Source organism: Chaetodon trifascialis, chromosome 23 (assembly GCF_039877785.1).
Source record: "Chaetodon trifascialis isolate fChaTrf1 chromosome 23, fChaTrf1.hap1, whole genome shotgun sequence".
In the NCBI taxonomy this organism is placed as follows: Eukaryota; Metazoa; Chordata; class Actinopteri; order Chaetodontiformes; family Chaetodontidae; genus Chaetodon; species Chaetodon trifascialis.
In genome coordinates, this window is record NC_092078.1 from 5,387,957 (window position 1) to 5,525,034 (window position 137,078).

The window sequence follows — 137,078 nt, forward strand, 5'->3', positions numbered from 1 at the left end:
TTAAGGAAAACACAGTACAACCCCGCATGAAGCTTTTTTCCATGACAGACTGAAAACTTTATGGATTGATTGGTACCTTTGAACTGTTGGCCAGACCATATTTACAAGACTGTGACTGGATGCAGTTGGTGAAGTTCCAGCCCAGGTTACATCCCATACCCACACAGCCGTCAGTGATGTTTCCAGTCAGAATGTCACTCATATTACCTGAGGCGTCCCGCAGCACACACGACGCTGGAGGAGAATGATGTCATAAATATTAGACTTATGATATAATGTAATATTACAGACTGTAGGTAGTGTTACACAATATCATTGGATGATAATGTAATGACTCTCTCGTGGTGATGCAGTATACTGATGACACTGCCCTTAATATGACGATAAATCCTCAGGTCCCATGCCTCCTGTGGCAGGACAGCCAAACTACCCAGCACCTCAAACAGCCCCTACTACCTCAGATAATGAGATACTAAATACAATATACAGCTTGTTGGATGAGTAGCTTACCAACAGTTGCAGAAATAACTAGATAGCTGAATGAAGTCCAGAAAATGGCCATGAGAGTGCCTTTGGGGATAGCAGTAGCAGGGTCCTGCAAAAGGAAACAATACACAAGTCAACATTGGCCTTGTCCATTTTGGTGGCTATGATGTAAGAAGTACAGTATCTCTGTTCTCCCTTTGTCTTCATACTTTGAGGTCTCCAGAGATGTTGGCTCCAGAAAGGATGCCAATGGCAGAGGGGAAGAAAATGGCAAACATCTGGAAAAAGCTGCCTTCAGGTCCTCTCCAGTCTGGTTTTAGGTTTGATATGAAGATCTCACCTGACGACAGAAAATAAAAAGATCCTACTGTTCTCTGATAAACTTAAGGTATATAAGTGCTAATGACATAACCTGCCAGAAGTTTGCTGTATTAAAAGGCACTAGTTTGTCCTGACAAGCCTGAACTCACTGCGGTATCTAAAAATGCCCTGGGCCTGTTTCTCTGGACTGGGAGGGATGATTGTGCCCACCAAGTAGTTGGAAAACGAGACCAAGAGAACTATAAAGAATAAAATCTGGGTCTGACAGACAGAGACAAATGAGAGAGATGAAAAAGCAAAAGTAAATGAAAGGTAAGATTTATGTGCCAAATCTAGCAAACAAAGTGAGATGTGTCAGCTCACCTTGGACTCCCACTCCATTCCAGCCAATGAAATGAGCAGAAGAAATGTCACTGTGATCACGCCCACAATACGGACATCATTGACTGCATCAACCATGACGACGCCAAACTCCTAAATTAATACAATCGCAGTGGCCATACATTAGAAATCAAGCATGAAGCGTATTGTCTGTAACAGTTAACAAAAGAAGAAGTCTGTTATGTTATGCCCAAGAAATCAGTGGAGAACTGCGAACATGGAGAACATGTGCTAACCAGGATTTCTACCTTGTCAAGTACCTGCTGTGTATGCTCATGGGTTATGTTAAACAAAATATTGAATATCATTTTTGGAGATTAATAAATACCTGCAATAGATCACGGACCACCTCTGCAAAGCCAACAGTGTTGAGGGCACAGGCCAGAGCATTGGCGAAGGAAAAGACCACCCCAATAGGTCCACCGATTTCAGGACCCAGAGAGCGCGAGATCATGAAATACGCCCCACCTGGGAGTGATGTTCAATCATAAAAATTAGATGGGCAGGGAGCATGGCTTTACACAGATTTTAAGTCACAGCAAATGACTGACCTGAGGTCACCCTCCCATTGGTGGCGATGGCAGAGATGGAGAGGGCAGTTACTGAGGTCACCGTCACAGACATCAGGATAATAAGCCAGGTCAACACTAAGATGAAACAAAGTATGAATGATAGCTACAAGGCTATATCAGTATTTCTGAATATTCCTTCTTAGGTTTCAAGGCCTCCTCCTCCATTTTATCCAGAGAATGGTCTGTTTCTGCTGCCTGTAGGCTCTCACATTATTGGCCATTGTTGGATGGTTGGCTGGATGCACTTATCTACAATATAAAGTCATTCTTGGATTACAATCTCTGTATTACATCTGCCAAGGAACTTATGTATTTGATCTAGTTTGTTATCATTGCATTGTCCCTCCATATCAGTTTTGATCGTCTTATCAATTAAAGTCATATATAGGAGGGTAAGACTGGAACAATGGCATGTTACTGCCACAAGAAGCTAACAAGAAATGACAGGGACTAATGATGGAGGGATGGATGAAGTGATGACTCACAAATGCCTGCCTGAGAAGTGATCAGTGATAGGCGCAGAAACAAGATGACTCCCCAGATATTCAGCATGCAACGAACCTGTGGCAAAAGTTCAATAAAACCAGCTCAGCAAATGTTTATAGAGTGATGTTTGTAGAACTGTTTCATATAGTGTTAAAACAATTGAAATAAGCAGTTTATGAAGCTTTTGTCTCTGTCTTGCAGTCTGAATGTTCACTGAAGTGTCGCTCACCATGACTCCAGTCACCCAGCCAAATCTAACAGGAACTTCCTCTTGACGAGGTTGTGAGTCCTCATTCCCGCCATCTGTCACTTGCAGAGTGCTGACTACTGAGTCTGTGCTGGTGTTTGCCACCTCCACCTCCTGACACTCCTGAAAAATACATTTTATACAAAGATAAATAGATGAAGTGCACTGCACAATCATGCAGTGATATACTCAGTTTGATAATGAAAATAATGGAGATTTAATGGATGTCAAATATCAATACGTCAAGTCATTGCTGCAAGTTAGATGCCGCTAAGTAAGGTGATGTAAGTGTCTGCGAGATTTGGTTCCCAGAAGTGGAATATCTACCTCAGATGCCCTCCGGAGAGCCTCAAGAGACGGTCGGCTCCTCGCCTGTTGGTGTGGCAGTGTGCTGGCGTAATGCTCCAGCTGTGGCACCAGGTCTAACGTGCTATAGAAGGAAGACCTCCGCTGCTCCATCCTTGAGCCCCGGCACTCTAATGGACTGTTCCTTAGGAGGTCCAAGCAAAAGTGGTATAATTAAACAAAAAATATAACAACAAATATGGCAGTAAATTATAAACTGGCATGACTTGCAGGTCCTTTCATGGCCACTAGATGCTGGTACATGGTGAAAAATCTCGATCTCGAAAGAAAAACCTGATGTGGAAAGTGAAAATGGGCACTAGAAGATAACAACACAAACCTTGAATCCACATCTGAGACAACGATGGTTGGAGGAATTTGGAGGTTACCATCTTGTTGCTGGCTCCTGGCATCAAAGTGATGTGAAAAGTACCTGGGAGGTCCTTCCTCATTGGTTGAGAAGCGGACACGAGGGAAAACACCCAGGACCAGCCTGTCACGCTTGGATGCAGACTGCCCCATCAGCACTTCAAACTGTTTCCTGCGTAGGGGGAAAGAATGTCTGATTAAGAAATGTTAGCTTGTGTTTGTTTTTGAAGAATTAATGAGAGAGCTCACTGATACAGAAATGATAGCCACCAGTCCTTCGAGAACTGAAGAGGGAAACGTGAATTCATTTAATTGCTAATGCTCAAGATGCCACATTGATACTCAATGATAAGAGTTAGTCATTTCTTCTCAGACTGCCTCCTATCCTATTCTGTACACTTAAAGCAGCATTCATTGTTTTTTGCCACAAGGGTGCAGTGAAAACACAAAATCTCACATCACATCACACAACTCAACCCTGACAGTTTGGTTAGGGATTTGGTTGTGTTATGCTAGTAGCAATTTAGCCTCTAGATGCAAGCCTCAAGCAGAGATGAGGAGACGCTGACTCAAGTGACATCACATAAGGAAATTTAGCAGATTGTGCACAACACCTTCTGGAACTGTAAATAGACATTGATGAGTAGAATTCCCCTTTCATAAAAAAAAAGTGAGATGAAGCTTTGAATACACTGTGAATATTCTCCACTGCAACCATTTCATTTCACGGATCAGACAGCCAAATGAACTCTCATTTGACTAATTACTGATTCAGGCTTGGATGCTAGGGCAGTGTGTGGGAGTCTTCTTCTGTACGAGATACTGAGCTCGTCTATGATGCGCCTGCTTTTTCCTACCTACAGGACAACCTTCAGTGTAACAAAAGATTGTTAAACTGGTTGTTAGGGTTTTATTAGCAGATTTCCCTGTGTTCCAGAGATATTAAAATGTATGTAGCTCAATATGTTGGTCATGATACTGTAATAAGCTCCAACAAACTAATGAAATAAGTCAGCTTTTGTCAGTTCCATTGATGAGTCAGATGTCATGTGGTAAAAGGAAAATGAGTATCAGCAGTTATAAAAACTCACAGCATCACCAAAAATGTATCCAATCAGCAGTCAGATTAAACCTTTGAATTATTCTGACATATGAAAGCATTTCATATTTTGTAGAAAATTTGGAGCCCAAAAAAAATGTAAATACTCACACAAGTTCTTCTGTTCCAGGTGTATAAGCGTCTGTCAGCAGATGTGAAGTGTTCCTTCTTTCATTTCACACTGAGACTCCTTATATTCATAACTTGAGGTAGGTGGCATCCCTTCCCATCTTCCCCAGCTCCCTCCCCACACACTCATTATGCACACTAAAAAAAGATACATATGAGAGATTTTCATAAAAAATAATTTTCTGTCATGCTAATGTGTTATTCAGAAGATTTTACAATGAATCTTTCAGAAACCTTCAAATAAATTTTTTCACACACTCATCATTGCTTTATTTTTACGATTTTCACACAATAAAATACAAATACAATTTTTGATTGATAATGCATAACATTTTAATACACCTAAAGTGCCTTTTGACAATATTTTTTCCCACACATATGTACCCAGGTAACCCCTTATATTTTCTGTTGTCCATGTCTAGTTTGTGGGAGTTGTTCTCTGAGAAAATAAATATTTGCCACTCAACAGGAAGCGCTGTGTTTCATGTTACTGGAGGCAGAAACCACAAAGTTTGGAGTAAACAGAAGAACAAACGCAAGTACAAGACACATTTGATTTTTCTTTGATTTTCCTGAAAGCACATACCAAAAATGTCACAATGTTTATGTTCATCATTGTTTCATGATAATGAATTTTCACTTCTGGCACTCAAAAAATCCAAGTAAGATTAGTATTCGAAGATAAATATTTTTAATTATGTTTTTCTCAATGCAAAAATAATCATAAATGACATCTTTTTAAAGGTTCAGAGATGAGGCAACAGCTCAGCTAATGAGTCAACCTGGGATTTTTCAGAATTGTTGATTGTACGTGACCTAGAAATGTTTATGTCAGTAATACACCGGAAGAGACTCCAGGCCCTCCTTTGCTTTCACAAGTTACACACTAAAAATAGTATGAGATACCACCAACACCACCATCCCCAGTCTATTTTTAACACCTCAGCATGGACTTCAGTCATGTCATTCTAAAACACCATTTCATTCGCCAAATGTCTGAAGACACCAAACAATGTAAATCTATATCTATTCAAAAACTAGTTAATGATTGTCTAATTTTAAACATATTGTGTCAACAACAGATAGTGAGGTGCAATAAAAATTTGGCTCCTAACATCCACACACGAATAAACTCACAGAGACAGTTTTTAAGCTTTAAAATATGACAGAAAATCTTGTATTTTACCTAAACTATTGTGTAAAACATGAACAAATACAGAATGCAATCGTTTTCAAGTGTTCCTGAGCCCATGTGATATCCTTTATCCAATCATATGTTCACAAAGTGGTGAACCTCCCTCCATCCTCGTTTGTGAATGACTCAGCCTTTCCAGGATGGTCCTTTCATACCCAATCATGATCTCTCACCTGTCACCAATGAACCTGTTTACCTGTGGAATGTGAAAAAACAGTAGTTGATGTTGACATTTACACACTGCAAGAAAAAGAACGGAAGAAAAAAAAGTGATTTCATAAAGTTTATGCCTTAAATAATTACCCATAAAGAAAGGAAGTATCAGGAGGTCATGTTGGTGAGATTCCCTCATCTGTAACACTTGATGGGATGGGTTTCTTGAAAATAGAATATCTTGAAATCTAGCCGGCTACTCTTGTAATAACGAAATGTTGTGTCTTTAATTTCAAATTTGCTTTGAAAAAAAAAAAAAAAATTTCCTTTGGTGTGAGAAAAACAGGCTTTTCAGGCTCCACACTGAGGGACTTCTTTAGGTGGAAACTTCTCGCAGTGTATGATTCACAGTGCCAGAACCCAGCTATTATTAAACCTGCTCTATCGCCTCCTGCACCCTACATGCTCACAATGCCATTGTGCCCTGGTCAAAGTCACTCGTTACACCCACACTGGCAGAGGAATCACTGAGGTAGGTGTCTACGCAGAGTCTCTCTCCAAAATGAGATATTAACCATTTGTAAAAAGTGAAGACTTCGTTTACAGCAGTTAAACAAATGGTGTGCTGTATCCCATATCTGTAAGCAGGCAACCTGTAGAAACACTAAGTGCTTTGCAAACATTTCAAAATTGGGTTTAACTCTTTGTATATTGACCTCTGTGATGTACAACATGCAGGTAACAGGGTTAAGTCTGTGTATTGCTAAACAGTGTGACTGACATGCTTGTAAACTCCTGTGGGAGTGTCTGTCACAATGACATTGTAAAAAGAAGACACCTAAGAGGTCACGAGGGCGATCAATGCGGGTCTGATGTCCTAATGTCAAAGTAAATAAGAGCAGTGACTATGTATGTGACACTTCTAGGAATGCAGCACTCAGCATTCCTCCCTTCTGCCCTCGTTTTTTCCTTGTTTTGCCTCTGCCTTTTTGTCCTTGCTTTCTTTGTACAAAGCACTCTCACACAAAGTGTCTGGTCATGACAGGCAAGTGGTGACCAAGTGACACAGCAACCAATTACAGAGAGAAACAAAAAGAAGGAGGAACAGGAAGAGGTGGAGGAGGAGAAGGAAAACACAGAGAAAGTTAAACAGATATGGATGATGCTGGGCAAAAAAGAAGACCAAGAACTCGCCTTCAGAACCACAAACGTGGTGTAGGTACAGAATTAAAGGGCATGCCAGACTCTGAAGTACATCACCCTCTTCACCATCTCCAGTCATCTCTCTCCAAGGACCCAGGTCTGGTCTCCTACACCCTTCCCTCACACTCAGACACCCTCTTCACTCGCCTACATGGCCTTCAGGAGGAAGAACTACTCCTGGACTGCATTTTTCCCCTCCAACGCAACTCCTTCAGAGCTCACAGACTTGTGCTGGCAGCTGCCAGTCAAACCCCCGATGCATTTTTTGACTCAAAGCAAAAATCTGGCCTTGGATTGCAGGAAATCAGCCATTGTTTGACCCCAGTTGGGTTAAAGGTCATTCTGGACTTTGCGTACTGCAGGGACGTGACTGTGGACTTGAGTAAAGAGGGGGTGATGGAAGAGGTGATGAATGCTTGCAAGTGTCTGGAGATGGAGAGGCTGATGCAAAGGTGCTTGTCAAAGGTCACAATCTCTGCAGCCACAGAGAGAGAGAGGAGCTTGGCAATCATCAAGGACATGTGGGAGAGAGGTGTTGGCTGTGACATCACAATACAAGCAGACAGTGGAGAAAGATACTTGGGTAAGGTAACCAAAGATGTCCTCTAGACTGTCCTCGCCAGAAATCAGAGGCATTGGTTGTTTGTTCTAAAATGACAAAGGGTAATAGTTGTATGAATTCGAAAGTGAAAGTAGTATAACACCATTATTTAAGGTTTGCGGGGTCTGTGGCCTAGTGCAGCCCTGTTGAAAGACCTTTTTAAGTGTTTCTGGAGTAGTTTTTGTGAAAAAGCCTTCTACCTGTCTGTCCATGCCTTCTTGTTTATCTTGTTCTCATCCTTTATTTTCATCTGTCTGTTTCTTTATCCTTCCTTTATCCCTCAGCACACCGTGTGGTGTTAGCAGCAGGTGGGGACTATTTCCGGGCACTGCTCTGTGGAGGGTTACGGGAGTCCACTGAGGACATTGTGTGCCTGCGAGGCGTAGCATCCTGGGTCATTAAATCCATACTGGGCTTCATCTATACAGGCCAGCTCAGACTGGGCTGGAGCCAGATTTGGGAGCTCACAGATGCACTGTTTCAGTTCCAGCTGCAGGGGGCGCACTCACTATGCATCAACTTCCTGCAGGACAGAATGGATGAAAGTACCTGTCTGGATGTGCTGGTCCTGGCTGAGACCTATGGGCTGGTCCAGCTGGGGCAGGCTGCAGAGGAGTACATCCTAGCCCACTTCCAGTGCATCTCTGCAGGGGAGAAGTTCAAGGATGTCCCCTATTGTCTCCTGGTCAAATTGCTTGAGAAGGACTCATTGTGTGTAGAGAGTGAGGTAGTATTTTTTTACTTCCACAACTATCTGGGTTACAAAAAATAAATATGCACTTAGAAATTAAGTTAGAAGCAACACATACTTGTATTTTTCCTTTTGTACTGGTGACCTGTAAGACCTTTTTGTAACTTGTACAGTTTGATATTATGTGAATGAATGATTTTTAATTCAGGCAGGTTTTCATAGCAGATCTCAGATGTAACTGTTGCATCAGTGGCCATAGAACATTGTTCCTGCTGGCCCTTTTGCACAGGATTTGAAAATATTTTACTTTGGTACCATCTGGTGGTTTATACATGAATGACACAGTGGTAGACAACAACTCCAGCACGAAATTAGAGGGTCCCATTCATGTCATGACATGCAAAAAATGCACATAACATGCCCTAGTAAGGAATTTTGAGAACTGGGATGTATGTTTTCATTCAGTCAGGATGTAACTAATGACTGTGTGATCCTTGTGTGTGCACACATTTGCCATTACCACATCTTATCCCAACATATACAGATTTTTAAGCCTGTAAAGTTATGTGAATTTCCCTTCCTCATACTTAGATAGTGGTGTTCAGAGCAGTAATGAGCTGGGTGGAGGACGACCCTAAAGGGAGGCTACCAGTTCTGCCTGGCCTGCTCCACCATGTTCGTTTCACACTCCTCAGATACTCTGAGCTGCAGGAGGTCCTGAGCTGCAGCCTCCTCCGCAGGATCTCTGGGGCCAGAGGTACTCTGGAGCTACTCCATAGTCTCCTGGAGGGGGATTACAGAGGGCCAGAATGCCGACCTCGCACCCCAAACCAGGTATTTTTCTTAAAAATCAGATTATTGTATTAGTTTAGGTGTGGAGTCAAAGAAATCTTTTAAATGTTCTCTACTTTCGAAGTTTCCAGTCTGTAGAAATCTAGTTTATAATCGGGTTTCAGGTCCTGGTTCTGGTCTGTGGGGACACTGTCGATGATGATTTCATGAAGAGGGTTCCCAGCCAGACCTTGTGGTTCGCTCAGCAGTTCCATCGTGGACCTGATCTAATTAGAAGCATAGGTTGGAGGCCGTTCACCAAGATCCCTGAACCAGCCCGGTTCAGACACTGTGTCTGTCTTCTCAACAACAAACTGTATGTCCTGGGAGGACGCAAGTACTACGGAGCGCTGGATATCCTCAAGTCTGCCTGGAGGTAGGGTGTGTGTGTGTGTGTGTGTGTGTGTGTGTGTGTGTGTGTGTGTGTGTGTGTGTAGCAAGTAGGATTGATAAAGGCCAGTAACAGAGCTGATGGTTGTTCAGACTTTGTGCCAGTACCTCCAGATAATCCAAAAAAAATTTAGCGTTTCACATCTTCATGCTAAAATGTGTTTTTGTCTCAGTTGCAATGTCTCTAAAAGGCCAATGTGGCAATAATTAGACAATACATTCTGTGCTAGGGCTGCAAATAACGTATTTTCAATTAATCTACCTGCTATTTTCATTTTAACTATGAACTGTTTGGCCCATAAAAAGTCAGAAAATAGTGAAACATGTCATTACAATTTGCCCAGGATAACATCTTCAGATTTGTTTTGTACAAACAAAGTCCAAAAAAACCTCAGCTTAATACCATAGAAGACTAACTATCAACAAACAGACATTTGAGAAACTGGATCCAGTGATTTTTTTGGTACTTTATGGCACAGACGAGAAGATTCATAACATACTTAAAAGGTTTCTATGACTATTAGACAATTTGTTCTTCCTTCTATCAAACATGCCTGCACATTCGCTGTTCTTGTCTCTTGTGGGTGTGTTCTGTTTTCCTGGCCTGGGGAGGGGGCAGGGTTGACTCACCCGGAGTTGCAGGATGGAATCTGCATCATAAATGTGATGCAACATCTTCCTGCAAAGCTTGTGGTGATGGTTACCCTGGCTGATAGCCCCGCCTTTTTGATATATGCAGTTCAGTGTTTCTTTTATGGGTAAAAGATATATAAGGTTCCTAACTTGTCACACAGCTCAAAACCTAAAACCCTCAGGATCGTCTCGGTGTGACACGACTCAACATCTCCACTGTTGATGCTGGCCTCCCTCCAAAATACAAGTTTATCGTAATGTAATTCTGATTTTATAGATAAGCTTCCTGATGTTTTAATATCACCTGTCATGGTGGCTCATATTCAAAACAGGCCTTACAGCCCCATTGTGCAACATCCTGCCTAATGTTTTGAAAGGAGAGTTAAGTTTCAACACTGGACATTTCAGGGAGCTGTAGAGTGTAACGACAAAGCCAGAGATGAATCAAGCATCAGCCACTGTGTTTAATGAAGATTCCTCACTATACACAGAAAATGTCTGGAAAAATTGCAATAAAGTTTTTTTTTTCTATTCATAGTGCTATTACCTGCTCTCCGTCAGCCTCTGTCCCTCTCTGTATAGGTTTGACCTGTCTCAGTGTAAATGGGAACGCCTACCTGACATGCTGTGCCAAAGGGACTACTTTTCTGCCGTGTGTTTGGACGGTAAGGTCTTCGCTCTGGGTGGTAACCGCGATGACAGCCAATACCTGGATGCTGTTGAGTACTACAGTCCTGAGGAGAACACCTGGAGGTACAGTATAACACTGGAGGGCACGTTTCATGACTTGGACGGAACAAGTTATACAGGCACGATCTGATATCACCATGTTGGTGTGCCTACAACATCATAATTGTTGCTCCAGGACCAATACTGCAGCTGGTCAGTCACATTGTTGTGATGTCTTAGCTTTGCAACTTGGGTAAAAAGATGGGAAAAATAAGAACATGGGAGATTTTAGCCTTTCTAACATTTTAAAGTTGGGAGAAAGGGTCCATTTAAAGCCAAACCTTGATCTTTCCCCAAACCTAACCGTGTAATTTTATCCCCAAAACTGTGACAGGAGAACTAGGAAAGTCTAAAGACAAGTCAGTAAGTACACAAACCCCAGCATACAGGGAAACAAAGGCAAGAGGTGGTCAGACAGACAAGGGTCAAAACCAGAGAAGGCAGCCCAAACAGGCAAACAAAACCAACACAGAGGAGGTAAAAATCCAAAAACACAGGAAAGGGGTGAAACGCTCAACACACGAGGGACTAAGACAAACTGGAACAGGCTGAGGGAAACCACAGACTTATAACCACTCGGGCTAATGAGGGGCAGGTGAAACAAATCAACAATCACAATGGTGGGAAGACACAGGAAGTAAAGAAAAAGATGACACATGAGGACAGCTTTCAGTATAAAACAGGAAATAACTAAACTAACACGCAAACTTTACGTGTCCCACTGGTGGATTTTAACTTTGAGGCCAGAATGTTTGAGAAAGAGCATTTAGAACAAACACACAGTATATATAATTTATTAGTTTCCTCTGAAGCAGCACATACAGTCGTTCTGCTCGCAGCTTTTGGTCTTCTACCCTGCAGACGGGCTCACCCTCTGGACATCGCTGTCAGCGCCCACGCTGCAGCTGTCCTGAACGGCCAGATCTACATCTCCGGAGGCTGCGACTCCCATCATCGCTGCCTTCCCTCTATGTGGCACTACCATCCTTCCCGCGGCTGTTCCACCAGAGCACCGATGACTGTGGGAGTGGGACGCGCCGGCCACGTCATGTTAGCCTTGGGGAGCGGGTTAGTGGTAGCTGGTGGGCTGCAGCCGCTCTGCGTGGGCTTTGGAGACCAACTCCTCTGTGAACTATATGACGCCACTCATGACTCCTGGTCCTCCATCCCCGCCCTGCCTCGACCTCATCTGTCACCAGGTGCAACCGTGCTCGATGGGAGGTTATATGTGATGGGAGGGTCTTCAGCAAACACAGCAAGGGATACCCAGTGGGTGCATTGTTATGACCCTGTGGAGGGGTGCTGGGAAAACCTGGGGGCTATGCCACACCCATACACAGATCTGGCAGCTTGTTCCCTGCCACTCCCTGACCTGTCTGATGCACATTGAAGGTTTTCATTTCCGCACTGGTTGATTTTGCTTCTGGTTCAAGAAAATCACAATAAATAAATCGAAGGTGAGAAATGTAATTCTGTTGATGGAACTCTGATCCCCAACAAGAGGTAGAGGTGCAACCAGGCGCTGTGCTGACTGTATCTGGCACATCAGAGACACTGAACACGCTAAAGGTGGCTCAATAACAGCAGGGCAGGCCCACCTTAGAAGAGTCTGAGATGGGACCAAGTTTGAGTACTTTCAAGATTGAGTCAAGATAGAGCCCAAATAGATAAAGCTATAAAGCTCCGTAAAGCTGAAGAGAGCTACTGATTTAGCTGTTAAATCTCTCCAGGTTTATCTGGGCAGCCCTTGTCCCATCGTCACATTGTTTCATATTGTTCTTTGATATATTCTTATAAAAATATCCATTTTAGCCTCTTTAACTCAGAGGGGAAAAGATTAAGGGGAACTCCACTGATTTTATACATCAAGGTAAGTTTACACGTCACGGGCAGCACTGTGAAAACAGTGGTCTTTTGTGGGTCTGAGGGGTCTTCTAAAGTCTGAGAAAATAACCCTTGGTGATCTTACGAAGTCTTAGCTACACCCGCCAAGGCTTGACACATATTTAGAACAAAAAACCTGCAATGCAAACTAGAGGCGTGGAGTTTGAAAGATATGGGCATAGCTGTGAGGGTAAATTTGATCACCAGCAGAACCCCAAGGAGGAACGAAACATGGGCACAGACTGCACGCAACTGACGTCAAATGAAATCAACCGACATCAGGGCAAAAGCTGAAGAAATTCCAAGAACGAGAAAAATTTTTAGCGTTTGACTTTGGTCGACCACTTCGATCTGAAGAAATGCTGAATGAGGTCACACAGCCCACAGTGTTCGATCTTTAGCTTTGCACAACAGTTTGTCCTATTTTTCTCTAATGCACTACACTCACAAACAGCTTCCTGTCATCAGCAGTGATAGTTAGATAGAAGTGTGTGTGTGTGTGTGTGTGTGTGTGTGTGTGTGTGTGTGTGTGTGTGTGTGTGTGTGTGTGTGAGAGAGAGAGAGAGAGAGAGAGAGAGGGAGTTGCATGGGTGTGTGTAAAGATAATAAAATGAACACTTTTATGACCTTTGCAATTATTTTTCTTTCTATTCATGAAAGATTTTCTCCTTCAGCTGCTCTTTGACTCTTTATCTTCATGTATTTCCTGTTCTTTTAAATATGATGCCTTCAAAAAAATGATACACAAAAGTCAGTCATCTGAGCAGAAGCTTTTTGGCCTTCAAGTTTAGTTTTACTTTTTAACCTATTTCATCCAAGTCCTGTATTTGTGGCACTGAGGAGAATCCCTCACCTGTCACCTGTCAAAGAGATGTTCTAGCCTTGTTTTCCTCATCAGATTATATTGAACATTTCAGTCTGTCAAAATGAGCCATAACCTTTCATGTTTTGATGTCAGTCAAACTTATTCATGGAAAACACACTCGTTTAAGGCTGAAGCACCTCCTTCTGCTTTAGATTAAGTTGTAATCTATCTGAAACATCAGCGTTTCCCAACAGATTCACATCATCACCCCCCCCATCTTTTCGCATCTTTTCTTGTCAACGAGGTGTTGATATAGTCTGAAAAGTCGTTGTTTGATGAACAAGTTTCATTAACCAAATGAATGGTGACCTAAATAGTGTGACTCATCTCCAGAGTCATGTAAGGTTATCGTTTCATCCATGAGAGTGGAAGATTAAACAGAGTAGAAAGGAAATGAGGAGCGATTCTCTTGTCCCCGACATCAGATTATCAGATCCATTGCTGCTTTGTTAGAACCAGTGGTATAATTTATCTATTAATTACAGAAGACATTCCTGCCCAGCTGCTTCTTCCCTCATGGACGTGCTAGTCCAAAGTTACCACTCAAAACAAATTAGAAATTCCACTGCAGTGCCATTGAAAAAGAGGACTCAAAAGAGGACATTAGACGGAGCTGCTTTGAAATCATCCTTCGGGTCCTGCAAGAGTTAACAGTCCAATCCAATGGAAAAAAAAAATCTTGCATGTTTATGAAAAATGTGCCCGCCGGGTCTGAAAAAACAAGTCCAACATGAGCAATGAATTTAACATGACATCGAGCTGAAGAAAGAGCCTGCGGCTGCAAAGTTCTTCCATCCAAGTCAAACTCGCAGCATTTTACCTTCGTTTCCCATTAACAAGAAGACAGACTTGTAACTCTGCGTTATAGAAGCTCTGCAGCCTTTGCACCTCATTTAAAAATGGAAGAAATGAACAAGAACTAGCTCTTCCACTTCAAAACTGTGAACGGAGCGTGAACTAGCTCATTTTAATCTGTGTGACCTGTACTTTGAGCTAGCTCTTGTGAAGCGTGAACTTGAATGACACTGATTGTAATCTCCTCATTTTTGGCAAATAAATGCCCTTGTGTGGCCGTCCTCAGCAGTCAGATTAGAGCTGTTTCGGAATTGGTCTTGATTGTTATCATGTGAACCTCAAAGCATCAGAAAAACCACCAGGTGCTGTTTCCAGAAGTCAAGAAGGAACCTCCAAGCCAGAGATTTAGCATCGTATTTGAAGGCCTGTAACAACAAAATGACTGTGGACTATGGACAGTGTGTGCTGATCTCGTTAGATGAAGGATTTTACATTCTTATTGAACATATGTGACACCAGTTTAAACTGCTATTAATCCACCAGTCCATAAGACGTGATGGGGAAAGCTCAGCTCTAAGAGGCATTTTGTCATCATGCTCTGATACACTTGTGTCACCATGATGTCCTCATTCAGGATTTCTTGATATTAATTTAAATATGAGTCATGTTTGCAGTGACTGTTCCCTTTTTGCCTTTCTCTCGCTCTTACTGACAGGAAAGTTACGGATGGCCCTGAATCTTAACGGAGATTAACCGCATGACATGTCGTAATTGTTACAAAATAGTGAATGAAATACTATACTCTCGTGCGTGAAAGGAAGGACGCTTTGGCAAAATGTTCCTTTTGCAAAGATCTGTCTGTGCTGAACATTGCATGTGTAAGAACAACATAATTTCATCAATCTGTGACTCTTACAGTGCTTTCCTGGACCTCTGACAACAAATACACAGCAGCAGAAATACAATTATAATTACAAAAACTTTATTAACAAATTTTGTCTTTTTTTTTTTTTTTACTACAAATGACCATACACTTTACTTTAAGATAAAAAAAAAAACACAGCCTTTCCAACATATTCAAAAAATATGTGATAATTTACATAACTTACATAATGTAGACAAATTACTGTTGTGCGGATAACGACAAAGACAAAATTACATTTTAGGCTTATAACAATAAAGGTCGTGGTTAGAAATCATCCACAACATACAAATGAATGAACTTAATTTGTACATTTCTGGGCCAACAGATCAAGTAAGAATGTGTTTTGGGTGATGAAATTTCATGGTAATCTGGATCTGAGTCTGGATCTGGACCGACCCACCGACCACCATTTCCTTCTTTAGAGCCATGCTGCTAGCATTGCGTAAACCTGCAGTCATTTTCCTTTTTAATATAGACAATTAAATAGACATAATAAAAAAAACGTACAGTTTCCAAAAAGCTTTGTCAAACAAGCAAGAGCCCTCTTCTTCTTGCCATGAGTGAGTGACATTTCCAGTTCCCCAACTAACAATGCAATGGAGATTCTGTTGGCACTATGGTGACTGTGGAGAGGCAGAGTTTTGTGTCTAAGGTCTAATTTGCGAAAAGTCATGGATGTACTTCATTCAGAAAGGTAGTCCAAGGAAGATAGTTTGGGTTTGGAGCATAGCTACAACGCTACTCTAACTGGTCAACACTGGCCAGAGTCTTGAGCTCAGGTTCGTGGAGCTGTTTGCCGGCCTCACTGCTGCTTCGCTCTTTGTTCTTGCTTTTGAAAGGCCTCCCCAGTTTGGCCGACAGCGTGTGCAACGCGGAGCTCTCGTCCGGCGAAGAGCCGCTGCGACCGCTTCGGGTGAAGGTGGACGTGGTCCTGCTCTCTGAGTTGGTGGCCTCAAAGAGCTTGCCCATGAAGCTGAGGCCAGCCTGGCGGATGTGGGAGCTCCCAGCGAACACATAGAGAATGGGGTTGACTGCGCTGCTGAAGTAAGCAAAGGCTGTGACATTTGGACGGGCTGTACGGGCAGCCGTGAGCACTGAAGGACTGCCTTTCAAGAGACCAACCACCTGGAGGAGGGAGAGGGGGAAAGGGACATACTGAATACTACGAGCAAAGGGAGGAAATATGCCCATTACGCTTATCAAATAAGCAAAGAAAACGGATATTTTTAAGTGCATGGCATGTAATTCAGAAATAATTTTTTTTACTGATAATGATTGAAAGTTATCGCTGACCCATTTTATTCATTACAGCAATATCCTAGTCACACTGTCAGAAACAGCTGCTTTCTCTTTTTGTCTTCTCGTTTTGTACCTAATATGTCTAAAATTTTATCTGCCATGAGGGCTCTGGGTCAGCATACATTCAAGATAATAATGATGACTATCGTTTTGTCGTGTAATTTTATACCCAAAGTATACTCTAAAAAAGACTACATGTCTCTCTGAATACACATTTTTAACATCTAATGGAATCTGTAGTAATTAAATCAGCCTCTGATCCTGTCAACAGAAAGTTTAACAAAATCACCTCCATGATGTTGATGATGTGATAGGGCAGCCAGAATGCTGCAAAGGCGCAGATGATGATCAGGATGAGGCGGCTGCCTTGTGCTCTGCGATGGAACCTGGCGTTTTGCAGACGGCAGATGACGCAGGTGTAACAGGTGTTGATGAGGGAGAAAGGCAGCAGGCAGCCCATGATGGTCTCAAACAGGTACTGGAAGACCTGGTGACCCACGCTCTGCCAGTGGTACGGGATGCAAAAGCTCAAAGTGACATTGTTTGGTAGCGTCTTCTTCAGATTACTGAAAATATACAAATAGAAAGTTAGAGTGGCTCCAAATCCAGTATATTTGGACAAAGGCTGTTGTGTGAAGTATGTAAGAAAATGGAATTAATGATTGAGTTAATTTAATTGACTTATAGCAGATACACAAACTTTTCTTTCTGTGCAAATACTGTCAGTTGACAGAAAACCAAATAATTCCTAACTAATAAGCAGCCTTAAGATAAATAGAAATAGATACATAGGGCACAAAAGAGGAGACGTTTGTCTAGATTTGAGCGAAGAGGAGCACTCTCTTCAAAGCTGCTACTCTCCATTTTTGCACTTTGCACAATCCTCATGCAAATTCCAAACTTCCTGCGGGCCTTGACTGGCTTTACTTGGAAGTGAAATGCGCGAAACCACACCTACATCAGACTATTTGCCAGTTTGCTGAATCAACTTTTTTTTGGCCAAACACTGGTTCATTGTCAGCACCTTAAAACATATGCCACCAAACACGTTGTTGGGTAGAATAAAAAGGCATACCTTTATGCAATCTATAAATGAATTCACTTGACTTCAGCTCAGTTCCCTTCATGGGAAACACACCATGCAACTGCCATTAAACGATAAACTTAGCAAATTTAAGTAATGTAGTAAGTCCAGAGAGAAAAGAAAAGTTTGCCTCACCTGCGGTAGAAAGGCATCGGCAGTGCCAGGATGAATGCCAACACCCAGACCCCCAGCAGGAGAACCAGCAAGGAGCGCTTGGTCCTCATTCTCTGGGACAGGAAAGGCCTCGTTACAGCCAACCAACGGTCCATGCTCATCAGGCAGATGAGGTAAATGGACACATACATGTTCACGGCAGACAGGTAATGCACCAGTTTGCATGCTGCCGAGCCAAATTCCCAGCCCCGGCCTCCAGCCAGGTAACGCAGGAAAAGAGGGGAGCTGAGCAGCAGGAAAGCGTCCGCCACAGCCAGATTCAGCACCAGCAAACAGGTCACTGAGCGCTTCTTCACCCGGCAGAGCACCGACCAAATAACAAACAGGTTCCCAGGGAAGCCCAGCAAAAGCGCCACGGTCAGGATGGCAATGCCGACCTGGGCTGAGACACTGATGGGCAATGAAAAGGAGGCAGGGGAGGACTGCTGGGAGGTGGTGGTCATGTTGGAATCCATCAGGAAAGCTTCTGAAGAATCAGTTTGGCCTTGACAGCTGTGAAAATGACAGAATATTTCAAAGAACAAACGGGCAGGAAACAGGATATGTTGCATTCAGGTTTGTGAGATGTGGATGTGTCTAAACGCTGCAAAACTTTCACAATATTTTTTTTCTGATCTTTTCTTAGTGTTTTGAAATGTGGTAGCAGACAGCAGCAGAGGTGCCTGTAACTGTCGAACAAGAATAAGAGAGGTCAAAGGTCATGGGCTGCCTCTGTAGACATGGGCCAAGTTGATTTTATACGTTTCTTACCACATGGCAGCTTTGTAAAACATTTATTGCATAAGAGCTATGTGCAGCAAACAAATGGCAAATTACAGAGCAGCTCTTTTTTTAAGCTTATTTTCAGGTCAAAATATCAGAGTTTTGGGACATTTGGGACACTAAAGGCGTTAAAGGCATCAGGCCAGTTATTAGAATTAAAGTAACAATTCTGTTTTATGCCACAGAAAGACTAAGGAGCAGTAAAGATCAGCTTTACTTTAATCTTTAAGCTTTAATCCTCGGCTCGCTAAACACACCTGATCCACATACAGCCGCAGTATTTGTGTTACAAAGCAAAACATAACTTACAAATCAAGAGCTGAATTTAAACGTCTTCGCCAAACTCTACAATCTCCAGACAAATATCTATCATGAAGTATTTTAAAGAGCTGAATAATAAAACTCAGATACAGACCTTCAACTGCGGATCTCCTTTTTAAAGCCACGCGATAAGTCCACGCCAAAAATGTGCCACCTTCTATCTGTTTCACACCTTGCCTGATCTACTGTGAGCTCCCTCTGTGCTTTGACTGTGTGTGGAGAGAAAAACCAAAAATTCTATATATTGAGTAAGAGGAGTCATGTGAGGGGAAATCCAGGACCACAGGAAGCCCGACTGAGCTCACTGGGTTCCTATGTAGCAATCCTCTGCCCATTTTATTCTGCTATTGCTGATTGGTGCATTAAATACAGCATGATAGAATAATGCATGAAAAATGATGCAAAAACGTGGAGAAGCATTTGCTTTACAGTCATCCAAAAAACAGAAGTCACGAATGTGAAACTTAAGCTAGAGCTGCTTCATAGTGTGAAATATTTCGGACAAATTACAAGTCAAAGAGCTGCAGCAACAATACAGCTTACTGGCACAAAAATGAAATGCCTCGCCGTGGAAAGATTTTGTGGAACTGATGCCATTATTGTAAAGAAAGTGCAGGATTGGACGGCACAGGAGCCCGTCATGACGGTGAATAAGTGAGGGGGTGAATATTCCTGGAAACTTTTTGGATCTTGTTGATACATGAGCTTGAAATCATACCTCTATCTTACGCTTTGTCTGCCCTCTTGCATCACACATTTTGGCAGATTTACAGGCTATTCCTCTTTCCACATCCCCCATCTTTCCCAAGGCACGCACTTGCGGGGGACAAGACGTATCGAGTTGCATAACAAGGTTGTGATGTGCAGGAAATGGTGCTTTACATCATTTTGTATTTTTCTGTATTTCATTTTTTTTTTTTTTTGACAGAGAGCATACTCAGGGAAAAATTAAACCAGTTGACTTAAGGGTTTTCTCTTTAAAGCAGCACTACTTAATTGGATTAAAATGGATCAAACCACTATGCGTAATGTGAAACGGACTAATCATTCTCATCCAGCTTAGGAAGCAGCTGTTTTCAGCACTGAAAGCTCTGATAAACCCTCTACTTCCCCAGCACCAAACAGCAGACAGACAAGGTTAATGACTAGCTGGTGAACACTGTGGAGCATTTATTTGCTTAAGCCACATCTCAGGAGTTGATTGAGACCAAAACAGAGCTAATAGGGGGGTGATTAGAGGAATTGCATTCATCAGGTGGCCAAAAACATCATTGTAAATGAATGCTAGCAGTGCTGTCTGTCTGTTGGATGTGCAAACTGACAACTGTTCACTAGCGCATTCACTGTAAGTTGCAATATTGTGTTTACAGCATGTTCTGCTCCCCCAAGTGGCCAAGTGACACACCAACCAATGCAAGAGATGACGCAAACACATCAGTGTGAATACTGTAGAAAGTCAAGTACCTCCATTGAACTCTCAATTCCTACTCATCACTGAAGCACGACAGTATTCACTGGGACAAGTCTGTGCTTCCTTTAAGCATCAACAAAACATTTCAAACCAAATGGCAGAAAAAAGTCTTGCAAAAACAAATATTAAAGTTACAATACAACCGACAGTACACATACAGTAAACATGAGGCACCACCCCTCTTTGAGGGGTGTATCTTGAATTAAAAAGGGTCTTTGCAGTGGTGAAGAGCGTGACTGTCCTGGATAATTCTTCACAGTTTTTTCCTTGTGAAATAGATCAGAGCATGTTGTTGTGTGGTTTAAGCACCATCTCAAACACAACAATGTCACTTTAGGATGTGTCAAGCTGCTCCCAGGTCAGTTACATCCCTTTGTGGCAGTCTCACATGGAAGAAAGATTCACGCGATGCAGCAGCTGATTCTGTCCTGCTGCTGAGCCAGCTGTGCATGATGAACCCTTAATTTTTGTTCCAAATTTTAGATGTTTTTGTGACTGGACGGACATTTGAAGGCCTGAGCGGCTCAATTTTCACACCAGCTTCAAGCCTACTGCATCTTACCATTCTTCACTGGTTTAGCATTAGAGCTTGAGTTGGTAACACAGTCTGGATCTTTATCCCTTTAGCATGACGGCATCTGCTTCTTTGTCTTTGTCACGGCTGTTCTGGCTGTTTTGTCGGCTCTTCCTGTTAGCTGAGTCCAGCCCTGTGCCCTCAAACAAGCGGGCCATGAACGCCAGCCCCTCTCTGCGGATGTAAGACTTTCCTGCAAAGAAGTACAGGACTGGGTTGGCACAGCTGCTGATGAAGGCTATGGAGGAGGTGACAGCACGGCTCCTGTGCCATATTTTATCCAACCTGGTGGGTGGGGAAGTGAGTAGAGCATTTATTTAGACAGAAAAAAAAACTCTTTCAACTTGTTTGATGTGTACTGGAATGTACATAAAAGGATCACGGACTGGTCTTGTCTGGGTTTTCAACAAGCTTGGAAACATTTGGCATAATGTCAGTGCACAACTCAAAAAAGGTCAAGTTGTTTTTAGATATTTTAATGTGTGAATGATCCATATCCAGCATTTAAATGAATCTGACTAGCGAACAACTGCTCATGACTCATTTCTTCCCTAGTGTAGACGATGTAAAGGGCGATAGCAGGGATGAGTTTGTGATTGAATTATAAAAATAAAATGCACGCAAATTGTTGAGTCATCACTTACAATTGTTTCACTGAACCCGGTGGACACAAGGCCCATGTAACCTGAAAACAAGACAAAACAGATGAGTTAACAACAGTGAAAAATGCAAAGCTCAGCATCTCTTCACAGTTCTGGAAATAATATCAAACCTGCATGCTTGGTGAATGCATGAAACTGCAGTCATCATACTTGAAAGAAAGTTTTACTTGTAAAAACAGGATGTGTGACATACTTGCACCATGTTGATGATGTGGTAAGGCAACCAAAACAGGCAGAAGGTCAACACGATGGCCAGGATGAGCTTCTCACTACGAATGCGACGGCCAAACTTGGTCTTTCGGATCCGCCGTAAGATGCATATGTAGCTTACTACAATGACCCCGTAAGGAATTAAAAACCCCAACACGAGCTCCAGCGTGTACTGGAGGACCACCTGTGCAGGGGAGATAAGCAAAAATAGAATTTAATCATATTGTGCATTATGTGAAAGCACATGAGTCATGAAGCCAGTCTTACTTATTATTATGTATGAAATATGAACTTCATATAGATCTGCTGTCCTGACATCTCCTCTCAGGCAGTTTAAAGGTGCAACATGTAATATATGACCAGAATTTTAGTTTAAAACATAAAAAAGAAGGGACTTTATTAACAGAATGGAAATAATTAAACCTCTAAGACATTCAACCCCCCAGTAGTTTCAGCTGGGAGATGTACGCAAGCGGCTAGTTTGCTACGTTTCAAAAGCTGTTTTTTAAGCTTTGTTTGTCTGATAAATGAACAAAATAATGCCAAGAAATAAAATATTCTTACACCTATTTTTCCAATTAAAGAGAAAAACTGAATCAGAAAAATAAAACTGTGTATCTTCTGAATTCAGGTTCATTGATCAAGTTAACTAAATCACACTTCATTCAAACTCAACACAAACAAAATAAAACAGACCTGTCTTGTCTTGCAACAATTGCTGTCTCTGGTTTGGTCAAAATTAAATCTTAAATCAGAGTTTTATGTGGAGATATTCTTGCTCTACACGTTGCTGATGCCTGTTGCCCACAGTGTAAACACCAACTCTCCCCAAGGGCCACTAGCTGCATGGCTAACTGTCCTAACTAGCTAACAGCAGCATCTTACACATCTTACACATTGCACCTTTAAAACCAATTCACAGCATGACTCATGACCTCTGTAACCTCGAGTCTCAGTGAGCAACGCCAACAGCGTCCACCTTGTGCCAAGCTAAGTTGTCCCAGTCTGTCCACTGAATGCAGAGACCGAACAAGCTGAGTAAATGTTAAAGTAGCGGAGTGTTACTGGGTTTGGTAACAGTGAATTTCAAATTGCAGTGCATTACCACCCAACACTTGACGTGGATGACTGAGGGAGGAAAAACAACAAAACACTGAGGTTAACCACTGATGACTGCGGATGACTCAGTTTAAATTTTGTCTGCAACCCCCTGAGGATTGTGTATCAACATATCTGTTGATGACCTTCATTGTTTTGTTAATCAACTCACAAACTTAGAGGATTGTTGGTGGAGCCCAAACTGATAACATGAAGATAATCAAGTTTTGGTTGACTCACGTGACTGTTTTCATCATGGAAAGAATCGCACACAAAAGTATTCCTCCTCCCCTCCACTCTCCTGAAGATCATTGCGGGAACAGAGGCGATCATCACCAGCACCCACACCACCGCCAGCACCCGCAGCACAGTCTTCCGGCCGGTGATAAGACTGAGGCGCTGCGGCCACAGCACTGCCACCAGCCTGTAGACGCTCATGAGCATGATGAGCTGGATGGAGGCGTACATGTTGAGCAGACACAGGTAGAAGAGGACCTTACACATCACATTCCCAAACACCCACTTCTTCATAACCAGGTAGACGATGAAGAACGGGGTGAGAGCCATCAGGGAGCCGTCAGCGAAAGCTAGGTTGAGGATGAGAAGGGTGGTGACGGACTGCTTTCGGGCGCGTGCCATGATGCTCCAGATGATGAAGAGGTTTCCAGGGAAGCCCAGTAGGAAGACGAGGCTCAGGATGAGGGCGCCCATAGTGGTTGCAGTCGGGTTATCCACAATGGTCTCATTACCTGCAGCGGAGGATGCGTTAAGTTGGGCCATTTCTGTCACCTGCCGAAGAGATAGCATTGGTCAGCGATTTTCATCAAAGGTTTGACTCTCGATTTAATTATACCTTTTATGGCACACAGAATACAAAGAGAAAAGCTCCATTACATAAACACTAAGCAAATCTCAATCCAAAGTAACTAGAATATGGCACCATTTCTGTCCTGACACCTACCTACTGCATTACCAAGCGAGTTTTAGAGATATTCTGACTAATAAATAGTCTCACCTCTGACTCCCACTCCATGTTTTATCTGGCACAGACCTCAGTGTGAAAATACAAGTATGTATTTCTTCAGGAAAGCGTGGGAGTGTGGCGCAAGTGTAACAGGTTTTAACGGGGATTCTTAATTCCTGAACAACGAGACCAGACACGAGCGGAGAGCAACAGTCACTGTGCTGCTGATAGTGTTTGGCTGATGATTCAGTCTCATATTGTAGATCCATTCAAACACAAAAGCAATTTAAAGTGCTTGAAATAATATTTGAATATTTAGAAATATAACCAAGGGAAATGATTTAATCAATTAAGGCAGAATAAAAATAATAGACAGGAAATACACACAATATAACCAAAAGGACCTTTGCAAAATGAACCCTGGCTCATGTAACATTTATTTCAACCCTCTACTTCACAATTGTATTTAAACTGACACTGTGTCAAACTGTCAAAATTAAATTATCTAAAATCCCCACTTTGAATAGAGAGAGCGCAAAACTGCTCTGCATTGAACTTTGACCAATTATTCATAAACATTTAATCAAAACGGCTATAATTTAATGGTTTGATTCTGCAATTTGCCTTTCTACTTTAAACATCCACAGCTGAAAATAGTACCCAACAAAGGAACTTTTTACCCGTGTCTGAGTGTCCTTTGTTAAAAATATAGAGCCCAGATGTATGAAGAAATTAGCTGGCATATTTCTAAATAAAATGACATAACTGTGACCCATTTGTAAAGATTTAGCGCTTTAATAGAATCAAGTGTGCTTTGGGATGTGCACAACAGGCCAACTGAGTAATTAGAAATGTATTGATGAGGTCTTTTATAGGATTTGTTAGTAACAATAAGAAAAATGTTAAATATCAGCAGCCTTATCCTTTAATACATTTGTAGACTGGTAGTAGCACTTTGTATGGCTACAAATAACAGATGCGTTATACAAGTTATACATCAGATAGTGCTCTTGTATGTATGCTGTAGGCCAGGCAACATATTTACAATAACTACTTCATGTTAGATGTTTTAAAAAGTAACATGCTGTCACTTGTTTGACATATCTTTGCTATTAGTTTCACAGCACGCCCTTTACTGCTGACACTCAAACAATGCAGAGTCAGTACTCTTGTGCATATAATCAAATATTCACTCTCACATCTACTAAGCAAACCTGTTCCATATTTCCCAGCAACTTGTAATTATGGATTATTACAGTGTAAATCGGTGTGTAATTGGCTGCAGTGGTAAGCCAAGGCACACAAAGTGATATAACAGAGGCAAGCTCTGAGTCATTTGTTGGGTTTTGGAGACATTTCGTTTTAGCCCTGCTCATGTTGTGCATTAAAAAAGACGCTTTAGGCATTTAATTTATGTCACCTCTAAGGGGGTGGGACCTCAGAGACTCTGTTCTTGCTTTAAATAATGTATTTTTTTTATGAAAGAGAAAGGTACATTAATTAATTCATCTAGGTATTTGGCACATAGTTTACAATGACACACTGAATGACAGATGATTTAAAATTAAGTGAATTCATTTATAGACCACAAGTAAGAATAACAAATGTGCAAAAGTAGATAAAAATTATTATTTATTTGCTAAGCAAATTAGTTAATAAATAAGTGCAATACAAAAATAGACAAGCAAAAGACCATAATGGCCATTAGATGTACTCACACCATTCAAAAAATAAATGAAAGATTAAAAAAAAAAAAGTATGCTAATTTTTATGGCGGTGATGTAATTTAAAAATCTTTTCCTCCACCGCAGATGTACCTGCAACAGGTTTTTATAGATCAAATACTGCTGGATAAAAGCATTTCAACATCTCCAGGTTTCCAAAGAAGAGAGACAAAGAAAATGTGGCCACATGGCCTCTGTGTTTACCGAAAGCCGGTCAAACCACATTGACAGTGGCATCAAAGCAGCAGCAGCAGCAGCAGCCAGTGAAACTGTGTCACATTGTGCAACGGCTCAGCAATGTGACACTACGCTGACTATAACCACCGAGCTGGTGTCATCGTCATGCCAAGTCTTTTCTGCTTCCACTGCTCCTGTGAGTGCTGGTGTTTGTATTTTTAACCTTTTCTTTCCTTACAATACAGACAGTTAACATTTGCCCTCTTCCCTTATTTTGTTCCTTTTTATTATCATTTGTACAAACGGAGCTCCCTGTTAAACAAGTCACCACATCACAGACCGTAAAACCTGACTCAAAAGGTGTGTTTGTGTGTACTATGACTCATGCACATACTTGCTAAAAACACACCTGTTCCACCTACAAAGAAACATCGTACATGCACACACTGTATGACACATGGATTTGGAACACGGCGCAGATTTGGTAGCACAACTTGGCATGTTGTTCATTCTCGTATCACTGGTTTTATTATTATTTCTAAAAAATATACAGCAGAAAAAGAACTCATGTAAAATCCTGAACAAGAGCCGCTGGTTTCTCCTCCAACGGTAGCAGTCACTACGGTTGACTGCAGTGATTTGCTGGCACATGTAACCACAGTGTTGTCAGTGACACAAACTAACACAGACTCATGACTGAGAGGCAGGAAAATGAAAAAGACTCACCAGGTCATCAGCTGTAAACCCCAACAGAAGAAAGAAGGCACCCAGAGCTGGAAAAGAAGTCCGAATCTGTTGTGAATGTTATATTTTCTTCCTTTTCTTCTTACACTTTCTTCTTCCCACGTTTTACCCCCACCCACTCTCTCTCTCTTGCTCTGTCGCTCTCCATTGATTGATATGTCATGCTTGCTGTAACATGTAGCGTAGTGAGAAGGAAAGGTGTGTCCCCCATTACCTGGCAGGCCTCTGCCCTGGCAGTCTGTCAACATCCTCAAATGCCGAGCAAGGAATTCCATCTGTGCGCTGTCAAGTTAAAGGGCTAGTTCACATAAAGCACAAAAAGACATTTCCCTCATGGTATCCACAAACAAGAGTCTGTTCACACCTATTGCATCCAAGTGGTGGCTGATATTTTAAATGATATCTTCAACATAACACATAAAAATCAAATGGCACAACATGGTCAAAAGTATGTGGACACCGACATATTCAGGAGATATGTGATTGCTGAGGACGCCATTCTAAAACCATGAATCTATAACATCTTCAGTTTTAAACAGGAGGAACCTGGCTGTAAGGATTTGATCCCATTCAGCCGCAAGAGCATCAGGTCAAGTACTGATGATGGGCAACTAGGCTCATCTCACTAATGCATCCTCACACCTAAATGTTGGAGAGGACCAGCGACAGGTGTACCGGACCTTCGTCATCAGGTGGTTTCATGTTCTGAAACTATCGTGAGTCGATTAGGTTTGGACTGCTAAAATACCTGGCTAGCTTTAGAAAAAGATAAGAAACAAATAAGTCAACGCTAACAAATAAGTCAACGTTAACTTTTGGCTTCACATGCAACGCGAACAGTCATCACCTCCCTCAGTGGCGTTGCTAGGGTCTCTTGGGGCTCCAAGCAAGAAATCCCTGGGGCCCCCACCCCACCTGTGCACATCGCAAAAATATGTTTTTTGCACACATAAATGCACAATTTCTGGGATATTTGAGATGAATACTGAAAAAATAGTTTAGTGGTTCTCAAAGTGAGGTCCAGGGACCAACAGAGGTCCCTGAAAGCCCAGGCCTATCAATAATCGCTGTTGTAAATAAGTGGCTGGGGCCCCCCTAGTGGCTGGGGGCTCCAAGGAACTGCCTGGCTTTGCCTGTCCGCAAGCCCCGCCCCTGACCTCCCTACATGGACTTTGTTGGTCTTCATGCTACGCCACCTGACTTCCTCCTTTGCTTCTGTCATGATTACTACACCAACCAGAGGTTGGCGCCTAACAATAAATCTAAATATGGATCGTCTACAGTACACGGCCATGTTTTGGGGGAGGACAGTCAGGCTTACAGTTGGCTTTCCAGTTCATCCCAGGAGGTGAAAAAAGGCCCTCCCAAAGCTGTTACTCAGCTAGAAGAACTCTATTGCCTAATATCACTGTGTGCTGTAGTTTTAACATTCACTGAAACAAAGGGGCCTTGTCCAATCCATGAAAAAGAAGCTCCAGATCAAAAGCACAGAAAGCCCCCAGTCTTACTCCAAAGCATGCAATGGATTCACCAACCCACTAGAGGACAGTACAGGGACTTCAAGGATGACAGTGCGAGCCGCTGCGTAGAAATAAGCCAGATAAAATCTTCCATGTAAACAATGCAAATGGGTTTATTGTTTAAAGCACAATCCAAGATATCCCAATACATTTTCTAATCAAGACATGTGCAGTGTAAACTTGTACTAAACCCACATTGGCAAGTTAATGTTGTACTGAATCTTGTACTGTATCTGATCATGTGGTCGTGTAGGTTTGACCACGTTCCAGGTAAAATTTCCACATACTCAAAATCAACTTCAGCACTTGCAATAACTTGCAAGTTGCTGCTTTTTTTCTTGCCAGGGATGAAAACCCTCTGGATAAGCCTGTAGACTTATGTTATTCTCAACCACCAACAAAAAGCAAACAAAGCCTTTTCCCAAGAAAACAGACATTCAGAATGGAATTGTGTGGATTTACCTTCATTCAAGGTAAGGCAGGCTTTACCACAGCTTTAAGGCTCTGTTACCTTCCCTCCTTGATTACATTTGATCCGTACAAACACACTGACACCAATTTTCTAAAGCCAATATCTTTTCCAAAGTCCTAACCCACCGACTGAGCAGTCAATACAAGAAGCTTAACATTTCATGCAACAAAGCAAAAGAAGATCTTTTGTTCTTTCCATCTACATCGTTTTCAATTTTTCCTCTGGACTAAATAGTAGCAGTAATATTCTTTTATCTATTTATTTTTAGATTTTTTTTTGGACTGGAAAAAATCCCATTGGTGGGAATTTTTGTCATAGCAGAGAAAAAAACTCCAGATTGCAATTGCACACACCTTTACTGCCATAGCTTGACCAGCTGTGCAAACACTCCAACATCATACCATTCATAGTGCAGCCCAAGCCCGGGATAAAGAGGCTGGGTGAACGTGGTCTGGACTTTGTGGAGGAGAACCATCGGGTCTGAGACATGATAAAAACACAGAGTGCCTGCTTTATAATCCAGATACACTCCAATCTTGTTGGAGCAAGGACCTGGCACCATCATTTGTACGTTATTGTGATGGAACGAGTAACCATTGGTTGTACACTCTAAACTCCAGGACTTGTCATTATTTCCAAACTTTGACTCATCTGATTTTCGCTCGATGTCTTTGTACGCCACTGCTGCAGATAGAGTGCGAGCATGCCACTCCACCTCCAAGTAGCATCGCTCTGACAGACCCTCGCTGCACAACACCTGCGGAAACTTAATGAACCTGTCTTGGTGAGCGGCATACGGGCTGGGTGAAGGCCTCATCCTGAGGTTGTCGTCTATCAGGTGGAGATAGGGGTAGTTAGAGGTCACGTCCAGTGTGAGGGGACAGCAGTCTGCCAGGAAAACAAAGTGTTAACAATAAATCCACTGCCAACCTGATGATTGTTGCATTAAAGAAAAGGAGAATTTCTTACAGCGTAAAAAGTCTTCTCTACTTTTTGGTGCTGGCAGTAGTGAGAAGTCAACATAAGAGACTGCAAGAAAGAAGCATTTTTAAACATCGCCGAACATGAATAGAGCCACTTTGTATGAGTCTCCATATGTCTTCATATGCTACCTGTGGCAGAGATCCTGGGCCATGCGTCCCTCAGGACAGTCTGTAATTTATCTCTCAGCTCGGACACGCAGTCAGTCACATCTCTGAAGGACCGCTGAGGAGCAGCACCGGGTGAAAAGTCCGGAGTGTCACAGGAAGTGGAGAGAGACTGGAAAATCTGAGGAGAAGCAAGACAGAGGAGATGTCAAAGACAGAAAAACAATACATTTAAGATCCATTTTTAGTGTCTTGTCAGTGCACATTGTTAGCTGTTAATGGAAATATCATCTATTTCTTATAAACTCTTTTACTTTATATGGAAATCTAACTGCGACCAGTTCAGGGTGTACCCTGCCTTTCGCCCCAATGACAGCTGGGATAGGCTCCAGCCCCCCCTGCAACCCTGAAAGGGATAGTCGGATATAGACAATGGATGGATGGATGGAAATCTAACTGATCCCTGCATCTACATCTGTCTCTTTTGGCCAGTAAATGACACTGTTTTCAGACTGTGCTGCAGGAGACTGTTCAAACAATCATGCAGGAGAAAAAGTCTTTAAAAGTACAACGTCAGTGTCTGGTACCTGAATCAAATGGATGTGATCGTCAGTGTGGGACAGCTGTTCCAGTTCAGCGTCTCTCCTCCTCAGCTCAGCGATCTCCTCCTCCAGCTGCAGCTGCAGCTCCTCAGCCTGAGCGCTGGCAGTTTTCTCCTGGTTTGTGATCAGCTGCTTCACCTCTCTGTGTCTCCTCTGCATGGAGGAGATCAGCTCAGTGAAGATCTCATCACAGTCCTCCAGCGCTGTCTGGGCAGAACTCTGCTGGCACACATCGGATTTTTAGCATTTAGCAATTTGAGCAGCATTTCATGCATGAAAGGTGCTATACAAATAAAGTTTAATACTGTTATCATTATTATCCATTTAGAATGTTAAAATAATGTGAAATAATCTGCAGCTCCCCTTTATGGAGCTTTACGGTGAGTTTATACGCTGATTTTTTAACTGCAAAAGAGCTAGTTATCTGTTTTGGTTCACTCTCACTGCTTTCGTAACTGTTTTGAGTGAAGAAGCTCTTAAAACTCTCTGTACACCATCTGCTCAGCACCAGACAGCAGAGAGACAAAGTTAGCAGTGAGATGGCGAGCACACTAACTGTTGGATACGTGAAAATAAGCAACTGTTTGCTAACTTTCTGCTGCCCCCAAGTGGCCAGGAAACAGTTATTCCCATTTAACTCCGAGGCCCTCCTGCAGACACACACCAATATACCAGTAAATCTATCTTTTTCACACCTTGACGTTTTCCTCAGCTTGGTGCAGCTCCCTCAGCTCCTCCTCTCTCTGCTGGACTGTCCGCTGGACTTTCTTTTGCCTTGAAACCAGATGTTTCTGGAAAGAAGAAAGCCTGATAATTTCTCTGGAGCCTGGAATAGTTCATTCGAATGAAGTAAATGTGTTAGACTTAAAACAGCCTCCAGTCAGAGATTTTATTTCCACCTGTGTCTCGGCCATCTGCGCTGAGACAGAATTGGTTGTGTGGCCCTGATGTTCATCTACGGCGCAAACAGAGCAAACAAGCTGCTCGTCTGTCTGGCAGTAGACCTCCATCAGCTTGTTGTGCTTCGTGCACATCTTGTCCCGCAGTGGGACTGTAGCAGAGACCAGCTGGTGCATCTTCAGCACAGGGACACTGTGGTGGGGCTCGAGGTGAGCTGGACAGTAAGATGCCAGACACATCAGGCAGGACATTGTGGCTTTGTTGGGTTTGGTCCTGCAGCAGAAATCACAGGGAACATCTGCTGGGCCAGCACAGTCCACAGCAGCAAGAGGAGAAGCCTGCTGGGCGCTCTTCTTCCTCAGGTTCTCCACAAGCTGGGGATGGTGGGAAAGCAGTGAGGTCAGGTTTGTTTTGGGAGAAATTAGCTCTAATCAGAAAGCACATATAGTCTCATAATACTGGATTTTTGAGACAAGATAGTGAGATATTTGAATAACACCTTATTAACCATGTTACGCATAAGAAACATTTTTTTACCTCTTTATTTTGTTTTTAAAGAATTATGACCAAGATATGTGCTGAGTGGGACATCTTATAGTTTAAGAGTAAACTTGTCAGTGTTCTCTGTTCAATCATCACCTCAGCCAGCATGTTGTTCCTCCTCAGGAAAGGCCTCGGACTGAAGGTCTCCCTGCACTGAGGGCAGCTGTACTGTCCCTTCTCCTCTTCGTGGTCCCAGCATTCCTCAATACAGCGTCTGCAGTAACTGTGTCCACAGGGGAGAGTGACTGGCTCCTTTGGCAGGTCCAGACACACTGAACAGCAGAACTCTTGCTCCTCTAGCTTATGTTGTTGCTTGCCAGCCATTTCACTGACAACCAGTCTGTTTAAAAGACAGGAGTGTCGCAGAGTTTCATTTTGTCTGAAACACTTGGAATCGAAGGAGCTGACTTTGTACTCCAACCAGGAGAGGTGGAGATAAACAACAGTGTGAGGTTCAATGTCTGCCCTCTATAATTAAGATCACCTGTGTGCTCAGAGACACTGACTTAAAGGGAAACACACCAATTCCACAGATCTAGATCAGCTGACCAGTCATGGTTAGTGCTGATTAGTCTGTGTAACTGATCAAAGCGTGCAGGTGCAGTGTAAGTAAACTAAATTACTTGGGCCATGCAGCACTATAATTTAAAAAAATGTACAAATGAGAAAATTTTTGATGCTTTTATTGTTGACAAATAGATTTAAAACAAATACACACCAGCTAAAATAGAAAAATAGATCAGTGCAAAAATAAATCATCATCCAACATCTTGAGGATAGTTAAAGCATACAGAATTACATTGTTAACCACTTCAATCATTTATAGATCCACTTTATTACATAAAATGATTGAAAACGAGTAATAACAGAGATTTCCTTCCACCTTTTTCAGAGCAACTGCTTGACTCATTTTCATTCTGTTGCTCTTCTTCCTTTTAGTTAAAGCTGTGCTAAAAGTTGTCACTCTGGCGCATTTCCATTACACAGTTCCAGCTCTACTCGACTCGGTTCTACTCTACTCTACTCGGTTTGGTTGAGTTTCCATTACAATTGAGTACTTCATAGTACCTCCTCAACGTAGGCGGGGTCGTCATACCACGGCTGCACGAAACTGCCATGACGTTAATTTGTACGCGACGCAAACAGTGCCGATCTGCCACCAAACCCAGAAAAGTCTGGACCTCATCGACGGACCACGGTGATATTTTACGAGCAGCCATTTCCCTCAAGTGAGAATAAAGAATAAAGTCAGCGGTTGCTGTTGCCCGGCGTTACAATGGAGGGGGCGGGATTGTTTTTCCGGTGTTGGACGTCACAGACCAGTGAAGACACTCTCCAGCCAATCAGTGGCCGACAGGCTGTTGACGTCACACATATAGTATCGCTTCTACTCGCTTGGAACCTTGCCAGAGCAGGTACTAAAAATAGTATCGGGTACCAGGTACTATCCCTAATGGAAACACAAAACAACCGGGTAGAGTAGAGTCGAGCCGCGCTAGTGGAAATGTGGCACAAGTGTCAAACCCACAAAGATGTCAGCTCTGTGGAGTTTTTTATCCTCTTTAAGCTCACTGTTTTGGTTTTCTAGCCCACTAACTCTTATCAACCTTGTTTCTAGCCTCTGCAGGCAGCCGCTAATGCCATTGTAGAATACCTGATCCTCATCACCAAACGGCAGACACTCAAAGTTAGTGGTTGGCTTTTGCACACATCGGAGTATTTAGCAGCTATGCGCCACAGGAATTCCCCTCTAGAACTGGTGCTGACACAACCAGCTGAGAGCAAAGTGTATGTCTATTAAACATTCACTTCCAGATGAATCCTGATGTCTGCTGTCATGTTGTTTTGCTGCCCCCAAGTGGCAAAGGTTTAAAAGAATTTTTTCCACTGGTCATGACAGCTTTAGCTGCCCTGTGTGCTGCATCCCATGGCGTTTCTGCTCCCTCAGCTGCATTGAATCCCACAATACCACCTAGTATTCCTCCCACTGTGGCCGAGCCAGCTACAGACACACCTGCCACCACCGCGGTGGCTGTCAGTCCTGCTGCTTCTGTACCTCCCATTGCGACTGCAGCTGGACCTCCAACTGCTGGCATTCTTGTCACAAGTTTCCGTAAAGTTGCAGAGTGTTGCTGAGCTAATCCAATAATCTCTCTCACACCAAAAAAACATCCTAGCAACACTCCTGTCGCAGTACCTGACAGCTGGATCAGAAGCTTCTGAGACACTAAGCTTTTAGCCTGTTTTCTGATCTCTTCCACTGGCATATTTCCTGATGACCGTCTTATCTCATCTTCCTCTTTCTGTATGACTTTCTCCACTGCTAGTAGCATATTACTGATGTAATGGCCTCCATTGTTTTCTGCCACAATCTTGTCTATTGTGTTGAGTAGGGCCTCCCGCTGGAACTGGTTGCTTCTGTAGTCATTCGGCTTGCTGTCCTTCCAGTATTTATTATCAACAACGTGGCACCGACCTCCACACTTCTTCACCAGATGGTTCAGATTATTATTCTGACTGACAAACTCCTCAATTGTCATACCTTTTTGGAGCTGGTCACCATGAGTGAAGACGATAGCAGCATATTTGAGAGCATCTTCAGAAAAAAAGTTGCATATTTTGCTGATGACGTCCTGCTCCTGCTCTGTGAATTTCTCCACTTTAAGCACGATGAGAAAAGCATGAGGCCCAGGAGCGCACTCTGTGATACACCTCACAATCTCAGGCTTCACCTCCTCCTCAGATCTGCCTGTGTCAAAGAAACCAGGAGTGTCGATCAAAGTGACGCTTCTTCCATTGACAGATTTAGTTTCTGCTTGACATCCACTTGTTCCAGAGTTGGGAGAATCGTTTGTGGAGAATAACGTCTCTCCCAGTATGGTGTTAGCCAGGTTGCTTTTCCCAGCTCCAGTTTTTCCCAGCAGGACGATCCTTTTTGTAGTTGACACTGGAAGAGAATGAATCTGTTAAGAATATTTGTGCACTTTTTCTTGTTTGTTTGCTTTCTTTAGCTATTAGCTTTTAAGAGTAATTTTGGTTGAAAATGATAAAGTGAAATATTAAAAAAGAAAAAAAACATTTTAACATGGTGAACTATACATTATAACAGTCACTTGTAGTGCAAATAATTAACAAATGCACTTAATAGAAACATGAAAATGGATGCCGTGGGACTGATTTCAAATTCTTTGCTGTCATATAATATCTATACACACCTTGGTCTGGTTGGTGAGCATCTTTTGTCAATCTCTTCAGTTGGAAAGTTTCCTGGGCAGACTTGAAGACCTGCAGAGACAAAGAAGTATATGTATGATTTAATACCAATTCCAGTATATGCTCACCTAATGCAGACAGTGTGTGCTGCTCTTTATTGCTCAACAGTTTTAAAGTACAACTCATTAAACCACTTCTTTACTCCAACAACTTTCAACCGTACATTTAAGGCAGTAATCATTTTGTGTAACTAGATTTGGCATTTGCGTTATTTTATACAGGGCAGTCAGGTGAGTGAAGTCTGCACTACTGGTTGAACTACAACTTCACACAAATTTCTATAGGTCACTATATTTTGTGCAACTTGAACACTCCAGAGTTTCATTCAGTGTTTATGTTACAATGTATTTTCCATTACCTCACTAGACTCTTCGTCATTGGGGTGTATGACGATGCGGACCAGCAGTGATGTTCTGTTGTCTCGGTTCTGTTCGAACGCATGAACTTCCTCCAGAAGCACCGTGGCCACCATGCTTTGAGGAAAATGCAGAGCAGCCCCGAGTACAGGGAAAGCAACAGATCTGAACCCTCTGTTCTCGCAGGAAGTTAGGACATTGTTGATGGACAGTTTCAGAACCTGGAAAAGGTCAGAATTCAATGATTTTTAATGCAAGACATGGAAAATATTGTATTAAGGTGCAGAGAAGCAGCAGGGAACACAGCTTCTGACAAGTCATCCCACACACAGACTCAAAAAGTGAAGAGAGAACTGTAAACACTCCTCCAGTCTTTCACCTGGACTGCAGTTCCATCTTGGTCATCATCATAGGGAACGAGGTTGAGGAAGAACACTGCATTAGATGGAAGTTCAGGCAAGTCCTCCACGAGGACTGCGTCACCAGGCATTTCTCCCCCTGCTTCCTGTCTGAACTTTGAAGTCAGCTGAGGTCCGACCATCTTGAACAAGATGTTTCCTACAGTGGTTGAGAGAGGATTGTGGCCAACCATGGGTGATACCACAGCATCCACCTGGGAGGAGAACAGGAGTTGTGGTGGGAGTTGGATACTCCACAGTTAAAATCAGCTGACACCCACAGGAAGAAATAAAAGTTTACCTCTTAAAAAAACATCTCATCTTATTGATTGCCATATTCACGTCTCCCTTGCTAACAGGCTATACTTGAGGCCAAACTCTAATACAGCGTGTATGCAGCCCATGTGATGGAAGCAGCATGTTAGCATAGCAGCTACAGCAGCTTGAGTGTTCCATATTCGTCTACACTGGATGGATTCAAGCACAGGAATGAGTGCAGGTCACCCCTGTTTTAGCAGTGTTCAGAGTCCAACACACAATCAATTTAGAAAATAGACTAAAAATATAGTTTAGGTTGCAACTGAGCTTCGTCGTTCAGTAAACTTATTGATCAAGCAAGCAGCAAAAGAGTCAAACAATATTTAGCTTTCAGTGGCTTCGTGTAATGTTGGAGCTCCTGACAGTCATCACCGTTCCTTAAACAGGCCCTCTATAATCCCTGCCTGTCATATGGAAAAGCACTCATGCAAGTATCCCACATATTAATAACTCTGAGTTGTTCTTAACCTTCAGTATAAAAGAGACAAGAAGATAAGATCTAGTCTGAACAGGGTTGATACATTTCCTTAAAATCTCAGAAAGGTTTCTTACCTGCTGGGTCTCAATGGTTCCACGAATGATCTCCAGATGGACACCATCTCCAGGAGCTCCAGCAGTGGCTCCTTTTGTTTGAGCAGATGCATCCCTCTGGAACTCCCAGGACGCCGTCTTCTGTTTCTTGCCCGGCGCGTCGTTTGCGCCTTCGCAGCTGGAGCTCTCCACCAAATCCCTTGGTGCACCGTTTCCGGTACTTACACCCAGGAAAAGCCTCTGATACGCTTCGCGCATGGCCATCACCACTTCTTGTCTGTTATCGATCAGGATGATTCTGCTCAGACTTTGCCCTTGTTGACGGGTAAACTCTTTTACAGCAGTAACAATAGCCTCAGAGCACACAGTGACAGGAACACCGGATGTCCCTGAGCTGATACAAGGAATGGCTATGGACTGAAACTTCATGATTTCTGATACATTTAGAGCAGACTGGACAGCTTTTACCAGTAAGATCTTTTCTCTGCCACCCACTTTTCCACCTACAGGCCCAACAGCATGCAGCAGTTTCTTGCAGTTTAAGTTCCCCCCTGTGGTCACTACCACATCACCTACAGGAATTTTCCCATAATACTTTACTAAGGTATTGCTCTCACTCTGTACTTCAGGACCACCTGCTTTGCTCAGTGCAGCAGCAACACCTCCACTGTGGTCCAGATCTTCATTGGCATCGTTAACCAGGGCATCAGCATGCTGTTTGCTGATGTCACCCTGACATACCCGCACCTGGATACCGTCACGACGGCTGCAACAGCCGCCTGTTGTGTTTGCTTCACCCAGAGCTTCACTCACTTCAATCTTGACTTCCTTGAATTTTTCTTGCAGTTTTGTTTCTGTGTCATCCAGATCATCAGCTGAGAGGCTGAAGAAACGCAACTCTGTGTCTTGTAGCTCTATTTCCACCTTGTCACCAATCCCTAAAAAGGCACCTAGCACCCCTGGTCCTGCATTAGCCTTCTTTAAGAAGGCAAAAACATGTGGGCTTATGTCAGAAACTTTCCTTTCTAACACTAAATTCTCCTTGTCAGAGATCCAATCTGCAGCCTTACGAATCTCCTCCACAGAACCTTCCAAAACTAGCTGACCTACATCTCCCTGCATCACCTTCACTCCTGGAAAATCTCGTCCCAAACTGTGCTCTATCTCTTTCCAGAGGAGACGGAGCTTGGCTTCGCCCAGTCGAAAAATACAGTTTTGCTTCTCACTTAAGCCTAACCTGTCCTCTACATTCATCAATGCAGCCCTCACCTGAGAACATTCCCCGACCACAACAGCCATCCCGACCTCACTGTACACTTTCACCTCCTCTGTGGTCTGATGAGAGCTGCAGGACTGAAGCAAAGCCTTGATTTTGAGAGGGTCCATCTCATAGTGGCACGTGTAGCTACCCAAGAGTTTGTCTACCTCAGCTTTACAATTTCGAACTTCATCTAAAGCACCAGGTTGAGCGAAACTCCGGACTAAAATCCTCTCCTCCTCTGGATAAAGCTGGGCAGAGCAGGACACGGAAGCGAGTTCTCTCTCTAGGTTCTTTCCAGCTTTTGGGCAGTCCTTCAAGTAATGTATGAGGTAAGAATCGAGATGCAGTTCGTATTCTTCAACACGTGGTGGCAGTGTTGAGACAGGACTAGACTGTGGGCTCTGTTGAAAAGAGATATCCAAATAACAACAGTTAAATTTGTTTTTTCCCCAATAAAACAAAGTCCTTCCTATCATATAATGATAATATGCATGAATGTACAGCGTTTATGATGCACTATATAGCCTCGTTGGCTTTACATAATTATTTTGTGCTAACCTGTGCTGGAGCTGTAAAATCCTGGCTACCAGTGGAGGTCGTGATGGGAGAGGAGGTGCGAGGTTCCAGGCTGCCTCGTACAATGAACCGAAGACCATCCACAACATGCTCAGATCTCTGCAGCACTGCCTGCTGATCTAAGACAGTGACGTTAAAACAAGAGTGACATTAGCAGTTGTGAGTTTTAAATAAATGAATTGCTGCTCTTTGAGACAAACCTCAGGCTTTTTCTCTTTTCCTGTCAATTGTTGGTAGAAAATAAGGAAGGGAATAGGATAATACCTAATGTAGGGCAAAACTGGGTTTGTTTTATCCTCTGTCTTTCCTTATTTTATTTTTTTTTGGGGGGGGGGGGTTAGCCTTTATGACAGTGACAGCTGAAGAGATGACAGGAAATATCATGGCGGGAGTCAAACCTGCGGTCACTGCAGAGGACCACCAGCCTCAATACATGGGACGCACACCCTACCAGCTGAGCTATAGGCTATATGCTACTTTATACTTCTACTCCGCAACTATTCAGTGGGAAATATTGCAGTGATGGAAACTGGAATTTTACTTGCAGTGGATTTCTTTGCGACATGCAGGACACACCTATTCAAGAATTTCAGCTCCTTGAAAACTATTTCTGGCAGCACTGATATGAGTTTCACTTTCCCTGGAAAATGAAACTTAAGGATGTCTCGGTTTAGGAGCCAATCACAAAATTCCCACTGAGTCTGTGGGACCTCCTCAGTTAGGCCTCCCGCTGTGTTCTTTGAAAGTGAGACGTTATGAGAGATGCATCACACCTAGTGCTTTACCTGGAAAGCTGTTCAGGATCACAGCAGTCTTTTTTATGCCAAGTTATGCTTATTGTTTCATGCATCATACCTGTGATCAGCGGATAGATTATTTTGTACTTTAACACATCCTGATTTGGCATTTCAGTATAATCAAATCAGGTTGAACTGTCAGGAGTCACCATCTGAAGGATAGTAACAGGTCTTTCTTTTGTCCCTCTACAGTAACAACCAGCATTTCTTTCACCTCGTCACTAATGCAGTCACACTGTGTGTTACAGTATTTATTAAAATGTGCATGGCATATTGCACCAACATAAAATGCAAGGAGTCAGGGTAAGAAGCTAAGAGAACTCCACACCAAACTCCATTCAAAAATTGTCCTGTTGAATAACTGCTGGTGTATTTGCAAAAGGGAAGCGCAGACCTCCCCAAAACAAGAGTAATGGCTTTATTTATTCTTGGTATTATATTAAGAAACATACATTAATATAACTACATAATCCATGGGGCAGCAGTTTAGTTTAATAAAACTGGAAGTTAGTTTTTCAATGTAAAGGTCAGTTAACAATAACATACATGCTTACAGCACATTTCTGTTGTCTGTCACTGTGTTTACACACATTGTGTTATTGAAAGTTGTGGGAATGAAAGAAGAACCAGTTCAAGGTTTAGCTAAGTGTTAAAAAAAAAAGGTGTCTTTTATCTGCACCCACCTTTCACAGCTGTGATTAAAAAAAACAGCATTTATGTCAGTAACAGAGCGAATTAAATGGTTATTTCTCCACTGTTGTAGTCTAAATTGGCTTGAACAGTCATACTGTTCATACTGTTATTGGAAAACGTTTAATCATTCTGAAAATATCAATTAAAAATGAAATATAGCCCCTTTTTTAATCAAGATAAAGCACGTTTGCGATTACATGTACGATTACATAACAAGGACATTGTCAGACACTTTTTAAACACAACATGTACGTAAACAATTCCAGTTACAGCTGTTTGTTACCTTTGACCCTCTCGTTATGCACATTTTGCGCAAATTGACGCCTGGCACAAACATCACACGCATATGAGTTGCGGATCACAACAAAACATCAGCTGATCAGTAATGGCCGGTGTTTTCTGACTTACCTCTCTGGTGTTTAAAGGCCACGCTGAAGGTTTTCTCATCCACGCTCCTCACCGGTCCGCACTCCCCTCCGTCTGATTTACGGCGAATACGGAAATAATTTTCCATTTTCTTCATCTGCCCCCCGAGCACCCCGGGGCACTCGAAGAAGACGGGATATTGGTAGTTATCGCTCATGATTTTGCTCTTGTGACCGGATGAGTCTGTAAATCTTACGTACTGAGTGTCTTATTTGGAGCGCGCAGCCGAAGGGGCTGGAACCGAAAACGAAACTTAACCAAGCGGGTGAAAACTAACATTACTGTCAAGCATAAAAACACTGACATTATGACTCATCCAAGTATAAAACATAATACAAGCAATTTGATAACAAAAAAAAATAAACACTCCAGCCTTTGTGTTTAGTTAATATTTGCATTAAATTCTTTATTTTTGTGTTCAACAATCTCCACTGATATATTCTTTTAAGGCTATGAACAAAATCGACCAACTTTTTTCCTTGAAATATTTCTTTTTCTTTTCTTTAACTTCATTAAATCAATACATGGATGAGCACTGTGCCACAAATTGGACATATAAACTGCCTCACACTCAAGGAAATATTCATGTTTTATGTGTCCAGTGGGCTGTGCATGAAGGAAAAAGCCCTCATCAGAAGGTAGTTCACAGAAAGAGAAATGTTCAGCATGTCGTCATGTTATCCTACGTATGTTTGCAGTCGGTTACACCCAAGACAGGCGCAACTGCCTGTCACACCTCTAATGAATAAACACTTCAGAGTGTTTCAGACGACATGACTCAGAGCTGTGATCGCTTACGTCAAACCTGACATTAGATATTAAGGTCTTGGCAGCACATTTCTTTCTTCCTTATTTTTACCTAAGCTTGCTTCTTTAATCTAATCAGCATCCTGTCAAAGAAACAGCAAAAAAATTCAGTCCATGCAGTCTTTTATTATCCTGAAGCGAATTTATTATCCAAAAAATGTGCATCAAGACAAAGCTTTGTGGAGCATGCATGTTGCTCACCCTCTTGAAGCCAAAATCTGAGTTGTACATCCAGGCAATATGGAATAGAGGAGAGTGGGAATAGCCTATATAGTGGGATACAAGTGTCTAATCTAAAATCTTACATAAGTTGAGTAAATAATAGAAACATAACACAGGTCAAACAGCACAACAAACCGCAGCCTCCAAACTGGCCACTCGGTTGAATCACCTCAAGTCTTCCCAAAGGTTGGATTTATTACAGGACTGCTGCATTAGTCTGTATTGGTTTTATTTTCTAAATGTAAACTGGAAACTGAGTGCATCTCAACACAGGCCGGGGGTATCCAGTTATATTGGAGAGCCAATTAAAGCCTGATCAACAGAAGCACACACACACACAAAAACACCCCAATGTATGTTTTATCACCATAACTTGACCAGTTGTGCATAATATCCACGAGTTGACTGGGATGAATAATCCCTGAGCATGAGGCCAGGATAGAGAGGCTGAGTGAACGTGGTGCTTTCTTTATGAAGCAGAGTCATCGTGCCAGAGATGCTGTAAAAGGACAGAGTGCCTGAGTGATAATCCAGGTACACTCCGATGGTGGAGGATCGAGGGCCTGACACTGTTCTGGTTGCTGAGTTGTGTCGGAAGGAGTAACCATCAGGGGAGCAGTCCAAACTCCACAACTTGTTACTATTTCCAAAATCTTGGCCGTCGATGTTGTATGACACTGCCACAGACCAAGTACAACCAGAAAATGTGACCTCCCAGTAACATCGCTGTGACAAACCTTCTCTGCACAAGACCCGGCCGATCCTCACAAGGCTTCGTTGTCTTTTGTAGAGACCATAATTTTTATCATACGTATGCGGTATAGACTTGAAAGAATCTTCACTCGTCACCCGCCGGTATTCTTGTGAAATGGACAATTCCCCGCAGACTGAGTTCTGATCCAGTGTTAGAGGACAGCAGTCTGACAGAAGAGCGAAACAGAAAAAACTATATTAACATCAGCCTCTTAAGATTCGGTTCATTATTAATGTGCTGGTATATTATGGAACTAAGTGTTTTACTCACAGCGTAAAAACTCTTCTCTGGTCTTTGGCACAGGTGGCGGCACAACATCTATGGTAGACACTAACAAAAAAGAAAAGTCCTAAATATCACTGGATGTGAATAAAACCACTATATGACCCTGGATTTGTAGATTTGTGTCAGGTACCTGTGGCAGTGATCCTGGGCCATGCGTTGTTCAGGAGGCTCTCTACGTCCTCGCCCAGCTTAGACAAGCAGTCAGTCAGAGTCTTGAATGAATTTGGAGGACAAACAACAGGAGCAGGACTTAAGTCTGGACAGGAGGAGGAGAGGGACCTGAAACTCTGAGGACAGAAATAAAAACAAAAAATGTTACTAGCACAATATTTACTGTATATAAAAACATATACAATGTAGTGTATTTGAGGTCAGTTTCCTTCATTTGCCAAACTTCCTGGTCCAAAGAATACATCACCAGCGAGCTTTCAATGAAGTTGTAACAAAATGAAAACTTGATATTCCAGTGTGGTCATAATATGTTGCACTGTCAGGTGTGGCCAGCAGATGTCACTGTTGAGCAGCTTTAAACTTCAACAGAGTGAGTGAGTGCAGCTCCTGTCTGGTACCTGAATGAAGTGGATGTGGTCGTCCATATGAGAAAGCTGTCGCAGTTCAGTGTCTCTTGCCCTCAGCTTGGTGATCTCTTCCCCCAGCTGCGCCTGCAGCTTTTCAGCCTGAGCGATGGCAGTCTTCTCCTGAGCTTTCATTAGATCCTTCACCAACGAGCGTTTTTTCTTTATGGAGGAGATCAGCTCATCAAAGAGCTTGTCACTGGTCTTCAGTGTAGTCTGGCTTCCCTTCTGTTCATACAAAGAAAATCAAGATTTTTCTTTTTAAATTATCTTATATTTAAGTTCAGATTTTTTATTTTTGACACAGTGGTGGTTTATAAGCACACCACGGTCAACACAGACAAGGATCAAATACTGAAGTCTAATTTCCATACCTTGAAATCCATCATAGCTTGGACCAGCTTCTTCAGATCCTCCTCCCGCTTCTTGTAGCTCTTCTGGACTTCCTTCTGATTCACAAGCAGCTGTTTCTGAAAGAAAGTGTTGGAAAGTCAGAATAAAAACAGGATTGAATTTGAAAGTGGACTTTTGTGGAATCTCTGTCACTAAAACCAAGTTCATTTTCACTGCATTCTGTTCTTATTTACATTTTACACAGCATCCAAACTCTTTAGGAATCGGTGGTCGTTGTACCTGTTCCACAGCCCTCTGTGCTGCAACTGACACCGTTTGGTGCGTCTTATGCTCATCTACAATGCACAGATAGCAGATACACTTCTTGTCTGTCTGGCAGTAGACCTCCATCAGCTTGTTGTGCTTCGTGCACATCTTGTCCTGCAGTGGGACTGTAGCAGAGACCAGCTGATGTGTCTTCAGCACAGGGACACTGTGGTGAGGCTTGATGTGAGCTGGACAGTAAGATGCCAGACACGTCAGGCAGGACATCCTGGCTCTCTTGGGTTTGTTCTCAGAGCAGAAATCACAGGGAACATCTGCTGGGCCGGCACAGTCCACATCAGCAGCAGCAGCATGAGGAGAGGCCTGCTGGGTGCTCGACTTCTTTAACGTCTCCACAACCTGCAGAAGGGAAGGTGGTGAGAAATACTTTCGATTTCATGACATACAGGACAAAAGGACTTGCACAGGAGTATTTGTTGACTCCTGACCACTTACAGCCATTTAAATGCATCCTGCTACTGCAGTCAGACCGACTGGTGGAATACCCACCGATTTTGGCCACCACGTGTGTTAAAAACAAGCACGTGTTGGTTGGGTGGTTTAAAAAATGTTTGTAAATTATTTAAAATAGAAATTCAGTTTGTATAGTAATTCGCATGGTTTAAGCAGGCAGAGAAGATAATTTTTTTTCTTTTACAAGTTTCAAGTGTTATGAACCACAAAGTGAAATGCTTATGGCCACGTGGTGTAAAAAAAAAAAAAAAAAAAAATTCAATCTGAGTCCTTATTACAAATTTCACTTATATTGCTACTTCAAACATATTATAACATACTATATTTTGACAGATGTAGTCAAAATAGTGACACCAATGTATTAAAGAGAGTTCAGTTTTTTTGATAATAAAAATTTTAAATGTGTTATAGTTAAACTCACTCACATATTTGGCTTTTGATGGACCACACTGAGAAGGCGGCCATTCAAGTATTTCTCACCTAACTACCTCCAACACTCTGACCACCTCTACACTGTTTCTGCCAGCACTTCTTGGTGTGCTTTACCTCAGCCAGCATGTTGTTCCTCCTCAGCTGAGGCCTCGGACTGAAGGTCTCCCTGCACTGAGGGCAGCTGTACTTTCCTTTCTGCTTCTCTTGGTCCCAGCATCCTTTAATACAGCTCTTGCAGTAACTGTGTCCACAGGGAAGAGTGACAGGCTCTGTTAGCAGGTCCAAACACACTGAACAGCAGAACTGATTCTGATCCAAAGCACCACGTTTCTGCGGCTGCCGCTCAGCCATTTTGATGTGCTTCACTGAGACAGGGAAGAGTCTTGGTAAGTTTCGTTTCTCTTTTAGTGGGCAGGGTTCACACAGTGTGTGGGGTGGGGGGTGGGGGGTGGGCTTTCAAGAGCACAGCTCCTCCATTGTGAGCACAAACAAGCTACACATGTGCCTTGAAAAAACTACTTTCTATTCAGTTGCCAGTTCATGGTTAGTTCTAGATTGGTGTATTTAGTTACTGCAAGTTTTATCCAGGTGTAAAGTAGCAATAAACTAACCAGATTCACTTTGAGCCATGTGTATCTGGCTACTTTGTTGCTAGTTATAACTACATGTAAACAATTTGTTTCAAACCCTGACATGTACCTTAAAGCCAGAGTTGGTGAAGAACTTTTGTTGAAGTCATCATTTGTTGAAATTCTCCTTACATCCCAGAACATCCACCAAGAAATTAATGATTAAAAAAAATACATATCTTCAATATCAATATCACTTTTTACAACAACTTCATTGAAATATCAAAACAGGGACATGACACATGAGGTGGGCAATAAAGGTACTCTCTGCCGTTGTCTTTTCGGCCTGTGTGGGTGACTTTACTACGTGTTGTATTTAAGAACAGACTGTAAATTCTGAGTGAAACTCAAAATGGAAACATTTAAAACATGACAGAACAAATTATATCTTGAATTTATTGTAGCACCACAAAACAGACTCATCAACAGAGACACTGATAAGTGTAAAATAAAGAGCTAAAATTGCCAAAAAAAAAACAAAAAAAAAAAAAACTACAATAAATGCCCTTCATCTGTCCCATATAGAATTGATTTTTAATCTAATTATGGAATTACTAAAAACTTAAAGTCTTATAATTCATGGTCTGAATTTATTAAAGCTGGCACAACAGAAGAGACACAACACACAACAACTCTTGAATCACTCACAACCAAAATGCAAAATCTCTTCAATAAAGAATCAAACTAATGAAAACAAAACCATTATTAAAGGAAATTGTTTCAGATAATTTCAGATTCTTCAACTCAGAATTACATTTGATTTTCCTTAGAAATATTTCTACATACAGAAATAGAGAGAATATAAAGTTTGTCTAGTCTTTATCTACCAACAAGGTCATTTTAATAAAAAGTTAAAATAAACCTTTGTTGTATGTAACTATTCCTAATGTAAGTATGTAATAAGTAAATAATAGAAACATAACACAGCTCAAACAGCACAACAAACCGCAGCCTCCAAACTGGCCACTCGGTTGAATCACCTCAAGTCTTCCCAAAGGTTGGATTTATTACAGGACTGTTGCTTTAGTCTGCTTTGGTTTTATCTAAATGTAAACTGGAAACTGAGTGCATCTCAACACAGGCCGGGGGTATCCAGTTATATTGGAGAGCCAATTAAAGCCTGATCAACAGTAGCACACACACACAAAATCACCCCAATGTATGTTTTATCACCATAACTTGACCAGTTGTGCATAATATCCACGAGTTGACTGGGATGAATAACTCCTGAGCATGAGGCCAGGATAGAGAGGCTGAGTGAACGTGGTGCTTTCTTTATGAAGCAGAGTCATCGTGTCAGAGATGCTGTAAAAGGACAGAGTGCCTGAGTGATAATCCAGGTACACTCCGATCATGGAGGATCGAGGGCCTGACACTGTTCTGGTCTTTGAGTTGTGTCGGAAAGAGTAACCATCAGGGGAGCAGTCCAAACTCCACGACTTCTTATTATTTCCAAAATCTTGGCCGCTGATGTCTTTGTATGACACTGCCACAGACCAAGTACAACCAGAAAATGTGACCTCCCAGTAACATCGCTGTGACAAACCCTCTCTGCACAAGACCTGGCTGATCCTCACAAGACTTTGTTGTCCGTATGAATTATAATAAGATACCATAACGTCTTCACTCGTCACCCGCCGGTATTCTTGTGAAATGGACAATTCCCCGCAGACTGAGTTCTGATCCAGTGTTAGAGGACAGCAGTCTGACAGAAGAGCAAAACAGAAAAAACTATATTAACATCAGCCTCTTAAGATTCGGTTCATTATTAATGTGCTGGTATATTATGGAACTAAGTGTTTTACTCACAGCGTAAAAACTCTTCTCTGGTCTTTGGCACAGGTGGTAACACAACATCTATGGTAGACACTAACAAAAAAGAAAAGTCCTAAATATCACTGGATGTGAATAAAACCACTATATGACCCTGGATTTGTAGATTTGTGTCAGGTACCTGTGGCAGTGATCCTGGGCCATGCGTTGTTCAGGAGGCTCTCTACGTCCTCGCCCAGCTTAGACAAGCAGTCAGTCAGAGTCTTGAATGAATTTGGAGGACAAACAACAGGAGCAGGACTTAAGTCTGGACAGGAGGAGGAGAGGGACCTGAAACTCTGAGGACAGAAATAAAAACAAAAAATGTTACTAGCACAATATTTACTGTATATAAAAACATATACAATGTAGTGTATTTGAGGTCAGTTTCCTTCATTTGCCAAACTTCCTGGTCCAGAATACATCACCAGCGAGCTTTCAATGAAGATGTAACAAAATGAAAACTTGATATTCCAGTGTGGTCATAATATGTTGCACTGTCAGATGTGGCCAGCAGATGTCACTGTTGAGCAGCTTTAAACTTCAACGGAGTGAGTGAGTGAGTGCAGCTCCTGTCTGGTACCTGAATGAAGTGGATGTGGTCGTCCATATGAGAAAGCTGTTCCAGTTCAGTGTCTCTTGCCCTCAGCTTGGTGATCTCTTCCTCCAGCTGCGCCTGCAGCTTTTCAGCTTGAGCGATGGCAGTCTTCTCCTGAGCTTTCATTAGATCCTTCACCAACGAGCGTTTTTTCTTTATGGAGGAGATCAGCTCATCAAAGATCTCATCACTGGTCTTCAGTGTAGTCTGGCTTCCCTTCTGTTCATACAAAGAAAATCAAGATTTTTCTTTTTAAATGATCTTATATTTAAGTTCAGATTTTTTATTTTTGACGCAGTGGGGTTTACAAGCACACCACGGTCAGCACAGACAAGGATCAAATACTGAAGTCTAATTTCCATACCTTGAAATCCATCATAGCTTGGACCAGCTTCTTCAGATCCTCCTCCCGCTTCTTGTAGCTCCTCTGGACTTCCTTCTGATTCACAAGCAGCTGTTTCTGAAAGAAAGTGTTGGAAAGTCAGAATAAAAACAGGATTGAATTTGAAAGTGGACTTTCGTGGAATCTCTGTCACTAAAACCAAGTTCATTTTCACTGCATTCTGTTCTTATTTACATTTTACACAGCATCCAAACTCTTTAGGAATCGGTGGTCGTTGTACCTGTTCCACAGCCCTCTGTGCTGCAGCTGACACCGTTTGGTGCGTCTTATGCTCATCTACAATGCACAGATAGCAGATGCACTTCTTGTCTGTCTGGCAGTAGACCTCCATCAGCTTGTTGTGCTTCGTGCACATCTTGTCCTGCAGTGGGACTGTAGCAGAGACCAGCTGATGTGTCTTCAGCACAGGGACACTGTGGTGAGGCTTGATGTGAGCTGGACAGTAAGATGCCAGACACGTCAGGCAGGACATCGTGGCTTTCTTGGGTTTGTTCTCAGAGCAGAAATCACAGGGAACATCTGCTGGGCCGGCACAGTCCACATCAGCAGCAGCAGCATGAGGAGAGGCCTGCTGGGTGCTCGACTTCTTTAACGTCTCCACAACCTGCAGAAAGGAAGGTGGTGAGAAATACTTTCGATTTCATGACATACAGGACAAAAGGACTTGTACGGTAGTATTTGTTGACTCCTGACCACTTTCAGCCATTTAAATGCATCCTGCTACTGCAGTTAGACCTGCTAGTGGAATAGCCACCGATTTTGGCCACCAGATGTGTTAAAAACAAGCACATTTGCTGGTTGGGTGGTTTAAGAAAAGTTGTAAATTATTTTACCTAGAAATTCAGTTTGTATAGTAAAGGGCATGGTTTAAGCAGGCAGCTTACAGAGAAGATAAACTTTTTTCTTTTACAAGCTTCATGTGTTATGAACCACAAAGCGATGTCACAATTAAAGATTCAATCTGAGCTCTTATTACTATTATAATTTCACCGAAGTATTAGTTCAGTATTTTTGATGATAGCAATAATTTTAAATATGTTATACGTTATACTTAAACTCACTCACATGTTTGGCTTTCAATGGACCAAACTGAAAAGGCTGCCATGCAAATAGCTCTCGCCTAACTAATGACCACCTCTACACTGTTTCTGCCAGCACTTCTTGGTGTGCTTTACCTCAGCCAGCATGTTGTTCCTCCTCAGCTGAGGCCTCGGATTGAAGGTCTCCCTGCACTGAGGGCAGCTGTACTTTCCCTTCTCCTCTTCTTGGTCCCAGCATCCTTCAATACAGCTCTTGCAGTAACTGTGTCCACAGGGAAGGGCAACAGGCTCTTTTAGCAGGTCCAAACACACTGAACAACAGAACTGATTCTGATCCAACACAGCAGCATCTTTCTGCTGCTCAGCCATTTTGATGTGCTTCACTAACACAAGGAAGAGTCTTGGTAAGTTTCGTTTCTCTTTTAGTGGGCAGGGTTCATACAGTAGTGATGTGTCGTTCGCGAGCGTAACAGCTCTGAGAGCCGGCTCTTTGAAGTGAACGACGGGAGCCGGCTCCTGATTGGGCGGGAGCTCATTGCGCTGAGCAGAGGGGGGGAGTTACACACGCAGCAGCAGCAGCACACGAAGGGGTCAAGAGAGCAGAGAGAGAGCAACACGGAGGGACATTTATCAACCAAAAGTAAGTTAAGAAAATGAGTGAAAACAGAAAAGGGAGCCACATATGGAGTCACTTTAATTATATTGATGGCTCCAAAGCAGAGTGCATTGTCTGCAGGATGAAAATTTCATATCGAGCCGGCTCCACCAACAACCACAGGCACTTAAGAACTGTCCACCCAACAGTTCCACTGGAGAAGCGACCAGTTGATCCTGGTATTAATGAAGGTGCCAGTGTGTCGTCTGCAACTGTTGCTGCTGTTGCTGTTAAATATTTTTAATTTATATTTTGGTGTGTCGTGTGTTTTTCAGGGATTCTGTGTTGCTTGACTTTAAAGTTGCTTAGCATGAAAAAGTTTAAAGTTTAGATTAGTTGAAAGTTCACTGTAGAGTGAAAAAATAAAGGCATATTTATATAATAAACATATATAAATAAAAAGTCTAATACAGTTTTTTTTTTACATTATTAATTCATTTTGTGCATAATGTTACATTATTATTGGTAATATATCGATTAAAGCAACAAAAAAATCTGAAGAGCCGTTTGGGAGCCGAAAGAACCGACTCTTTTTAGTGAGCCAAGCCGAAAGAGCCGGTTCTCTAAAAAGAGCCGGAATTCCCATCACTATCATACAGTGTGTATGTGTATGTGTGTGTGGGGGGGTGGGCCTTTCAAGAGCACAGCCCATCCATTGTGAATGCAAATGAGCAACACATGTGCCTTGAAAAAACTACTTTCTATTCAGTTGCCAGTTCATGGTTAGTTCTAGATTGGTCTATTTAGTTACTGCAAGTTTTATCCAGGTGTAAAGTAGCAATAAACTAACCAGATTCACTTTGAGCCATGTGTATCTGGCTACTTTGTTGCTAGTTATAACTACATGTAAACAATTTGTTTCAAAACCTGACATGTACCTTAAAGCCAGAGTTGGTGAAGCACTTTTGTTGAAGTCATCATTTGTTGAAATTCTCCTTACATCCCAGAACATCCACCAAGAAATTAATGATTAAAAAAAATACATATCTTCAATATCAATATCAATTTTTACAACGACTTTATTGAAAGATACAGAACAGGGACATGACACATGAACTGAGGTGAGCAATAAGGGTACTCTATGCCTTTGTCTTTTCGGCTTGTGTGGTTGACTTTATATTTTTATTAAAAAATAAATAAATATATTTTTTAGATTTAAGAACAGACTGTTGATTCTGAGTGAAACTCAAAATGGAAATTTTTCAAACATGAAAAAAACAATTATATCTTGAATTTATTGGAGCACAACAAAACAGACTCGTCAACAGAGACACTGATAAGTGTAAAATAAAGAGCTAAAATTGCCCCCCCCCCCCAAAAAAAATACTACAATAAATGTCCTTCATCTGTCCCATATAGAATTGATTTTTAATCTAATTATGGAATTACTAAAAACTTAAAGTCTTATCATTCATGGTCTGAATTTATTAAAGCTGGCACAACAAAAGAGACACAACACACAACAACTGTTGAATCACTCACAACCAAAATGCAAAATCTCTTCAATAAAGAATCAAACTAATGAAAACAAAACCATTATCAAAAGAAATTGTTTCACATAATTTCAGATTCTTGAACTCAGGATTACATTTGATTTTCCTTAGAAATATTTCTACATACAGAAATAGAGAGAATATAAAGTTTGTCTAGTCTTTATCTACCAACAAAGTCATTTTAATAAACGGTTAAAATAAACCTTTGTTGTATGTAACTATTCCTAATGTAAGTATGTAATAAGTAAATAATAGAAACATAACACAGCTCAAACAGCACAACAAACCGCAGCCTCCAAACTGGCCACTCGGTTGAATCACCTCAAGTCTTCCCAAAGGTTGGATTTATTACAGGACTGTTGCTTTAGTCTGCTTTGGTTTTATCTAAATGTAAACTGGAAACTGAGTGCATCTCAACACAGGCTGGGGGTATCCAGTTATATTGGAGAGCCAATTAAAGCCTGATCAACAGTAGCACACACACACACACACACACACACACACACACACACACACACACACACACACACACACACACACACACACACAAAAACACCCCAATGTATGTTTTATCACCATAACTTGACCAGTTGTGCATAATATCCACGAGTTGACTGGGATGAATAATCCCTGAGCATGAGGCCAGGATAGAGAGGCTGAGTGAACGTGGTGCTTTCTTTATGAAGCAGAGTCATCGTGCCAGAGATGCTGTAAAAGGACAGAGTGCCTGAGTGATAATCCAGGTACACTCCGATCATGGAGGATCGAGGGCCTGACACTGTTCTGGTCTTTGAGTTGTGTCGGAAAGAGTAACCATCAGGGGAGCAGTCCAAACTCCACGACTTCTTATTATTTCCAAAATCTTGGCCGCTGATGTCTTTGTATGACACTGCCACAGACCAAGTACAACCAGAAAATGTGACCTCCCAGTAACATCGCTGTGACAAACCCTCTCTGCACAAGACCTGGCCGATCCTCACAAGACTTTGTTGTCCGTATGGATCATAATAAGGTACCGTAGAGTCTTCACTCGTCACCCGCCGGTATTCTTGTGAAATGGACAATTCCCCGCAGACTGAGTTCTGATCCAGTGTTAGAGGACAGCAGTCTGACAGAAGAGCAAAACAGAAAAAACTATATTAACATCAGCCTCTTAAGATTCGGTTCATTATTAATGTGCTGGTATATTATGGAACTAAGTGTTTTACTCACAGCGTAAAAACTCTTCTCTGGTCTTTGGCACAGGTGGTAACACAACATCTATGGTAGACACTAACAAAAAAGAAAAGTCCTAAATATCACTGGATGTGAATAAAACCACTATATGACCCTGGATTTGTAGATTTGTGTCAGGTACCTGTGGCAGTGATCCTGGGCCATGCGTTGTTCAGGAGGCTCTCTACGTCCTCGCCCAGCTTAGACAAGCAGTCAGTCAGAGTCTTGAATGAATTTGGAGGACAAACAACAGGAGCAGGACTTAAGTCTGGACAGGAGGAGGAGAGGGACCTGAAACTCTGAGGACAGAAATAAAAACAAAAAATGTTACTAGCACAATATTTACTGTATATAAAAACATATACAATGTAGTGTATTTGAGGTCAGTTTCCTTCATTTGCCAAACTTCCTGGTCCAAAGAATACATCACCAGCAAGCTTTCAATGAAGTTGTAACAAAATGAAAACTTGATATTCCAGTGTGGTCATAATATGTTGCACTGTCAGATGTGGCCAGCAGATGTCACTGTTGAGCAGCTTTAAACTTCAACAGAGTGAGTGAGTGAGTGCAGCTCCTGTCTGGTACCTGAATGAAGTGGATGTGGTCGTCCACATGAGAAAGCTGTCGCAGTTCAGTGTGTCTTGTCCTCAGCTTGGTGATCTCTTCCCCCAGCTGCGCCTGCAGCTTTTCAGCCTGAGCGATGGCAGTCTTCTCCTGAGCTTTCATTAGATCCTTCACCAACGAGCGTTTTTTCTTTATGGAGGTGATCAGCTCATCAAAGATCTCATCACTGGTCTTCAGTGTAGTCTGGCTTCCCTTCTGTTCATACAAAGAAAATCAAGATTTTTCTTTTTAAATTATCTTACATTTAAGTTCAGATTTTTTATTTTTGACACAGTGGTGGTTTATAAGCACACCACGGTCAGCACAGACAAGGATCAAATACTGAAGTCTAATTTCCATACCTTGAAATCCATCATAGCTTGGACCAGCTTCTTCAGATTCTTCTCCCGCTTCTTGTAGCTCTTCTGGACTTCCTTCTGATTCACAAGCAGCTGTTTCTGAAAGAAAGTGTTGGTGCAGGAAATTCCTCATTCTGAACAGCTTTATTAGAATAATTAAATCATTAACAGTCATTAGCCATTAATATCATCCATAAGTCAGAATAAAAACAGCATTGAATTTGAAAGTGGACTTCTGTGGAATCTCTGTCACTAAAACCAAGTTCATTTTCACTGCATTCTGTTCTTATTTACATTTTACACAGCATCCAAACTCTTTAGGAATCGGTGGTCGTTGTACCTGTTCCACAGCCCTCTGTGCTGCAGCTGACACCGTTTGGTGCGTCTTATGCTCATCTACAATGCACAGATAGCAGATACACTTCTTGTCTGTCTGGCAGTAGACCTCCATCAGCTTGTTGTGCTTCGTGCACATCTTGTTCTGCAGTGGGACTGTAGCAGAGACCAGCTGGTGTGTCTTCAGCACAGGGACACTGTGGTGAGGCTTGATGTGAGCTGGACAGTAAGATGCCAGACACGTCAGGCAGGACATCGTGGCTTTCTTGGGTTTGTTCTCAGAGCAGAAATCACAGGGAACATCTGCTGGGCCGGCACAGTCCACATCAGCAGCAGCAGCATGAGGAGAGGCCTGCTGGGTGCTCGACTTCTTTAACGTCTCCACAACCTGCAGAAGGGAAGTTGGTGAGATATACTTTCAATTCCATGACATACAGGACAAAAGGACTTGTACGGTAGTATTTGTTGACTCCTGACCACTTTCAGCCATTTAAATGCATCCTGCTACTGCAGTCAGACCTACTGGTGGAATACCAGTTTGTAGTTTGTATATTAATGGTCGTGGTTTAAGCAGGCAGCTTACGGAGAAGAGAAAAAAGGAGTCAATTTTTGTGAACCACAAAGTGAAATGCTTATGGCCATGTGGTGGCACAATTAAAGATTCAATCTGAGCTCTTATTACTATCATAATTTGACTGAAGTATTAGTTCAGTATTTTTGATAACAGCATCCATCCATTTTCTATACCGCATATCCCTTTCGGGGTTGCGGGGGGTGCTGGAGCCTATCCCAGAGATGGGGGTACACCCTGGATCGGTCGCCAGTCGATCGCAGGGCACAAACACACAACCATTCACACTCAGTCACCAATTAACCTAATGAGCATGCACGGGAAGAACATGCAAACTTCACACAGAAAGGCCTGACCCAGGAATCGAACCGGCAACCTTGTTGCTGTGAGGCACGCGCCCTACCTGCTGCACCACCGTGCAGCCCTTGATAACAGCAATAATTTTAAATATGTTAAACTCACTCACATATTTGGCTTTTGATGGACCACACTGAGAAGGCGGCCATTCAAGTATTTCTCACCTAACTACCTCCAACACTCTGACCACCTCTACACTGTTTCTGCCAGCACTTCTTGGTGTGCTTTACCTCAGCCAGCATGTTGTTCCTCCTCAGCTGAGGCCTCAGATTGAAGGTCTCCCTGCACTGAGGGCAGCTGTACTTTCCCTTCTCCTCTCCTTGGTCCCAGCATCCCTTAATACAGCTCTTGCAGTAACTGTGTCCACAGGGAAGAGTGACAGGCTCTGTTAGCAGGTCCAAACACACTGAACAGCAGAACTGATTCTGATCCAACACAGCAGCATCTTTCTGCTGCTCAGCCATTTTGATGTGCTTCACTAAGACAGGGAAGAGACCAGGTGAGTTTCATTTATCTTAATGGTCAGGGTTCACACAGTGTGGGGTGGGGGGGGGGGGGGGGGCTTTCAAGAGCACAGCTCCTCCATTGTGAGCGCAAACAAGCTACACATGTGCCTTGAAAAAACTACTTTCTATTCAGTTGCCAGTTCATGGTTAGTTCTAGATTGGTCTATTTAGTTACTGCAAGTTTTATCCAGGTGTAAAGTAGCAATAAACTAACTAGATTCACTTTGAGCCATGTGTATCTGGCTACTTTGTTGCTAGTTATAACTACATGTAAACAATTTGTTTCAAAACCTGACATGTACCTTAAAGCCAGAGTTGGTGAAGAACTTTTGTTGAAGTCATCATTTGTTGAAATTCTCCTTACATCCCAGAACATCCACCAAGAAATTAATGATTAAAAAAAATACATATCTTCAATATCAATATCAATTTTACAACGACTTTATTGAAAGATACAGAACAGGGACAAGACACATGAACTGAGGTGAGCAATAAGGGTACTCTCTGCCCTTGTCTTTTCGGCCTGTGTGGTTGAGTTTACTACGTGTTGTATTTAAGAACAGACTGTAAACTCAGAATGGAAATTTTTAAAACATGAAAAAACAAATTATATCTTGAATTTATTGTAGCACCACAAAACAGACTCATCAACAGAGACGCTAAGTTAAAATAAAGAGTCAAAATTGCCCCCCCCCCAAAAAAAAAATATATATAGCAAGTGTCCTTCATCTGTCCCATACAGAATTGATTTTTAATCTAATTCTGAAATTATTCAAAACTTAAAGTCTTATCATTCATGGTCTGAATTGATTAAAGCTGGCACAACAAAAGAGACACAACACACAGCTACTGTTGAATCACTCACAACCAAAATGCAAAATCTCTTCAATAAAGAATCAAACTAATGAAAACAAAACCATTATTAAAAGATATTCTTTCAGATTCTTGATCTCAGAGTTACATTTGAATTCCCTTAGAAATATTTTCTATAGATAAACGGTTATAATAAACCTTTGATGTAACTCTTCCTGATGTTTCTCTGCACTGATGTCCACTTCAGTCAAAATTCCACAATGAAATAATAATTAGATAAACTGTAGCAACACTGAGCATCCTACAAGCAGCCTAAAAAGACAAATGTTACAGAAGAACACTTTCAGTCACACTCAGCAAAGTTTTGGGATGTTGCGCAGCACGTCCACCAAAAACCCTCCCCTCGCCTCATTTTACTGTCATAACACGAAAATATATTTAAAGGAAAAGAATACAGGCCATTTCTAAAAGAGCGTACAAAGTGGTGTGGAGGTGCGACAGCAATTCATCGGTTAAATCTTACACTGAATCATAAGTCTGGCAGATCATCTAAACACCTTAAAGAAGAAACATAATAAGAATAATAATAGTAATAATTCTCTTTATTTGCGAATATAGTTTGCGTTTCTAGACCCAAAGTGACAACAGCCAGTGATGCAAAACCGCACGCACAGTGATACAAAAACAAAACCTTTCAGCATAAAAGCACACTGGTTAACATTGTAATAAAAGACAGCAGCAGGTGATAAGATGTCTAACAGGAAGCATGTTTAAAAAGGTGCGTCCTAAGACACAGATTTTTTTAAATTTTTTTTTTTTTAAGTGCTCCTGAGCCCATGTATTAATCTCCTTTATCCAATCATGTGTTCACAAAGTAATGCTTCATCCTCACTTGTGATCGACTGAGCCTTTCCTGGATGCCCCTTTCATACCCAATCATGATACTCTCACCTGTCACCAATGAACCTGATTACCTGTGGAAAGTACCAAACAGGTGTTTTTGGAGCATTCCGCTACTTTCTCAGTCTTTAGTTGTTCCTGTCCCAACTTATTTGAAACATTTTGCTGCATCAAATTCAGAATAAGCAGATATTTATACAAGTCATTAAATATATTGTCTTTGTGCTGTTCAGTTGAGTATGCTATGCATTAGCAAAGGGCCACATTGTGTCTTTGGAACTGGGGCTAGAAATATTTCTGTACTTCTATAATAGCAAGAATAATAACGCCAACAACAAAAATGATAATACTGCTCCAAACAATAAGAGGAGGGTGCCAAGGATTGGTACTTTGAGACAAAATGAAAACAGTAGCAATGAGGCAGGTCCTTTAAAAAAGCTTTAATTCATTTAATTTTTGATACCAGCCAGGTTATTCTTCCTGCTATTAGTCCTCCAAATGTTAAAAGTCCTACTGCTACTGCTACTGCTACTGCTGCTGCAGTTGCCATTCCTGCCCCTGCAGCTGCAGCTCCTGCCCCTGCATCTACTTCTGCTGGTCTTTCTTCATCTGCTGCTTTCTTTATTTCAGTTACTGCTTCTTCTGCTTCTGGTTCTTCATCTGTTTTTGCATGTTCCTCCTCCTCTATGTCTACTTCTCCTGGTCTTTCTTCCTCTGCATCTTTCTTTGTTTTAGTTACTGCTTCTTCTTCTTCTTCTTCTTCTTCTTCTTCTTCTGTTTTTGCACGTTCCTCCTCCTCTATGTCTACTTCTCCTGGTCTTTCTTCCTCTGCATCTTTCTTTGTTTTAGTTACTGCTTCTTCTTCTTCTTCTTCTTCTTCTTCTTCTTCTTCTTCTTCTGTTTTTGCACGTTCCTCCTCCTCTATGTCTACTTCTCCTGGTCTTTCTTCCTCTGCATCTTTCTTTATTTCTGGTGCTGGTTCTTCTTCTTCCATTTTGTCTTCTTCTTCTTTTCCTTCTTCTTCTTTTGTTTCTGCTTCTGCTTCCTCATCTACATCTCTTTCTTCATCTTCTCCCCCAGTTCCCTGCAAAACTATAACAGCTGGCTCAATGAAACCTCTTGCCAGTGATTCTGCTGCACTGCCTGTAAATTTGATCCACACATTCTTCGAGACGCTGCTGTTAGCCTTATTGCCGGTGTCTCCTTGCATCATGTTTCCCACTATTGTTCTGACATCCTCTTGCCCTACTTTTCTGCTCGCTGCTTGTAGCATCTTATTGGTGTAGCAGCCTCCTCTGTTTTCCATCACTATCTTGTCTGTTGTGTTGAGCAGCTCTGCCACCTGGAACTCGTTGCTCCTGTAGTCACTGTGTTGGTTGTTCTTCCAGTATGTATTATCAACGACATGGCAGCGGCCACCACATTTCTCCAACAGATCACCGAGACATTCATTCTGATCAACAAACTCCTCAATTTTCATTCCTTGCGGGAGCTGGTTACCATGAGTAAAGACAACGGCAGCATGTTTTAAAGCTTCCTCAGAGAAATACTGAAATATTTTAGCGATGACATCCATCTCCCATTTGGTGACCTCCTCCACATTCAGCACAATGAAAAAAGCATGAGGCCCAGGAGCACACTCTGCGATACACCTCTCTATCTCAGGCAGCAGCTCCTCCTCTGTGGAGCTGGAGTCAAAGAAACCAGGAGGGTCGATCAGAGTAATTCTTCTTCCACCAACAGATTTGGACGCTGTTTGGCATTCGTGCGTTCGCCAGGATGAAGTGTGATTTATCTTGAACACATCCTCTCCAAAGATCGTGTTTGCCAGGCTGCTTTTCCCAGCTCTGTTCTTTCCCAGCAGCACAATCCTGTATGTTTTTAACACTGGAAGAGAACAATGATATAAAATGAACACGGTGCATTTGTGTTGGGTTGGCTCTCTTACCTTGCCACTTGGATTCTGGATGTTTTTTAGTGAAAAGACACACGTGCAGAAATATTAGATGTAATAAAATAATATTGCAGAGAAAAGATACTGCTGACAACATTTGTTAATGTCACTGCCAAAAATCTGAGTGGAGAACATTTTGCTACTGTGCACATTAATGGCTGAATTAGGGTGAAAATGAAGCAATTGGAGAGAAAACTTCCATCCATCCATTATCTATACCGCCTATCCCTTTCGGGGTTGCGGGGGGCTGGAGCCTATCCCAGCTACAATGGGCGAGAGGCAGGGTACACCCTGAACCGGTTGCCAGCCGATTGCAGGGCCACATGTAATGACAAACATTCACACTCACACTCACACCTATGGACAATTTAGAGTCATCAATTAACCTAATGAGCATGTTTTTGGTCTGTGGGAGGAAGCCGGAGTACCCGGAGAGAACCCACGCATGCACGGGAAGAACATGCAAACTTCACACAGAAAGGCCCCGCCTGACCCGGGGATCGAACCGGCAACCTTCTTGCTGTGAGGCACGCGCACTACCTGCTGCGCCACCGTGCAGCCGGAGAGAAAACTTCATGATTTAAAAATCCTCCAGTGCCAGATGTAGATGTATGTGCACAATAAGTATTTGTGTAAGAGTATGTGGTATATTTGTGTGGGAATGGATATGAGGCTTGTGTATATGTGTGTTTTTACCTTTGATGCTTCTTCCAGCTCGGGCTGTTCCTGCGATGACAATCCTTGTCGGTGACACTAGAAGGAAAAAAATGATGAAGAGTAACTAATACTGAAACATCCTCTTAGCTTTCTGCTTCTTCTCTCACACTTAGAAATATTTTCAATATTCATTCACGTTTATTAAGACTTTGCATGCAATGTAGAACTGTGGTTTATAGTTCTGATATTGAGCATTTGGTTGTTCGTGGGAAATGTAGTAAATTAAAACATTTGCCATTCTCTTTTGTTCTTCAATATTAGCTATAAAAATGCTCCCACCATTATTTTCGCTCCGACAAAAAGTGCTTTTTACCTGACGCTGTTTTGACTCTTGCTGTTGTTCCTCTTCTTCCAGTTTCTTCCACACCTCCAGCCTCTCGCTCTGGAGGCATTCGCATCATTGCTGCATCGTCTTCCTCTGCTGCTCCCTCTTCTGCTCCTCTTCTCGATCCCTTGCTGTCTTGCAAAACTACAACTGCTGGCCCAAAGAAAGATTTGGCCAAAGACTCTGCTGCAGGGCCTGTCAGTTTGATCCAAACACTCTTAGAGACATTGTTGTGAACTTTATTGGTGGAGTAGCCTCCGTTGTTTTCCATCACCATCTTGTCTATTGTGTAGAGCAGCTCAGCCACCTGGAACTGGTTACCTCTGCAGCTGTCCCCTTTGTTTTTTTACCAGTATTTGCTATCAATGACACTGGCCGCTGCAGTTCTTCCACCAGATCACTCAGATGTTTGCTGTCAGAATAGAAGGAGAAAAATGGAAATGTATTATTAATATTGTACATTTGTATCAGAATTTTCTATTTGTTTGCAGTGCTGGCAGACAAAATGTGCATTGATTCTCTAAATGACAAGGCGATGACATTTTCTGTAATGTTATTCAAAATATGATTATATTTTATTTTCCAGCATTAAGTGTTCACTTCAACGTTGATGCTCGCTCATGGACGGCAAGTGTGAGAAACAGGATGCTGACTGCAGTTCACTTAACAGCCAGTGGTGTCAACAAGGGTTCTGATCCCCTGATTTCTCCTCTGACACCACCATGAGGTTGACAAAATGTAACCTTAGGTAGTGACCACGATAAACATACATGCTAACATCAATAGCATTGTTATTGTGTACATGCTAGCATGCTAATGTTAGCATTCAGCTCAAAACACGACTATGCACAGCCTGAGTGTGCCAGTAGACTCTTTAATGTCGTTATGAAAACAAATATATTTTCTGAGGGTATCAGAATCCATATCCCAATAAATTGGAGAATAGGCATCAAAAACAGTAAAATTCATGCATAAAGTTGCAATGTGTTTTCAAAACTCTGCATGCCATTAACAACATGGCATCCCTGCAGCCACATTTCCCTGACTCTGCTCTCATCAGTTGGCAAAGGAGAGAGAACTTTGCACTTTAACTTGACAACAGGCCAGAAACTCGACTCCAGCTAATGTTGCTTGTGCTGCCATCTGGAGGTGGCTGAAAGGGTGCAATGGCACGTCACAGAAGGGGTGTTTTGGTGGTTCAAGCTGCAGTTTCTGTTTAATCACTTTGTCTCACACTCTCTCTCCTGTGTCCTCCCTCTATGTCTCTTTATTCCCCTGTTTTCACATCTCCTTCTGAGGGGAAACATTAGAAAGCACAACGATCGACCCGTCACAGATACCAAACATGTGACTCGTCCTTCCACACAGGAGGCTGCATGTTTAGATATTTCAGCATGTTCTGCATTAGCCAGTGGGTCCACTGATTTGACAGCATGTTCCAAATATGATCACACTATCTCATAGTTAGTTACAGTGAGCAGTGCCAATTAATAACTTACCTTCCACGTTGTTGAAAGAGAGATCTGTGAAGAGAAAGAATGGCTTGCATCCAGCAGACAGCTGTCCTCTGTCCTGTGTCTTCTCCTGTGCTCTAATTCAGAGTTATGCTAGCTCCATTTTCACTTTCTGTTTCAGGTGTGTGTGTGTGTGTGTGTGTGTGTGTGTGTGTGTGTGTGTGTGTGTGTGTGTGTGTGTGTGTGTGTGTGTGTGTGGATGGGTGGGGGGGGGGGATTCCGCTGTATGTCTAAATTTGGCTAAACTCTTAAGTTTCTTTTATTTTTGTTTTTTTATGGGCTAATATCCCGTATTGTAAGATATAGAAGTCTTTATTAAGTGACAGATGCATCTAGCAAAATCGTCATCTGTGAAGTCACAAACAAGGCGGCTTTTAGTTCAAATCAGCGGTTTATAAAAGAGGTCCTCGTGTAATTAAGAGAGGTTGATGTCCATCCTTGATCTGACATCAAACAGACACGTATTAAATAAAATGTCATCCGTTTAAAGCGGAAAGAAAAGCTCCCGTCTTCCACAGTCGGACCTTAACAGTGTGACACCCAGCGGAAGTAAACACAACAAGCGCCAGCAGCGTGAGCTGCAGGGGTGAACTGGAGGACTGATAGTCGTCACTGTAGCACAGCTAATTATTGAATTTGTAATTAAACAACAATGTCTTCAGTGGAGCATTTGAGACAGTTTGTCAACGAGCGGCTAACTGCTGCTGCTCAAGAAATATTCGCAGTTTTTACAAAAACTATCGTCGAGTACGAGGAAGAGATCGATCGTCAGCGCAAACTGCTGGATATCGTTTGGAAACCTGAAGTAAAGTTACACAGGATAGGTGTGTAAAAACGACTTGACAGCGAATTCTTCTTCTACTCAATGTAATGCCAGTTGGTTAAATGTATGCTAGTTAGCTCGCATGTCTCCATGTTTCTCTTCTCCATCACAGTAGTATCTCTTCCTTTTGTTGTGTGTCCCTCCAGAGCTCCCACAGCAACATGTCTGTACGGAGGAGGAGGTTCACTGTGATCAGCAGCTGTGTGTTCAGGAGAGGAGCTCCAGTGTGGACCGAGAGGACCCAGAGCCTCCACAGATTAAAGAGGAGCAGGAGGAGCAGCTGCTTGTTCTGAAGCAGGAGACTGAAACCTTCATGTTGACTCCGACTTCTGATGAAAACCATCACAGTGAACCAGATCCAAAAAATGACCACCAGCTCGTCCATCACAGCTCTGATGTAGCTGAGAGCCGAGATCAGAGAGGAGGCAGGAGTGGAGAGTCAGGATCAACTGAAGATGCAGAGCCAGAGCCAAAGGAAAGACGTCACAAGAGAGAAAGACACAGGAGTGATGCATCTAACTCTAACCTGTCAGAGATGAACTGTGATGCTCACACAGGTAAAAAGTCTGTCAAATGTGACACATGTGGAAAGACTTTTAAGTGTCAATCCTTGTTAAATAGACACATGAGAAGCCACACAGGTGAGAGACCGTATTCTTGTGACACCTGTGGAAAAAGATTCAGTCAAACGTCAGTGTTAAACGCCCATTTAAGAATCCACACAGGTGAGAAGCCGCACCTCTGCAAGACCTGCGGGAAAAGATTCTGTCGAATGTCACAATTGAAAAGACATATGTTAGTTCACACAGGTGAGAGACCGTACATTTGCAAAACATGTGGGAAAGATTTCAGATCCAGGAGCATCTTGAATGTCCACATGAGAATCCACACAGGTGAGAAGCCGTACCTCTGTAAGACCTGCGGGAAAAGATTCAGTGACTTATCAACATTGAAAACACATGTCAGAATCCACACAGGTGAGAAGCCGTACATTTGCAACACCTGTAGGAAGAGATTCCGTCGGACTCAAGACTTGAAAAGACACATCAGTTCACACTGCTGAGAGACCATACATTTGCAAAATATGCAGGAACGATTTCAGATATAACAGCAGCTTGAAAGTCCACGTGAGGACACGCACACGTGAGAAGCCGTGCATTTGCATCACCTGTTGGAAGAGATTCTGCCGGCTGTCACGCTTGAAAAGACACATGTCAGTCCACACAGGTGAGAGAGCGTACGCTTGCTGAACGTGGGGAAGGTTTCAGAGTGAGAGTTGAGTTGACGGTCCACGTAAGAAGAGCCCACGCTGGTGCGTGGCCACACCTCTGTACGACCTGCAGGGTCAAAGCATTTGCATTGAGAACTTTTACTCAAATGACATGTTTGAAAAACCACCTGATTGAACTGACTTTATTTTTTTACTTAATGCTAATGAGTGTTACTACATGTACTGTCTTAAAGTTTATTATCCATTGATTGACTGATGGTGAAGCCAGTTTCAAGTTGGATATTGACTCTGGATTCAGCGTCGTCTTCTCTCTCAGTGTTGGCAGGAGGAGGACGTTAGCTCACCTCCAGCCCTCGTGTTCAACCCCTCGGCGTTCCTGGGGACCTTATATGAATAATGTGTATAATGTGTGTGTATGGAAACATTATACATACCTCACTTCAGTATATTACTGTTTAAAACACTAACTTGTTCAATATCATCATGCTGAGTTGCTCATGTGTCAAAGTGTTTTTGAAAAAAATGAATAAATTTGCCTCATTAGCACACTTGATCTCATTGTTTATTATATATAGATATTTGTATTGAACGTGCTTTTTCAAAAGTTTCATCTACTTTTCTGAGCTCAAAATTTGTGAAGACAGGTGTCAGAGAAAGGACACAAAGCAGTCGAGCACAAGAAAGTGAAGAAGGGGAACAGCAGTTACTGTGTGACCTGACCCAGTGACTCCAGATCAATAGTGACATTTATCAGCACACTGGCCAAACAGAACTCACTTCTTTTTATTGGATTCTAGTGCAGTTAGCCGAGGGTTGACAAACTCTCTCAAATACTCAACTGAGGACACTGTTGTTCAATAACATATTCAACAATTAGCTGTGTTGCTATGACTGCCACAGGTCCTCCAGTGACTTCGACACAGGAGTGCAGCTACCAGTGCGGGCTCTTGTGTTTACTCCCGCTGGGTGTCACACTGTTAACGCCAGACAGTGGAGCTGCGGGAGCTTTCCGTTCTGCTTTCAACTGATGAAGTTTTATTCAAAATGTGTTTGATATCAGTAACAAGGACGGACATCAACTCCGCTTCATGTTACCCCTCTGAGCTCCACATTCAGCTCTTTGTGATTTCACAAACTGTCGTGTTTTACACGATCAAGCTTTACACTCCAGAATCGTTTATCACTTAACAAAAACTTTTATACGCCATAATGTTCTTTTGCATTTCATAAGGTTAGTCAGGACAAAGATGAGGATGAAGCGACTCCTTGTGTAGACAATCTGGATCGATTTTTATTGTTAAATTTTACTTTTTTTTTTTTTTTGGTAATTGAAGCTTGGCTGCTTTCCAAACCAATACGTCTCATCTTCAATGGATGTTGTCTGAGTGGAACCTTTCCGGGGCTCTGCAAAGAGGCTAAACTCGTACATTTACCCACCGAAGCAGCAGCAGCAGCAGCAGCAGCAGCAGCAGCAGAACTGGCTCGCATTGTGGATCTATTAATACACTCCCTGTACATTACTTCTGTGAAAAACTTCGACATACTTGTTTCAATAAGTTTGTCAAAGCACTCAATCTGGCCTTGAACAAAACCTCCGCAGTAAGACAGCAAGCTGTGACCGTCTGCTGGCGGGTCGACACCACTTCTCACCTCTGAATCAAACAGAGCAAAGCAACATAAGTTAGAAAAGCATAACAGGCAAATTGGGGGGATTGATGCAATTCCGCGCTGACTGACAAAAATTCAGGAACTGCAGAAAAACTCTGCAGGTGTGGTGTGTGAGGATAAAGAATAAGGAGCAATGCACAAGCGTAGAGATGCAAAAGTGTATTTTATTCAGGAGGGGAACACGTCTCAGCAGGAGTTTGAGCTACATGGTTTGTCCTGTGTACAGTGTATTGATCCTCAGGGGGTTGTTCAAGCATGTCATTTGAGGAAAAGTTCTCTAACGAGTGTTGCAACTGTGTGGTTCTCACTTCCACGAGTTCAACTGTGCTTCGCCCCCGCAGGTCTTGCAGAGGTCACGCTCTCACCAGCGTGGTCAACTCAACTCTCACTGTGAATCACTCTTGAATCCGTCAGAATCTCTTCCTCCAGGTGTTGCAAATGTACGGTTTCTCACCTGTGTGGATTCTGACATGTGTTTTCAATGTTGATAAGTCACTGAATCTTTTGCCACAGGTCTTGCAGAGGTATGGCTTCTCAACTGTGTGTCCTCATGTGGACTTTCAAGTTCCTGTTAAGTCTGAAATCTCTCCCGCATGTTTTGCAAATGTAAGGCATCTCAGCAGTGTGAACTAACGTGCCGATTCAACTCGAGTCCGACAAAATCTCTTCTGAAAGGTGATTCAAATGTACAGCTTCTCACCTGTGTGGATTCTGACATGTGTTTTCAATGCTGATGAGTCAATGAATCTTTTCCCGCAGGTCTTGCAGAGGTACGGTCTCTCGCCTGTGTGAACTGACATGTGTCTTTTCAATTGTGACATCTGGCAGAATCTTTTCCTGCAGGTCTTGCAAAGGTACGGCTTCTCACCTGTGTGGATTCTTAAGTGTCTGTTCAACACTGACGCTTGACTGAATCTTTTTCCACAGGTGTCACAAGAATACGGTCTCTCACCTGTGTGGCTTCTCATGTGTCGATTTAACTTGGATTGACACTTAAAAGTCTTTCCACATGTGTCACATTTGACAGACTTTTTACCTGTGTGAGCATCACAGTTCATCTCTGACAGGTTAGAGTTAGATGCATCACTCCTGTGTCTTTCTCTCTTCTGACGTCTTTCCTTTAGTTTTGGCTCTGCATCTTCAGTTGATCCTGACTCTCCACTCCTGCCTCCTCTCTGATCTCGGCTCTCAGCTACATCAGAGCTGTGATGGACGAGCTGGTGGTCATTTTTTGGATCTGGTTCATTGTGATCCTTTTCATCATAAATCGGAGTCAACATGAAGGTTTCAGTCTCCTGCTTCAGAACAAGCAGCTGCTCCTCCTGCTCCTCTTTAATCTGTGGAGGCTCTGGGTCCTCTCGGTCCACACTGGAGCTCCTCTCCTGAACACACAGCTGCTGATCACAGTGAACCTCCTTCTCCGTACAGACATGTTGCTGTGGGAGCTCTGGAGGGACACACAACAAAAGGAAGAGATACTACTACTACTACTATATTGAGTAGAAGAAGAATTCTCTGTCCCCTGTGTTATGACAATAAGTCGTTTTTACACACCTATCCTGTGTAACTTTACTTCAGGTTTCCAAACGATATCCAGCAGTTTGCGCTGACGATCGATCTCTTCCTCGTACTCGACGACAATTTTTGTAAAAACTGCCAATATTTCTTGAGCAGCAGCAGTTAGCCGCTCGTTGACAAACTCTCTCAAATGTTCCACTGAAGACATTGTTGTTTAATTAAAAATTCAATAATTAGCTGTGCTACAGCGACGACAATCAGTCCTCCAGTTCACTCCTGCAGCTCACGCTGCTGGCGCTTGTTGTGTTTACTTCCGCTGGGTGTCACACTGTTAAGGTCCGACTGTGGAGGGCGGAGCTGGACAAGAGTTACTTCACAGTTTCAGATCAAAATGAAAAGTATTACCAACTTATAAAATCAAAATGTATTGTTAAACCATCCAGCGGGTTGTAAAATTGGGGAAAATGAGCTCCACTCGACGCGCTGGAACTAATAAATATTACACGAAATGGCATCAATCATTAGAGTCAAATATTAGAGGCCATGCATAGTCGTCATTTAACGTCTTATTTTTAAACATAATTTGCACCTAATACTTCCGTACTGTTCCTTAACTAACTTGTTGAGTGTGTTGTGAATGGCACTTTAGTATTTCCAACTGAATAATCAGAATATTTCGTCCAACACCATTTCTTTTTTAATGGAAAATCATCGTCTGTGAAGTCACAAACAAGGTGGCTGTTCGTTCAAAGCAGTGGTTTATAAAAGATGACCAGATGTCCTTGAAGCGAGGTTGATGTCCATCCTTTTAACGGATATTAAACTGATAAGTTTGGAATAAGATGCCATCCGCTGTAAGCGGAAAGAAAAGCTCCCGCCTTCCACTGTCGGAACCTTAGCGGCGTGACGTTGGCGGAAGTAAAAACACTCCATGTGCTGAATGCATTCTTACGTTGAACTAACTGGAATACTTATTGTTATCGTAGTAGCTTTATTAAGCTACATAATCACTGAATTTGTGATTTAATAACAATGTCTTCAGTTCACTATTTGAGACTTTGTCAACCCTCGGCTAACTGCACTAAAATCCAATAAAAAGAAGTGAGTTCTGTTTGGCCAGTGTGCTGATAAATGTCACTATTGATCTGGAGTCACTGGGTCACGTCACACAGTAACTGCTGTTCCCCTTCTTCACCTTCTTATGCTCGACTGCTTTGTGTCCTTTCTCTGACACCTGTCTCTTGGCAAATTTTGAGCTCAGAAAAGTAGATGAAACTTTTGAAAAAGCACGTTCAATACAAATATGTATATATAATAAACAATGAGATCAAGTGTGCTAATGAGGCAAATTTATTCATTTTTTTTCATTAACCATTTCCACAAATGAGCAACTCAGCATGACGTGTTGAACAAGACAGTATTTTAAAAAGTAATATACTGAAGTGAGGTATGTATAATGTTTCCATACACACACATTATACACATTATTCATATAAGGTCCCCAGGAACGCCGAGGGGTTGAACACGAGGGCTGGAGGTGAGCTAACGTCCTCCTCCTGCCAACACTGAGAGAGAAGATGACGCTGAATCCAGAGTCAATATCCAACTTGAAAATGGCTTCACCATCAGTCAATCAATGAACAATAAATATTAAACTTTAAGACAATACTTGAGTACATGTAGTAACATTGATTAGCATTAAGTAAAAAAATAAAGTCAGTTCAATCGGGTGGTTTTTCAAGCACCTTTCTGACATGGCTTTTCAAGTTTGAGTAAAAGTTCAACGAGTGTCGCAAATGCTTTGACCCTGCAGGTCTTACAGAGGTGCGGCTTCTCACCAGCGTCAGCTCTTCTCACATGGACCGTCAACTCTACTCTCACTCTGAAACCTTCCCCACGTTCAGCAAGCGTACGCTCTCTCACCTGTGTGGACTGACATGTGACTTTTCAAGTGTGACAGCTGGCAGAATCTCTCCTGACAGGTGTTGCAAATGTACGGCTTCTCACCTGTGTGTTTTCTGACATGGCTTTTCAAGTTACTGCTGAATTTGAAATCTTTCCCACATGTCTTGCAACTGTATGGTCTCTCATCTGTGTGGACTGACATGTGAATTTTCAAGTGTGACAGCCGGCAGAATCTCTTCCGACAGGTGCTGCAAATGTACGGCTTCTCACCTGTGTGGATTATGACATGGTTTTTCAAGTTACTACTGCATTTGAAATCTTTCCCACATGTCTTGCAAATGTATGGTCTCTCACCTGTGTGGACTGACATGTGTCTTTTCAACTGTGACAGCTGGCAGAATCTCTCCTGACAGGTGTTGCAAATGTACGGCTTCTCACCTGTGTGTTTTCTGACATGGCTTTTCAAGTTACTGCTGAATTTGAAATCTTTCCCACATGTCTTGCAAATGTATGGTCTCTCATCTGTGTGGACTGACATGTGAATTTTCAAGTGTGACAGCCGGCAGAATCTCTTCCGACAGGTGCTGCAAATGTACGGCTTCTCACCTGTGTGGCTTCTCATGTGTATATTTAACTTGGATTGACACTGAAAAATCTTTCCACATGTGTCACATTTGAAAGACTTTTTACCTGTGTGAGCATCACAGTTCATCTCTGACAGGTTAGAGTTAGATGCATCACTCCTGTGTCTTTCTCTCTTCTGACGTCTTTCCTCTGGCTCTGGCTCTGCATCTTCAGTTGATCCTGACTCTCCACTCCTGCCTCCTCTCTGATCTCGGCTCTCAGCTACATCAGAGCTGTGACAGACAAGCTGGTGGTCATTTTTTGGATCGGGTTCACTGTGATCGTTTTCATCATAAGTCGGAGTCAACGTGAAGGTTTCAGTCTCCTGCTTCAGAACAAGCAGCTGCTCCTCCTGCTCCTCTTTAATCTGTGGAGGCTCTGGGTCCTCTCGGTCCACACTGGAGCTCCTCTCCTGAACACACAGCTGCTGATCACAGTGAACCTCCTCCTCCGTACAGACATGTTGCTGTGGGAGCTCTGGAGGGACACACAACAAAAGGAAGAGATACTACTGTGATGGAGAAGAGAAACATGGAGACATGCGAGCTAACTAGCATACATTTAACCAACTGGCATTATATGGAGTAGAAGAAGAATTCTCTGTCCCCTGTGTTATGACAATTATTCGTTTTTACACACCTATCCTGTGTAACTTTACTTCAGGTTTCCAAACGATATCCAGCAGTTTGCGCTGACGATCGATCTCTTCCTCGTACTCGACGACAGTTTTTGTAAAAACTGCCAATATTTCTTGAGCAGCAGCAGTTAGCCGCTCGTTGACAAACTCTCTCAAATGTTCCACTGAAGACATTGTTGTTTAATTAAAAATTCAATAATTAGCTGTGCTACAGCGACGACAATCACCCCTCCAGTTCACTCCTGCAGCTCACGCTGCCGACGCTTGTTGTGTTTACTTCCGCTGGGTGTCACACTGTTAAGGTCCGACTGTGGAGGGCGGAGCTGGACAAGAGTTACTTCACAGTTTCAGATCAAAATGAAAAGTATTACCAACTTATAAAATCAAACGTATTGTTAAACCATCCAACGGGTTGTAAAATTGGGAAAACTGAGCTCCACTCGACGCGCTGGAACTAATAAATATTACACGAAATGGCATCAATCATTAGAGTCAAATATTAGAGGCCATGCATAGTCGTCATTTAACGTCTTATTTTTAAACATAATTTGCACCTAATACTTCCGTACTGTTCCTTAACTAACTTGTTGAGTGTGTTGTGAATGGCACTTTAGTATTTCCACCTAAATAATCAGAATAATTCGTCCACCACCATTTCTTTTTTAATGTAAAATCATCGTCTGTGAAGTCACAAACAAGGTGGCTGTTCGTTCAAAGCAGTGGTTTATAAAAGATGACCAGATGTCCTTGAAGCGAGGTTGATGTCCATCCTTTTAACGGATATTAAACTGATAAGTTTGGAATAAGATGCCATCCGCTGTAAGCGGAAAGAAAAGCTCCCGCTCTTTTTTTTTTATTGATAGTGTCCACCACACAATATATACATTACAATATATACAAACACCAGTGTATATACAAATATACAATATATACAAATGTACATATATACATAAACATTTAGGGTACCTGCAAAACTAATTAAACATGTTAAAGGATTCACAAATGTCCAGAGTCTTCATTGCTCTTTTGTCTTTTACACTGTGTAAGGAGGTCATATAAAACTGTACTTCCTTTATAAACTGCTGTATTGTTGGAGGTTTTTGACTCCACTTGCACTTGTGAATATAATACTTGCCATACAATATAAGTAAATTCAAGATGTAACTCTTTCGATGTTCACTAGAACTATTTTCATAAAAAAATAAAACATTCTTTCTCTCAGCCGAATATTGGAACCAGTCTGTACATTGTAGAACTGCTCTACTTTTGACCAAAATATTTGACAACAAACACATTCAAAAAATAAATGGCAGATAGTTTCTGTCTCATGGTTACAAAACACACAGTTTCTCTCCACGACTCCAAATCTTACAACAACATGATTCGTTGGGTAAATTAAATGTAATATTTTGAAGGCTACTTCCTTGATTTTATTTGTTACAAAAAATTTCTGATTGAACGTCCATACAGATGTCCATTCAATATTTTCAAATTTTGAATTCCAGATGGATTTTGACTGAGGGGTTGAGGTTTGGTGGTACAATTTTCTAATATGTTTATTGGTACATTTGTTACTTATTAATTGTACTCCACCAACAGAAAGTTTTGATGAATATTGTGTGTTCTCCTCCTCTCCCCCTTGCAGAAGTGTCAGCAGTCCAGTAGGAATTGCGTCAAAAACTATTGCATATTCTTTAGGAGTGACAGGGATTTTATATTTCGTTAGGAATTCTGTATAGCTGTACAGGTGTCTGTTTCTATTTAATAATTGTGTGACAAATATAATGTTGTTTCCCACCCAACCATCAAGAAACAATGTTTTATTTTTATATTTGATGTCTTTATTGTTCCAGATTAAAGATCTGTGTGGAGAGAAACTGTGCTTGTATATCATTAACCATGACATTAAGGCTTGTTTATGGAAATTAGACAGATTGACAGGAATCTCATTCACATCAAAATTACAATGCAGCAGAAACTCAATACCACCTACCTTCCTAAATAACAGTTCTGGGATAATAAACCATAATTTGTCTTTTTCTTTTATATATCGTTTAAACCAATTGATCTTAAAGACTGTGTTAGATGTGCCAAAGTCCAACACATTTAAACCTCCTTCAGAGTATGAATTACATAGTACATTCTTTTTTAAATAATGTGGTTTGTTTTTCCATATAAAGTCAAACATTTTCCTGTCAATCTGTCCAGTAAATTCTTGTGGAACATCCATGACCATTGCTGGGTAAACTAGTCGTGAAAGACCTTCACTTTTAGCAAGTAACACACGTCCATTCAGAGATAGATCTCTTAACAACCAAAAATCAAATTTCTTTTCCACTTTTTTTACTAGAGGATCCAGGTTCATATTAGCCCGTTCCTTTTGATTTTTACATATTTTGATACCCAGATATGAAACCACATCTTTAATAGGAATCCCACAGATTTCAAGTAGGTCATTAGGCTTCTCTTTTAAAGCAAACAGATCACACTTTCCAATATTTACAGTTAACCCTGATACCTCTGAAAACTTGTTCAGGCATTCAATGGCTTTTTTAACCTCCTTTCCATTTTTTAGAAAAATTGTGGTGTCGTCTGTTAGTTGGCAACTCTTCATTTCTTTTCTGTCTAATTTAATACCACTAAAGTTGCTTTGATTAATGTGCACTAACATGGTTTGCATGACTAACAGAAATAAAAAGGGTGCAGCAGGATCTCCTTGTTTGATTCCTCTACATATATTAAAGCTCTGTGTTGTGCCTGTAGACAGTCTAACTGAACTTTTACAATCTTTATATAACAGCTGAATGGCAGATTTAATGTAGTTACCAAATCCAAACAGATCTAAGGTTTTGAAGAGAAAGCTGTGAGCTACTTTATCAAAAGCCTTATAATAATAATCCACAAAAAGAATATAGCTGTCGTCTTCAAGCAGATCATTGTAATCAATCAGGTCTAAGATTAAACAAACATTGTTACTTATGTGCCGTCCTTTCATAAAACCTGACTGACACTCATCAATAATTGTATTGAGGCAAGCTTTAAGTCTCTGCGCAAAGATCAATGAAAATAGTTTCTCATCATTATTTATTAAAGTTATAGGTCTCCAATTTTCAACCAGTAATAAATCTTTGCCTGGTTTTGGTATTAAAGTAATAAGTCCTTGAGACATTGTAGGTGGTAGTTTAGCACCCTCAAGATACACATAACAGAAAGTCTGCGATGTCATCTTTGAACTCTTTGTAGAGTTCACTGGTCAATCCATCATTGCCAGGAGATTTATTATCTTTCAATTTGGATATACAAATTTTGATCTCAGCAGCAGTTACTTTCTCATCACATACTTTCTTGGAGTCTTCATCAATACATTTTACTACATTCTTTATTGAGGAAAAAAAGGCTTCATCAGTATTATGAAGCTTCTCAGCATAAAGCTCTTCATAGAAGTTCTTAACATAATTAGAGATTTCCTTCATATTTACTGAGGTCTGACCATTAATGTTACGTTTATGAATGGAGGAGAGTTCAGCATTTCTCTTTTCCAAGTTAAAAAAGTATCTTGTATTCTTCTCTCCCTCCTCCATCCATCTCCGTCTGGATCTTATAAAAGCTCCTTTGGCCTTTTCTTCATATAACTGATCTAGTTCTAACTGAAGTTTAGTTAGATTTGTTTTATCTTCTTGAGACAGTTGATTCTTTTCATGTATAATGATTATCTCTTTAACTATACCCTCTTCTTTAATACGTTTATTTTTTGCTATTTCCTTACCTCTCTGAATTGCCAATCTTCTAATTTTATATTTCATTAACTCCCACTGTCCACAATATGAGTTCAAGGTCTTACCTGTTATCCAACTTTCTTTAATAATTGATTTTGTAGTATCTAAAAATTGTTTATCCTTTAATAAAGTGCCATTGAATTTCCAGTAACCTGTATTAGGTCTTTTACCTTGTAGTATTTTATTTGAACTTACTGATAGGTAAATAAGTTTGTGATCTGTGAGCACAGAGAGCTCAATATATGTCTCTATAACTTGTTTTTCTAATTCTCTAGATATTAACCAAAAATCTATTCTGGACTGTTTACTCAGATCTTTAGTATTCCATGTAAAAAAAGACTTACCAGGATTTATATGCCTCCAAACGTCAAAACAATTTAAATTAACACATATATTTTCAAATTCTGCATTTTTGTCCGCTCGTACAGAACGGTGTGGTATACAGTCTAGTGATGGGTTTTGGACTGAATTCCAGTAACCCCCTAAAATTAATTTGGCTTGAGGAAATGAAACCCTAATTTGTGAAATATCCCCCTCATATTCTTGAAATAATGTTTTATTTTTTACACTATTATTTGTTCCATATATATTCCCCAGCACAAAAACATTGTCCATTAATTCAACAACTAAAACAACCCACCTTCCAAAAATATGTGTTTTACTTTTCAAAATCTTTCCTTTAAAGTTCCCTTTTAGAATAGCGACGCCCAACGATCTGTTACTACCATAGGACATCCAAATGTCATCTCCTCACTGGTTTTTCCAAAATTTATAATCTGACACTAAGGCGTGTGTCTCCTGCAGAAAATAAAAATCAGCCTTATACTTTTTGCAAAACAAAAATATAGCTTTCCTTTTCAATACATCTCTGATACCCCTAACATTAATTGAACACAGTGACACTCTCGTCTGTATGTAGTTTCGTAGTTTTCAACACCTATTAATCATATCAAATTAACAGTCATAATACCTTCGGTTATTATTCTGGCGGGGGCTTCACTTTCCAGGTCTAACCTGTCAGGTAGTCCCCTTCTCAGGCCGCAGTTCCTTGCCGTCGATTATGGCTCTGACCCCAACGAAAAAGGCTTTCCTTCCCTCTTTCCGAGCTGCTTCAATTTGGGGCCACAACTTGTCGCGGGTCTCCTTGTCCTTCGCCGTCAGGTCTTCCCCGAAGCGCAGTCTCTTTGAAGACAGGTACTCTGAACCTTTCCCTTTCTTCCACATGATGTCTTTTGCTGATCTTGTGACGAACCTGATGATTACTGGTCGAGTTTTGCCTTCCATCCGCCTTCCGATCCTGTGGCTGATGTCAACATGGGAGAGAGGGTCCCCGACCTCCGGTGCGATCGCCGAGCAGATCTCAGTCAGCCGCCGTTTGACGTCCTCTCCCTCCTGCTCCGGTAGCCCGTACAGCCTCAGCCTCCATCGTCTCTGGTACCGCCCAGCTTCGTTTAGTTTTTCCTCCAGCTCCGAGATTTTCTTCTCGTGTTCAGAGGAGGCCTTTTGGATCGTGGTAACATCTTTTTTCATATCTTGAACTTCATTGAACAGGAATTCGGCATTTTCTTTTAAGTCTTTGATACTTTCCGTGTTTTGTTTAATGAGCTGACCAAGCTCATCTGCCTTCTTCTCCAGGCCGTCGGCTCTTTCATTTATTTTGTCTGCCAGCATCCTCTCAATATTTTCTTGTAGGTCGGCGAGCGTAAGCTGGACTCTGTCCTTCTTGGAGGCCGGAGTGCTTGACTTAGTTTTCCCTTTCTTGGGCGCCGGTGTTGAAGGTGCCGAGTCGGAGTCAGGTAATGGCACCCGTTCGGGGCTATGAGTCTTTGCATAGCTATGCATGTTCATGGCGCTTGCTTCCATGTCCTCAGAAGTATCGTTATAGGAAGTAGAGAACAAATTTCTGCTTACTTTGCCAGACCTGGGTCTTATTTTTCCACGTCCTCGTACTCTTCCTCTGCATCGGTCCATAGATGAACTGGCTCAATTTCAGCTCTGCATGTGAAAAGTTTGCTAAGCTGGTAAGCTTACTGCTAGCGTGAGCTAGTCAGGAGCCGTTTAAAGGCTTGTCATTTGGCCGCAAATGGTTCAAAAAAGTTTTTATTTTAGCTTCCCCCGCTCTTTGCTTAATCAAAGTCCAATTTCCATCAAGGTATATTCTTTCTTTCCTTTAGGTGTGAACAGTCGAACGAGTTGTCTCACGCCATCATGCCCCCGTCCCCCAAAGCTCCCGCTCTTCCACTGTCGGAACCTTATCAGCGTGACGTCGGCGGAAGTAAAATCACTCCATGTGCTGAATGCAGTCTTACGTTGAACTAACTGGAATACTTATTGTTATCGTAGTAGCTTTATTAAGCTACATAATCACTGAATTTGTGATTAAATAACAATGTCTTCAGTTCACTATTTGAGACTTTGTCTACCCTCGGCTAACTGCACTAATATCCAATAAAAAGAAGTGAGTTCTGTTTGGCCAGTGTGCTGATAAATGTCACTATTGATCTGGAGTCACTGGGTCACGTCACACAGTAACTGCTGTTCCCCTTCTTCACCTTCTTGTGCTCGACTGCTTTGTGTCCTTTCTCTGACACCTGTCTCTTGGCAAATTTTGAGCTCAGGAAAGTAGATGAAACTTTTGAAAAAGCACGTTCAATACAAATATGTATATATAATAAACAATGAGATCAAGTGTGCTAATGAGGCAAATTTATTCATTTTTCTCATTAACCAATTCCACAAATGAGCAACTCAGCATGACGATATTGAACAAGACAGTATTTTAAAAAGTAATATACTGAAGTAAGGTATGTATAATGTTTCCATACACACACATTATACACATTATTCATATAAGGTCCCCAGGAACGCCGAGGGGTTGAACACGAGGGCTGGAGGTGAGCTAACGTCCTCCTCCTGCCAACACTGAGAGAGAAGATGACGCTGAATCCAGAGTCAATATCCAACTTAAAACTGGCTTCACCATCAGTCAATCAATGAACAATAAACTTTAAGACAGTACATGTAGTAACATTCATTAGCATTCAGTAAAAAAAATAAAGTCAGTTCAATCAGGTGGTTTTTCAAACATGTCATTTGAGTAAAAGTTCTCAATGCAAATGCTTTGACCCGCAGGTCTTGCAGAGGTGCGGCTTCTCACCAGCGTGAGCTCTTCTCACATGGACCGCCAACTCTACTCTCACTCTGAAACCTTCCCCACATTCAGCAAGCGTACGCTCTCTCACCTGTGTGGACTGACATGTGTCTTTTCAAATGTGACAGCTGGCAGAATCTCTCCTGACAGGTGTTGCAAATGTACGGCTTCTCACCTGTGTGTTTTCTGACATGGCTTTTCAAGTTACTGCTGAATTTGAAATCTTTCCCACAGGTGTTGCAAGAATACGGCTTCTCACCTGTGTGGATTCTTAAGTGGGCGTTCAAATCTGACGCTTGACTGAATGTTTTTCCACAGGTGTCACAAGAATACGGTCTCTCACCTGTGTGAACTACCATATGTCTTTTCAAGTGTGACATCTGGCAGAATCTTTTCCCGCACGTCTTGCAGAGGTGCGGCTTCTCACCTGTGTGGATTCTTAAATGGGTGTTTAACACTGACGTTTGACTGAATCTTTTTCCACAGGTGTCACAAGAATACGGTCTCTCACCTGTGTGGCTTCTCATGTGTATATTCAACTCGGATTGAAACTTAAAAGTCTTTCCACATGTGTCACATTTGACAGACTTTTTACCTGTGTGAGCATCACAGTTCATCTCTGACAGGTTAGAGTTAGATGCATCACTCCTGTGTCTTTCTCTCTTGTGACGTCTTTCCTTTAGTTTTGGCTCTGCATCTTCAGTTGATCCTGACTCTCCACTCCTGCCTCCTCTCTGATCTCGGCTCTCAGCTACATCAGAGCTGTGATGGACGAGCTGGTGGTCATTTTTTGGATCTGGTTCATTGTGATGGCTTTCATCAGAAGTCGGAGTCAACATGAAGGTTTCAGTCTCCTGCTTCAGAACAAGCAGCTGCTCCTCCTGCTCCTCTTTAATCTGTGGAGGCTCTGGGTCCTCTCGGTCCACACTGGAGCTCCTCTCCTGAACACACAGCTGCTGATCACAGTGAACCTCCTCCTCCGTACAGACATGTTGCTGTGGGAGCTCTGGAGGGACACACAACAAAAGGAAGAGATACTACTGTGATGGAGAAGAGAAACATGGAGACATGCGAGCTAACTAGCATACATTTAACCAACTGGCATTATATGGAGTAGAAGAAGAATTCTCTGTCCCCTGTGTTATGACAATAATTTGTTTTTACACACCTATCCTGTGTAACTTTACTTCAGGTTTCCAAACGATATCCAGCAGTTTGCGCTGACGATCGATCTCTTCCTCGTACTCGACGATAGTTTTTGTAAAAACTGCCAATATTTCTTGAGCAGCAGCAGTTAGCCGCTCGTTGACAAACTCTCTCAAATACTCCACTGAAGACATTGTTGTTTAATCACAAATTCAATAATTAGCTGCGTTACAGCCACGACAATCAGTCCTCCAGTTCACTCCTGCAGCTCACGCTGCTGGCGCTTGTTGTGTTTACTTCCGCTGGGTGTCACACTGTTAAGGTCCGACTGTGGAGGGCGGAGCTGGACAAGAGTTACTTCACAGTTTCAGATCAAAATGAAAAGTATTCCCAACTTATAAAATCAAAATGTATTGTTAAACCATCCAGCGGGTTGTAAAATTGGGAAAAATGAGCTCCACTCGACGCGCTGGAACTAATAAATATTACACGAAATGGCATCAATCATTAGAGTCAAATATTAGAGGCCATGCATAGTCGTCATTTAACGTCTTATTTTTAAACATAATTTGCACCTAATACTTCCGTACTGTTCCTTAACTAACTTGTTGAGTGTGTTGTGAATGGCACTTTAGTATTTCTACCTAAATAATCAGAATACTTCGTCCACCACCATTTCTTTTTTAATGTAAAATCATCGCCTGTGAAGTCACAAACAAGGTGGCTGTTCGTTCAAAGCAGTGGTTTATAAAAGATGACCAGATGTCCTTGAAGCGAGGTTGATGTCCATCCTTTAAACGGATATTAAACTGAGAAGTTTGGAATAAGATGCCATCCGCTGTAAGCGGAAAGAAAAGCTCCCGCCTTCCACTGTCGGAACCTTATCGGCGTGACGTCGGCGGAAGTAAAAACACTCCATGTGCTGAATGCAGTCTTACGTTGAACTAACTGGAATACTTATTGTTATCGTAGTAGCTTTATTAAGCTACATAATCACTGAATTTGTGATTAAATAACAATGTCTTCAGTTCACTATTTGAGACTTTGTCAACCCTCGGCTAACTGCACTAAAATCCAATAAAAAGAAGTGAGTTCTGTTTGGCCAGTGTGCTGATAAATGTCACTATTGATCTGGAGTCACTGGGTCAGGTCACACAGTAACTGCTGTTCCCCTTCTTCACCTTCTTGTGCTCGACTGCTTTGTGTCCTTTCTCTGACACCTGTCTCTTGGCAAATTTTGAGCTCAGAAAAGTAGATGAAACTTTTGAAAAAGCACGTTCAATACAAATATGTATATATAATAAACAATGAGATCAAGTGTGCTAATGAGGCAAATTTATTCATTTTTCTCATTAACCAATTCCACAAATGAGCAACTCAGCATGACGATACTGAACAAGACAGTATTTTAAAAAGTAATATACTGAAGTGAGGTATGTATAATGTTTCCATACACACACATTATACACATTATTCATATAAGGTCCCCAGGAACGCCGAGGGGTTGAACACGAGGGCTGGAGGTGAGCTAACGTCCTCCTCCTGCCAACACTGAGAGAGAAGACGACGCTGAATCCAGAGTCAATATCCAACTTAAAACTGACTTCACCATCAGTCAATCAATGGACAATAAACTTTAAACTTTAAGACAATACTTGAGTACATGTAGTAACATTCATTAGCATTCAGTAAAAAAAAATAAAGTCAGTTCAATCAGGTGGTTTTTCAAGCATGTCATTTGAGTAAAAGTTCAACGAGTGTCGCAATTGCTTTGACCCTGCAGGTCTTACAGAGGTGTGGCTTCTCACCAGCGTGAGCTCTTCTCACGTGGACCGTCAACTCTACTCTCACTCTGAAACTTTCCCCACGTTCAGCAAGCGTACGCTCTCTCACCAGTGTGGATTCTGACATGCTTTTGAAATGCTGATGAGTCACTGAATCTTTTCCCACAGGTCTTGCAGACGTACGGCTTCTCACCTGTGTGTGTGTCCTCATGTGGACTTTCAAGTTCCTGTTAAGTCTGAAATCTTTCCCGCGTGTTTTATGAATGTACGGTCTCTCACCAGTGCGAACTAACATGTGCCAATTCAACTCTTGAGTCCGACAAAATCTCTTTTGACAGGTGATTCAAATGAACGGCTTCTCACGTGTGTGGATTCTGACATGCTTTTGAAATGCTGATGAGTCACTGAATCTTTTCCCGCAGGTCTTGCAGAGGTATGGCTTCTCACCTGTGTGGATTCTGATATGCTTCTTCAATGTTGATAAGTCACTGAATCTTTTCCCGCAGGTCTTGCAGGGGTACGGCTTCTCGCCTGTGTGGACTCTGACATGTATTTTACATACTGATAAGTTACTGAATCTTCTCCCGCAGGTCTGGCAGAGGTACGGCATCTCACCTGTGTGGATTCTTAAGTGTCTGGTTAATTCTGACGCTCGAGAGAATCTTTTCCCGCAGGTCTTGCAGATGTACGGCTTCTCGCCTGTGTGGATTCTGACATGTGTTTTCAATGCTGAGGAGTCACTGAATCTTTTCCCGCAGGTCTTGCAGAGGTATGGCTTCTCGCCTGTGTGGATTCTGACATGTGTATTCAATGCTGATGCGTAACAGAATTTTTTCCCGCAGGTCTTGCAGAGGTACGGCTTCTCACCTGTGTGGATTCTTAAGTGGGCGTTCAACACTGACGCTTGACTGAATGTTTTTCCACAGGTGTCACAAGAATACGGTCTCTCACCTGTGTGAACTACCATATGTCTTTTCAAGTGTGACATCTGGCAGAATCTTTTCCCGCAGGTCTTGCAGAGGTGCGGCTTCTCACCTGTGTGGATTCTTAAATGGGCGTTTAACACTGACGTTTGACTGAATCTTTTTCCACAGGTGTCACAAGAATACGGTCTCTCACCTGTGTGGCTTCTCATGTGTCTATTTAACTTGGATTGACACTTGAAAATCTTTCCACATGTGTCACATTTGACAGACTTTTTACCTGTGTGAGCATCACAGTTCATCTCTGACAGGTTAGAGTTAGATGCATCACTCCTGTGTCTTTCTCTCTTCTGACGTCTTTCCTTTGGCTCTGGCTCTGCATCTTTAGTTGATCCTGACTCTCCACTCCTGCCTCCTCTCTGATCTCGGCTCTCAGCTACATCAGAGCTGTGACGGACGAGCTGGTGGTCATTTTTTGGATCTGGTTCATTGTGATCCTTTTCATCAGAAGTCGGAGTCAACATGAAGGTTTCAGTCTCCTGCTTCAGAACAAGCAGCTGCTCCTCCTGCTCCTCTTTAATCTGTGGAGGCTCTGGGTCCTCTCGGTCCACACTGGAGCTCCTCTCCTGAACACACAGCTGCTGATCACAGTGAACCTCCTCCTCCGTACAGACATGTTGCTGTGGGAGCTCTGGAGGGACACACAACAAAAGGAAGAGATACTACTGTGATGGAGAAGAGAAACATGGAGACATGCGAGCTAACTAGCATACATTTAACCAACTGGCATTACATTGAGTAGAAGAATTCTCTGTCCCCTGTGTTATGACAATAAGTCGTTTTTACACACCTATCCTGTGTAACTTTACTTCTGGTTTCCAAACGATATCCAGCAGTTTGCGCTGACGATCGATCTCTTCCTCGTACTCGACGATAGTTTTTGTAAAAACTGCGAATATTTCTTGAGCAGCAGCAGTTAGCCGCTCGTTGACAAACTCTCTCAAATACTCCACTGAAGACATTGTTGTTTAATCACAAATTCAATAATTGGCTGCGTTACAGCCACGACAATCAGTCCTCCAGTTCACTCCTGCAGCTCACGCTGCCGGCGCTTGTTGTGTTTACTTCCGCTGGGTGTCACACTGTTAAGGTCCGACTGTGGAGGGCGGAGCTGGACAAGAGTTACCTCAGTTTCAGATCAAAATGAAAAGTATTCCCAACTTATAAAATCAAACGTATTGTTCAACTATCCAACGGGTTGTAAAATTGGGAAAAATGAGCTCCACTCGACGAGCTGCAGCTAACATATAATACACGATATGGCATCAATCATTAGAGTCAAATATTAGTCTGTGAAGTCACAAACAAGGTGGCTGTTCGTTCAAAGCAGTGGTTTTTTAAAGATGACCAGATGTCCTTGAAGCGAGGTTGAGTCCATCCTTTTAACGGATATTAAACTGAGAAGTTTGGAATAAGATGCCATCCGTTGTAAGCGGAAAGAAAAGATCCCGCCTTCCACTGTCGGAACCTTAGCGGCGTGACGTCGGCGGAAGTAAAATCACTCCATGTGCTGAATGCAGTCTTACGTTGAACTAACTGGAATACTTATTGTTATCGTAGTAGCTTTATTAAGCTACATAATCACTGAATTTGTGATTAAATAACAATGTCTTCAGTTCACTATTTGAGACTTTGTCAACCCTCGGCTAACTGCACTAAAATCCAATAAAAAGAAGTGAGTTCTGTTTGGCCAGTGTGCTGATAAATGTCACTATTGATCTGGAGTCACTGGGTCACGTCACACAGTAACTGCTGTTCCCCTTCTTCACCTTCTTGTGCTCGACTGCTTTGTGTCCTTTCTCTGACACCTGTCTCTTGGCAAATTTTGAGCTCAGGAAAGTAGATGAAACTTTTGAAAAAGCACGTTCAATACAAATATGTATATATAATAAACAATGAGATCAAGTGTGCTAATGAGGCAAATTTATTCATTTTTCTCATTAACCATTTCCACAAATGATCAACTCAGCATGACGATACTGAACAAGACAGTATTTTAAAAAGTAATATACTGAAGTGAGGTATGTATAATGTTTCCATACACACACATTACACACATTATTCATATAAGGTCCCCAGGAACGCCGAGGGGTTGAACACGAGGAGGTGAGCTAACGTCCTCCTCCTGCCAACACTGAGAGAGAAGACGACGCTGAATCCAGAGTCAATATCCAACTAAAAACTGGCTTCACCATCAGTCAATCAATGGACAGTAAACTTTAAGACAGTACATGTAGTAACATTCATTAGCATTCAGTAAAAAAATCAAGTCAGTTCAATCAGGTGGTTTTTCAAGCATGTCATTTGAGTAAAAGTTCAACGAGTGTCGCAAATGCTTTGACCCTGCAGGTCTTGCAGAGGTGCGGCTTCTCACCAGCGTGAGCTCTTCTCACATGGACCGTCAACTCTACTCTCACTCTGAAACCTTCCCCACATTCAGCAAGCGTACGCTCTCTCACCTGTGTGGACTGACATGTGTCTTTTCAAGTGTGACAGCTGGCAGAATCTCTTCTGACAGGTGTTGCAAATGTACGGCTTCTCACCTGTGTGGATTCTGACATGGCTTTTCAAGTTACTGCTGGATTTGAAATCTTTCCCACAGGTGTTGCAAGTGTATGGTCTCTCACCTGTGTGGACTGACATGTGACTTTTCAAGTGTGACAGCCGGCAGAATCTCTTCCGACAGGTAATGCAAGTGTACGGCTTCTCACCTGTGTGGATTCTGACATGGTTTTTCAAGTTACTGCTGGATTTGAAATCTTTCCCACATGTGTTGCAAGTGTATGGTCTCTCACCTGTGTGGACTGACATGTGTCTTTTCAACTGTGACAGCTGGCGGAATCTCTTCCGACAGGTGTTGCAAATGTACGGCTTCTCACCTGTGTGGATTCTGACATGGTTTTTTAATGTTGATGAGAAACTGAATCTTTTCCCGCAGGTCTTGCAGAGGTACGGCTTCTCACCCGTGTGGACTGCTAAGTGTGTGTTCAATATTGACGCTTGAGTAAATCTTTTCCCGCAGGTCTTGCACAGGTACGGCTTCTCACATGTGTGGATTCTCATGTGGACGTTCAAGTTACCTCTGGATTTGAAATCTTTCCCACAGGTGTCGCAAGAATACAGCGTCTCGCCTGTGTGAACTCTGACATGCTTTTTCAATGCTGATGAGTAACAGAATCTTTTCCCGCAGGTCTTGCAGAGGTGCGGCTTCTCACCTGTGTGGATTCTTAAATGGGCGTTTAACACTGACGCTTGACTGAATCTTTTTCCACAGGTGTCACAAGAATACGGTCTCTCACCTGTGTGGCTTCTCATGTGTATATTCAACTCGGATTGAAACTTAAAAGTCTTTCCACATGTGTCACATTTGACAGACTTTTTACCTGTGTGAGCATCACAGTTCATCTCTGACAGGTTAGAGTTAGATGCATCACTCCTGTGTCTTTCTCTCTTGTGACGTCTTTCCTTTAGTTTTGGCTCTGCATCTTCAGTTGATCCTGACTCTCCACTCCTGCCTCCTCTCTGATCTCGGCTCTCAGCTACATCAGAGCTGTGACGGACGAGCTGGTGGTCATTTTTTGGATCTGGTTCATTGTGATGGTTTTCATCAGAAGTCGGAGTCAACATGAAGGTTTCAGTCTCCTGCTTCAGAACAAGCAGCTGCTCCTCCTGCTCCTCTTTAATCTGTGGAGGCTCTGGGTCCTCTCGGTCCACACTGGAGCTCCTCTCCTGAACACACAGCTGCTGATCACAGTGAACCTCCTCCTCCGTACAGACATGTTGCTGTGGGAGCTCTGGAGGGACACACAACAAAAGGAAGAGATACTACTGTGATGGAGAAGAGAAACATGGAGACATGCGAGCTAACTAGCACACATTTAACCAACTGGCATTATATTGAGTAGAAGAAGAATTCTCTGTCCCCTGTGTTATGACAATAATTCGTTTTTACACACCTATCTTGTGTAACTTTACTTCAGGTTTCCAAACGATATCCAGCAGTTTGCGCTGACGATCAATCTCTTCCTCGTACTCGACGATAGTTTTTGTAAAAACTGCCAATATTTCTTGAGCAGCAGCAGTTAGCCGCTCGTTGACAAACTCTCTCAAATGCTTGACTGAATACATTGTTGTTTAATCACAAACTCAATAATTAGCTGTGCTACAGCGACGACAATCACTCCTCCAGTTCACGCTGCCGGCGCTTGTTGTGTTTACTTCCGCTGGGTGTCACACTATTAAGGTCCGACTGTGGAGGGCGGAGCTGGACAAGAGTTACTTCAGTTTCAGATCAAAATGAAAAGTATTACCAACTTATAAAATCAAACGTATTGTTCAACTATCCAACGGGTTGTAAAATTGGTAAAAAAAAAAAAAAAGAGCTCCACTCGACGAGCTGCAGCTAACATATAATACACGATATGGCATCAATCATTAGTCAAATATTAGAGGCCAGGCATAGTCGTCATTTAACGTCTTATTTCTAAATATAATTTACTTCCGTACTGTTCCTTAACTCGCTTGTTTAGTGTATTGTGAATGGCACTTTAGTATTTCCAACTGAATAATCAGAATATTTCGTCCAACACCATTTCTTTTTTTTTTTTTTATGTAAAATCATCGTCTGTGAAGTCACAAACAAGGTGGCTGTTCGTTCAAAGCAGTGGTTTATAAAAGATGACCAGATGTCCTTGAAGCGAGGTTGATGTCCATCCTTTTAACGGATATTAAACTGAGAAGTTTGGAATAAGATGCCATCCGCTGTAAGCGGAAAGAAAAGATCCCGCCTTCCACTGTCGGAACCTTAGCGGCGTGACGTCGGCGGAAGTAAAAACACTCCATGTGCTGAATGCATTCCTACGTTGAACTAACTGGAATACTTATTGTTATCGTAGTAGCTTTATTAAGCTACATAATCACTGAATTTGTGATTAAATAACAATGTCTTCAGTTTACTATTTGAGACTTTGTCAACCCACGGCTAACTGCACTAAAATCCAATAAAAAGAAGTGAGTTCTGTTTGGCCAGTGTGCTGATAAATGTCACTATTGATCTGGAGTCACTGGGTCACGTCACACAGTAACTGCTGTTCCCCTTCTTCACCTTCTTGTGCTCGACTGCTTTGTGTCCTTTCTCTGACACCTGTCTCTTGGCAAATTTTGAGCTCAGAAAAGTAGAGACAACATTTGAAAAAGCACGTTCAATATAAATATCTATATATAATAAACAATGAGATCAAGTGTGCTAATGAGGCAAATTTATTCATTTTTTTCATTAACCAATTCCACAAATGAGCAACTCAGCATGACGATATTGAACAAGACAGTATTTTAAAAAGTAATATACTGAAGTGAGGTATGTATAATGTTTCCATACACACACATTATACACATTATTCATATAAGGTCCCCAGGAACGCCGAGGGGTTGAACACGAGGAGGTGAGCTAACGTCCTCCTCCTGCCAACACTGAGAGAGAAGATGACGCTGAATCCAGAGTCAATATCCAACTTAAAACTGACTTCACCATCAGTCAATCAATGGACAATAAACATTAAACTTTAAGACAATACTTGAGTACATGTAGTAACATTGATTAGCATTAAGTAAAAAAATCAAGTCAGTTCAATCAGGTGGTTTTTCAAGCATGTCATTTGAGTAAAAGTTCAACGAGTGTCGCAAATGCTTTGACCCTGCAGGTCTTGCAGAGGTGCGGCTTCTCACCAGCGTGAGCTCTTCTCACGTGGACCGTCAACTCTACTCTCACTCTGAAACCTTCCCCACATTCAGCAAGCGTACGCTCTCTCACCTGTGTGGACTGACATGTGACTTTTCAAGTGTGACAGCTGGCAGAATCTCTCCTGACAGGTGTTGCAAATGTACGGCTTCTCACCTGTGTGGATTCTGACATGGCTTTTCAAGTTACTGCTGAATTTGAAATCTTTCCCACATGTCTTGCAAATGTATGGTCTCTCATCTGTGTGGACTGACATGTGAATTTTCAAGTGTGACAGCCGGCAGAATCTCTTCCGACAGGTGATGCAAGTGTACGGCTTCTCACCTGTGTGGATTCTGACATGGTTTTTCAAGTTACTACTGCATTTGAAATCTTTCCCACATGTCTTGCAAATGTATGGTCTCTCACCTGTGTGGACTGACATGTGTCTTTTCAAGTGTGACAGCTGGCAGAATCTCTCCTGACAGGTGTTGCAAATGTACGGCTTCTCACCTGTGTGGATTCTGACATGGCTTTTCAAGTTACTGCTGAATTTGAAATCTTTCCCACATGTCTTGCAAATGTATGGTCTCTCATCTGTGTGGACTGACATGTGAATTTTCAAATGTGACAGCCGGCAGAATCTCTTCCGACAGGTGATGCAAATGTACGGCTTCTCACCTGTATGGATTCTCATGTGTATATTTAACTTGGATTGACACTTAAAAGTCTTTCCACATGCGTCACATTTGACAGACCTTTTACCTGTGTGAGCATCACAGTTCATCTCTGACAGGTTAGAGTTAGATGCATCACTCCTGTGTCTTTCTCTCTTCTGACGTCTTTCCTTTGGCTCTGGCTCTGCATCTTCAGTTGATCCTGACTCTCCACTCCTGCCTCCTCTCTGATCTCGGCTCCCAGCTACATCAGAGCTGTGACGGACGAGCTGGTGGTCATTTTTTGGATCTGGTTCATTGTGATGGTTTTCATCATAAGTCAGAGTCAACATGAAGGTTTCAGTCTCCTGCTTCAGAACAAGCAGCTGCTCCTCCTGCTCCTCTTTAATCTGTGGAGGCTCTGGGTCCTCTCGGTCCACACTGGAGCTCCTCTCCTGAACACACAGCTGCTGATCACAGTGAACCTCCTCCTCCGTACAGACATGTTGCTGTGGGAGCTCTGGAGGGACACACAACAAAAGGAAGAGATACTACTGTGATGGAGAAGAGAAACATGGAGACATGCGAGCTAACTAGCATACATTTAACCAACTGGCATTATATTGAGTAGAAGAAGAATTCTCTGTCCCCTGTGTTATGACAATAAGTCGTTTTTACACACCTATCCTGTGTAACTTTACTTCAGGTTTCCAGAAGATATCCAGCAGTTTGCGCTGACGATCGATCTCTTCCTCGTACTCGACGATAGTTTTTGTAAAAACTGCCAATATTTCTTGAGCAGCAGCAGTTAGCCGCTCGTTGACAAACTCTCTCAAATACTCCACTGAAGACATTGTTGTTTAATCACAAATTTAATCATTGGCTGCGTTACAGCCACGACAATCACTCTTCCAGTTCACTCCTTGTTGCTTGTTGTGTTTACTTCCGCTGTGTGTCACACTGTTAAGGTCCGACTGTGGAGGGCGGAGCTGGACAAGAGTGACTTCAGTTTCAGACCAAAATGAAAAGTATTACCAACTTATAAAATCAAATGTATTGTTAAACTATCCAACAGGTTGTAAAATTGGGAAAACTGAGCTCCACTCGACGCGCTGCAACTAATAAATAATACACGATATGGCATCAATCATTAGTCAAATATTAGAGGCCATGCATAGTCGTCATTTGACGTCTTATTTTTAAACATAATTTGCACCTAATACTTCCGTACTGTTCCTTAACTAACTTGTTGAGTTTATTGTGAATGGCACTTTAGTATTTCCAACTGAATAATCAGAATATTTCGTCCAACACCATTTCTTTTTTAATGGAAAATCATCCTCTGTGAAGTCACAAACAAGGTGGCTGTTCGTTCAAAGCAGTGGTTTATAAAAGATGACCAGATGTCCTTGAAGCGAGGTTGATGTCCATCCTTTTAACTGATATTAAACTGAGAAATTTGGAATAAGATGCCATCCGCTGTAAGCGGAAAGAAAAGATCCCGCCTTCCACTGTCGGAACCTTATCGGCGTGACGTCAGCGGAAGTAAAAACACTCTGAATGCAGTCTTACGTTGAACAAACTGGAATACCTATTGTTATCGTAGTTGCTTTATTAAGCTACATAATCACTGAATTTGTGATTAAATAACAATGTCTTCAGTTCACTATTTGAGACTTTGTCAACCCTCGGCTAACTGCACTAAAATCCAATAAAAAGAAGTGAGTTCTGTTTGGCCAGTGTGCTGATAAATGTCACTATTGATCTGGAGTCACTGGGTCAGGTCACACAGTAACTGCTGTTCCCCTTCTTCACCTTCTTGTGCTCGACTGCTTCGTGTCCTTTCTCTGACACCTGTCTTCACAAATTTTGAGCTCAGGAAAGTAGATGAAACTTTTGAAAAAGCACGTTCAATACAAATATGTATATATAATAAACAATGAGATCAAGTGTGCTAATGAGGCAAATTTATTCATTTTTCTCATTAACCATTTCCACAAATGATCAACTCAGCATGACGATATTGAACAAGACAGTATTTTAAAAAGTAATATACTGAAGTGAGGTATGTATAATGTTTCCATACACACACATTATACACATTATTCATATAAGGTCTCCAGGAACGCCGAGGGGTTGAACACGAGGGCTGGAGGTGAGCTAACGTCCTCCTCCTGCCAACACTGAGAGAGAAGACGACGCTGAATCCAGAGTCAATATCCAACTTAAAACTGGCTTCACCATCAGTCAATCAATGGACAGTAAACTTTAAGACAGTACATGTAGTAACATTCATTAGCATTCAGTAAAAAAATAAAGTCAGTTCAATCAGGTGGTTGTTCAAGCATGTCATTTGAGTAAAAGTTCAACGAGTGTCGCAAATGCTTTGACCCTGCAGGTCTTACAGAGGTGCGGCTTCTCACCAGCGTCAGCTCTTCTCACATGGACTGCCAACTCTACTCTCACTCTGAAACCTTCCCCACATTCAGCAAGAGTGCACTCTCTCATTGGTGTGGATTCTTTCATGCTTTTGAAATGCTGATGAGTCACTGAATCTTTTCCCACAGGTCTTGCAGAGGTACGGCTTCTCACCTGTGTGGATTCTGAGATGCTTCTTCAATGTTGATGGGTCACTGAATCTTTTCCCGCAGGTCTTGCAGAGGTACGGCTTCTCACCTGTGTGGATTCTTAAGTGGGCGTTCAAATCTGACGCTTGACTGAATGTTTTTCCACAGGTGTCACAAGAATACGGTCTCTCACCTGTGTGAACTAACATATGTCTTTTCAAGTGTGACATCTGACAGAATCTTTTCCCGCAGGTCTTGCAGAGGTGCGGCTTCTCACCTGTGTGGATTCTTAAATGGGCGTTTAACAGTGACGTTCGACTGAATCTTTTTCCACAGGTGTCACAAGAATACGGTCTCTCACCTGTGTGGCTTCTCATGTGTATATTTAACTTGGATTGAAACTTAAAAGTCTTTCCACATGTGTCACATTTGACAGACTTTTTACCTGTGTGAGCATCACAGTTCATCTCTGACAGGTTAGAGTTAGATGCATCACTCCTGTGTCTTTCTCTCTTCTGACATCTTTCCTTTGGCTCTGGCTCTGCATCTTCAGTTGATCCTGACTCTCCACTCCTGCCTCCTCTCTGATCTCGGCTCTCAGCTACATCAGAACTGTGATGGACGAGCTGGTGGTCATTTTTTGGATCTGGTTCATTGTGATGGTTTTCATCAGAAGTCGGAGTCAACGTGAAGGTTTCAGTCTCCTGCTTCAGAACAAGCAGCTGCTCCTCCTGCTCCTCTTTAATCTGTGGAGGCTCTGGGTCCTCTCGGTCCACACTGGAGCTCCTCTCCTGAACACACAGCTGCTGATCACAGTGAACCTCCTCCTCCGTACAGACATGTTGCTGTGGGAGCTCTGGAGGGACACACAACAAAAGGAAGAGATACTACTGTGATGGAGAAGAGAAACATGGAGACATGCGAGCTAACTAGCATACATTTAACCAACTGGCATTACATTGAGTAGAAGAAGAATTCTCTGTCCCCTGTGTTATGACAATAATTCGTTTTTACACACCTATCCTGTGTAACTTTACTTCTGGTTTCCAAACGATATCCAGCAGTTTGCGCTGACGATCGATCTCTTCCTCGTACTCGACGACAGTTTTTGTAAAAACTGCCAATATTTCTTGAGCAGCAGCAGTTAGCCGCTCGTTGACAAACTCTCTCAAATGCTCCACTGAAGACATTGTTGTTTAATCACAAATTTAATAATTGGCTGCGTTACAGCCACGACAATAAGTCCTCCAGTTCACTTCTGCAGCTCACGCTGCTGGCGCTTGTTGTGTTTACTTCCGCTGGGTGTCACACCGTTAAGGTCCGACTGTGGAGGGCGGAGCTGGACAAGAGTGACTTCAGTTTCAGATAAATATGAGAAGTATTACCAACTTATAAAATCAAAATGTATTGTTCAACTATCCAACGGGTTGTAAAATTGGGAAAAATGAGCTCCACTCGACGAGCTGCAGCTAACATATAATACACGATATGGTATCAATCATTAGAGTCAAATATTAGAGGCCATGCATAGTCGTCATTTGACGTCTTATTTTTAAACATAATTTGAGTTTATTGTGAATGGCACTTTAGTATTTCCAACTGAATAATCAGAATATTTCGTCCAACAACATTTCTTTTTTAATGGAAAATCATCCTCTGTGAAGTCACAAACAAGGTGGCTGTTCGTTCAAAGCAGTGGTTTATAAAAGATGACCAGATGTCCTTGAAGCGAGGTTGATGTCCATTCTTTTAACGGATATTAAACTGAGAAGTTTGGAATAAGATGCCATCCGCTGTAAGCGGAAAGAAAAGCTCCCGCCCTCCACTGTCGGAACCTTATCGGCGTGACGTCGGCGGAAGTAAAAACACTCTGAATCCATTCTTACGTTGAACTAACTGGAATACCTATTGTTATCGTAGTAGCTTTATTAACCCTGCTGAAAAAGTCAGAGAAACCATTAGGCATATTCTATTAGTTTCTAATGGTTCCTGGTGGCTTTGTAATGGTTTCTAATGGTTTCTAATGGCTACTTATGTTTTCCTAATGGTTTGGTTTGTTTCTCTAATGGAATTCTATTATCCCCTACACAAATCTACAGGACTTTAACTGGTCCCTACTAATGGTTCCTACAGGAGTCTTAATGGTCTTAACGGGCATGGTAGTGGGGGGGAAAGTGGACCTGAATACCCAGGGCCCGAGTAGGGAGAGGGGCCCATGACAATCCTGATTTTTTTTTTTTTTTTTTTGGTGATGTTTTTATTTCGAATGAATTGGGCCCTCCAATTAATTGGTGTCATAATTTATTTCAAATATATTTATAACATCAACTGAGAGAATGAACTTTATGTCACAGTCCTCCCAACATATTGGACATTCTGAATGTCCTGGGGGTTAGACAGCATGCTGCCCAAAAAGCAAAAATCGGGGTATCAAAAGAAGAAAGAGCGGAAGGCAAAAGAAAAAAGGCAGAATGAAGGGAGGCAGCTGTTGACTGCTTTCTTTCCAAAAGGTGAACCGAGTTTGCTTGTTATGCAAAATCCAATTAAAGTTAACGTAGGCCACTACAGACAGCTGCTGCTGAGGTTTGTATGCTCATGTGAAGTCTTTAGCTTTGCTAGTTTCCAACCAGGCTGCTTGCAGCTTTTTGCAGCTTTAGATAACGTTAGTTGTCACTATTAACCAGTTTCAGAAACAAACAGTGGCGCAGCTGCAGCAGCTGGAGCAGCAGTGGCCAGTCCTGGCGGATCCTCTGAAGATGAGCTCCCCCCTCCGACCCCCCCTTACGTTGGTATGTTGGTTCGAGAGAGAGAGAGAGAGAGAGAGAGAGAGAGAGAGAGAGAGAGAGAGAGAGAGAGAGAGAGAGAGAGAACTGCTGGCTGGTAGAATTGCTGCCTAAATCCGAGTTGTTTACCTTAAGTTTAAAGTAAGTTAGCCTTTTGGTTCAGTCCATGTGCTATAGCCTATTGTCTACTGACACAGCAGAGCTGAAAAGTAAAACTCTGTGCTGAGACTTTATTTTTGTCTGGTAAAAAGCCTTAACAGTGCAGAGTAGTGCTGTACTTAAAAGCTATTATCAGTGCTCAATAAATTCATGATGTTACCAAAGCCAATGAATAATCATGTTAAATAAGCGTGATCTCAATATCAATCAAAAATAATTGTGATTATGATTTTTGCCATAGATAGATAGATAGATAGAGAGAGAGAGAGAGAGAGAGAGAGAGAGAGAGAGAGAGAGAGAGAGAGAGAGAGAGAGAGAGAGAGAGAGAGATAGGTGTAGGTGGTGAGAACATACAACAATTAGCTATTCCTCTCAATCTGGCTGAAAAATGGCTTAAACATTTTTGCCTCAGCAACTTGCTGACCATGAAGAATACTGTGTGTTATAGCAAATAATTAGGCTAGTCTAAGCATCTATTGTAGGAAAGCATATCTGATGTTTACTTCATGTTTGACTTTTAATGAACATATTTAAGAAGACCAAATGCATCAATTCAGGTGGTGAATGAAAGAACCACTCATCAATATAATCTGATCTGGCTGTAGCTTAAAACCCTATTTATGCTTTTTTAATTTTAAATAAATGCCCTCTTTTTGTCTTTTTCTTTTTTCTTTTTTTTTGCCCACGCGCCTCGTGCACTGGCATGGATAGGGGCCCACTGACATTGAGAGTGTACAGGGCCCAGAATTTGGTGCTATGCCCCTGCCTATAGGAGTCTAATGGTTCCTACAGGAGTCTTAATGGTTCCTATAGGAGTCTAATGGTTCCTACAGAAGTCTAAATGTTTCCTACAGGCGTTTCTATACCAGTCTAATGGTCACTATACAGTGGTCTAGTGGTCACTACAGGGTGTAGTGGTCTCTAATGGTTCCTAATGTGATGGAGGAACACAGATGTTATAGCCTTCTTTGGCAATCGCCTCTGTGATTTCCAGTGGGTCTTTGTGTAGGCTATACTGTAAAAAAAAAAAAAAAAAAAAAGTATTTTAAGTATTTTGACAATAATAACAAATACATTTATTTCTCTTTTTTTTCAGAAAAAATACATACAATTTTATGTAAAATGACAGTAATTATCTGTAATTCTATCTATCTATCTATCTATCTATCTATCTATCTATCTATCTATCTATCTATCTATCTATCTATCTATCTATCTATCTATCTATCTATCTATCTATCTATCTATCTATGTGAATGTAATTGGTTAATGTGGCTGTCATCAAAGAAATTGGCCAATGACAACTGTGTACGTCTTCTTTTTGAAAACAGTTCGGTTTGAATGGTTCGGGCGCACAATCATCAGCGCTAGTCAGTTGGTCCACTAGTAAGGCCGCCACGATTAGTCGATTAGTCACGACTGTGTCGACTATCAAAATCGTTGACGACTAATTTAGTAGTCGACGCTTCGTTTATTTTCTTTGAAGCTTTGTTTTTCTCGCAAACTGCCGCTGTACCCTCCACTGCCTTGTCTCCCTGTCTGTCCTTGATGCACATGCGCAGTAATGGTAATTGGCGTCAGCCGTCATGTCACCGGAAGTTATGCCAGACCAGTATCATGTCTACCCGGTAACGGAGTTCTAAAGTTTGGGAGCATTCACAAAAGAAAAGATAAGCATGTGCAATGCAAAATCTACAAGGCAGAACTTGCCTCCCATGGCAGTACGACGGCGATGCACGAGCATCTGAAAAGGAAGCACGTCGTTGTGGCTGGTTCAACTTCTGACGACGAAGAGGGACAGTCGTCTCGTTAAGCTAACTGGCTACGTAAACACTGAGCTACTTACTTATACTGATAGCTGTAAACGTTAACACTAACGACGACGATTTCATTAGCCTTACCACACATATGTGTTCGCTGTAACGTTCTAACGGTGATATCGTGTTTGAATAAGAAATGTGGTAACGCTAATGTTTTCTATCGCTACGTTACAGTGCTTAAAAAAATACGTTCCTCTTCAATGGACGACTTTGTTAACAAGCCAGTAACATGCGCACCTCGGCAAGCACATGTCCTGACTGTGGACCACTAGTAATGCATTACCTGGATTATTTTACATCTGCTTGTCTTTTTTTTTTATTTTGAGCGAATCTGAGTTGTGGAATTTAAACGGAGAACAAAAGGCTGGAGTACGGACACAGTGTACACACAGTGAACTTCACGGTTATAACTGTTATCCTGGAGATATCAGGTAAGAAAACATTTCCCTGTTATTTTCTGTAAATTAATAACCTTACGCAATGTTTGTGTTCATTCTCTAACTCAGAATGATGATGTTTCCAAACTGTTAGGCTAGCTAACTGTTAAGTAAATTAGCTAATGTTACAGGTAACAACGTTAACTAGCTTGTTGTCATGAATCATGGCGTTAATATCTTGAATGTGGTTTAGACGGAGGTTGACGTGTTTACAGGCAGCCAGTCTTTGTCATATCATTAACGTTATGTTACTAACATTGGTTGTTGCTGAGTTAACCTCATTTACTGCACAGGTATAATGTAACGTTGCTATTGATATTTATGCATTATTGATATGAGCAGCAAAGCACACGTAACATAATTTAGCGTTACAGCTGACGTAACGTTACTTTGCAGTGCTGTAAACCGTTAGCTTGTGTCCACACTTGGTCCAACACAAACTAGCCTTGTCTCCTGTTTGCCCAAAAGTTTTATATTTGAACGGTCTGGTTAAACGGACCTTCAAACTGTGATAACACCCGACGTTTTATGAGTAATCCAGCTGGGATTAAGCCCTCACTAACATCTGAATATCAGCGCTGCGTGTGATGATCGATCATTAAATGTCCAACGTGAGGGTCGACAGGTGACGTCATTCTGCATTATAATGAGCCTTGTGCTTCTGTTTGTTTGAGAAACGATGGAAGATTCAATGATGGACAGATGAAGAAAGATACATTTGCATCAGAGCAGATTCATTTCATTCGATAAATATCCCTTTTTCATTCAGTTGTCTGGTTGTGAAAAAAATCTACAGAGGCAACAACACTTGCAGATGATGATGATCATTGTCTGTCATGGAGGACAGCTTGCCTGTCAGGTGGAGGAGTTGGAGAAGAGGAGGATGACAGGCAAGATGACAGATAAACTGTCCTCCATGACAGACAATGACTCCCACCCCCTCCAACACACACTCACTGCACTGAGGAGCTCCATCAGTGATAGGATGCTACATCCAAAGTGTGTGAAGGAGCGGTATCGCAGGTCATTCCTTCCTCCAGCTGTCAGGTCGCACAATAAAAACTGCTCAAAGTAATCTGATAATTTACCTGAAAATCATCTGTAAATTACCTGTGCAATAATCTGGGAAATAATTTGTGCAATAATCTGTGCAATCCATCCTGTACAACAATATGCAAATACAATTTATAATTTAAGATAATGTTTATTTTTATTACACTCTTTTGTATATACTTGCTGTTTTTTATCTAATCTATCTTTTACTGGTGCTGCTGTAAATTGGAATTTCCCCTTGCGGGACTAATAAAGGTATATTGAATTGAAATGAATTGAATGTTATTCAATCGGGGCTTTACAGGAGCTACAGATCGCATTTGTTTCGTTCCTTTTTCAGAGCTCAGATGATATTTTCTGCTGTCGACATGTAAATACCATTTTAATGAATATAAAAAAATAGATGCTATTGAATACAGGTGCTGGTCATAAAATTAGAATATCATGGAAAAGTTGATTTATTTCAGTAATTCCATTCAAAAAGTGAAACTTGTATATTATATTCATTCATTACACACAGACTGATATATTTCAAATGTTTAGTTCTTTAATTTTGATGTTTTTAAACTAACAACTAATGAAAATCCGAATTTCAGTATCTCAGAAAACTAGAATATCACTTAAGACTGATATAAAAAAGGATTTCTAAAAATGTCGTCCAACTGAAAAGTATAAACATGAAAAGTATGAGCATGTACAACACTCAATACTTAGTTGGGGCTCCTTTTGCCTGAATTACTGCAGCAATGCGGCGTGGCATGGAGTTGATCAGGCTGTGGCACTGCTCAGGTGTTATGATAGCCCAGGTTGCTTTGATGGTGGCCTTCAGCTCTTCTGCGTTGTTGAGTCTGGCATCTCGCATCTTCCTCTTCACAATACCCCATAGATTTTCTATGGGGTTAAGGTCAGGGGAGTTTGCTGGCCAATCAAGAACAGGGATACCATGGTCCTTAAACCAGGTACTGGTAGCTTTGGCACTGTGAGCAGGTGCCAAGTCCTGTTGAAAAATGAAATCTGCATCTCCATAAAGTTGGTCAGCAGCTGGAAGCATGAAGTGCTCCAAAACTTCCTGATAGACAGCTGCATTGACCTTGGACCTAAGGAAACACAGTGGACCAACACCAGCAGGTGACATGGCACCTCAAACCATCATTGACTGTGGAAACTTGACACTCGACCTCAGGCAACATGGATTCTGTGCCTCTCCTCTCTTCCTCCAGACTCTGGGACCTTGATTACTAAAGGACATGCAAAATTTACTTTCATCCGAGAACATGACTTTGGACCACTCAGCAGCAGTCCAGTCCTTTTTGTCTGTAGCCCAGGTGAGACGCTTCTGGCGCTGTCTCTTGTTCAAGAGTGGCTTGACTCAAGGAATGCGACAGCTGAAACCCATGTCTTGCATACGTCTGTGAGTGGTGGTTCTTGAAGCACTGACTCCAGCTGCAGTCCACTCTTTGTGAATCTCCCCCGCAGTTTTGAATGGGTTTTGTCTCACTATCCTCTCCAGGGTGCTGTTATCCCTACACTTTTTTCTACCACATCTTTTCCTTCCCTTTGCCTTTCTACTAATGTGCTTGGACACAGAGCTCTGTGAACATCCAGCCTCTTTAGCAATGACCTTTTGGGACTTCCAGTTTGGGACAACTGTCAGGTCAGCAGTCTTCCCCATGATTGTGTAGCTTACAGAACTAGACTGAGAGACCATTTAAAGGCCTTTGCAGGTGTTTGGAGTTAATAAGCTGGTTAGAGTGTGGCACCAGATATCTTCAATATTGACCTTTTCCACAATCTTCTAATTTTCTGAGATACTCAATTGGGGGTTTTCATTAGTTGTCAGGTATAATCATCAATATTAAAAGAAGTAAATACTTGAAATATGTCGGTCTGTGTGAAATGAATGTATACATTATACAAGTTTCACTTTTTGAATGGAATTACTGAAAAAAATCAACTTTTCCATGATATTCTAATTTTATGACCAGCACCTGTATGATCACATACATCTTTAACTAGTTGAGAATTTAGTAGAACAAAGAAATTTGATAAACATGACCTGTCCTGTCTCTGTCCTCTCTGTCTTTGCAAAAGGGAAAATGCAGCATCTGCTGAGATCCAGAACTGCCTTGGGAGTTGCTGTGATGTATTTTGGGGTTGTTGGTTTCAGCAACTCCATGTTTCAGCAACTTTCAGCAACTCCACTCCACTGACACATGATATGATTCAGTTACTCAGTGGTGTGAAATATTTTCGGTTTGATCTGAACTTTGGTGTGTGTGGGTTAGATTGCAGATAACATGTGATTGTGATTAAATATTCATCCATCCATCCATTTTCTGTACTGCCTATCCCTTTCGGGGCTGCAGGTTGATCGCAAGGCAACGTATACAGCAACATATACAGACAAACATTCACTCTCACACTCACACCTAAGGGCACCTAAAGGCAATCCAAGAGTAACCAGTTAACCTAATGAGCATGTTTTTGGTCTGTGGGAGGAAGCCAAAGTGCCTGGAGATTGATTAGTGGGAATGATTATTTTTACATCATAATGATATGACATTTGTTGGCATCTGTACCCAACTGACATATTTTCTAACATCTGGAAACAAGATTTGTAGGCCGGAGCATCCCTGCATCATTTTTGTCACACATTTGACTGTAATGTCATCAATCAAAAAATTGCAGCTTCTACAGTTTGAATATTGCACTTGGCTATATTGCGACTTTGATAAGATTTTTATCAATTGTGTAGCCCTACCCCTAATCGCCCAATGCTGTGCATCAGTGTGTATGTGTGTGTGAATGATTAGGTGATTATGTTTATTGCTGAATATTTTTTACATTCCCATTTCCAACACTGATAACTGCTAATGATGAGAAACTTGCTTGTGTTTTTTTAAATCAAGCATTTGAACAAGGCTTACAGGGGAGAACAGGCACCCAGCAGAGAGACAAGTCCACCATTAGTAAGTATCAACTGCAGTATATAAGACAAGATATTAATCAATTATTAGTATAGTCAATATAATCCACTATCCTTTACATTGTGACTGAGATCTGTATGTGGAGGCAAATCTGTAAGGCTGAAAGGCTGAAAAAAAAAAAAAAAGTCCAAAAAAGTATTTTGCTGGAAGAGCTGGAAATACAGACAAGTCATCAGGTACAACTCACATAGGCCTCTCTTGCTACACTTCTGCCATGGTAGATCTGCAAGTTAAATGCAAATTGAAATCCTACTAGGACTTTTCAGTGAATCTTACTGTGTCCTTTTTCCCTCCCCCACCCCCAGATGCACCAAAGATCCAGCTGATTACTGGCAATTTGGAGGAGGATTCTTCTTTAACTGCTACGTTGCATTGTCACTTCTGGTACAGATTCATTGACCTTTTGTTGTAGTATGTTTTGATTTGACTTAACACACTGTATAGTGGGGGTTCTGAATTAAGACTAATGCTTGTCCACTAATATTATCAGAACTATGGTATGCAGAGCCCCCAAGGGCAGCTCTTCACCTGTTTCAAAGGTGAAATCATGACCTCAAGTGATAGTACCGCTAACAGACAAGATAGACACATGGAGAAATACAATTTTTAGTTTTTAAGTTCCAGTTCCTTGAATAAGTGGTTGATATTGTCAATTTACATCTGAATACATCAAATAAAGGAGTTGTAGAATAAACAGTGGTGTACATTTTATTTGTTATTAAGTTTCCAACCCCACTTTAATTGAAACAGTGAAAATCTTTAGATGGATCTATTCTGTATTTCCTATGTATGTTTTCAGTTGAGGATATTTCACAGTAACCTTTAACAGGATATTTTTAGTCCTAATTTCTGTTGCAGCAGTAGGTTTCTTATTGCTTCTAAGTAGGTTTCTCAATTTGTTTTTCTAATTTTTTTTAGATCCTAATGGGATCTGTGTTCCAATGGTTTTAGCTCATAATGGAACCAGTAGCTTTCTAATGGTATTACATTCTAATGAGACCAGTAGGTTCCTAATGGTTTTACATCCTAATGGTCCCATTGGGTCTCTGATGGTTTTATATCTTAATGGTACCATTAAGTTCCTAATGGTTTTACATCCTAATGGTCCCATTGGGTCTCTGATGGTTTTATATCCTAATGGTACCATTAAGTTCCTAATGGTTTTACATCCTAATGGGACCAGTAGGTTCCTAATGGTTTCTTCTAATGGGGTTCCAATTCCCATTAGACCATTAGTAACCTAATGGTTCCTAATGTTTTTTTTTAATGGTATTCTACTAGATTTTTCAGCAGGGAAGCTACATAATCACTGAATTTGTGATTAAATAACAATGTCTTCATTTCACTATTTGAGACTTTGTCAACCCTCGGCTAACTGCACTAAAATCCAATAAAAAGAAGTGAGTTCTGTTTGGCCAGTGTGCTGATAAATGTCACTATTGATCTGGAGTCACTGGGTCACGTCACACAGTAACTGCTGTTCCCCTTCTTCACCTTCTTGTGCTCGACTGCTTTGTGTCCTTTCTCTGACACCTGTCTCTTGGCAAATTTTGAGCTCAGGAAAGTAGAGGAAACTTTTGAAAAAGCACGTTCAATACAAATATCTATATATAATAAACAATGAGATCGAGTGTGCTAATGAGGCAAATTTATTCATTTTTTTCATTACTCTTGAGTCCGACAAAATCTCTTTCGACAGGTGATTCAAATGAACGGCTTCTCACGTGTGTGGATTCTGACATGCTTTTGAAATGCTGATGAGTCACTGAATCTTTTCCCGCAGGTCTTGCAGAGGTACGGCTTCTCACCTGTGTGGATTCTGATATGCTTCTTCAATGTTGATAAGTCACTGAATCTTTTCCCGCAGGTCTTGCAGGGGTACGGCTTCTCACCTGTGTGGACTCTGACATGTATTTTACATACTGATAACTCACTGAATCCTCTCCCGCAGGTCTGGCAGAGGTACGGCATCTCACCTGTGTGGATTCTTAAGTGTCTGGTTAATTCTGATGCTCGAGAGAATCTTTTCCCGCAGGTCTTGCAGAAGTACGGCTTCTCGCCTGTGTGGATTCTGACATGTGTTTTCAATGCTGATGCGTAACAGAATCTTTTCCCGCAGGTCTTGCAGAGGTACGGCTTCTCACCTGTGTGGATTTTTAAGTGTCTGTTCAACACTGAGGCTTGACTGAATCTTTTTCCACAGGTGTCACAAGAATACGGTCTCTCACCTGTGTGGATTCTCATGTGTCTATTTAACTTGGATTGACACTGAAAAGTCTTTCCACATGTGTCACATTTGACAGACTTTTTACCTGTGTGAGCATCACAGTTCATCTCTGACAGGTTAGAGTTAGATGCATCACTCCTGTGTCTTTCTCTCTTCTGACGTCTTTCCTTTGGCTCTGGCTCTGCATCTTCAGTTGATCCTGACTCTCCACTCCTGCCTCCTCTCTGATCTCGGCTCTCAGCTACATCAGAACTGTGATGGACGAGCTGGTGGTCATTTTTTGGATCTGGTTCATTGTGATCCTTTTCATCATAAGTCGGAGTCAACATGAAGGTTTCAGTCTCCTGCTTCAGAACAAGCAGCTGCTCCTCCTGCTCCTCTTTAATCTGTGGAGGCTCTGGGTCCTCTCGGTCCACAATGGAGCTCCTCTCCTGAACACACAGCTGCTGATCACAGTGAACCTCCTCCTCCGTACAGACATGTTGCTGTGGGAGCTCTGGAGGGACACACAACAAAAGGAAGAGATACTACTGTGATGGAGAAGAGAAACATGGAGACATGCGAGCTAACTAGCATACATTTAACCAACTGGCATTATATTGAGTAGAAGAAGAATTCTCTGTCCCCTGTGTTATGACAATAATTCGTTTTTACACACCTATCCTGTGTAACTTTACTTCAGGTTTCCAAACGATATCCAGCAGTTTGCGCTGACGATCGATCTCTTCCTCGTACTCGACGACAGTTTTTGTAAAAACTGCCAATATTTCTTGAGCAGCAGCAGTTAGCCGCTCGTTGACAAACTCTCTCAAATACTCCACTGAAGACATTGTTGTTTAATCACAAATTTAATAATTGGCTGCGTTACAGCCACGACAATAAGTCCTCCAGTTCACTCCTTGTTGCTTGTTGTGTTTACTTCCGCTGGGTGTCACACTGTTAAGGTCCGACTGTGGAGGGCGGAGCTGGACAAGAGTTACTTCACAGTTTCAGATCAAAATGAAAAGTATTACCAACTTATAAAATCAAACGTATTGTTCAACTATCCAACGGGTTGTAAAATTGGGAAAACTGAGCTCCACTCGACGAGCTGCAGCTAACATATAATACACGATATGGCATCAATCATTAGTCAAATATTAGAGGCCATGCATAGTCGTCATTTAACGTCTTATTTTTAAACATAATTTGCACCTAATACTTCCGCACTGTTCCTTAACTAACTTGTTGAGTTTATTGTGAATGGCACTTTATTATTTCCAACTGAATAATCAGAATATTTCGTCCAACACCATTTCTTTTTTAATGGAAAATCATCCTCTGTGAAGTCACAAACAAGGTGGCTGTTCGTTCAAAGCAGTGGTTTATAAAAGATGACCAGATGTCCTTGAAGCGAGGTTGATGTCCATCCTTTTAACTGATATTAAACTGAGAAATTTGGAATAAGATGCCATCCGCTGTAAGCGGAAAGAAAAGATCCCGCCTTCCACTGTCGGAACCTTATCGGCGTGACGTCGGCGGAAGTAAAAACACTCCATGTGCTGAATGCATTCTTACGTTGAACTAACTGGAATACTTATTGTTATCGTAGTAGCTTTATTAAGCTACATAATCACTGAATTTGTGATTTAATAACAATGTCTTCAGTTCACTATTTGAGACTTTGTCAACCCTCGGCTAACTGCACTAAAATCCAATAAAAAGAAGTGAGTTCTGTTTGGCCAGTGTGCTGATAAATGTCACTATTGATCTGGAGTCACTGGGTCAGGTCACACAGTAACTGCTGTTCCCCTTCTTCACCTTCTTGTGCTTGACTGCTTTGTGTCCTTTCTCTGACACCTGTCTTCACAAATTTTGAGCTCAGAAAAGTAGATGAAACTTTTGAAAAAGCACGTTCAATACAAATATGTATATATAATAAACAATGAGATCAAGTGTGCTAATGAGGCAAATTTATTCATTTTTTTCATTAACTCAGCATGACGATATTGAACAAGACAGTATTTTAAAAAGTAATATACTGAAGTAAGGTATGTATAATGTTTCCATACACACACATTATACACATTATTCATATAAGGTCCCCAGGAACGCCGAGGGGTTGAACACGAGGGCTGGAGGTGAGCTAACGTCCTCCTCCTGCCAACACTGAGAGAGAAGATGACGCTGAATCCAGAGTCAATATCCAACTTAAAACTGACTTCACCATCAGTCAATCAATGGTCTTGCAGAAGTGTGGCCACGCACCAGCGTGAGCTCTTCTCATGTGGACCGCCAACTCAACTCTCACTCTGAAACCTTCCCCACGTTCAGCAAGCGTACGCTCTCTCACCGGTGTGGACTGACCTGTGACTTTTCAACTGTGACAGCCGGCAGAATGTCTTCTGACAGGTAATGCAAGTGTACGGCTTCTCACCTGTGTGGATTCTGACATGACCTTTCAAGTTACTGCTGGATTTGAAATCTTTCCCACACGTGTTGCAAGTGTATGGTCTCTCACCTGTGTGGACTGACATGTGACTTTTCAAGTGTGACAGCCGGCAGAATCTCTTCCGACAGGTAATGCAAGTGTACGGCTTCTCACCTGTGTGAATTATGACATGGCTTTTCAAGTTACTGCTGGATTTGAAATCTTTCCCACACGTGTTGCAAATGTATGGTCTCTCACCTGTGTGGACTGACATGTGTCTTTTCAACTGTGACAGCTGGCAGAATCTCTTCCGACAGGTGTTGCAAATGTACGGCTTCTCACCTGTGTGGATTCTGACATGGTTTTTTAAAGTTGATGAGAAACTGAATCTTTTCCCGCAGGTCTTGCAGAGGTACGGCTTCTCACCCGTGTGGACTGCTAAGTGTGTGTTCAATATTGACGCTTGTGTAAATCTTTTCCCGCAGGTCTTGCACAGGTACGGCTTCTCACCTGTGTGGATTCTCATGTGGACGTTCAAGTTACCTCTGGATTTGAAATCTTTCCCACAGGTGTTGCAAGAATACGGCGTCTCGCCTGTGTGGATTCTGACATGCTTTTTCAATGCTGATGAGTAACAGAATCTTTTCCCGCAGGTCTTGCAGAGGTGCGGCTTCTCACCTGTGTGGATTCTTAAATGGGCGTTCAACACTGACGCTTGACTGAATCTTTTTCCACAGGTGTCACAAGAATACGGTCTCTCACCTGTGTGGCTTCTCATGTGTATATTTAACTTGGATTGAAACTTAAAAGTCTTTCCACATGCGTCACATTTGAAAGACTTTTTACCTGTGTGAGCATCACAGTTCATCTCTGACAGGTTAGAGTTAGATGCATCACTCCTGTGTCTTTCTCTCTTCTGACGTCTTTCCTTTGGCTGTGGCTCTGCATCTTCAGTTGATCCTGACTCTCCACTCCTGCCTCCTCTCTGATCTCGGCTCTCAGCTACATCAGAGCTGTGACGGACGAGCTGGTGGTCATTTTTTGGATCTGGTTCATTGTGATCCTTTTCATCAGAAGTCGGAGTCAACGTGAAGGTTTCAGTCTCCTGCTTCAGAACAAGCAGCTGCTCCTCCTGCTCCTCATTAATCTGTGGAGGCTCTGGGTCCTCTCGGTCCACACTGGAGCTCCTCTCCTGAACACACAGCTGCTGATCACAGTGAACCTCCTCCTCCGTACAGACATGTTGCTGTGGGAGCTCTGGAGGGACACACAACAAAAGGAAGAGATACTACTGTGATGGAGAAGAGAAACATGGAGACATGCGAGCTAACTAGCATACATTTAACCAACTGGGATTATATTGAGTAGAAGAAGAATTCTCTGTCCCCTGTGTTATGACAATAATTTGTTTTTACACACCTATCCTGTGTAACTTTACTTCAGGTTTCCAAACGATATCCAGCAGTTTGCGCTGACGATCAATCTCTTCCTCGTACTCGACGACAGTTTTTGTAAAAACTGCCAATATTTCTTGAGCAGCAGCAGTTAGCCGCTCGTTGACAAACTCTCTCAAATGCTCCACTGAAGACATTGTTGTTTAATAACAAATTCAACAATTAGCTGCGCTACAGCGACGACAATCAGTCCTCCAGTTCACTCCTTATTGCTTGTTGTGTTTACTTCCGCTGTGTGTCACACTGTTAAGGTCCGACTGTGGACAGTTTCAGATCAAAATGAAAAGTATTACCAACTCATAAAATCAAACGTATTGTTAAACTATCCAACGGGTTGTAAAATTGGGAAAACTGAGCTCCGCTCGACGAGCTGCAACTAACAAATATTACACGATATGGCATCAATCATTAGAGTCAAATATTAGAGGCCATGCATAGTCGTCATTTAAGGTCTTATTTTTAAACAGAATTTGCAAATAATACTTCCGTACTGTTCCTTAACTAACTTGTTGAGTGTATTGTGAATGGCACTTTATTATTTCCAACTGAATAATCAGAATACTTCGTCCAACACCATTTCTTTTTTAATGTAAAATCATTGTCTGTGAAGTCACAAACAAGGTGGCTGTTCGTTCAAAGCAGTGGTTTATAAAAGATGACCAGATGTCCTTGAAGCGAGGTTGATGTCCATCCTTTTAACTGATATTAAACTGATAAGTTTGGAATAAGATGCCATCCGCTGTAAGCGGAAAGAAAAGCTCCCGCCCTCCACTGTCGGAACCTTATCGGCGTGACGTCGGCGGAAGTAAAAACACTACATGTTCCATATTGCTGCATTTTTACGTTGAACTAACGGGAATACCAATTGTAATCGTAGTAGCTGTATGAAGCTACATAATCATTGAATTTGTGATTTAACAACAATGTCTTCAGTGGAGCATTTGAGAGAGTTTGTCAACGAGCGGCTAACTGCTGCTGCTCAAGAAATATTGGCAGTTTTTACAAAAACTATCGTCGAGTACGAGGAAGAGATCGATCGTCAGCGCAAACTGCTGGATATCGTTTGGAAACCTGAAGTAAAGTTACACAGAATAGGTGTGTAAAAACGACTTATTGTCATAACACAGGGGACAGAGAATTCTTCTTCTACTCAATATAATCCCAGTTGGTTAAATGTATGCTAGTTAGCTCGCATGTCTCCATGTTTCTCTTCTCCATCACAGTAGTATCTCTTCCTTTTGTTGTGTGTCCCTCCAGAGCTCCCACAGCAACATGTCTGTACGGAGGAGGAGGTTCACTGTGATCAGCAGCTGTGTGTTCAGGAGAGGAGCTCCAGTGTGGACCGAGAGGACCCAGAGCCTCCACAGATTAAAGAGGAGCAGGAGGAGCAGCTGCTTGTTCTGAAGCAGGAGACTGAAACCTTCATGTTGACTCCGACTTATGATGAAAACCATCACAATGAACCTGATCCAAAAAATGACCACCAGCTCGTCCATCACAGCTCTGATGTAGCTGAGAGCCGAGATCAGAGAGGAGGCAGGAGTGGAGAGTCAGGATCAACTGAAGATGCAGAGCCAGAGCCAGAGGAAAGACGTCAGAAGAGAGAAAGACACAGGAGTGATGCATCTAACTCTAACTTGTCAGAGATGAACTGTGACGCTCACACAGGTAAAAAGTCTGTCAAATGTGACGCATGTGGAAAGACTTTTAAGTGTCAATCCAAGCTAAATATACACATGAGAAGCCACACAGGTGAGAGACCGTATTCTTGTGACACCTGTGGAAAAAGATTCAGTCAAGCGTCAGTGTTGAACGCCCATTTAAGAATCCACACAGGTGAGAAGCCATATTCTTGTGACACCTGTGGGAAAGAGTTCAGACTTAGCAGCATCTTGAACGTCCACATGAGAATGCACACAGGTGAGAAGCCGTACCTCTGCAAGATCTGTAGGAAGAGATTCTGTCGGATGCCAGACTTGAAGAGGCACATGTCGATCCACACAGGTGAGAAACCATATTCTTGCAAAACGTGCGGGAGAGATTTCAGACTTAACAGTAACTTGAAAGTCCACATGAGGATGCACACAGGTGAGAAGCCGTACCTCTGCAAGATCTGTAGGAAGAGATTCTGTCGGATGCCAGACTTGAAAAGACACATATCAATCCACACAGGTGAGAGAGCATACACCTGTAAAATTTGTGGGAAAGATTTCAGAGTGAGCAGTGAGTTGACGGTCCACGTGAGAAGAGCCCACACCGGTGAGAGACCGTACCTTTGCAAGACCTGCGGGAAAAGATACTTTAACGCATCTCATTTGTCGAGGCACATGAGATCACATACGGGCAAGTAGCCTTGTGTTTTCCAAGAGCTCGCTTCTCGAGGTTCACGATCAAAACACAGAGGAACTGGCAGACGTGAGGAGCTGCATCGTTGCAGCACTCGTGGGAAAACGGTTCCTCAGATCACTTGCTGAGGATTAACACTTTGTGCACAGGAGACACCATGGAGCTGAAACTCCTGTGGAGAATGTGTCCAACGTCCCCTTGAGACAAGGTCACACTGTGTTTTTGAGATGCACCCACTTCCAACAGCGCTGTCAAGTGTTACTGAATTAATCTTGTTGTTTTTTGCCTCATATTTCTGTCCGCAGCAGCGTTTCTCGCCCCATAATCTATGGAGCCCCTAAAGGGACATGGGGAAAAAAGAAAGAAAAAAAGGAAAACAAGCAGAAAAAAAAGTTTCTTGTCACCATGACGACGGATCAAGTGCGTTCCAGAAACATATCACGTCAGGCTCAGGTATCTCATCTGATCTTCGTGATTTTAAGAAACCACGCAGGTCCACTCCTGCAGCCTTCCTGGGCTCCGGAAGCTACAGCTAACGGAGCAGTGTATTCTGAATACCGGAAATGCTATGTCGTGCTAACGTGATAATTAACTTGTGTGCTCGTGATCCGTCGTCATGGTGACCAGAAACCTTTTTATTTCTGCTTGTTTTGCCTTTTTTTTTTTTCTTCTTTTTTTTTCTTCTTCATGTCCCTTTAGGGCAGGGGTGGGCAACCTGTTCCACAAAGACCGCTGTAGCTGCAGGTCTTCTTTCCAACCAAGCAAGAGCTCACAGTTTGACCAATCAGCTGTCTGAAGCGTGAGATCAGTTGATTGAATGAGTCAAGTCTGGTGTGCTGCTGCTGCTTGGTTGGAAAGAAGACCTGCAGCCACAGCAGCCCTTTGTGGAACAGGTTGCCCACCCCTGCTTTAGAGGCTCCGTAATAATCACCAGAACTTTAAAAAACGTTTGTTACACAGCTTGTTGCATGAGTGAATAGTACCAACAAATGTTTGACCTGTTATCAATGTTCGTTCTTAATGTTTTTATACTTTACCCTCAGTTAAATGAGTGGATTATGAACTTTGTTGTCGATCCTCTCTAGTGCTCTTCCATCAGTTATTTTGTCATCCTGCCAACTCGGTACTTTTATATTTATATTTATATTAGATAGAATTTTAATGTTCTGGGGTTTTAGAGGGTAACACGTAAAATACAAATTGTAGGTGATGTATGATGTGGTGTTGTCAAATATATTTTTTAACTGCCATGTGTCCCCACTGATGTTCCCAGTTAGTGCACGTACTCAAGTACTGTCCTTAAGTACAACATTGATTGTTTGTAATAACAGTAGTGAAGTTCATTTTAAGGTGGACCCAGCTGTGTCCTCTCAATCAGTTTCAGCTGGTGTTGACAGTCCGAGGACAGTTAGACGGGCGGAAATGACGTCGGAGTGGGCTCGCAGAGCAAATTTGAAAATGAAGACGTGAGAGAAGAAGAGTTATTCGAGTGATTCCAGTCAGTCAAAGAGGAAAGAAGACGTTTATCCGGTGGGAATGACAGCAGTGACACAAACAGATGGGATCAGTACTTCGGTGTGTTTGACTTTTAAAGGAGAGTTGCCAGAGAAACTGCTGACTGCAAAGATCTTCTGTGCTGCCGAGTTGAAGACGTGTGTGAAGCAGCAACGTTTTACACTTTGAAGCTTCTTTGCAGCAACATCTATATTTGAGGCATCATAGTCCGTCACAAGCTCATTGTTTCTGCTGATGTTGAGTTTCAGGCGATTATTGTGATGAAGCTCTCTGTCAGTCGTCTGGAAAAATGGTGTCAAAGTGAAGACAGCATGTTTCTCACCGGACATTATTCACTGGAATCATACATGTAAATATGGCGACAACTTCCATGTCACTCATAAAATACACCTTTTTAAAAATCCCTTCAGAGTCTTCGCAGCATTTATGAGTCTGGACACTTCAGTGAACGCAACTTGACCAGTTGATGGAGGCAAACAACCACGAGCTGTTAACTCTATGTTTTTCCCAAATTCTGAAAACAATTTATGGTTCAGGAAACATAAGTTTTCTTCACCTTCCTCAAATGTTCCCTCATGTAATATAATGCAGCACACAGCTCTGTGACAAACGTCTTCATCAGCTCAGCTCTCCGTTCATTCCTCCTCTTCATCATCCACTGGTTATCGCTGTGGCAACAGGCTCATCTGACCCCACCAAGGGTCCCTTTCCAGCCGGTCGGAGATCAGAGATGCGGCCCTTCAGTAATGTCACATCTTCCTCCGTTCGAGCGATCACGCCTTCAATCAGTACCCCTAACTGCTGCCTCAGTAGCTATCATGTTATTTATCAGCCACCTTAACCAAACAAAAGATTTGTAAAGGTGATCTGAACTTATGCAGTAATGATATTACATAAACAAAATAATAGTTAATCACTGGTTTCGCACAAAATTCCACTGGAAACACAGGGCCAATTCATTGCAACAATGCCAACAGAGAATCAAAATTAGTTTGTATTATCCCTCAAAAGCAGATCTCAACCGATACAGTCTGTGCTCGTCCAATGAACATAACATTCACAGAGCACCTCAATTAAGTTGGGCTGAAAGTTTCCATCTCATTTTCAAAGTAATACAAATCTTGACTGAAAGATTTTAGAATATTTATTATTTCATTAAAAAAAAATCCAACTTTTGCTTTTGTATTATTCCCATTAGAGTCACGCAGGATGCATTTTAGTCTCCTGAAATCAGCTGTTTCTTCCTGTCGTTGTTGGCTACTGTATCAGTTTTCATCAGTTACAATATGTGTCTATATGTTACAATGTGTTGTCCAGTACGTGTCACAGTCCGTCGGCTCCTCACCTGCTGCCGCTCTCCTTCTCATCTGCTCACCTGCTCAGCCTGCACCTCCCAGCCACGCCCACGGTCCGATCACCTGACTCATTGCTGATTAGTCTGGTACTTCAGTGATATCAGCCTCAACTGTACTTTGGGTTTTGTACTGATTATCCAATGCTAACATGTTAAACCGTGACAATGAACATCACACATACGAAACATCTGCATGTTAGCGTTGACATTGTGAGGTTGAGGACGACTTTAGCTGTGCCTGCGTGCAGCTAGCATGGCCGTCTGATTTCACTCTTTCACATTTGACATTCTTTGCTAAACATTTTTGGCCTCCTCTGTTTGAAATGAAACTGTTTTAAATATCCCAATGCATCGTTCATGAACTGATTACCTCACCAAGCTAAAAACTTCAGTTGCTCAGGTAACATTTTGTCATAGATTTCAGTTTATTCATTGCTCATATTTGGCGTGCTTATATAGATTGTGACAAAGAAATTCATTAAAATGTTAACATTTCTTCATCCCAACATCCAGCTTTGATAGCATAGTTTTCAAATGTAACACTAATGTAGAAAATGTAGAAAACATTCAATCACTTTTGAATTAATAATAAAATACACATAATACAACCTATCAGATATTACATTTGAATTAACATAATCAGCTCAATGGTGAAATAATGTTTAGAACAGTCAGTCCAAAACATCCTTTGGTTCGTGTAATCCAGGTTGGGCTTCATTGTTTTTGCTTCCTGTGGCGTGCTTGCTCCCTCAGCTTTATCATATCCTGTAGCAACTCCTATCATCCTTCCTGCTACAGCAGCGACTTCTAAAACTTTGCTTGGCGACGCATCTTTTGCAATACCTGTAAATCTATCGCTCACATATGCCTCGGTTATACATTGTAATTCGCAAAGAACCAAAACTGTTTCGGCAGTAGCACCTGTCAAAAATGTGACATTGTAAATGAAATAAGTGATATTTTCTGGTTCGCTTTTACAAAAGGAAATTGTGTCCAGTATTTTAATGGAGGACAGAAATAAGAATTGTTTAAAATATGACTTCCATGCGATCTACAGGAAGATAAGACTTTTTACACATGCATCCTCTCTCTCCCGTCTTCAAGAGTCGTGGCTAATCATAGGTTTCCAATTGACTCGTTAAATTTAAGATTCTCACAGCTCCATTCGTGACAGCCTCTGCTGTCCTCTGTGCAGCCTCCAGTGGTGTTTCTGCTCCCTCAGCTTCATAATATCCCGTAATACCTCCTACCACCCCTCCCACTGCAGCAGATACCCCTACAGCTGTGCCTAATGATAAACTAGCTACTCTGGCTGCTCTTACTCCTGCTACTCCTCCTGCAATTGCTGCTATGTTTATTATGGGCCTTAATATTGTGACAACCTGTCTAACCATCACTGCGACACCAAAAAAAGCTCCTAACAGCACACCTGTTCCAACACCTGCTAGTCTGACTGATAGACTTGTGGATACGTTTCTCCTAGCCTGCTCTCTGATCTCTGTCTCTGACATGTTTCCTGATGACTGTCTAATGCGCTCCTCCACTTGGTTTATTGTTTGCTGCACCACTTGTAGCATCTCATTAGTGTAGAATCTTCCGTTGTTTTCCATCACCATCTTGTCTAATGTGTTAAGCAGCGCCTCCACCTGGAACTGGTTGCTCCTGTATTCATCCTCTGAATTTCTGTTCCAGTATTTATTATCAATGACGTGACGGTGTGCGTTATCTAATGTGGTGGGCCGGTCTGGTCCAAAATGCCAGGGCCGATTTCTTGTCCCAGTCCGCCCCTGGCCATCAGGCATCCAGATGTGATATTACATGGGATTTTCTTGAAGCACAACATCGCATCTTTCTCATTCTGACATGTGTAGACATAGGAAAGGGATGACAAAGATTTTTTGTTTTAAAAGAGTTGATGTCCCTCCTGTGTTCATCCTCCATGTTCCTTGACCTAGAGGCCACGTGGATGCCACCTTAAGGGACGGTCAATTCTTTCATCAGTTAAAGACACCAAATGCTCATCAGCATGTGTGTTAGCTCACTTTACATTGCAGTGACATCATGAGGATGCTAGCATGCTGACGTTAGCTGTGCAGCCTCACAATGCTGCTAGCATGGCTACAACTCAAAGTCCAAATGCACCATAAATTGATTACCAATTCAAAACTGTTAGGGGGCTGTACAGCCGCCGAGTAATAGGAGTAATAGTGATGCAGAAACCAGAGGCAGGGATTGTATGAAACCAGGTAATAAATTTATTAACAAAATGAAGAACAGAAAACGCACTCAACAAGCGGACTAATAAACAAACAAGAGGCACTCAAATGGAGTGGATGAACAAAGGGAGCACCGACGAAGCGGGTATGGAACGAGGCACGCGTGGAAGCGGCAGACAGGCACTGAAACAAAGAAAAACACAGCACTATAAATGGCTGGAAAAAACAAAGGACAAAAAATGACTTTTAAAGACAAGGAGAGGAAGACAAAGAGACTCGTACTTACAGACCAACAACCAGAACTCGACATGGGGATGAGGAATAATCCGGCAAAGGAGAGGAGAAGGTCCAAGCCTTGAGTACTCTCCCTAATGAGGGAGAGTGACTGCAGGTGAGTCGCAGTGGGAGGAGCTGGCAGCAGGTGAGGGGCTGCCCAGCCATGGATCCAGGGGTAGACAGACAGACACACACACACAGGGAAAAGGGAGAGGAGACACACAGGGAGAGACAGGAAGACAGGATCGTAACAAAAACATTTGATGCTCAAGTCAGTTTCTTTCATAGGTTTCAATTTATTTATTGTTCATATTCGCCTTGGTGATACATTGTATTCCACAATGACAGCTGTGTTTGCAGGAGCATCACAAGCCTGTCACACAAAATAATGTTATACAAATATTAAGTGTTTCAATGACAGACATTATGTGTTTTAATGACAGCCAACAGCATACATGGGCTTGATTTAAATAATCTTAGAGGTCATATATATGAAAGATGTGAAAAGTTTTTTTTTATCTTTGTGGTTACAGTTTACACAACATCCACTAATCAACACATCCAAACAACACTCTGGTGATCCCATGAAGCTGGAGCAAGTCATTTAAGTTTGAAGTACAACCAATTACATATTATATATGAAGAAACATAAACACAAAAACAAGATTTTCATGCAATCAACAGGGAGATTTGACTTTCAGTGAAACCTTTTCTTCACCCTTCTTCAAGAGTCATGGCTCATTAGAAGCTTCATCGATGACAGCGCCTGCTTCCTGTGTGTCGGCTCCCTCAGCTTCTATCATAGGTAGTGCTGCAGTGAATCCCATCTTAAATATTAGTAATGACACTCCGACAGCCAAAAGTGGTAAAAATGCACTCTTTGCAAAACCTGAAACCTCATAAATACACTTCTCTTAGCCTGCTCTCCGGTTTCTTTCTCTGACATGTTTACGGCTGGAAGCATCTCATTGGTGTAGCATCTTCCATTGTTTTCCATCACAACCTCATCTACTGACTTAAGTAGCGCCTTAATCTGGAACTGGTTGCTCCTGTACTCATCCTCTGAGTTTCTGTTCCAGTATTTATTATCAAAGACGTGACACCGGCTGCTGCACTTCTTCACCAGGTCACTCGTGAGCTTATTCTGGTGGACAAAATCCTCAATTGTCTGTCCTTCAGGGAGCTGGTCACCATGAGTGACTTTACCAAGATAGAACTCTTGTTGGATTTTTGTTTTTGTGCTTTCTGGACTTTTTAGCTAACGTGTTTTCTTTTTCAGTGCTCTCCAGCCACGTCCAGTGTCCCGCTCTGCCTCAGCTCAGCAGTTTTGTTTGGTTATTTTTCCGCTCTGTTAGAGTCCATTTTGTGTTTGAAAGTTTTGTCTTTTCTTAAAATAAATTCCTTTGTTCTTTCATTTCGTCTGCCATTCTGCTTTATTGAGTCCACTTAAAACATTTAAAGGCTATGCCTTCACACTGGCTCCCATTCTGCTTCTGGAGACTTTAGGAACCATAAATAAGCCTGCATTTTGGGAACGCAGTGTTCTAGCGGGGAAATAACACTATGAGCTCTTTAAGATAAGATGCTGCCTGACTATTTAGGGCTTTGTAAGAAAGGAGAAGGATTTTAAATTGTGCCCCGTGTAGAGTTTCAAAAAGTGTCAAATGATTGGGTTGAGCTCATGTTCAGTCTGACATTAACAGTACCGACACTAGCTTGTAGAAAAACGTCTTCTTGTCAGTGTTTGCTTTGATGGATAAAAGAATAAAAACAGATCAAGTTGTCCTTATTTGAATACTGGGTGCGTATCTGTGATGTCCATATTCAACATGTATTTGCTCTGTCCTTCAAATGTTTCCAATCCCGATCAGTCGTGTTTCAAAAGCGACACATTTTACCTGCTGAGCTTTGTTAGCTTGCTCAGATCATGTTTATTTGGTCATTTTCCTTGATTTTTGTGTTTCTACCTCTTGCATTTATTGTTGATGTATGACTGGGAGTCTGCAAAGGGTGTTTTATTAAAACAATGTGTGTGTTATTTAGGAAGATCAACAAGGTTGACATTGTTACCTCCAGACAGGTGGGAGTTTCCCAACATAAAAGAGGCTCACTGTGACGGGCTCTGAGACCTCAAAGGTCAATAATCATGTCAAAGCATTAATTAGACATTCCCACATTTTCTACCACAGCTCTTTACAAATGGGAAACATTTTGACTCCTTCTGTTATGAAGTGGTTTTAATTGTCCCAATACACCTGTGGTGGAAATCTGTATAATAAAGAACAGTGACAAGGATCTGCCTTTCTGGAAGTTTATTAAAGCACTTGCAAACGGCTGAAGAACAACACAGTCGGCCAGTACATCTTCTACTGTCTGCCACTTTTATCACATAGCAACAGAATATAGATCAAAGATTATAATACATTTTCCATTCCAAAGGTATTTTAAACAAATGCTACGACATAATGATAAAATATGTTAGAAATGTTTTATCTTTGTGGTTATAGTATGCACATGCACTAGACAACATATCAAAGCGACACTGATTAGCTCATGAAACAGGAATAATCTTTAAAGTTTAAAGCTCAGTACAAGCTGTTACTATAACATATGAATAAACAATAATAAACATCAGCTCAATGGTTAAATTTTGTTTCGAAGAAGACGTCTGTTTCTTCTGCAGGATGATGTGACTTTTTACAGATACGTCTCTCTCCGTTCTTCAAGAGTCGTGGCTCATTAGAAATTTTAACTTTCCTTTTTGTCTAAAACGTTCAAATCATCGATTGCTCGATAAACCAGTTGGGCTCCTTTCTTGACAGCCTCTGCTGTCCTCCGTGCAGCCTCCAGCGGTGTTTCTGCTCCTTCAGCTTCATGATATCCTGTAATGCCTCCTATCAACCCTCCTATGGCAGCAGATACCCCGACAGCTATGCCTGCGGCAGCTGCTCCTGCTGCTGCTGCTCCTGCTGCTGCTCCTCCTGCGGCTGCTGCTCCTGCGGCTGCTCCTCCTGCGGCTGCTCCTCCTGCGGCTGCTCCTCCTGCGGCGGCAGCTCCTCCTGCGGCTGCTGCTCCTGCTGCTGCTCCTCCTGCGGCTGCTCCTCCTGCGGCGGCAGCTCCTCCTGCGGCTGCTCCTGCGGCTGCTCCTGCGGCTGCTCCTCCTGCGGCTGCTGCACTTGCTGATTTGATTAAATTTTGTACGTTTATTATGGGCTTTAAAAATGTGACAGCCAGTACAACCAATCCTGCCACGCCAAATAAAGCTCCTAACAGCACACCTATTCCAACACCTGCTAATCTGACTGATAGACTTGTGAATACGTTTCTCCTAGCCTGCTCTCTGATCTCTGTCTCTGACATGTTTCTTGATGACTGTCTGACGCGCTCCTCCTCTTGTTTTTTTATTAGCTGCACCACTTGTAGCATCTTATTAGTGTAGCATCTTCCGTTGTTTTTCATCACCATCTTGTCTAATGTGTTAAGCAGCGCCTCCACCTGGAACTGGTTGCTCCTGTATTCATCCTCTGAATTTCTGTTCCAGTATTTATTATCAATGACGTGACACCGGCCGCCACACCTCCTCACCAGGTCTCTCATCCTACTATTCTGTTGGACCAAATCCTCGATTGTCTGTCCTGCAGGGAGCTGGTCACCATGAGTGAAGACAACTGTTGCATATCTGAACACCTCTTCAGAAAAGTATTGGTTTATTCTAGTGATGACGTCCTGCTCCTGCTCAGTGAATTTCTCCACTTTAAGCACAATGAGAAAAGCATGAGGCCCAGGAGCGTACTCTATGATACACCTCACGATCTCAGACCTCAGCTCCTCCTCAGATCTGTGTGTGTCAAAGAGACCTGGAGTGTCGACAAAAGTGATGCTTCTTCCATTGACAGATCTGTTCTCTGCTCGGCATTCACTTCTTTCAGAGCTGAGAGAATGGTTGATTGTGAACAGCTGCTCTCCAGTTATGGTGTTAGCCAGGCTGCTTTTCCCAACTCCAGTTTTTCCCAAGATGGCAATTCTCATTGTGTTTGACTCTGAAAGACAATAATGTCCATTACTTATATTGCACATTTGTATTTTGTTATTTTCAAATATCCTCCTGACCACCAGGACAAAAAAAATTGTCGGATTACAATTATTTTTATTTATTTATTTTTTTAAATTCCCAAATCTCTGTAAAGTTATTAGGACACTCAAAACATTTTTTTTTTATGTTTTTTGGGGGGGATATTTTTTAAACACTTAAATACAATGCTAAAATACAGCTTAAATAATTCAGACAGTGTTTAAATGTGCAGTTAAGAGACTTTTTTTAAAATATGGCAACAACATTTCAAGCCAAAATTTACTCAATAAAAAGTTTTATGCACTGACTTTCCTCTTCTCATAAAATGCGCTTGCACTGATGGACGCCATTTTCTTTAATGAGAAAGAGAAAGGTACCAAAGCCCCACCCCTTCACATTTGGTATGATTGAAAAGCCCTAAAGGACTTAATTCAGTAGTCTGCAGTGGGTGGGAGATATTCAGGTTTACAAATGTCCTCCACAGAGGACAAATTTGAACTACTGGTAGTCAGGAGGATATAAGAAGAAGAGCATAACAAGGAAGTGAAGAAGAATACAGGCCAATACATAAAAAGAATGAGGAACATCAAATCTCTTCTAACAGTACCAATTACTGTTCAACAATATAAACTAAACTATTGTGGTAAAAACCACTGAAGATCTTTTTGCACAATTCTGAAACAATTCTCATATTTATCTAAAAGTTGGTTAAATGTGCATCTGACATATTGAAATAACAGCTGTAGATTACTAAATTTGACATACCTTATTTTTCACAAGCTAGTTGATCCAAATACTGAAGCTGCTGGTTCAAAATGATCTAATTGGTGAGTTATTGAAGTTATTGATACGATACTGCGTGAACTTTAACAGGAGGAATACAACTCCTGAAAGTGTCATAAACAACCTTTGGCCTAGCATTTATTATTGGACTGACCTCTTGTTACTGAACCTGCCTGTCTTTGGCTACGTTTGATCTTCTTTTTCCTGGTAAATATGTCAGCCTTCTGTCTCTGAAAACGAGTTTGCCCTGCACTCCCTGGTTTGTCATCTGCCTGGGCTTGTTTGCTATGTGCTTCACCAAACACTGAAATAGACTCTGAAATTTGCTGTTTTGCTGCATCAAATAAATTGAGAGACTATAGTTCTGACCTGAACTTTGAACTGCATTGCCGCTCGTGTGTCTCTGCCAAGTCTGAGAATAAAGTCAGTAAAAGAAATCTCCATGTACTGGTGGCACTGCATTTGGGTCCTAAACTCATCCGTTACACTGTTACCATTTAATTTTCCCACTTCAGTGTCAGAACACAGTCGATCAGTCGTTAAACAGAGCAGTTCATTTCAAGCAGGCCGAGGTGGACAAAATGCAGTGTTCAGTGAAGAGAGCAAATAATTTTGACTTTGAGCTTTATTGTAGCTGATGCCAATAATTAGGATCATCAGTAGCTTTGAAATAGAGCATCACAATTTACATTGTGTAAATAATAATAAAAAAAAAGTGTATTACATGAACACTGTAAAATGAGTTAAAACAAAACCGCTGTTGATGAAATTTCTCATTCTTGCAGCTTAATGTTAAGTGTTCAGGCCCGACAGAAATAAATTGAAGAAATTGACTTACCGTCCATGTTCTCAAAAGAGACGTTCCTGCGGAGCGACAATCAGTAAGACAGACGAGACTGTCTGCGTGACTGAACATGTTTCCTGTTTGTTTGCTGACTTTAAACACTTTCACTTTCTGACTGCACAAACCTTCCACTTTTGGCCAAGCTGTTTCTAATCCTTTGGTCCACTTTTCCCATTTTTCAGAAATGTTCTGAATTCCTTTAATGCACTGGATGTTTAATTCCCACATTTGCTACCGGTGACACACTCATTGTTGGTTTATTTATTGTTTTCTAATGAACTTGGATGTTTTTCAATTGTTGTGTTTCTCACTTTAAATATTTTCCAAATTTAGTTTCATGTCGATTTGAGCTTGTGAGAAGTCAATAGCAAAATAAGCAATTAGATTTAAGGAATGATGCAGGAAGTCAGCGGTTGAAGCAAAGCAGCAACCAATCTCAAGAAAAGGTAGTAACCAGATGTTCATTTATTTATTTTAGGCTTAAACAACAATTATCAAATCTTTCATTGATTTTAAATAACCAAAACAAGCGAGTTTGTGGCTTTAATCGTCCTATTTCAAATAACTTTTTGTTGGAGGCAGATTTTTGTTTTCTCTTTCACTTCTTCTGTCTTGCAGAGGACAAAGAGAGGCGTGGGGGTGTGGAATCTGTTTAAACTTACACCATCTGAGAGTCAGAGGGGAGGGACAAGCTCCACCTCTCCAAGTGTCTTCACTTCTTCCTTCCCTAATCTCTCAGTTTTGTCCTTGACCTCCAAGAGTTCAGTTTATGCTTTTCAACGCAGTGACTTACACTCACGTACACACACAATTCTATCTGCTTCACTGCACTTTAACAATACACTCAGAAGTTACTCAAATAGTTCTGCTTCTTATTGCGCTATTTACCACAACTTGTCAGCACACTTTTTCTAACTCTGTTCTACCAACTCTCACTCTTCCACACACACTTCAGAGAAACTTACCAAAGCTTTCTATTGTCTGCGGGTCTACACACACATTTCTACATGGCCGTTTCATTTCACTCTTCACTGTAACCTTCAAACATTTTTGGCCTCCCCCGTTTTAAATGAAACTGCTTAAATATCCCAATGCACCATTCATGAACTGATTACCTCACCAAGGAAAACTTCATTTGCTCAGGTAACATTTTGTCATAGATTTCAGTTTATTCATTGCTCATATTTGCCTTGGTTACACATTGTCACTCACAAAGAAGCACCAGAACCAGAGTGATATTTTTTGGTGTTTTAATTTTTAATTTTTTTTTAAACTTCAGGGTAACGAACCAAACTAACCAAAACCTTCAGATCTTGAGTTCCTGGTTTGTGCTGTGAAGATATACGGCAGAAGACACGTAATCATACACAGACTCTCTAAAGAGGAGGAGCATGCAATGGTGGCAAATGGTGGACATTTAGTGCAGAGACTGGTATCTGAACAAGTGTATATAACTGCATTTTACTCATCTGAATCAAACTTTCACTTGTTTGTTATCACTTGCTGGACGTTCAGTCTTTTTTTTATAGATTGTTACGTGTGGATATCTAAGTTTATAGATGTTAATGTTGTTATTGGTCAAGCCTCCCCTCATGTCTGTCTGGGGCTACTGACCTTCTTTTTGTAGCTTCTTATATCAGGATGAATTTACTTTTGTTATTTGTTATTACATTTATCAGCTTCATTGAAACTGTTTTTCTTTTCACACCTCCATCCTTGTGGAAACCAGTGTGGTTGGTTTTATAGAACAAACCTGTTATGATGTGCATTCTTGACAAACTGTAAATCCTTCTTGTTTGCTCCTCTTTGGCTCCTATGTGAAAATAGTCCTTCGTCCCTCACCCATGCTCCTAGAGCACCATGCTGAGCTTATATAACCTACTAATCATGCCCTAACTGATATTAGCTTGTCCCTTGTCTTTGTTCATGTCCAGTGACTTAATCGAGTACTTTGTAATTTGATCTATGCTATTCAATTCAATAGACTCTTAACTACATGTACTATAAAGTGCAGAGTATATATGATATATTAGAAGTATCAGTGGACATCAGGCAGGGCCACGGCAGGAGACAGATCTATAATCCACAATCCAGGTTCAACCACTATTCATGGGAACCTGCGAGACGACAAAGCACAAAGACTCTGGGGAAGCAGCTAAGTTAGTTACCTGCCATGGTAGGACATGAAAGTGTTCAGGTGGAAAAGGAGAGAAGAACAGAGGAGCTCAGTGAATCATTTGAAGTCCTCTGACAGTCTCACCCTATAGCAACATAACTAGGAGCTGGTCCAAGGCAAGCCCGAGCGAGCCCTCACTATAAGATTTATCCAAAAGGAAAGTTTTAAGCCGACTCTTAAATGTAGAGACGGTGTCCACCTATTGGACAAAGACTGGAAGATGGTTCCACAGTAGAGGAGCTTGATAGCTTAAGGCTCTGGCTGTTAGGATCCGCTAACCTGTCTGTTCCTCGTGTTTCCCTTCTTCCCTTTTCCCTTAGTGTTATTTGTCTGTCTGTCTGAGACTGGGCGTGCCCCCTACACTCTCTGCTGGCTCCATCTAATCACCTGCACATCTGGCTCATCGGACAGCTGTATTTAATGTTGGCTTTCTGCATCACTGGTTGCCAGATCGTCCTGATCTCTCCCGTGTGGTATGTCTTCTCTCTGTGTGAGTGTCATAGTAGAATCTATTTGGAATTCCCTTTTCTGACTTTGCCAAGATAGAACTCTTGTTGGATTTTTGTTTTTGTGCTTTCTGGACTTTTTAGCTAACGTGTTTTCTTTTTCAGTGCTCTCCAGCCACGTCCAGTGTCCCACTCTGCCTCAGCTCAGCAGTTTTGTTTGGTTATTTTTCCGCTCTGTCAGAGTCCATTTTGTGTTAGAAAGTTTTGTCTTTTCTTAAAATAAATTCCTTTGTTCTTTCATTTCGTCTGCCATTCTGCTTTATTGAGTCCACTTAAAACATTTAAAGGCTATGCCTTCACACTGGCTCCCATTCTGCTTCTGGAGACTTTAGGAACCATAAATAAGCCTGCATTTTGGGAACGCAGTGTTCTAGCGGGGAAATAACACTATGAGCTCTTTAAGATAAGATGCTGCCTGACTATTTAGGGCTTTGTAAGAAAGGAGAAGGATTTTAAATTGTGCCCCGTGTAGAGTTTCAAAAAGTGTCAAATGATTGGGTTGAGCTCATGTTCAGTCTGACATTAACAGTACCGACACTAGCTTGTAGAAAAACGTCTTCTTGTCAGTTTTCGCTTTGATGGATAAAAGAATAAAAACAGATCAAGTTGTCCTTATTTGAATACTGGGTGCGCATCTGTGATGTCCATATTCAACATGTATTTGCTCTGTCCTTCAAATGTTTCCAATCCCGATCAGTCGTGTTTCAAAAGCGACACATTTTACCTGCTGAGCTTTGTAAGCTTGCTCAGATCATGTTTATTTGGTCATTTTCCTTGATTTTTGTGTTTCTTCCTCTTGCATTTATTGTTGATGTATGACTGGGAGTCTGCAAAGGGTGTTTTATTAAAACAATGTGTGTGTTATTCAGGAAGACCAACAAGGTTGACATTGTTACCTCCAGACAGGTGGGAGTTTCCCAACATAAAAGAGGCTCACTGTGACGGGCTCTGAGACCTCAAAGGTCAATAATCATGCCACAGCATTGATTAGACATTCCCACATTTTCTACCACAGCTCTTTACAAATGGTAAACATTTTGGCTCCTTCTGTTATGAAGTGGTTTTAATTGTCCCAATACACCTGTGGTGGAAATCTGTATAATAAAGAGCAGTGACAAGGATCTGCCTTTCTGGAAGTTTATTAAAGCACTTGCAAACGGCTGAAGAACAACACAGTCAGCCAGTACATCTTCTACTGTCTGCCACTTTTATCACATAGCAACAGAATATAGATCAAAGATTATAATACATTTTCCATTCCAAAGGTATTTTAAACAATTGTTACGATGTAATGATAAAATATGTTAGAAATGTTTTATCTTTGTGGTTATAGTATGCACATGCACTAGACAACATATCAAAGCGACACTGATTAGCTCATGAAGGAATAATCTTTAAAGTTTAAAGCTCAGTACAAGCTGTTACTATAACATATGAAAAAACAACAAACATCAGCTCAATGGTTAAATTTTGCTTCGAATAAGACATCTGTTTCATCTGCAGGATGATGTGACTTTTTGCAGATACGTCTCTGTTCTTCAAGAGTCATGGCTCATTAGAAATTTGAACTTTTCTTGTTGTCCAAAACGTTAAAAAAAAATCAGTTGCTTTATAAACCAGTTGGGCTCCTTTCCTGACAGCCTCTGCTGTCCTCTGTGCAGCCTCCAGTGGTGTTTCTGCTCCCTCAGCTGCATCCTGTAACACCTCCTACCACCCCTCCCACTGCAGCAGATACCCCTACAGCTGCGACTAATGATAATCCAGCTGCTTCTCCTGCTGCTGCGACTACTTCTCCTGTGGCTACTGCTTATGCTGGGCTGATTTGGCTACATTTTGTGTGTTTATTTTGGACTTTAAAAATGTGACAACCTGTCTAACCATTGCTTTGACACCAAAAAAAGCTTTCAACAACACAGGTGCTGCTAAATGTTTTAATCTGGCAAACAGCCTTGTGAATACATTTCTCCTAGCCTGCTTTCTGATCTCTGGCTCTGACATGTTTCCTGATGACTGTCTAATGTGCTCCTCCTCTTGGTTTATTGTTTGCTGCACCACTTGTAGCATCTCATTAGTGTAGCATCTTCCGTTGTTTTCCATCACCATCTTGTCTAATGTGTTAAGTAGCGCCTCCACCTGGAACTGGTTGCTCCTGTATTCATCCTCTGAATTTCTGTTCCAGTATTTATTATCAAAGACGTGACACCGGCTGCCACACTTCTTCACGAGGTCTCTCATCCTCCTACTCTGTTGGACCAGATCCTCGATTGTCTGACCTTCAGGGAGCTGGTCACCATGAGTGAAGACAACTGTTGCATGACTGAACACCTCTTCAGAAAAGTATTGGTTTATTCTAGTGATGACGTCCTGCTCCTGCTCGGTGAATTTCTCCACTTTAAGCACAATGAGAAAAGCATGAGGCCCAGGAGCGCACTCTGTGATACACCTCACGATCTCAGACTTCAGCTCCTCCTCAGATCTGTGTGTGTCAAAGAAACCTGGAGTGTCGACAAAAGTGATGCTTCTTCCATTGACAGATCTGTTCTCTGCTCGGCATTCACTTCTTTCAGAGCTGAGAGTATGGTCAATCGTGAACAGCTGCTCTCCAGTTATGGTGTTAGCCAGGCTGCTTTTCCCAACTCCAGTTTTTCCCAAGATGGCAATTCTCATTGTGTTTGACTCTGAAAGACAATAATGTCCATTAATTATATTGTACATTTGTATTTTGTTATTTTCAAATATCCTCCTGACCACCAGGACAAAAAAAAATGTCCGATCACAATTTTTTTTTTAAATCCCCAAATCTCTATAAAGTTATTAGGACACTCAAAACATTTTTTTTTTGGTAAGTTAAATTTTTTGTTTGTTTGTTTGTTTGGTTGTTTTCAGATATTTTTTAAACACTTAAATACAATGCTAAAATACAGTTAAAATAGTTCAGACAGTTTAAATGTGCAGTTAAGAGACTTTTTAAAAATATGGCAACAACATTTCGAGCCAAAATTTACTCAATAAAAAGTTTTATGCACTGACTTTCCTCTTCTCATAAAATGCACTTGCACTGACGGACGCCATTTTCTTTAATGAGATAGAGAAAGGTACCAAAGCCCCACCCCTTCACATTTGGTATGATTGAAAAGCCCTAAAGGACTTAATTCAGTAGTCTGCAGTGGGTGGGAGATATTCAGGTTTACAAATGTCCTCCACAGAGGACAAATTTGAACTACTGGTAGTCAGGAGGATATAAGAAGAAGAGCATAACAAGGAAGTGAAGAAGAATACAGGCCAATACATAAAAAGAATGAGGAACATCAAATCTCTTCTAACAGTACCAATTACTGTTCAACAATATAAACTAAACTATTGTGGTAAAAACCACTGAAGATCTTTTTGCACAATTCTGAAACAATTCTCATATTTATCTAAAAGTTGGTTAAATGTGCATCTGACATATTGAAATAACAGCTGTAGATTACTAAATTTGACATACCTTATTTTTCACAAGCTAGTTGATCCAAATACTGAAGCTGCTGGTTCAAAATGATCTAATTGGTGAGTTATTGAAGTTATTGATACGATACTGCGTGAACTTTAACAGGAGGAATACAACTCCTGAAAGTGTCATAAACAACCTTTGGCCTAGCATTTATTATTGGACTGACCTCTTGTTACTGAACCTGCCTGTCTTTGGCTACGTTTGATCTTCTTTTTCCTGGTAAATATGTCAGCCTTCTGTCTCTGAAAACGAGTTTGCCCTGCACTCCCTGGTTTGTCATCTGCCTGGGCTTGTTTGCTATGTGCTTCACCAAACACTGAAATAGACTCTGAAATTTGCTGTTTTGCTGCATCAAATAAATTGAGAGACTATAGTTCTGACCTGAACTTTGAACTGCATTGCCGCTCGTGTGTCTCTGCCAAGTCTGAGAATAAAGTCAGTAAAAGAAATCTCCATGTACTGGTGGCACTGCATTTGGGTCCTAAACTCATCCGTTACACTGTTACCATTTAATTTTCCCACTTCAGTGTCAGAACACAGTCGATCACTGGTGTGATCACGTAACACGCTGTAAATTTCAGTCGTATATAGAACAAAAGGCTCGAGGTCGGCTGTCGTTAAACAGAGCAGTTCATTTCAAGCAGGCCGAGGTGGACAAAATGCAGTGTTCAGTGAAGAGAGCAAATAATTTTGACTTTGAGCTTTATTGTAGCTGATGCCAATAATTAGGATCATCAGTAGCTTTGAAATAGAGCATCACAATTTACATTGTGTAAATAATAATAATAAAAAAAAGTGTATTACATGAACACTGTAAAATGAGTTAAAACAAAACCGCTGTTGATGAAATTTCTCATTCTTGCAGCTTAATGTTAAGTGTTCAGGCCCGACAGAAATAAATTGAAGAAATTGACTTACCGTCCATGTTCTCAAAAGAGACGTTCCTGCGGAGCGACAATCAGTAAGACAGACGAGACTGTCTGCGTGACTGAACATGTTTCCTGTTTGTTTGCTGACTTTAAACACTTTCACTTTCTGACTGCACAAACCTTCCACTTTTGGCCAAGCTGTTTCTAATCCTTTGGTCCACTTTTCCCATTTTTCAGAAATGTTCTGAATTCCTTTAATGCACTGGATGTTTAATTCCCACATTTGCTACCGGTGACACACTCATTGTTGGTTTATTTATTGTTTTCTAATGAACTTGGATGTTTTTCAATTGTTGTGTTTCTCACTTTAAATATTTTCCAAATTTAGTTTCATGTCGATTTGAGCTTGTGAGAAGTCAATAGCAAAATAAGCAATTAGATTTAAGGAATGATGCAGGAAGTCAGCGGTTGAAGCAAAGCAGCAACCAATCTCAAGAAAAGGTAGTAACCAGATGTTCATTTATTTATTTTAGGCTTAAACAACAATTATCAAATCTTTCATTGATTTTAAATAACCAAAACAAGCGAGTTTGTGGATTTAATCGTCCTATTTCAAATAACTTTTTGTTGGAGGCAGATTTTTGTTTTCTCTTTCACTTCTTCTGTCTTGCAGAGGACAAAGAGAGGCGTGGGGGTGTGGAATCTGTTTAAACTTACACCATCTGAGAGTCAGAGGGGAGGGACAAGCTCCACCTCTCCGAGTGTCTTCACTTCTTCCTTCCCTAATCTCTCAGTTTTGTCCTTGACCTCCAAGAGTTCAGTTTATGCTTTTCAACGCAGTGACTTACACTCACGTACACACACAATTCTATCTGCTTCACTGCACTTTAACAATACACTCAGAAGTTACTCAAATAGTTCTGCTTCTTACTGCGCTATTTACCACAACTTGTCAGCACACTTTTTCTAACTCTGTTCTACCAACTCTCACTCTTCCACACACACTTCAGAGAAACTTACCAAAGCTTTCTATTGTCTGCGGGTCTACACACACATTTCTACATGGCCGTTTCATTTCACTCTTCACTGTAACCTTCAAACATTTTTGGCCTCTCCCGTTTTAAATGAAACTGCTTAAATATCCCAATGCACCATTCATGAACTGATTACCTCACCAAGGTAAACTTCATTTGCTCAGGTAACATTTTGTCATAGATTTCAGTTTATTCATTGCTCATATTTGCCTTGGTTACACATTGTCACTCACAAAGAAGCACCAGAACCAGAGTGATATTTTTTGGTTCGCTTTTTGTGTGTTTTAATTTTTAATTTTTTTTTAAACTTCAGGGTAACGAACCAAACTAACCAAAACCTTCAGATCTTGAGTTCCTGGTTTGTGCTGTGAAGATATACGGCAGAAGACACGTAATTGTACACAGACTCTCTAAAGAGGAGGAGCATGCAATGGTGGCAAATGGTGGACATTTAGTGCAGAGACTGGTATCTGAACAAGTGTATATAACTGCATTTTACTCATCTGAATCAAACTTTCACTTGTTTGTTATCACTTGCTGGACGTTCAGTCTTTTTTTTATAGATTGTTATGTGTGGATATCTAAGTTTATAGATGTTAATGTTGTTATTGGTCAAGCCTCCCCTCATGTCTGTCTGGGGCTACTGACCTTCTTTTTGTAGCTTCTTATATCAGGATGAATTTACTTTTGTTATTTGTTATTACATTTATCAGCTTCATTGAAACTGTTTTTCTTTTCACACCTCCATCCTTGTGGAAACCAGTGTGGTTGGTTTTATAGAACAAACCTGTTATGATGTGCATTCTTGACAAACTGTAAATCCTTCTTGTTTGCTCCTCTTTGGCTTCTGTGTGAAAATAGTCCCTTTCGTCCCTCACCCATGCTCCTAGAGCACCATGCTGAGCTTATATAACCCACTAATCATGCCCTAACTGATATTAGCTTGTCTCTTGTCTTTGTTCATGTCCAGTGACTTAATCGAGTACTTTGTAATTTGATCTGTGCTATTCAATTCAATAGACTCTTAACTACATGTACTATAAAGTGCAGAGTATATATGATATATTAGAAGTATCAGTGGACATCAGGCAGGGCCACGGCAGGAGACAGATCTATAATCCACAATCCAGGTTCAACCACTATTCATGGGAACCTGCGAGACGACAAAGCACAAAGACTCTGGGGAAGCAGCTAAGTTAGTTACCTGCCATGGTAGGACATGAAAGTGTTCAGGTGGAAAAGGAGAGAAGAACAGAGGAGCTCAGTGAATCATTTGAAGTCCTCTGACAGTCTCACCCTATAGCAACATAACTAGGAGCTGGTCCAAGGCAAGCCCGAGCGAGCCCTCACTATAAGATTTATCCAAAAGGAAAGTTTTAAGCCGACTCTTAAATGTAGAGACGGTGTCCACCTATTGGACAAAGACTGGAAGATGGTTCCACAGTAGAGGAGCCTGATAGCTTAAGGCTCTGGCTGTTAGGATCCGCTAACCTGTCTGTTCCTCGTGTTTCCCTTCTTCCCTTTTCCCTTAGTGTTATTTGTCTGTCTGTCTGAGACTGGGCGTGCCCCCTACACTCTCTGCTGGCTCCATCTAATCACCTGCACATCTGGCTCATCGGACAGCTGTATTTAATGTTGGCTTTCTGCATCACTGGTTGCCAGATCGTCCTGATCTCTCCTGTGTGGTACGTCTTCTCTCCGTGTGAGTGTCATAGTAGAATCTATTTGGAATTCCCTTTTCTGACTTTGCCAAGATAGAACTCTTGTTGGATTTTTGTTTTCGTGCTTTCTGGACTTTTTAGCTAACATGTTTTCTTTTTCAGTGCTCTCCAGCCACGTCCAGTGTCCCACTCTGCCTCAGCTCAGCAGTTTTGTTTGGTTATTTTTCCATTCTGTTAGAGTCCATTTTGTGTTTGAAAGTTTTGTCTTTTGTTAATGAAGGAGCTAGCCTATTACTAGCCACTGAGGTGTCTTACCCCGGTGTGAGCTGGTCGATGCGCTTCGCTTTGAGATACCGTGACTGTGTTGCTTCTTCAAGAATCCACAAGCAGCTCTTGTTGCAGCATGACAATACTTTTATTGCTTTCCTTTGCACCGATCGTGAAAGATATGGAAGACCAAACACACAGCTTCACCATACTCCCTCCACGCCACAGCGGTCAAAAACCATTTGCCCTTCCGGGTTCAACACCTGACGTCAACAGATTTCCTCCTACCTTTGTAGGTGAGAGCATAGGCTGGTATTACAGCGACACCCCGTGTTCACAACAGTGATTAACACACAAATCTTACGACACTTAACACATTTGGCTCCTACACACCGGCCCCTCATTGTAATGGCAACAAGACATAACAATTCATTCAAATCATACCAAAGGAGTCAAATTTCATAGTAAGTACATACCAACATTTTTACACTCCATACACCAAACAAAGTTTTGTCACTGGTTGTTCAATGACCCTTGATTTTGTCTGTAATCTCACAGAACGCACAAGACCATGCCTATCTGGAAATACCTCAAGAACTCTGCCAAGTGGCCAGGAACCACGAGGAGCTGAAGGATCCATGATCACAACAATGTCTCCAGCACTCAAACTCCTCCTCTTCTGGTTCCATTTTTGTCTTTCTTGAAGCAGAGGTAGGTACTCCCGCACCCATCTCTTCCAGAAAAGATCTGAGAGGTTCTGCACTTGCCGCCATCACCTCCTCACATATTGATCATCGGGTCCAAACACTCCAGGTGGAAAGGATGGTTTGCCCTTCAGGAGAAGAAGATGGTTAGGTGTGAGTGGTTCCAGGTCATTAGGATCCTCCGAGAGTTTGGTAATTGGCCGATCATTCAAAATGGCCTCCACTTCACACAATAATGTGTGTAGCCCATCATCATCCAGCCTTTGCTGATGCAGAACTGAGCTGAGAACGCTTCTCACCAAGCGGATCATCCGTTCACATACACCACCATGGTGTGAGCCTGCTGGTGGGTTAAAACTCCAGCGGATTCCAGTCTGCGATAGAGCTCCTTGTATCCTGTCCTGGTTCAAATTAGCAAGAGCCTTCTTCAGCTCTCTTTCTGCCCCGATGAAGTTGGTACCATTGTCTGATCTCAGATGTTCCACTTGTCCTCTTCTGTTGATAAACTGACGCAAAGCATTTATGCACGCATCTCTTTCCAGAGAAGGTGCCACCTCCAGATGAACAGCCCTGCTCGCCATACAGGTAAATATAACACCATAGCGTTTGCAGGTTGATCTTCCTTTCTTCACTTCGACTTAGGGCTGGGCGATATGGCTGAAAACTCTATCACGATATAAGTGTTTTATATCGGTCGATATCGATAATTATTGATATTTTTTATGACCTATTTAAAATAAGGACCAGGAGAAAAATACATTCAATTTAAACATTTTTATTTTAAATTTAACCTTACTCTGATTATAATCCCCTCAGCTATCAAGGCAGAAAGGAAATGTCAACACAACCATGGAAAACACTCAAATAATAAATGTAAAAAAAGTGTAAAAATGTGAACAGAAAGAAACCTGAGAACTTTTTTTCTGCAGGTTTAGTGCAGAAAGTTCACAAGCTGATTCACCTTCTCCTGAATAATATGTTTTCAGATATGTGCAGTGTTTTGTAAACATAGCAGAAACTGAGGTAGACTTGACATCTGTAACATACAAACAAACAAACAAACATGATAGACAGTACAGTAACACTGACTGAACTACAGTATAAAACCAGCCTAGACATATGAACAACTTCGTCACTCTTCTTACTCTAAACATACATGAACTATTCAATTATATTTTTATTGCAAGTGTGTTTAAGGAAAAAAAAGCACGTGTAAGAGATGTTTATAACCTGGCTTCTCCAGAGTGCTCAGTGAAGCATGACTTTAGCTATATGATATGTTGCTGCCTCCGTTACGTCTTCGTGCCTTTTAGATGATTTGTCATCAGGCACTGAAGCAGATACCTCTGCATGGTGGTCAGCTGCTTGTGCGGTGGTGCTGCGGTTGGCGTACGTTGGCGAATACGGCTGCGCTCCAAAGAGTGAGCGCGGCTAAGGTGGTTAAACAAGTTTGTGGTATTACCGGTCTTAGTGGGGACGAACGTCTAGCATAAGTTACAGACCACATTGGTCTGACTACGGTCCGACTTATAAAATCCAAAATACTGACGAGTTGACTTTCCCTGCTCTGTCGACAATTTCTTCGCTCGCTGCAGCGCTCACTTTCTATTTCTCATCTCACTCCTCGCGGAGCAACAAACACGTAACAACAACACAGCGCAACCAAACATGATAATGTTACATGATTGGCGCGTTAGCGTGTCTCTCTCACTGATTAGCGATTACTCCCTACGTTGTTCAGTTACCTGAGAGCGAGTGCCTTTGTTCATGCAACCAACCTCGCTTCGCAACTTCAGGTTTCTTCCGACGAAGAAAAAAAATTATCGAATGCTTTATCGAACGCATTTTATATTGATATTGATGACGTGTCTATCGCGAGACATATCGCTATCGTCCTATCGGCCCAGCCCTACTTCGACTGGTCCGAAGTAATCTACTCCTGTGTTGGTAAATGGTGGTAGATCAGGAAGAATTCTTACCTCAGGAAGATCTGCCATCTTTTGTTCAACTGCTCTTCCATTGTAGCGTCTACAAAAGCTGCACTCAGCAATGATCTTCCTAACAGCTGAATTGGCATTGGTGATCCAAAATCTCCTCCTCACAGTAGACAGAGTGTGACTTCGCCCTCCATGGCCCAGACTTTGATGTACATGTTTGAGAATGAGCATAGAAACATGCTGCTCTTTGGAGAGAATGAGTGGATGTTTAGATTCCTCTGGCATTGATCCCCTGGTCAATCTTCCTCCGACTCTCAAAAGTCCATCCTCCAGAACTGGGTCCAATCTGTATATGGGACTCTGTTGATTCACAGTTGCTCTTTTTGATGACAGAGCAGCAACCTCTTCGCTGAACCTCTGTTGCTGGCAAAAGCGAATGATAGCAATTTGTGCATTCAATAGCTCGTCCAGAGTCAAGATGTTACTCCTGGGCTGAGATGTGACCTGCTGTCTCTCTCCCTTTGCAGAATCATCCTGACTAGAGGCCTCAGAACGATCCACCACAGGAGCTTCTGACTGCTTCTTTAGGAGACTTCGTCCTAACAACATAGCCTTTAACCTAAGGATCCAGGCAACTGCTGTTTTGAGCCTCCTCCAGTCAGAAAAGTAGGTAATGAGCTGGTCTGTGGGACTAGAAACATCACACAACCTGATGGCATTGGCTGTTGCCTCCTTTCTGACTTCTTCGTCTGTGGCATCCAGTGTGACATCCAACACAGTCTTAGGCCAATCCTCTTCTTCCTTCCAAAGGAATGCTGGACCCTTCAACCACCTGTTGCCTTTCGAGAAATCAGAGACCTTCATTCCTCTCGACGCATCGTCAGCTGGATTGTTTTTAGTACTGACGTGTCTCCACTGTGATGGTTCAGATAATTCCCTAATGGTCGAGATTCTGTTGGCCACGAATGTATGAAAGCGCCTGTTCTCATTGTTCAGATATTTCAACACTGAAGTGCTGTCAGTCCAAAATACTGAATCCTCCAACTGGATGTTCAACTCTGTCTTCACCATTGAGTCCACTCTGACAGCGAGGACAGCTGCCGCCAACTCAAGTCGGGGAATACAGCCTTCAGTGGTGTTACTCTGGCCTTACCAAGCAGAAAGGTGACTTGGATGCAATTTTCCTGATTCGGCATCCGGATGTAGGTTGCCGTTCCATATCCAGCTTCACTGGCATCTGCAAAGTGGTGCAGTGGAGCGTGCTTGACTAATCCAAAGTCCACTGGCTTGACGCACCTGTCTACATTGAATGCATTCAGCAGATCCAGGTCCTCAATCCACCTTTGCCATCGGTGTAAGATGTCCTGTGGTAAAGCATCATCCCATCCACAACCTCTCCTACAGAGTTCTTGCTGCATCATTTTTGCATGTAAAGTGACTGGTGCCAGGAAACCCAGAGGATCATATATGGAACTGTTGACTGATAACATGCCACATCTAGTGAGGGGCTGATGTTTAATCTCCATCTTGAATCTGAAAGAGTCAGTCTCCACACACCACTGTAGACCCAGAGCTCTCTCCATGGGAAGTTTGTCTCGGTCCAACTCCAAGTCCTTCAGGTCCTTGGCTCTTTGATCCTCAGTGATGGCTTGCAAAACAACTCGACTGTTGCTGATCCATTTTTCCAGGATGAAGCCTCCCTTTTGACACAGAGCAACAAGATCTTTTACTGTTTGGATTGCTTCTGCTTCTGTGGCTGAGCTCTTCAGACAGTCATCCACGTAGAAGTTTTGCCTCACTGCCTGAAGCACTTCGGCTGAAAAGGCGCACTGGTTATCTTCTGCAGCCTTCCTCAATGCATAGCTTGCACAACTAGGAGATGACACAGCACCAAACAGGTGCACAGTCATTCTGTATTCCACAAGATCCTTCGTGATATCTCCACCTGGCCACCCGACAAAATGAAGAAAATCTCAGTCCTCTTCTAGAACCTTCACCTGGTGAAACATGGCTCGAATATCTCCCATGAAAGCTACTGGCTCTTGTCTGAAGCGAGTAAGAACACCAAGCAGCGAGCTGGTGAGGTTAGGACCCTGCAGGAGCTCATCGTTCAAGGAAGCACCTTGGAATGTGGCTCCACAGTCAAACACCACACGCAGAGATCCTTTCCTTGGATGGTGGACACCATGGTGAGGAATATACCACACCTTTCCACTGTCACGACACAGTTGTTGCTGAGGTACTTGCTCTGCATAGCCCTCGCTAATCAGCTCGTTCATATACCTCGCATGTTCCTGATGGAAGCGATTGTCGTGATGGAACCTCTTCTTCAATCCTTGGATCCTCTGATTGGCCACTGCAAAGTTGTTGGGCAGAGAAACCTCTCCTTTCCTAAAGGGCAATTTCAAGCAGTACTTTCCTTCCTTAAGAACTGCTGAATTTTCCACGATTTTAAGAAACTTGAGGTCCTCTCTGGACATTTGCTTTTCCTCGAAATTCCTTTCGTTTAACTCTTGTTTGTATTGGTTTGCCAGCATTTCTTCCAGTTTACACACAGACACTCGGTTCACTGTAGCTGAGTGAAGCTCCTGGTCCATATCGCTGCCTCCATCCAGCGGGCCATTAACCACCCATCCTAGCACGGTTTTAACAGCATATGGGCCACTCCCTTGGCTATTAATGACCTCCCATGCTTCCAAAAGTTTGGGTGTGTTGGTTCCTATCAACAGGTCAACATTTGCCTTTATGCTGGGGATGTGCACCTTGGATAAGTATGGCCACTTACACAGGTCTTCAGATGTTGTCATGTCATCGGTAGTGACTGGCATCTTCTGCTGTCTTATAATCTCTTGAAGAAGATAGAAGTCATTGCTGTCAAGACCAGATACTTCTACACCAAATATTGAGTGGGCTGGAGTCTTCTTTGTTTGTCCCATTGTACGCAGCAGGAAGTTGGTTCGTTTTCCTGTAACATTCAACTTCTGCATTAGATGTTCAGAGCAGAACGTGCCTGAGCTGCTAGGATCCAAGAAGGCGTAAGTATTTATGATATGATTTCCCTTTGATACTTTAACCTTTGCAGGAAGGATGGATAACACACACCGGTCCTTACCGGCCCCTGTATGTCCACATGTTGTGAGTGATCCAGAATGTTTAGATGGTTCCCTTTCCTGTTCCAAAGCTGTAGTTTGCCTTTTGATGTGAAGCAAGGTGGGATGAGCTTGACTACAAATTTGACATGTCAAGCGCCTCTCACAATCCCGGCTCATGTGACCAACACATAAGCATGCAAAGCAAACCCCCTTTTCCCTCAAAAAGATAAGTTTTTCCTTGTGCTTCTTTCCCTTAAACTGCTTACACTCCTCCAGTGAGTGATTCCGAGAGCAGCAGAGGCATCCTACACTTTCAGCCTTCCCTGGATGAAATGTTGGCCCTTTAACTTCTTCAGGTTTTTCCATAGATGTTACTGTGGTGGCAACAACACTTCCTTTAACCTTGTTTCTGGGCTGTGACTCGAATCTGGTGAGAGCTTTATTCCCAGCGGCACTAATTGATTGATCTTGTATGTCACCAAACAAAGGGTCAGAAAGAATGCTGACACAACGCTCAATAAATGCGACTAAATCACTGAAACTAGCTCTGTGGCCTGTTGTTTCCATTATGTCGTGGGCTTTGGTTCTCCATTGTTCTCTCATTTTGTATGGCAACTTTGAAATGATGGCTCTCATGTTTACAGGCATGTCAAGCTCCTGCATGTACTCCAGTTCCTCCATTACATTGCAGCAGCCGCGTAAGAATAAGGAATAGGCCTGGAGTGTTTTCACGTCCTCTGATTTTATTGATTGCCAGGCCAATGCCCTTTCCATGTATGCAGTTGCAGTCTTGTATTGGTTACCAAAATGTTCCTGTAGCAGACCCTTCGCCACTGCATAGCCACGCTCAGGAGCCGTATGCTGACAGCTACGCACCAGTTCCCGTGGTTGTCCTCTAGTGAACTGCTCCAAGTAATACAGGCGATCCGCTTGTCCTGCCTTTTCCTCAACTCCTTGCTCAAAGGCTTTAATGAAGGCTCTGTATTGGAGAGGATCACCATCAAATATGGGGATGTCTCTTGGTGGTAGGGACAGTGACCGCTGCTGTTGTACCAGAGCTGCTGTGATTTCATTTTGCCTCTGCACAATGGCAAGAAGGTCTCCATATGGATTTTGATTGATTGGTTCGGGATATGCAGATTTTGCTTCCTCATCCTTAATATGAGCAGTTGCATGTTGACACTGAAAAGACTGTGACATTCCCAGGAGATTGTTTTCCTGTTGCTGTTCATTGGAAACATGTTGAGGATTTGCAGTATTTTTTAACCATTGAACTATTTCCTTTGAATGCACATCCATTGTGTTATCATGCAGTAATAACACTTTAGTCATGTCATTTTGTTGTGTTGATTTACATGTTTCAGGCTTGAATTCCTTTGCCTTTGGGTTTAAGACACTGACATCCCCTTTCCTTTGTTCCCTTTCCACATAAGAATTCATGCCATTTGAAGGTGCTTGAAATGTGCTTTTCAAGTTAGAGGCCTGTAGTACTGCCAACTTAGCAGCAGAGGCAGCTAGCTCAGTCTCCAACTTCAGCCGCTCTGTCTTTCTTATTAGCTGCTGTTCCTCCTCTTCCAGAGCATGTTTCGCCTTTAAAGCTGCAATGCGGGCAATGAGTGAAGCTCTCTCTGCCTAAGCTTTAATCCTAGCAGAGAACGTGGTACTAGATTTTCCACTATTACCACTCCTTTGGCCTGAATGTTTGCTACCAACATTTGAAACACTGTCATCTGGATTTATATCATCATCAACATCATTTTCATGTGCATTACCGTTATCGGAAGAAACCCACATTTTCACATTAGCAATACACTCATCATTTAAAAGCATTTTGGCTTTGAACCATATTTCATGTTTTTTCTCTTTCATCACATGGCAGCAAAACCAACAGAGAATCATGCATGCATTTTGCTTCTTCACACATTTCAATCAGTTCATCAAGAGCATTTTGAACCTTGGTGTTTTCACCCTTTGACATTAAATTTTGAATTACATTTCTCAGAGTAGTTGCTTTACTTAGTTTGGCCTTTCTGCCATTTTGCAACCTGTCCAATTTCTCGGCAAGCGCTTTAGCCGTCAGTTTAACCACCCGTTTTTGAGCCTGAGTTTCAACACCGCCAGTCACACTACCGGGTCTACTAGCAGTTTGCGCGCCAGTCCCGGTGGTAATGTCCGACGCCGCATCGCGCATTTCCATATTGAATGAACGGTCACTCAATTAGCAGTCCGCCGCAACGAAACGAGTGTCAATTACAAAATTTATTATCCACGCGTGCCGGTTACCAATGCACTGGATTTATATCTATGTGTTCACACAATTTAGATGGCCATCAAAGAGTGTAGCGCTACACATACCTCCTTGCATTGCATTGGGCGCCGTGCGATGGTCCGATGCTCCACAGCCTGCATTAGCATTAGCAACCTAGCTCCTCCGCGTCTCTCCCGTACGGCAGCAAACCTGGCTCCAAACCGCGGCAGCAAACCAACAGCTCCCAGCAGCTCTCCTCATCCTCCCGGATCGCCTCCTGGCTCGCCCAAAACGTGCTGAGGCTTCCTCACTGGTTCCAACTGGTGCAGGTTTTTGACAGTAATGAAGGAGCTAGCCTATTGCTAGCCACTGAGGTGTCTGAGGCTACGTTCCCACCAAACGCGATGAAACAAGATCGCGCCGCAAGATTACATACAAAGTCAATGCAAAGACGCGATGTGAAGCGTCATTTTTGTGGGAACGTAGCCTTACCCCGGCGTGAGCTCGTTGACGCGCTTCGCTTTGAGATACCGTGACTGTGTTGCTTCTTCAAGAATCCACAGGCAGCTCTTGTTGCAGCATGACAATACTTTTATTGCTTTCCTTTGCACCGATCGTGAAAGATATGGAAGACCAAACACACAGCTTCACCGTACTCCCTCCGCGCCACAGCGGTCAAAAACCATTTGCCCTTCCGGGTTCAACACCTGACGTCAACAGATTTCCTCCTACCTTTGTAGGTGAGAGCATAGGCTGGTATTGCAGCGACACCCCGTGTTCACAACAGTGACTAACACACAAATCTTATGACACTTA

General features: G+C 42.0%; 17 protein-coding genes and 2 pseudogenes across 22 annotated transcripts in view; 3 read left to right on the forward strand and 16 right to left on the reverse strand.

The window, feature by feature from the left end:
• Positions 1–2,952, reverse strand: part of LOC139351358 (solute carrier family 12 member 3-like) — an 8,773-nt gene extending 5,821 nt beyond the window's left edge. Inside the window, exons 1-10 of the mRNA XM_070993211.1 lie at positions 2,821–2,952; positions 2,476–2,607; positions 2,246–2,321; positions 1,740–1,835; positions 1,517–1,656; positions 1,171–1,281; positions 957–1,068; positions 696–826; positions 511–595; positions 77–234 (exon numbers count right to left, since the gene is read on the reverse strand). Of these exons, the coding sequence (XP_070849312.1) occupies positions 77–234; positions 511–595; positions 696–826; positions 957–1,068; positions 1,171–1,281; positions 1,517–1,656; positions 1,740–1,835; positions 2,246–2,321; positions 2,476–2,607; positions 2,821–2,952 (1,173 nt within the window). The remainder of the gene's footprint in view (positions 1–76; positions 235–510; positions 596–695; positions 827–956; positions 1,069–1,170; positions 1,282–1,516; positions 1,657–1,739; positions 1,836–2,245; positions 2,322–2,475; positions 2,608–2,820) is intronic.
• A 3,986-nt stretch (positions 2,953–6,938) lies between these two features.
• On the forward strand, positions 6,939–12,251 carry LOC139351769 (kelch-like protein 33). Its single transcript, XM_070993775.1, has 6 exons — positions 6,939–7,569; positions 7,872–8,314; positions 8,870–9,112; positions 9,235–9,485; positions 10,715–10,885; positions 11,723–12,251. The coding sequence occupies exons 1-6, from the start codon at positions 6,939–6,941 to the stop codon at positions 12,249–12,251; spliced, it is 2,268 nt and encodes a 755-aa protein (XP_070849876.1).
• Positions 12,252–15,988: 3,737 nt separating this feature from the next.
• On the reverse strand, positions 15,989–19,185 carry ltb4r (leukotriene B4 receptor). Of its 2 annotated transcripts, XM_070993238.1 has the most exons (4): positions 19,065–19,185; positions 17,849–18,379; positions 16,919–17,195; positions 15,989–16,455 (listed from the first exon to the last, which is right to left on the reverse strand). In XM_070993238.1, exons 2-4 carry the CDS (start codon positions 18,340–18,342, stop codon positions 16,069–16,071), a joined length of 1,158 nt encoding a protein of 385 aa, XP_070849339.1. In that variant the 5' UTR covers positions 18,343–18,379; positions 19,065–19,185; the 3' UTR covers positions 15,989–16,068. The 2 variants fall into 2 exon arrangements, with proteins under 2 accessions (XP_070849339.1, XP_070849338.1); XM_070993237.1 differs by lacking the exon at positions 19,065–19,185 and having other exon boundaries at positions 17,849–18,603.
• A 1,694-nt stretch (positions 19,186–20,879) lies between these two features.
• LOC139351379 (leukotriene B4 receptor 1-like) lies at positions 20,880–26,628 on the reverse strand. Its single transcript, XM_070993252.1, has 5 exons — positions 26,577–26,628; positions 23,226–23,774; positions 21,871–22,071; positions 21,660–21,700; positions 20,880–21,300 (listed from the first exon to the last, which is right to left on the reverse strand). Exons 2-5 carry the CDS (start codon positions 23,763–23,765, stop codon positions 21,057–21,059), a joined length of 1,026 nt encoding a protein of 341 aa, XP_070849353.1. The 5' UTR covers positions 23,766–23,774; positions 26,577–26,628; the 3' UTR covers positions 20,880–21,056.
• A 2,313-nt stretch (positions 26,629–28,941) lies between these two features.
• On the reverse strand, positions 28,942–32,043 carry LOC139351770 (E3 ubiquitin/ISG15 ligase TRIM25-like). The gene is made up of 7 exons (XM_070993777.1): positions 31,816–32,043; positions 31,176–31,550; positions 30,972–31,067; positions 30,262–30,495; positions 29,699–29,855; positions 29,556–29,615; positions 28,942–29,474 (listed from the first exon to the last, which is right to left on the reverse strand). The coding sequence occupies exons 1-7, from the start codon at positions 32,041–32,043 to the stop codon at positions 28,942–28,944; spliced, it is 1,683 nt and encodes a 560-aa protein (XP_070849878.1).
• A 1,323-nt stretch (positions 32,044–33,366) lies between these two features.
• LOC139351368 (GTPase IMAP family member 5-like) lies at positions 33,367–36,716 on the reverse strand. Its single transcript, XM_070993228.1, has 5 exons — positions 36,617–36,716; positions 35,728–35,961; positions 35,351–35,569; positions 34,935–35,004; positions 33,367–34,666 (listed from the first exon to the last, which is right to left on the reverse strand). The coding sequence occupies exons 2-5, from the start codon at positions 35,938–35,940 to the stop codon at positions 33,555–33,557; spliced, it is 1,614 nt and encodes a 537-aa protein (XP_070849329.1). The 5' UTR covers positions 35,941–35,961; positions 36,617–36,716; the 3' UTR covers positions 33,367–33,554.
• A 4,568-nt stretch (positions 36,717–41,284) lies between these two features.
• Positions 41,285–44,915, reverse strand: LOC139351363 (E3 ubiquitin/ISG15 ligase TRIM25-like). Its single transcript, XM_070993222.1, has 7 exons — positions 44,669–44,915; positions 43,625–44,008; positions 43,366–43,461; positions 42,986–43,219; positions 42,547–42,703; positions 42,402–42,461; positions 41,285–42,297 (listed from the first exon to the last, which is right to left on the reverse strand). The coding sequence occupies exons 1-7, from the start codon at positions 44,903–44,905 to the stop codon at positions 41,741–41,743; spliced, it is 1,725 nt and encodes a 574-aa protein (XP_070849323.1). The 5' UTR covers positions 44,906–44,915; the 3' UTR covers positions 41,285–41,740.
• A 652-nt stretch (positions 44,916–45,567) lies between these two features.
• Positions 45,568–49,405, reverse strand: LOC139351365 (E3 ubiquitin/ISG15 ligase TRIM25-like). Its single transcript, XM_070993225.1, has 7 exons — positions 49,172–49,405; positions 48,217–48,600; positions 47,958–48,053; positions 47,579–47,812; positions 47,138–47,294; positions 46,993–47,052; positions 45,568–46,888 (listed from the first exon to the last, which is right to left on the reverse strand). The coding sequence occupies exons 1-7, from the start codon at positions 49,403–49,405 to the stop codon at positions 46,353–46,355; spliced, it is 1,701 nt and encodes a 566-aa protein (XP_070849326.1). The 3' UTR covers positions 45,568–46,352.
• A 2,325-nt stretch (positions 49,406–51,730) lies between these two features.
• Positions 51,731–55,089, reverse strand: LOC139351393 (E3 ubiquitin/ISG15 ligase TRIM25-like). The gene is made up of 7 exons (XM_070993269.1): positions 54,856–55,089; positions 53,702–54,085; positions 53,365–53,460; positions 52,985–53,218; positions 52,542–52,698; positions 52,397–52,456; positions 51,731–52,292 (listed from the first exon to the last, which is right to left on the reverse strand). The coding sequence occupies exons 1-7, from the start codon at positions 55,087–55,089 to the stop codon at positions 51,757–51,759; spliced, it is 1,701 nt and encodes a 566-aa protein (XP_070849370.1). The 3' UTR covers positions 51,731–51,756.
• An 852-nt stretch (positions 55,090–55,941) lies between these two features.
• On the reverse strand, positions 55,942–61,575 carry LOC139351771 (GTPase IMAP family member 4-like). The gene is made up of 5 exons (XM_070993778.1): positions 61,340–61,575; positions 59,829–60,252; positions 59,495–59,551; positions 57,479–58,731; positions 55,942–55,947 (listed from the first exon to the last, which is right to left on the reverse strand). Exons 2-5 carry the CDS (start codon positions 60,115–60,117, stop codon positions 55,942–55,944), a joined length of 1,605 nt encoding a protein of 534 aa, XP_070849879.1. The 5' UTR covers positions 60,118–60,252; positions 61,340–61,575.
• A 309-nt stretch (positions 61,576–61,884) lies between these two features.
• Positions 61,885–63,953, forward strand: LOC139351378 (zinc finger protein 239-like). Its single transcript, XM_070993250.1, has 2 exons — positions 61,885–62,178; positions 62,324–63,953. The coding sequence occupies exons 1-2, from the start codon at positions 62,007–62,009 to the stop codon at positions 63,238–63,240; spliced, it is 1,089 nt and encodes a 362-aa protein (XP_070849351.1). The 5' UTR covers positions 61,885–62,006; the 3' UTR covers positions 63,241–63,953.
• Positions 63,954–65,221: 1,268 nt separating this feature from the next.
• LOC139351380 (zinc finger and SCAN domain-containing protein 31-like) lies at positions 65,222–66,906 on the reverse strand. Its single transcript, XM_070993253.1, has 2 exons — positions 66,631–66,906; positions 65,222–66,523 (listed from the first exon to the last, which is right to left on the reverse strand). Exons 1-2 carry the CDS (start codon positions 66,800–66,802, stop codon positions 65,757–65,759), a joined length of 939 nt encoding a protein of 312 aa, XP_070849354.1. The 5' UTR covers positions 66,803–66,906; the 3' UTR covers positions 65,222–65,756.
• Positions 66,907–67,935: 1,029 nt separating this feature from the next.
• On the reverse strand, positions 67,936–78,137 carry LOC139351772 (zinc finger protein 271-like; annotated as a pseudogene).
• Positions 78,138–79,152: 1,015 nt separating this feature from the next.
• Positions 79,153–81,663, reverse strand: LOC139351372 (zinc finger protein 45-like). The gene is made up of 2 exons (XM_070993233.1): positions 81,391–81,663; positions 79,153–81,231 (listed from the first exon to the last, which is right to left on the reverse strand). Exons 1-2 carry the CDS (start codon positions 81,560–81,562, stop codon positions 79,961–79,963), a joined length of 1,443 nt encoding a protein of 480 aa, XP_070849334.1. The 5' UTR covers positions 81,563–81,663; the 3' UTR covers positions 79,153–79,960.
• A 1,284-nt stretch (positions 81,664–82,947) lies between these two features.
• LOC139351370 (zinc finger protein ZFP2-like) lies at positions 82,948–84,728 on the reverse strand. Its single transcript, XM_070993229.1, has 2 exons — positions 84,557–84,728; positions 82,948–84,394 (listed from the first exon to the last, which is right to left on the reverse strand). Exons 1-2 carry the CDS (start codon positions 84,726–84,728, stop codon positions 83,037–83,039), a joined length of 1,530 nt encoding a protein of 509 aa, XP_070849330.1. The 3' UTR covers positions 82,948–83,036.
• A 1,109-nt stretch (positions 84,729–85,837) lies between these two features.
• On the reverse strand, positions 85,838–101,940 carry LOC139351356 (zinc finger protein 121-like). 4 transcript variants are annotated; one of them, XR_011603573.1, is made up of 3 exons: positions 101,664–101,940; positions 99,946–101,501; positions 99,695–99,876 (listed from the first exon to the last, which is right to left on the reverse strand). XR_011603573.1 is itself a non-coding variant. In XM_070993208.1 (3 exons), exons 1-3 carry the CDS (start codon positions 101,833–101,835, stop codon positions 100,483–100,485), a joined length of 1,023 nt encoding a protein of 340 aa, XP_070849309.1. In that variant the 5' UTR covers positions 101,836–101,902; the 3' UTR covers positions 100,413–100,482. The 4 variants fall into 4 exon arrangements, 3 of the variants coding, with proteins under 3 accessions (XP_070849306.1, XP_070849307.1, XP_070849309.1); XM_070993208.1 differs by lacking the exon at positions 99,695–99,876 and having other exon boundaries at positions 100,413–100,586; positions 100,755–101,501; positions 101,664–101,902; XM_070993205.1 differs by lacking the exons at positions 99,695–99,876; positions 99,946–101,501; positions 101,664–101,940 and adding exons at positions 85,838–87,492; positions 87,655–87,931.
• Positions 101,941–105,653: 3,713 nt separating this feature from the next.
• LOC139351374 (zinc finger protein 121-like) lies at positions 105,654–109,135 on the forward strand. 2 transcript variants are annotated; one of them, XR_011603574.1, is made up of 3 exons: positions 105,654–105,964; positions 106,127–107,524; positions 108,109–109,135. XR_011603574.1 is itself a non-coding variant. In XM_070993236.1 (2 exons), the coding sequence occupies exons 1-2, from the start codon at positions 105,793–105,795 to the stop codon at positions 107,218–107,220; spliced, it is 1,266 nt and encodes a 421-aa protein (XP_070849337.1). In that variant the 5' UTR covers positions 105,683–105,792; the 3' UTR covers positions 107,221–107,568. The 2 variants fall into 2 exon arrangements, 1 of the variants encoding a protein (XP_070849337.1); XM_070993236.1 differs by lacking the exon at positions 108,109–109,135 and having other exon boundaries at positions 105,683–105,964; positions 106,127–107,568.
• Positions 109,136–115,324: 6,189 nt separating this feature from the next.
• Positions 115,325–118,330, reverse strand: LOC139351773 (GTPase IMAP family member 7-like). The gene is made up of 3 exons (XM_070993779.1): positions 118,270–118,330; positions 115,753–116,616; positions 115,325–115,527 (listed from the first exon to the last, which is right to left on the reverse strand). The coding sequence occupies exons 1-3, from the start codon at positions 118,274–118,276 to the stop codon at positions 115,325–115,327; spliced, it is 1,074 nt and encodes a 357-aa protein (XP_070849880.1). The 5' UTR covers positions 118,277–118,330.
• Positions 118,331–120,371: 2,041 nt separating this feature from the next.
• On the reverse strand, positions 120,372–125,429 carry LOC139351774 (GTPase IMAP family member 7-like; annotated as a pseudogene).
• Positions 125,430–137,078: the final 11,649 nt, after the last annotated feature.

What these genes read in the sequence shown, in the direction of transcription:
- LOC139351769 (XM_070993775.1), top strand. Translation starts at nt 6,939, where the DNA reads ATGGATGATGCTGGGCAAAAAAGAAGACCAAGAACTCGCCTTCAGAAC. An exon ending in GACCTCGCACCCCAAACCAG is followed by an intron (nt 9,113 to 9,234) that starts GTATTTTTCTTA and finishes ATCGGGTTTCAG; the next exon opens with GTCCTGGTTCTGGTCTGTGG. An exon ending in CCTGAGGAGAACACCTGGAG is followed by an intron (nt 10,886 to 11,722) that starts GTACAGTATAAC and finishes TCTACCCTGCAG; the next exon opens with ACGGGCTCACCCTCTGGACA.
- ltb4r (XM_070993237.1), bottom strand. Translation starts at nt 18,438, where the DNA reads ATGCAACATATCCTGTTTCCTGCCCGTTTGTTCTTTGAAATATTCTGT. An exon ending in CCGATGCCTTTCTACCGCAG is followed by an intron (nt 17,196 to 17,848) that starts GTGAGGCAAACT and finishes GTATATTTTCAG; the next exon opens with TAATCTGAAGAAGACGCTAC. An exon ending in ACATCATCAACATCATGGAG is followed by an intron (nt 16,456 to 16,918) that starts GTGATTTTGTTA and finishes TCCCTCCTCCAG; the next exon opens with GTGGTTGGTCTCTTGAAAGG.
- LOC139351379 (XM_070993252.1), bottom strand. Translation starts at nt 23,765, where the DNA reads ATGGCCCAACTTAACGCATCCTCCGCTGCAGGTAATGAGACCATTGTG. An exon ending in TCCATGATGAAAACAGTCAC is followed by an intron (nt 22,072 to 23,225) that starts GTGAGTCAACCA and finishes TCCCCTGCACAG; the next exon opens with GTGGTCCTCCAGTACACGCT. An exon ending in CCGGGTTCAGTGAAACAATT is followed by an intron (nt 21,301 to 21,659) that starts GTAAGTGATGAC and finishes CCCACCCACCAG; the next exon opens with GTTGGATAAAATATGGCACA.
- LOC139351770 (XM_070993777.1), bottom strand. Translation starts at nt 32,043, where the DNA reads ATGGCTGGCAAGCAACAACATAAGCTAGAGGAGCAAGAGTTCTGCTGT. An exon ending in GGAACAACATGCTGGCTGAG is followed by an intron (nt 31,551 to 31,815) that starts GTGATGATTGAA and finishes CACCATCCCCAG; the next exon opens with CTTGTGGAGAACCTGAGGAA. An exon ending in CGCAGATGGCCGAGACACAG is followed by an intron (nt 31,068 to 31,175) that starts GTGGAAATAAAA and finishes TCTTCTTTCCAG; the next exon opens with AAACATCTGGTTTCAAGGCA.
- LOC139351368 (XM_070993228.1), bottom strand. Translation starts at nt 35,940, where the DNA reads ATGGTTGGCCACAATCCTCTCTCAACCACTGTAGGAAACATCTTGTTC. An exon ending in AAGATGGAACTGCAGTCCAG is followed by an intron (nt 35,570 to 35,727) that starts GTGAAAGACTGG and finishes GACCTTTTCCAG; the next exon opens with GTTCTGAAACTGTCCATCAA. An exon ending in TGCTCACCAACCAGACCAAG is followed by an intron (nt 34,667 to 34,934) that starts GTGTGTATAGAT and finishes ATTCTCTTCCAG; the next exon opens with TGTCAACTACAAAAAGGATC.
- LOC139351363 (XM_070993222.1), bottom strand. Translation starts at nt 44,905, where the DNA reads ATGGCTGAGCGGCAGCCGCAGAAACGTGGTGCTTTGGATCAGAATCAG. An exon ending in AAGCTATGATGGATTTCAAG is followed by an intron (nt 43,220 to 43,365) that starts GTATGGAAATTA and finishes TTGTATGAACAG; the next exon opens with AAGGGAAGCCAGACTACACT. An exon ending in GCCCAGGATCACTGCCACAG is followed by an intron (nt 42,462 to 42,546) that starts GTACCTGACACA and finishes CTTTTTTGTTAG; the next exon opens with TGTCTACCATAGATGTTGTG.
- LOC139351365 (XM_070993225.1), bottom strand. Translation starts at nt 49,405, where the DNA reads ATGGCTGAGCAGCAGAAAGATGCTGCTGTGTTGGATCAGAATCAGTTC. An exon ending in GGAACAACATGCTGGCTGAG is followed by an intron (nt 48,601 to 49,171) that starts GTAAAGCACACC and finishes TCCTTTCTGCAG; the next exon opens with GTTGTGGAGACGTTAAAGAA. An exon ending in CAGAGAAGAGTTTTTACGCT is followed by an intron (nt 46,889 to 46,992) that starts GTGAGTAAAACA and finishes CTCTTCTGTCAG; the next exon opens with ACTGCTGTCCTCTAACACTG.
- LOC139351393 (XM_070993269.1), bottom strand. Translation starts at nt 55,089, where the DNA reads ATGGCTGAGCAGCAGAAAGATGCTGCTGTGTTGGATCAGAATCAGTTC. An exon ending in GGAACAACATGCTGGCTGAG is followed by an intron (nt 54,086 to 54,855) that starts GTAAAGCACACC and finishes TCCCTTCTGCAG; the next exon opens with GTTGTGGAGACGTTAAAGAA. An exon ending in GCCCAGGATCACTGCCACAG is followed by an intron (nt 52,457 to 52,541) that starts GTACCTGACACA and finishes CTTTTTTGTTAG; the next exon opens with TGTCTACCATAGATGTTGTG.
- LOC139351771 (XM_070993778.1), bottom strand. Translation starts at nt 60,117, where the DNA reads ATGGTGATGGAAAACAACGGAGGCTACTCCACCAATAAAGTTCACAAC. An exon ending in AAGAGTCAAAACAGCGTCAG is followed by an intron (nt 59,552 to 59,828) that starts GTAAAAAGCACT and finishes TTTTCCTTCTAG; the next exon opens with TGTCACCGACAAGGATTGTC. An exon ending in AGCTGGAAGAAGCATCAAAG is followed by an intron (nt 58,732 to 59,494) that starts GTAAAAACACAC and finishes GTTCTCTTCCAG; the next exon opens with TGTTAAAAACATACAGGATT.
- LOC139351378 (XM_070993250.1), top strand. Translation starts at nt 62,007, where the DNA reads ATGTCTTCAGTGGAGCATTTGAGACAGTTTGTCAACGAGCGGCTAACT. An exon ending in AGTAAAGTTACACAGGATAG is followed by an intron (nt 62,179 to 62,323) that starts GTGTGTAAAAAC and finishes GTGTCCCTCCAG; the next exon opens with AGCTCCCACAGCAACATGTC.
- LOC139351380 (XM_070993253.1), bottom strand. Translation starts at nt 66,802, where the DNA reads ATGTCTTCAGTGGAACATTTGAGAGAGTTTGTCAACGAGCGGCTAACT. An exon ending in AGTAAAGTTACACAGGATAG is followed by an intron (nt 66,524 to 66,630) that starts GTGTGTAAAAAC and finishes GTGTCCCTCCAG; the next exon opens with AGCTCCCACAGCAACATGTC.
- LOC139351372 (XM_070993233.1), bottom strand. Translation starts at nt 81,562, where the DNA reads ATGTCTTCAGTGGAGTATTTGAGAGAGTTTGTCAACGAGCGGCTAACT. An exon ending in AGTAAAGTTACACAGGATAG is followed by an intron (nt 81,232 to 81,390) that starts GTGTGTAAAAAC and finishes GTGTCCCTCCAG; the next exon opens with AGCTCCCACAGCAACATGTC.
- LOC139351370 (XM_070993229.1), bottom strand. Translation starts at nt 84,728, where the DNA reads ATGTATTCAGTCAAGCATTTGAGAGAGTTTGTCAACGAGCGGCTAACT. An exon ending in AGTAAAGTTACACAAGATAG is followed by an intron (nt 84,395 to 84,556) that starts GTGTGTAAAAAC and finishes GTGTCCCTCCAG; the next exon opens with AGCTCCCACAGCAACATGTC.
- LOC139351356 (XM_070993205.1), bottom strand. Translation starts at nt 87,826, where the DNA reads ATGTCTTCAGTGGAGTATTTGAGAGAGTTTGTCAACGAGCGGCTAACT. An exon ending in AGTAAAGTTACACAGGATAG is followed by an intron (nt 87,493 to 87,654) that starts GTGTGTAAAAAC and finishes GTGTCCCTCCAG; the next exon opens with AGCTCCCACAGCAACATGTC.
- LOC139351374 (XM_070993236.1), top strand. Translation starts at nt 105,793, where the DNA reads ATGTCTTCAGTGGAGCATTTGAGAGAGTTTGTCAACGAGCGGCTAACT. An exon ending in AGTAAAGTTACACAGAATAG is followed by an intron (nt 105,965 to 106,126) that starts GTGTGTAAAAAC and finishes GTGTCCCTCCAG; the next exon opens with AGCTCCCACAGCAACATGTC.
- LOC139351773 (XM_070993779.1), bottom strand. An exon ending in AAATTTAATCAAATCAGCAA is followed by an intron (nt 115,528 to 115,752) that starts GTGCAGCAGCCG and finishes CAGCAGCAGCAG; the next exon opens with GAGCAGCTGCCGCAGGCATA.